Source organism: Dipodomys spectabilis, unplaced genomic scaffold, assembly GCF_019054845.1.
Source record: "Dipodomys spectabilis isolate Male_0828 unplaced genomic scaffold, ASM1905484v1 ptg000362l, whole genome shotgun sequence".
Taxonomy (NCBI): Eukaryota; Metazoa; Chordata; class Mammalia; order Rodentia; family Heteromyidae; genus Dipodomys; species Dipodomys spectabilis.
The window spans coordinates 600088-744266 of record NW_024871039.1 but is presented as its reverse complement, the minus strand read 5'-3'; the positions used below and the strand labels follow the sequence as shown (position 1 = coordinate 744266).

Genomic DNA, 144179 nt, shown 5'->3' with positions numbered 1-144179 from the left:
CCATTTCTTGTGTTACTGCTCTCATGTATTTTATTTTATTTTTTATTTAAGTTGTATTGTCAAGTTAATGTACAGAGGGGTTACAGTTACATAAATAAGGTAATGAATTCCTTTCTTTTCTAACTTGTTACCCTTTCCCCTGTTTTTCTCCCGCTTCCCTCCCAACGTCCCCACCCAGGATTAGTTCCAACTACTGTCTTCAGAGTATCACTTTTGCATAGATTCTCCCTTTGTCCGTTGTCTCACCATTTTGTTTTTCCCTTTACCTTCCCTAGTTCAGATCAACATATTTACAATACTCAGGGTATCAAAATCAAATACAGTGACTACAGGGGATAACCATAGATGGAGAAAAGAAAATGATAAAAAGAAATCACGTAGTACATTAGGATCAGCAACAATAAAGAACATGCCTTGGAGTACATTTCTCTTGGAATTACCTCATATGATCATATGTACATAGCTTTTGAGCTATTCTGCTCATCTACTAAGATTATGCTCCCCTATTACCCAGATATCCCACTTCTGAGCATTTACCCAAATGATCACAAACATGGCCACACTAAAGCTACCAGCACAATGATGTATATCACAGTAATATTTACCATAGCTAAGATAAGGAATCAACCCAGATGCCCCTCAGTAGATGAATGGATCGCGAAAATGTGACTCAGACACAGACACAGACAGACAGACAGACACACACACACACACACACACACACACACACACACACACACACACACAAATGAAATATTATGCTCCCATCAGAAATAATGATATCACCTCATTTGTAAGGAAATGGAAGATTTTGGAAAAAATCATATTAAGTGAAGTTTGCCAGACTTAAACATAGGTCCTATAGTTTCCCTTATTTGTAATAACTAGTTTATTTCAAGGATAATCTCATGTATTTTAATTTGACATTTCGTTCTATGTTGAGCATACATCATTATTGCTATATTGTTTCTTATTATTTCTGCAAACAGGCAGGTTTTTAAAAGAATTACTTTCATCTCATCCATTACTGAAATAAGAACAACTAAAAGAGCAACCCCTACTAAGAAGAACTCGTACTTACTTCGCTTCATTCCTATGTAAGGCCAGTGTTGTTCCCTGTATACTTATGTTGTACATTACTACTCCATAGTTGGTCATCCTGTATATCTACAACCTTCTACATTGTGACCTAAATGTCCCAGCAATTCCACTTTGCTTTAATTTTTTAATAAATTTCTCTCTTAATGTTTGAGGTTGGTGTGTGTGTGAGAGAGTTTGTGTTTGTGTGGTTTTACAAAGATCAGAAAATAACATTTTTCGTCATTTAGAATACATCTTTCAGGTCATTGTAAGTTGTGGTTAATGAGAGAAATCTCTTACTATTTTAAGGATGAAACTGAAAACTATATATGTGCATGCACCAGAGTTGCATTATTAGTCTGTAGTTGAACACTTAACTTCTATTTTTATCTTGGCTGTTGTTGTGAACAATATGAATAAGAATGTACTACAGATTTATTTACGTGTTACCCAGAGAGAAATAATCATATGATTGGTGGGTCAGATGAGATTTCGACTTTGCATTTCTTTACAAAACTGCATACTACTTTCTAAAGCGAGAATACGAAGAGTGTAGAAAATTTCCTTTTCTCCACACTCTAACCAAAGTTATAGCCTTTTAAGTTTTTTTTTTAAATTGCAGGTTTTTACTATGTGCAGTACCCCAGACTGGCCTTAGACGCAAATGCACTTCCTCCAGCATCCTAAGTGTTTGGAGTTAAAAGCCTTTACCACCACAAGTGTTTCCTTTGATTTTTTTGATAAGAGTTATAATAGTTATGAAGTAGTATCATAGTAATTTTGATTGCGTTTCTCTAATGACTTTGTTCACAAAGAATTAAGCCAGCATAGAAGTGGTACAACAAAACTTAGTAATCCCACTAGCGATTTTCAGGGCTTTTTGGAAAATATGTCTATTCACAAAATTTGTCCATTTTTAATCATTTCTTGTTAATCTCACCTTTAATCATTCTATACAAAATCAATACTTAATTCAATGTAATAGAAAGGAAAAAATTAAGCAACTCCTAACATTTTTCAATTGTCAATAACATGATATTGCTTAAATCATTTTCTGTTTATGCGTGAGATTCTATAACTCAATTTAGTTAGACCTTTTACAAGGCTATAAGTATTTTATGTAGTTTATGTTGATTGCTCTTTCCAAAGCCTGTGAGTCTAATTTCCCTTGGTTTCTTTCAGTCTCATGTAGTTCACATTTCAAACTGAAGAATAAATGGAAGGAAGCAAACAAAAAAATAAAGTTCCTCTCATCTGATGATGCTTCTACAAGAATGAGGAAAGAGTTCGTCCTTCTAAGAACCTATGATAAGATTTCAAAAAGAGAATTTATTCCTCTAGGTTTTCCCTATCTTTTCAATGTAACTTAAATGATATAAAACACAATATGCTGCTCATTTACTTTTACATTTGATCAGTTTTGCACATTTTCATATGGATTCACCTCAGTCTACAACATTCCTTCATTATAATTTCCCTGTTTTTTTTTTTTTGCACTATCAAGACATAAGATAACCATTTTGACTTACAGCATGAGATGTTATCCACTTAGCTTCCTTGGAAACAGAGCATAGCCAATAGATAAGATTATTTCTGGTTTCTCACTACATGTAATTGTTTCTGTAATACATATCACATTCTGTTTAGTATTTAAAAAACTGCTGGCTAAACTCAAAGCTAATTCATAGAAGTTTATGTTAAGTATTTCACAAGTGTTATGTCTCTTAACTGTTAAGAAAACATTAGCTCTAATGCTAATGTTATTACCATTTTAGTGTTGGGAAAAATTTTAATTAAAGGCGCTAAGGTCCTGGCTCAATGACCAACAGTGAGGTGGGAAATGAATCAGTTTCCAAAGTCTTTTAGCAATACAAAAAGTAGGTAAAAATCTCTCCATTTTCTTACACTTTCAATTCAATATTCATATTGTCCAAGACACAATAGCATAGCAACTATTGCCCATGTAATTGTTTTCTGTCACATTTTGTCTTCAACACAAACTGTGTTGGTGACATTGGGTTATCATGCACAGAGCTGAGCTTATAAATTGAGATCCATAGAGAGCCAAATTTCTTCTGTCCCACAGTTCCAGTGTCCTTTGTAAAAAGTAGTAAAGCTATCTGAGCGCTGGTGGCTCATGTCTGTAATGCTAGCTAATCAAGAGGCTGAGATGTGAGGACTGTGGCTTAAAGCCAGCCTAGGAAGGAAAGTCCGTGAGACTCTTATTTCCAATAAACCACTAGAAAACCAGAAGTGGCGCTGTGGCTAAAGGGGTAGAGTGTTTGCCTTGAGCTGAAAAGCGCAGCAACAGAGCCCAATCCCAGAGTTCAAGTCCCACGACTGACCCAAAAACAAAAAAGTACTAGAAACTTTTAAATACCATCACTTACTGTCTTTTAAGAAGCCAAAAAGGAATAAACTCACATATAATCACTCCAAAATGTTTTCAAATTAGGAGATATAAAAACAGGTCCCCGTGAAGTAAACTTTCTCCTACTTTTAAGATTATTCTGAAAGTCTTGTGGTGGTTGATCACACCTGTAATCCTCACTACTCGAGATATCTACACAGGAGGCTGAGATATGGGGATAACAGTTGAAAGCCAATCAGGGTAAAAAAAATTCATGAGATTATTTTTCAAAAATTATAATGAATTAGCAAAGAGTTAGGAATGGAGATGTAGCTTATATAATAACTCACCAATCTAAAGAAGAATGGCCTAGCAAGACTTTGAAGACGTGAGTTCAAATTCTGACCATGTCAACAAGAAGAAACACACACAAACACACACACACAAACACACACTCACACACACACACACACACTCTTATTCATTATATCTTTATGTCACTGTTCTGCATTAATTTCTTTGTTAACAATATTATCTTGTAACATTTTTACACGTTTTTTATTGTAAAAATATTGTACAGAGGGGTTAGAGTTACATGAGTGAGATAATGAGTGCATTTCCTATCAAGCATTGTTTCCTCCTTTGTTTTTCCCCCACCGTTCCTTCACTCACACCTCCACAAGTACACATCCCAACTCCTAACCCCTCACTCCTCTCTCCCCTGCTAAATTGTGAAGTTCATACATCTCATTGTTACAATGGGTCAACCTACATCTCTATTTAAGCATTTTGTTTTTCCCTTTCCCTCCCCAAATTAACGAAGTTTATATACAAGATGCAGGAGCACCAACATCGAATACAGTAAAAACAAGGGTTATACTATGAGGGATGATCATATAAAAAAGAAAAAATCTCATTGTACATTATAAATACATTAGAAACAACAGCAAGAAAGAAAAAACCACTTATGTCCCTATCTTGGGGTTCATTTACCTTAATATAATTTTATCTAGTCATATGCACATAGCTTTTGATCTTTTCTGCTTATCCCAGACATATATTAGTTATTGCAAATAAAGGATACCATGGGAACTATGTTTCTTTGGACTTGGCTTACTTCATTTAGTATAATTTTTAATACGTTTTTTATTGTAAAAATACTGTATAGAGGGGTTATAGTTACATGAATAAGGTAATAAGTACATTTCTTATCAAGCATTGCTACCGCCTCCTTTGTTTTTCCCTAAGATCCCTTCCTCCCTACCTCCACAAATACAGTCCATAATCCTCACCCCCCACCCCTGCCTAAATTGCAAAGTTCGTTTTTTACAATACTGTCTGTACATCTCATTGTTACAATGGGTCAACCTGTATTCATATTTAAGTATTTTGTTTTGTCCCTTTTCCTCCCTAAATTAGATAAATGTATATACAAGATGCAGAACATCGACATTAAATACAGTGAAAACTGGAGTTATTCCTTGGGGAAGGAACATACAAAGAAACAAAAAAAATTGCATGGTACATTATAAGTACATTAGAAAAAATAGCAAGAAAGAAAAAAAAAAACCCTTGTGTCCCTATCTTGGGGCTCATTTCACTTAACATCATCTTATTTAGTCATTGTACATAGCTTTTGACCTTTTCTGCTTGTCCCTGACATCTACTAGTTACTTTTATCAAGTAGAGTCTGAATCAGGGTGTTGATAAATGTCCGCACCTAAAATCTTAGCCCTAGGCTGAACCCACAGTATTACATAGTTGAGGCCACAAAAGTGAGAGATTGGGTTTTGTTTTCTTTTTTGTTTTGGTTTTTGTAGGTTGTGGGGCTTGAACTCTGGATCTTGGGTCTGTACCTCAGCTCTTCAGCTCAAGGTTAGTGCTACCACTTGAGGCACAGCACCATTTATATCTTTTTCTGCTTATGTGGTACTGAGGAATCAAACCCAGGACCTCATGCATGCAAGGCAAGCACTATCCCACTACGCCACCTTCCCAGCACCTGAGAGACTGTGTTTTAAAAAAGCATCTAAACAACATTTGCTTTCTACTTTGGGTTATATAATGAAATATATGAATATCTTTTTATATTTTTGTGAATTGTCATATTTCTAAATTTTTAATAACCGAAGCTACTTTATCCTTTTCAAAGTCATGAAATATCTCTGAGACTTTCCTTCTGTGAAGATTGTTTTAGCATTTATAACTTCTTCTGAGTCTTTATTTTTTATCAAAATTACTTTATATTTTATGTTGATGGGTTATCATACATCAAATACATTCAAACGTACATGTAGAATCTAAAGATGGCAGTATGAATATTCTCATATAGCTCTTGTTTCTCTGTTATGCACTTTCAGTATTACGATATTTCTCTCTCTTTCACTCTCTTTCATTTCCTCTTTTTTTCTTTCATGTTCCATGTCTGCTACTTAGAATTTCTGCTAGTTTACTATTATACTTCAGGTACCACTGATTTTATGGGAACATTATAACGACCGTCAGTTACCCTTGCATTCTTTAAGAGTTATAACAGTGACGTGATATTATTCTCTGTCATTCTAAATGGCAAAACAGATCTAGGATTCCTTTTCACTTTTACTACTATTATAAATTTTATCTCATAGGAATCATTGGGATGAATATAATACTTTTAACCTGTGACCTAAAAGTTCTTTTTCTTTTACAACCTTTTTATTTTATTATCAGTAAGTAACTACATGTAATGAAAACAAAGCTATCATATGGAAAATAGACTGAAGTTGTTCACAGGAATGAGATACAAGGTAATGGGGGAAGTGAGTACAAAGTGATACACATCATATACCACAGATACACAGAGCAGTTTATCATGTACACTGTGAGAAAGACAATGTGCTGGGAACTATAGGTTAAATCACAGAACACCTGATATGCATAAATATTCATATACATATCTATGTATTTATATATGTGTGCACATATATTTATAAATGTATATTTATTTATATATTCCTATACGTGTATATGCCCTTATATATGTACACATATATGTTACTATACACACTAATGCACACATACTTATACCCATGTATACATGCACACATGGAGGAAGTTACAGCCAACAGAAGTTTTACTAGTTGTTGAATATGCTTTAGACGGAGTGCTTGGAACCAAATATTTTGAAGATGGATTGGTATCTAAGAGAACTTTTACCCCTCCTCTTATCTCTTAAAACTGGCAGGTTTTAAAACTGGTAGGTTTTAAGAGATAAGATTCGACTTCAAATGTTTTTTTTTCTTTCTTGTGATTGTTTCTAACATATTTATAAAATGATTTTTTGTTGCTTTGAATGTCCCTCCCCCATGGTATAACCCCTGATTTCACTGTATTTAATGTTTGTAAAATTTTGGAGGGAAAGGTCAAAAACACACCCTTTAAATAGGTATACAGGTGGACCCATTGTAACAATGAGATGTCCAAGTAGTATGTCGAAAAACGAATTTTTCAACTTTGATGGGGGTAATGATTGGGTGGGGGGAGGTAGGAGGAGTATGAGAAAGGATGGGAAGGGGAAATACACAGGAGGTAACAATGCTTGATAAAAACTGTACTCGTTATATTACCCATGTAATTGTAACTCCTCTGTACGGTACTCTGCCAATTAAAAAAAATAACTCCAATCAAAAAAAAAAAAAAACTCCATACATTTTTAGAGATCATTGTCATAATGAGATCTTAGAATTGTGTTCGAAACTAGCCCAGACAGAAAAGTACTTGTTAGATTCTTTCTCCAATTAACCACTAAAAACAGGAATTAGCTATGTGCCTCAAGTTGGAGACTGCTGGCAGTGACCACAACAAGGCTTAGGGAAAATGCCGAGGCCTTGCAAACAACAACAACAAAAACAACAACAAAATATAGCACATTAATTTCACAAAAGCATCTTTTAACTGCTGTGAACATTTCTAAGAAACATGAATATATGTCCATGGAAAATGATAAGTAAAAATTATAGAATATTTGGGGCTGAGAAAGTGGTTCAGTGGTAGAGCGCTTGTCTTGCATGCATGAGGCCCTGGGTTTGATTCCTCAGCACCATATAAGAAAAAGAAAAAAGCCAGAAGTGGCTCTGTGGCTCAAGTGGTAGAGTACTAGTCTTGAGATGAAGAGCTGAGGGACAGTGCCCAGGCCCAGAGTTCAGGCCTCGCTACTGGAACTGCCCCCCCCCAAAAAAAAACAAAGTATAGAATATTTGCGTCTACATTAAAGACATGACTATATAGATTGTTTAAGATATTTAGGTAATGATTAGAAATTAAGAATAATAATAATATATTGGGACTTGTCTTTTATTCTATTTTAGATTGCAATAAAATGATATTTGTAATGATTATATAAAATTACTCTTGCTTGGTATTGGAATTATAAATGATAAACATTATTAAATGATTTCCATAGGAATGGATCATTTTCTTAATGGTATCAATCCTTTTGTAATTTCACAACAATAAAGAAAATTAGTCCAATGCTGGTTTGCTCTAAGACTGTATTTGTTTTCTTGTTCTAGTTTTCATATGTTGGTAGAAATTAAAATTCCGAAAAATCAATGGATGTTAGCATTCAGGAACATCTTCATAGATACCAAATTTGGAGTCGATTAAGTAGAATTGTTGTATTTCATTTGATTTTTTCACAAATAAATCAAGATGATTGTGTATTTTGTTTCTTTTCACTGCTATTGGCTCTTAACGTGAGAATACATTTTCTTCCTAGCAAAGTAGAGAAAAGCAATTGGATTGAGGAAGTAACATATGGCTTTCATAAAATGCAGATTAATAGATTTGGGTCTTCTGTCATTTGCCAAAAGTTTCTTCCAGAAATAGTTATCAATTACTCATAAGTGATGCATAATTCCTAGATATTCCATTTATCACATAAACTTTTTGATTGAGTTATATCTGCATAAAATCAAAACAACAGATCAAAAAACTAAAAATAAAGAGAAATAACATCTTTGTTTTAACAGCTGTAGTTTACAAAGATTTTTTAGCCAACACCAAGATATCTTTTCATATATTCTGAAATTTGTGTGAAGTATTTTTAATAAATTTTTTTGGCTGTCATGTATTTCACATGCAATATATTATCTCCTTTTATTGTATACATTTTAGTGCTTTGGAAGTGACTTGTACAATCACAGGTTTTCCAAGCCTAATTTTCACAAACTTGCATTTCTTCAAATAGAAATGCTGTAAACTTTAGAACAGACATTAAAATAGATACAAAATTCAGTTACAGGATTTTGTTCAGCATACATCCTCTATAATGTGTCTTTTCAAAATTTGATTTGAGGCATTATTTCCAGGGTGTCACACATACTATTCAAGTGCACTGTCAATTAACTACATTCTCTGTCCAAACAAGTTTTTTTTTTTTTCTTCTCTTTAATACATACTTAGAAGTGTGATCACTGGATCATACAATTCTCTTTGACCTTTTGAATACTTCAAAATTTGCTTGCTAAAATGATTGCAGTTTTATAAATCATTCTGCTATGTGGAGAGTATATATTTCTCTACAAATGCATTACTATATTTTGTGTCATCTTTTTATATGATGGTCATACCAGTGAGTTTTTTATAATTTTTCTTAGATCATAAAGAGGAGCTTAATTCATATGCCCCCTTATTGACTATTAATTTACATATGTTCTTTAAAAATATCATGTTTGGGAAAAATTTTATATGGTGTTAGAAGTTATAAATGTACATAAGACTCAGTATCATTATAGCATTAATATTGTAGCATTAACAAATATGTGTCCTCTATCTGTTGGATATGTTTTTACTCCTTTCTTAGAATTAAGAACAGTAATCAGTTGATATTAATCAGTTTATTCTTGCTTTTCTTTAGCAACTAATACTTTCAATGTCAATCTTTTAGAAACCTTTACTGATCCAATATCATGAATGTTTACATTTATGTTCTATAGATTTTTATACCTCACATTTAGTTTGATAATTATTTTTTACTTTAAATTTTTGTATAAGGTTAGAGGTAGTAGTCTAAGATCATTCTTTAAATCTAGGGGGACAATAGTGCCAATATACCCATTTAAGATTATATTTTTATTTGATAAAGTCATGGCATCCTTGTCAAAATGTATTGACCATAAAACTAAGAATTTATTTTTGATAAATCTGTTACATTCTTCTATGTGTCTCTTCTTTTTTCTTTTTTTATTGTGAAAATAATGCACAGAGGGGTTACAATTACATGGGCAAGATTGAGTACATTTCTAATCAGGCACTGTAGACTGCTCCTTTGTTTCCCGTTCACATCCTTTCCCATCCTTCCCCCATCTCACCGAATCCTCCCACCGCAGAACCAAATTTTAAAGTTCTTTGTCGACATGACAACTTGTACTTCTCATTGTTGCAATGGGTCCACCTGTATCCCTATTTAAACGATTTGTTTTTCCCCTTCCCCGGCACAAATTATACCAACCTCAATACAGTGAAAGCAGAGGTTATACTGTGGGGGAGGGACATAGAAGGCAACAAAGAAATAATCTTATAAATCTGTTAGAAACAATCGAATTAAAGAAAAAAAAACATTTGAAAACATATCTTAGGATTCATTTCCCTAACATCACCTTATCTGACCTTTTCTGCTTGACTCAGACATATACTAGATATTGCAAATAAGGGAAACCATGAGACCTATGTTTCCTTGGGCCTAGCTTATTTCACCTAATATAATTTTTTCCAAATCTTTCCATTTCCGAACAAATGGGGCAATGCCATTCTTTCTGAGGGAGGCATAGAATTCCATTGTGTGTGTATACCACATTTTCTTGATCCATTCATCTACTGAGGGGCATCTGGGTTGGTTCCATATCTTAGCTATAGTAAATAATGCTGTAATAAACATAATCGTGCTGGTAGCTTTAGTGTGTTCTTGTTTGTGAGCATTTGGGTAAATGCCCAAAAGCGGGATTGCTGGGTCATAGGGGACCTCTATGCGGAGTCTTTTGAGGAACCTCCATACTGCTTTCCAAAATGGTTGAACAAGTTTACACACCCACCAACAATGCAATAAGGTTCCCTTCTGTCGACATCCCATCCAGCATCTGTTGTCATTATAGTTCTTGATTTTAGCTATTCTAACTGGAGTGAGGTGATATCTCAATGTTGTTTTGATTTACATTTCTTTTATGGGTAGGGAGGTTGAGCATTTCTTCATGTGACTAATAGCCATCCTGCTTTCCTCTTCAGAGAAGTTTTTCTTTAAGACTTTAGCCCACTTATTTATTGGGGAGTTGTTTCTTTGAAGATTTGTTGTTGGGGGATTTAATTTTTTTGAATTCCAGGTATATTTTAGATATGTGACCCTTGTCCGTTGTATGGCTAGTGAAGACCTTCTCCCAATCCGTGGGCTTTCTATTGATCTTGCTAGTTATGTCCTTTGCCTTGCAGAAGCTCTGGACCTCTATGATGAAAACATAAAAAATTTGAAAAAGGAAATCCAAACAGAACTTAGAAAGGGGAAAAAACTCCTACGCTTCTGGATTAGAAAGATCAACATCGTGAAAATGGCAATACTTCCCAAGGCTATCTACAAATTCAATGCGATACCTATCAAAATTCCATCCTCATTCTTCAAGGAAATAGAAGAGGCAATGCAAAAATTCATATGGAACAATAACAGACCCTGAATATCAAAAATGATCCTCAACAGGAAAGAACACTGCTGGAGGAATATCAATACCAAATTTCAAACTTCACTATAAAGACATAGTAATCAAAACAACTTTGTACTGGCACAAGAACTGACCTCAGGACCAATGGAATAGAAATGAAAATCCAGAAATGTACCTACAGACCTATAGCCATCTAATCTTTGATAAGGGAGCTAAAAAAAGAATGGAAGAAAAACAACCTCTTCAGTAAATGGTGCTTACTAAATTGGTTAACTACTTGGAGAAAAATGAAGCTAGACCCTTATATATCACCCTGCACCAGAATCAACTCCAAATGGATCAAAGGCCTCAGAGTAAAAGCGGACAATCTGAAAACATTACAGGATCGAGCAGGAGAAACCCTAGGTCTTGTTGGCACAGGCCAACATTTTCTTAATAGAGACCCAGAAACACAACAAATTAAAGAAAGGTTGGACATATGTGTCTATTCTTATAGTAGAGATATGTTTTCTTCACTACTAAACATGGTAATAAAATTCAAATCTAATATGAGGGCTCAAGCTACACCATTTTTCAAGATTGTTCTAACTGCCCTACATTCCTTGAATTTATATAGGAGTTCATTGAGCAAGTGGACCAATATTCTGTAGAGATATCTACATGTTTGATAGTCACTCATAATTTTCACCTTGTGAAAACACAAGACCCCAGATATTATATATAGAAAAATGTCTTTATGGAATGCTAGAAGCAACTAAAACTAATTTAGGAATGAGTTAAGATTTAGATAATACTATAGCCTAATAAATCTGAATGATAACGACTTGAGATGTACTACAGAGAAGAGTGAGAGGGAATAGGATGATGGACCACATAGGAGCTGTATGTCATTGGTATTGTGTTTCAAAAAACAGAAAGACTTCAGAGAAGAGAAGGAGGAAAATAATCGATGTGTCCTGAATCAAGTTTTTTTTTTAATACACAAAATAGTGTGTACTGAGAGTCAGAAAAGGTGGGAAAAAATAAAATAGAAAATAAAGCATTGTATAGACCTCTTACAATGTAAAGATATTGCAATAGGAATATGATAATTAATTTCCTAATAAATAAGAGAAAGAATAGGTAAACTCTGAATGCAAATTCAATGAAGAGAGAAAATAAGCAAAGTAAAACCTTTATCAATAACAAACACAAGAGTTTGTAAGTGGAAAGGCAATGGAAATATTCTAAGTAACACTAAAATAACAATAAAAATTGCTATCGTGGATAGAATATGGTACACCTTTCATTATATATTACTTTGAAAAAACATACTAGCAAAGAAAATTTAAAAGTCATAATTTAAAAAACTATTTACATTCTAACTAGACAATATGGTTCAGTGGTAAAACCTTGGCCTGGCATATGTGAAACAATGGTGTGATCTCCCAAGCATTACAAAGTACACAGAAACACACACACATAGAAACCACATAAACACACACACACATACACACCACATCCATTCATTTGGAATATTGATATTTTCATATTAAACAGAGAAAATTTTTACAAATAGTAAAAGTAGGTTAATATATGAAATCAAAACATTGCTCATAATATTTAAAAGTAGTAGAAATAAAATAATCACAATATACTTGGATTGTTATGGATTAAGTAAATTGAAAATTAAGAAATAGAAGACATGAGAATCTTCGCAAACAAGTTTTAAATAATAAACATTGTGAAACATATATGCTTTTATTTTGACAAAACATTGATGTTACTGTTGTTTTAACTCAAGATTTAGAATATGATATCCATGCACTCTATATCCCGCTATGAATGGCTATATCTCTAATCATTTCACTCTGGATATTTTTATAATAAGGTCTTATAGTTTCTCAGGCTTTCCCGAATTACAAACCCTATTTGCAGTTCCTACCAGAGCTAGAAAATGGAAGCCCCAAGTCACCATGCCTATCTTAAACATTTTTAATTCAAGTACAAATATTTACAAAAAAGTCACCAGGTAATGAAGCCTTTCTTAATAAAGTATGTGCTTTTTGAAAATACCGTAAGTATTTGTTACCTGGAAAAATATGTTTAGAACTATAAGAAAATAAATTTATTTAAATTCACTGACCATATAAAAATTAAGAAAATAATTTTAAATATTCACATGTTAAATATTTTTAAAGCAAAATATATGTGTCTGAATAATTTACATGTGTAAAAATCATGCAAAATTAAATCAACTAATCCTACCACTCTGAAAAATTACATTAAAGAAACAAAAGAAAATAAGTAATTAAGTTCAAAATTTGAAATTTAGAAAATAAAATGAAGTGTACACTTAGTTGACTTAAGTAACTGTAAACCCTCTGTATATAAATTTTATAATAAAAACGCATGAACAAAAAAAGCAAAAGTACCCATTGATCAATAGCAACAGCAACAGCAACAGCATCAGAAGTTGTTTGAGTATACAAAAAAAAATCGATGAGGGGATAACAATGTTCTTTCCATAAGAAATGTACTCATAACCTTACTTAAGTCACTTTAACCCCTGTGTACATCACCTTTACAATAAAATTAAATAGAAATTAAAAATAAACCAAATAATATACCTATTAAAATTCTTAGAAGATATTGGTTAAAAACTTTGTAAGAAACTGCCCCACGTACTCAAGGAATATACGTTGGTGATAATATTTAAATACTTAAATTTCAGCAGAGAAGAAAAAAGTTTAAAAACTGTTACAAAGTAAAGTAATAAATCAGAATATATTACTATAATAAACATTAGATTAATTTTCAGTGGTAGACAAATATGTACGAAATGAGGCAATTTGACATTCGTTTGCACTTAATAAGAGAAAAAATTTTCTAGGTCTTTTAAATATATAATAAGTTTAATGAAGAAACTATTCTGTCACATTATATGATAATGAGATAAAGATGATTTTAGAGCAAACAACAGATTGTACTAAGTTTTGGATGAAAATCTATATACTTATTTTGGTTTTAGTAAATTGTGGGGATTTCCACTTTGGATATTGTTCTTGCTAGGATGGCATAATATCAGTGGTTAATATTAAGATAGTGGTTCCCTTTCCACAAGAACATGAACCTGATCTGTCCTTTGTGCCTTCATATCATCAATGGCATCAGAGTTGCACACCAACTTGTCTAGTTTCCTACCTTGGCTGGCCTGGATCCTTCCCATCTGAGTCTCTAGGATAGTGCAGGATGGTGCAAATGATACAATGAACCCAGCTATAGATTGAGAAGGAAGTCCACTAAAATTTGTCCTGGGTTCTGTTCTCAAGCCTCCTCAATAGTTAAGAGTACACATGGGAACCTCTGATGCAAAGCAGTAACAATATTTTTAAAGCAATTAGACATATACATGACTTAGACTTGTGATTACCTCAAGAAAAGAATAAAAGAGCAGTGAAGCCTAGTGGACAGGCAGAATTTTAACTAGCTACTTAGAGGCTGAATCAGCTTAGCTAGCTACTTGAGAGGCTGAGATCTGAAGAGCACTGTTCAAAGCCAGTCCCATCAAGAAAATACATTATCTCCAAAAAACCAGAAGTGAAGCAATGGCTCAAGTGGTAGAGCAATATCCTGGGGCACAGAAGCTTAGGCATAATGCCCAGGCACTATCAAGCCACAAGAATGATGACTGCATGCATGAGAACACGCACATGCGCATGTGTGTACAGGCACGTGCACATACTCACACACATACACACAAATATGTATTTCAATACAGAGTTCTTTAATTTTTAACCTTGCTGTAATTTATTTCCCTGTATTAGTTCACAAATTAACAAAACCAACTAAGCACCAGTTTACATACAACTCGTTACGTTTTTCTAAAGTGTACTCTCTTTTTGGAAGCCTGCTTTTATTTGATCCAAATGTCAATTATTCAGGAGGTCAAATCATCTCCTTCAACTCGGTAGTGTTAGATGATTGCTTAGGTTCTTCCTAGCAATTTGATTTTGAGAAATCCTGCATAAAGCAACATATTTCTTTCATGAGAAGGGAAGCCACTGTCAAACAATTAATGATAGGTTTTTCTCCTCCAGGCAAGCATCTGTAGTTTTATTATCTTCATATAATTCATGATCTGTCTGTGTATCCCAAAGACAACTGTGAAAATAAAAAGACTTTTCTCAGCAACTTAGCATTTGTATACCATTAATAAATATGAAGGTGTTTAAATATTACTGAAATTGCTTTGGACTAAGTAATGTTCACCTTCACTATCTTGCAAAAGAAGAATTGGTTTCTCAGCACTTTAGGTAAGAACTTGCGTGAAAGAAACAAAAGGAAAAGTGAAGAAAAACTCAACACATACATTCAAATGAAAGAAAACAACCCCCCCCCAAAACCACAAATTAATTCAGTACTTAAGAACCTGCAGGAAATGCAAAGATTTTTTAAAAAATCAGCTATGATAAGCTTATGAAAATCCTGACTATATGAGAGTGTACTGTTGTGAGGATAGTGGTTAAAGTCCAGACTGGGTAGAAAGATCTGTACACAATTCCAGGCATCTGTTATTCTAAATTCCAGGAAGAATAACATCAAGTGGGCTGAGCCCACGATTACACACAAGTAGGAAGCCAGATTCTATCTGAAAATTAATCAGGATCATTTAGGGTTGGGGCATGACAAAGTGGTAAGAACACCCATTTATGAGACACAAGACACTCAATTCAAGCTCTAATATTATGGGTATTAAAGAAAAAAGCTATGGCTTTAATGGAATAATTGTAAAATTTGAGTATTTGGGTGGACTAAAATCCATGAAAGAGATAGAATGAACCCATGTTGCAATGCTTTCTACTTAAGTGATAATGTATGTGATACTAAATACGTAATAGTGTTACCTTGCAAATGAAAATGGATGTGAATTTGGGTGATGGAAATACTCTATTTACACAGGGGTAAATTAAATAGACTTTTTAGGGTAGATTGTAGTTCTTGAACTAAGATCCTGAGTGATGTCCCTGAGCTTTTTCTCTCTAAGCTACCACTCTACTCTTTTGAGCACAGTTCCAATTCTGATTTTCTTTTAGTTGTTTGGAGATAAGAGGCTCTTGGACTTTCCTGCCCAGGATGGCTTCAAACTATGATCATTATATCTCAGCCTCCTGAGTAACCAGGATTCCAGGCATGAGCCATTGATGTTTTTATAATTTAGTAAATTGTTACAGAAGTTATAAATTAGCATTATAACCTGTATAATATATGTGTGTATGTATATATCAATGCATACAGATATAAATAATTTTGGGAGGTTTGGTCGTGGGGCCTGAACTCTGGGCCTGGATGCTGTTCGTCAGCTCTTCAGCTCAAGGCTAGCTCTACCACTTGAGCCACAGGGCCACTTCCAGCTTTTTCCTTTTTTTGCTTATGTGGTGCTGAGGAATTGAACCCAGGGCCTCATGCATGCAAGGCAAGCGCTTCAACACTGAGCCACCTTCCTATCCTCAGATAGAAATATTTAATATATTTTTGTATCTATAGTAGGTTTATGAAATTATCATTCGTTATAAAATAAAATGGAAACAAAAGTTAATGATGAATAAAACAAGGATTTGTCAAATGTTTCTTGTTGAATTGAATATGTATTGCAAGAATCAGTTTGGGAAAACCAATTTTACTTTAACAAAACAAATAATGGCTATTAATTTCAATCCATGTATTGCCCATATCATGGATCCTCACACATGAGTGTCAAAATCAAACTACACTTTTTTGCCTTTGTATTTAAATCACCTGTTATAATTTAGGAGATAGATGAAGCAATCAAATAAAGATTAAAATAATAGTGGGTCTATGAATTAGAGCTGAAAAAGATTTTAAATATGATAATAGGCAATTACATTGCATATTTCTTACTTTTACTCTATTGTCATGTCCCTCATTCCCACATTAGGAAAGTACATCAAAGGTTCTCACTAAATTATGTGTACAATTATGAAAAAAATGTATTGAAAAATATGGGCACCGTGTGGTTTTAGCTTATTGAGACCATTAGGGGTTAGTTTGTTTTTGAAGACTTGCAACACGTTGTGATGGAGATGAAGGGAGGGATGTGCATATTCTGTAAAATTGGCTAGAGGATTGCTCCCAAAAAGATAGGGATGAATTCTTCCAAAAGATTACAATAAAATCACTTTCACAATCATGTTCACTGCTGCATGATTCACCATAGCCAAGTTATGGAAACAGTCCAGATGCCTTTTGGCGGATGGAGGGTTGGAGAATGTGTAGAACATATACACAATTGAATTGCACCCATCCATTATAAAGACTGTTAAATCATTTGTGATGAAATAGATAGATCTAAAAATATGTTAAGTAAGTTAATTCAGAACCAGTCACACAAAGGACCCATGTTCCGTCGTGTATTTTGAAGCCAAAATTTATGCAAGTTTAGACAACAGTATTAACCAACCCATGATATTTGCTGAGGATTAGTTAAAAGGTTTATTTTCTTATAAAATGGAACTTTTAATCCTACAAAATGAATATCAGAAAACTATCACTTGGAAGGTGTGAGGGGAAGTCAAAGGGAAGGAATAAAGAGAGCTATGAAGGAAGACAATGAAGGCATAATATTCAATGCAGATAGTATGAAACTAGAAAAAATAAAGTGGGGTGAGCTTTGGAAGTGTGTGGGAAAGTTATTTAACGATCCATTGTACTTATAAACTGATTTGTTGAAGGGAAATTCCTTCATACAACTATTTAATAAGAATATAATTAAAAACAATGGAGATATCTGATCTTAAACTGTGTTCTCTTAAACCATGAGACAATATAATAATTTCCTCCTCAGAAATTTTACCTGCAGGTATTTTTCTCACAATGCAATGAATATCAATTCAGCACATTGCATATCCTAAATAGACACAATATAAAAATCACAGTAAAAATATTAGAATCATCACATGATAAAATAACAAGTAGAAAGTATCAAATACTGCTTGTTTTTCCAAGCACTTTACCTATGATATCTAATTTAATACTCACAATATTACCATAAAATGGAACTACTTCTATTTTTAATTCTCAGATGATGATATTGAAGACTTCTGAGTTGGAATTACTATTACAACATTGCACACATGTTAAGTGTTAGCATGTGGCTCATTCCCACCATATCAAATAAACTCATTCTATTTTATGACTAAAATACCAGCACTCAATCTACTAATTCTAAGAAAATTGCCCAAAATTGTTGGGCACACTCTAATAATATATCCCTTTAACTTTGTTAGGAAATAGGTAACAGGTAGATGCCAGTGGCTCACGTCTGAAATCCAAGCTAGTCAGGGGGCTGAGATCTGAGGATCACAGTTCAAAGCCAGCCCAGACAGGAAAGACTGTGAGACTCTTATCTCTAATAAACCACTAGTAAACTGGAAGTGGCACTGTGGCTCAAGAGGCAGAGCGTTCACCTTGAGTGGAAGAGCACAGGGACACTGCCCAAGCCCAGAGTTCAAGCCCCATGACTGAACAAAAAAAAAAAGAAAATAAGTAACTGTAATATGAAAAGTCTAAGTTCATAATCAATTTATACTTCCCTGGCGAAAGGAACTGCTCAACTATAACATTCTTGATTTCTCGCTCAAAATAGTAAAAATCATATACTATCCCATGACTGAACTCTGCACTGCCTGGGGACCACATCTCTGTTTAACACAGTCATAGTGAAAGAACGACCTGCCAAATCCTGTTGGAAACAGACTGCAGATCTTATGGAAACAATCATTTCCACATTGCTCACCTAAGTTGTTTACCATTAGATGTATTTTGATTGCTTTTACACCCAACATTGTGAGAGAAATGTATTACTTTAAAATGTTCTTAAAGCAAGACTGATATAAAAATCACATTTGAACCCAGATAAATATTTTACGTTTCATATACCCCAAAATGCAGTCTGGCCTATCATTAATGTTAGGAACAAGAGGTTAAAACTCATAGACACCAAGACTTACATATGAATTTAAGACTCTCCAACTTGTGAATACAATTGGTTTAAAAAGACATCAATACTACTGCATTTTTTCAAGATGTGTTATGATAATGATAATGATAAACTATTAACACTTGAAAATAACTTATTTTCTTGGGCGTAGGACACAAAACACAAGATTAATCCTAATCATTTTAAAGACCTTTATTTATACTACAAATTCACTCTTCTACGTATACAGATTCTAAAACTAACTAAAGTTAAGAGACACAAAGGAAATAATTTAACTGCATCATCTATATTCAAAGGACTGTGTTAATAGAAAACAAAGTTATACTAATAATTAGCTTATGAAATTCACTTACATTCTATTATTCTATTTCATTTACTTTCATAAAAATTGGGTTTTCATAAAATGATGCATAAAAAGCCTATATACCTACTTACATTTTCAGATCTTAACAATATTTATTTCGAAATGTCTTCAGCTCTACAGTCAATGAACTGAAATAATACTTAAATAGTCAAAATTTTTTCAGAAATTTAGGACTAGCTCTGGGATGTTATTTATATTGCAAAAGATATTTAAAAAGCCTTATTTGTTAAAGTTGCCATAGTTAATCCCACAAAAGAGCCATTCGTGAAGATCCCTTTGCATGTACAAAACAACTTCAAATACATCCACCATTTGGAGATGACACATGATTTTGTTTGTTTGTTTTTGAAAGGAATATCTAACAAGCATATCCACAATACTGATTTTCAGGCAATAAGATGGGATATTCAAATGTAATATGGAGTTGATTATCTCTTAGAATAGATATGATCTTACTAAGAAAGTTATTTTCAACAGAAATCTGGAAAGAGTTTATCGACCTTGTGTTTCACAGGAATAACCAGAGAGTAATACTTGTTTGGTCAAGTCAGTCAAACCCACTTCATGAGTATATCTTAAATGTATAAAAAATTTAAGAGATCACTTGATCTCTTAAACATATTTTGTACTGACAATCAGCTTACACCAATAACTTACTACCTAATTATGTCTGTATCTTCTCACCTAACATATAATAAGTGCTGAAAGCGGTCTCTTTTATCTAACTTAATGTTGTAAATGCTTTGATTATGATGATGTTATTATTTGACAACTAAAATGTACAGAAGGGTGGTTCCATAGAAATGACATGACAGATACTGATAAATAAAATATTGCAACACAGTTAGATCTTTTCAGCCTCAACTTGTTCACAATGGCAAGCAACATTGCAACAGAACACACGTACATATACACATACACACATGTGTGCACATGTACACACACACATATACAGGCATGCTAAATTCAGGGTTTATTGTACAAAAAAGTTCAAATAAAATATTAGTGATTAGGACAAATGATTATTTACCTCATTACAAAATAATACACAATCCCGTCACCACGGGTGTTACATTTTACTTGCCTCGCCACATGTGACCACTTAATTTATTTTAATTAAGTAATTCATTCATTTGTTTGGTGCTAATACTAAGGCTTGAACTTAGGGCCTGGCTCTGTCCCAGAATTTGTTGGGTTTTTTTTGTTTTAGTTTTCTCAAGGCTAGCATTTTACCGCTTGTACCACAGTACCATTTCTAGCTTTTGCTGGTTACCTTCAAATCAGAATCTAATGGATTTTTTTAATTTTTTCTTTTTTTGGGGTGTGGGTCCGGTCTTGGGGCCTGAACTCTGGGTATGTGTGCTGTCCCTCAGCTCTTCAGCTTAAGCCTAGCGCTCTACCACTTGAGCCACTGTGCCACTTCTGGCTTTTTTTCTTTTTGCTTATGTGGTGCTGGGGAATCAAACACAGGGCCTCATGCATTCAAGGCAAGAGCTCTACCACTGAGCCACCTTCCCAGCCCCTGGACTTTTTGTTTCTTGGTCTGGTTTCAAACCTTAATCGTAAGATTTCATCTTTCTGATTAGCTAGGATTAAAGACATGAGCCGTCAGCGTGGCTTCTATTATTCTTTTATGCTTATCTAATGCACATATTTAAATAGTAATTTAAAACGTAGATGATAAAAGCAAGATGTGCAGTGATGATATTGTTCTGTCAGAAATTCAAGTTAGTAATGTAAATTTCTTGGTAAGATCATTTGCAAAAAATATCATGATATAGTGTAAGAGAACTTACTATTGAACATATAAGCTTTAAGAGCTTTCTAATGGATCCAATATTTATTGTTACTCAACATTATAAAAAAATGTATAGTGCTGTAGTAAAATCGAAGTCCTTTGCATGACTACTTAAATTCTTTTGTTTTTTTTTTTTTTAAAGACACTTGTTTTCATCTAATAAATTAGGCCTGTCTATTGTTTTCATGTGATTTTGGTGATTGAAGGTGCTTAATGAGAAGTCAAAACATATTAGTAGTCCTTTGCTATCTATTCTCGCTTTTTCTTCTTAGAGAATATAATCAAAACAATAGTTCGGGCTGGGAAGGTGGCTCAGTGGTAGAGCGCTTGCCTTGCATGCCTGAGGCCTTGGGTTCTATTCCTCAGCATCACATAAGCAAAAAGAAAAAAGCCAGAAGTGGCACTGTGGCTCAAGTGGTAGAGCGCTAGCCTTGAGCTGAGGGACAGTGCCCAAGCCCAGAGTTCAGGCCCCACGCCCGGACCCAAAAACAAACAAACAAACAGCAGTTCAGAATCAGCATAATATTATTGTTACATAATTATCCTAATTTATTTTGCTTTTATGTTTTTGGTTTCCTCATTTCACTTTCTGCTTTGACATTTCCCAGATCATTTTTATAGAAGTCATTATTTCATGTTTTCTAATTCCTAGAATAAGCTGCACATAAAGACACCCATGGTCCTCATTTTGAGTCTGTACCTTTTAATATTGAGGAACATCTTTCCTCTGCTCTCCATAAATTCCTTACTCTCAAGTTAGAATAATTTTGAGTAGTAATAATGGAAAAAGAGAATAGAAATCATGGTGAAAAAACATATGCAGAAAATTCACTGGATATTTCTGACCAGTTCAATCTATGTAGGGAAATACATGGACACCTTATTCCCATTGGCATTCAAAGTCTCTGGTTAGGCAATTATGATGAAAATGAGGAACAAGATGAACAAGTGAGGAATGATATCAATTGCAAGAATTAAATGGAGAAGGATCCAAACAAATTTTTTCTTTGGGCTGCTGAAAATAATCAGCTTACTACAGTGTGGAGACTACTTTCCTAAAAGGCCACTCATGTGAATACTAGGGATGACGATGAATATACCCAACTTCATCAGGAAGCCTACAGTGGACACTTAGACATTGTCCATGAGTTGGTGGCTCAGCGACAGATGCAGTAACTGTAGATGGCTGGACACCCCAGCACAATGCATATATATGGAATAATACCAGTGTGGCTTCTTTTTTACTTCATCATGATGCAGATACCAATGCCAAAACTAAAGGCCTCTTGACCCCCTTGCATCTTGATGCTGAGAATTGAGATAGCAAAGGTACTTTGGATCTCCTTCTGTTGAACCCTTATGTCAATCCAGGCCTGAAGAACAACTTGGAAGAAACTGCATTTGATATGGCCAAAAGGAAAAGTATGTATCACTACATCTTTGAAGTTGTGGAAGGCTGTACAAATTGTTCTCCTCAGTCCTAATGGTTTGGTTAAGTTTCTTAATTTTCAAAAATGACAGTCCATCCTTTTATGTCCTTACAAAATATTTTCACAATCTAAATAAAAGAAATCTCATTGTTGTTGGTTTTTTTTTTTGTTTTTTTTTTTATTTGGTTGGTTGTGGGGCTTGAAGTCTGGGCCTGGGTGCTATACCTGCGCTCTTCGGCTGAAAGAGAGTGCTCTACCGCTTGCACCACAGCTCCACTTCCAGTTTTCTAGTGGTTTATTGGAGATAAGAATCTCATGGACTTTCCTGCTCGGGCTGGCTTTGAACCGAGATCCTCAGATCTCAGCCTCTTGTGTAGCTAGGATTATAGGCATGGCTACTGGCACCTGGCAACAACAATCTCTTACTGTAAAAATTCATGGATTCTGTGGAATACTTCCAAGTGAATTGCCTGCATTTGATGTCAAAATATATTCAAGAGTTTTTATATACATCTATAATGATTTCTGCAGAGTTGGTTATTTTTTAATCAGAAATAATTTTAACTTATCTTTTGAAATGAGTAGTAGAGAAACTGAAGTATTTCTGGTCATTGTCTGAAAATAGTCTATTTAAAAATATTCTATAATCTATGTTTGTATAATGTCCATAATCTTTTTTTATTCTCTCCTAGTTATACTCTAAATTCTACATTGTTTTATAATATATAGGTTCATTAGTATGTCCTTTCAGATTGCATTCCAGATAGAAACATTTTAAGATTCTTTTTTTTCCTAGGTCCTTATACTATTTTATTTCTTTGGGAGAAAGTGACAAAGTTGTCTATTTTCAACAGTTTTGTAAAGGTTATGCTATGTAAAGGCCTTTCTAAGGTGAAGATTTTATACACTGAGGTCAAACTAACTTTTAATTATATGAATTACATGTATTATTACATTTGTAATTTTGTAATCAGCTTTTTAATAACTGTTTTTCATTTCTTGAATCTGAAGAATGAAAAATATGGAATACTTCACAAATTTTCATATCATCCTTGTGCAAGTGCCATGTTAATCTCTGTATTTTAATTTGGGTATACGTGTTGCTGAAGCATGTAGTGTCCTCTAAATTTAAGTAGTTAATGATGCAATCTTTAAACAGGCTTATATCCTTGGGTGCCTATTTGTAACAAGGAAACCTTATTATTCCTAACAATGCGATTGATCTTATTTCCCTAAAATTCTGTGAATACTGGAAAAAATTATATTGTTCAGTCGATTGCTCACATTTGAAATATTTTGTGTCAATAATTATTTTAAGTCTTTTTCATTTGGGATTTGACTGTAATTTCAAAAATTTATAGCTAGGTCCAAAGGTGATGGCTTTTTCAAGTACTTATTTATCCAACTGAGTTACCTTTGTGGAGCTAATGGATTGAAAGTAAGGCTTGATTAAGAGCTACTTCTAAACCTCTACAGCTGAAATTTTCCCAAATGAGGTCTTACAGGCACAAATATCTCCCTGACTCTTTACCCTTCTTCCATGTAGGAGCAGACCAACCAGAATATCTTACCGTGACACCCTAGATTGTCTTACTTGAACAAAACAAATCTTAGTTACAAGGGATCATAGAGAGATGAACATTTCAGACAGAACTGTTCAGACTAGAACGTATTTATCAAAATATAATTGTTTATTTTACCTACCATTTCAAAAGTAGCTAAAGACAAGGGGGAGAATAAATTGTTCATATGCATTTATTACCTAATGTCCTGGCCTGTCTACCATCCAACCATGCAGGAATTACACTACTGCCTTTCTATCATCAAATATTTTCATAGTTGCCGTGGAAGTCCCTATGTTTCTCCTCATTATTAGGCCTTAAATTGTTAATGTTTTAATCACCATGTTTCCACTTGCTTCCAGGTTATAAATTTACAAATGGTAAAGCTTTAGGTCTAACCCTATCAAACACTAAGTTAGAGAAAAAAGAATAATATTTTGAAACATAGTTGCCTTTGAAACCCTAACCACAACAGAACAATGCAAAACATGTGCCTTTTTATTATATTATACATAGTTATCTATTTTATATTTATATGTGCTGATTTCATACTTCACACAGTGAAACTTACTAGAATTAGTTGATAATTTGGCAAATTGATATTTATTTATTACAATAAATACAATTGGAATATGAATAATTAGGTTTAGAAAATATTTTAGAATATAAAAGTTATCAGTACCATGTCTTCGGTATAAATTTGTGATACCTTGTAAGTGTTCTTGATCTTCTGAATTCACATGGTAAAAAACAATGTTTTCCTCTAATCTATAAGGGATTTTACTCTGCTTCTCATGCATCATGGAAACAGAAAATAATTCAAGACCCATCTCAATTTCTCATTTCCTATATTTCAGGGCCCAAATATCTTGAGATGCAGAAATTAGCAGTAAGCAATTGTGAAATTCAAGGCAACTTAAAAGGAAGGAAGAGATCACAAAATCTGAGAGAATGTACTGTAATTCAAATTTTCAATTTACAGATGACCAGCCATTATGAGTGAACAAGATCTCAAAGTGTCATAAGATTATTTTTAGTACCTCTCCTCTAATGATTAATGAAAGATTTCAGTCCAGCATAAATTGGTTAAAAAATAGTTCCTGGAAGAATAGATCCATAATTGGTCTACCAAGTCATGGAAAACTTGACCTAGAGGTCAAATATAATTCAGAAAAACATTAATTGAAAAGCTCCTTAGTGCTTCAAAACACAGGTACTTCAGTACAACTTGGTTCTGTGCTATAAAAATGTTGTCACACTCAAACCAATGTTAACATATATTTAATCTGAAAATGTATTCCTTTTCAAATAAACTTTTTAAAATCACATTCTCCAAAATAACATTTGACAATTAGATGATATTTAGTGACATTACAAGTTTTTCAATTGTAGAGAGGAAGTTAAATAGAGTTGATTTATTTACCCAGCACTAATGCCAAATAGGTTCGACCATTTATTATACTGTAGAAATAGTACAACCCACCACTTTTGTTGTTCAGTAGGTACCTTCCAGAAATGTGTTAAATAGATCAGCCTCCCATATTTCAAACCCAAAAGTTAGCTAATAAAGTAAATTTCATCGCTTAATAAGGTACATTTTAAAAAGTCACAAATAATTGCCTTATCATATGTTGTTTTATGATTTCCCTATCTGTCTAACATAGTAAGAAATATGACTTTATGTCTTGAATTTGGATACTCTTCAGAGATATGACATAAAATCTGTCTGCTATTTCTATCATATTTCTCTATAGTAGTAAATTTTAGTTTACTTCTTTTTCCAAAACTCATACATAGAATAAAGTATTATCCCATGTTAAGTTAAATAATCACACACTATTGTACAAAGCCATTTATAAAAATTGGTAGTTAGGAATATATTCTAAGCCATTTTTAAACTTTCTTGTTGACTAAAGATGAATCTTCCAAATGGATGAGAATAACAGCATGTCTAGGTGTTTCACGTCTCCAGACTTGCAAATTGTTATTGCAGATGAATGAATTATGGAAATAAAAGCTGACATCAGTTCAAGTATATGCAGCATTGACATTCCATGGAATGTATATAAACCTGTCAAAATATCAACAGACAGTTTAACAGAATGACCATTAGGAATTTGAAACCAGAGAGGAATAATAGTAAAGACATAGAATTAATGAAAAATGGAACAAGGGAGATGTACAAGTACTTACGTTGAAAACAAAAATTGCAACTTTGGTGGGGGGGAGGAAGATTGTGTGCGGGGCGGGGGGAGAATGGGAAGGGATGGGAAGGGGAAACAAAGGCGGAGGCTACAATACTTGATAAGAAATATACTCCTTATCTTGCCCATGCAATTGTAACCACTCTGTACAGTATTTTCACAATAAAAAAAGAAAAATAGAACAAGGGGCAAGTACAGCTATAATACTCAATGTACACATGCGATAAAGGAAGTGTTAAATCAGAACTAAATCTTGGAGAAGGGGTAGGAATGATAGAAAGAGTGACTCTGATCCAGGAGCATTGGACAATTTGATATATTTAATTGTAACACACTTGCACAACCTTTTGAAATTCAGTGAAAAAACACAAAAAGCAAAAACACATAAAAATCACAACCAGGGCTGGGAAGGTGGCTCAGTGGTAGAGTGCTTGCCTTGCATGCATGAGGCCCTGGGTTCGATTCCTCAGCACCACATAAGCAGAAAAAAGCCAGAAGTGGTGCTGTGGCTCAAGTGGTAGAGTGCTAGCCTTGAGCTAAAGAGCTGAGGGACAGCACCCAGGCCCAGAGTTCAAGGCCCATGACTGGCAAAAAAAAAAATCACAACCAAACATCCATCTCTAGAGAGTATGAATATGATCCCTCAAAATTTTAAATAGTTAATGAAGGGCAGTCTTTGGAAAAAACAAACAAAGCTTTTAAAAGAGGGCAGTTTGGGGTTGGGGAGAATTTTCAACAGATTTAAGTAGATTGTCTAAGATTATAAATCACCTACATCTGCTGCAAACCTTATCTTTCTTCTTCGAGTTCTCTTTGTCTGAACTGGATAGTCCTATCCTCAGCCACACTTGATAGCTTAAAGATACTATGGAAGAAACAAGATCAAGAACATATTACCATAGATTGTTACTGGAAGTAAGTGAAAGTAATTGTTAATGGATGTGGAAACTGATCCCAGGAGAGGAATTGAACATAGAGGAATTTAAAAGTTCAAGTGAACTTTTGCTTTCCTTTTTACTGTACAAGAAAAGAATCGAAGGCTTGAAGGAAACTGGCTGTTTTGAGTGTCTTCTTTACTCATATAAACTTGTCTGTAAACTTCTAGTTGAGAGCATTACAAAAGTAAACAATGTGCCTTTTGAAGGCCAGCATAGAAGAAGAAGAAATAATGTTGTTTTAAAAGTATTGTACTGCAAAGAAACAAAGATATGGAGGCTTTAACGTGTCTTATGAATGGATGTTTCACTCCTGAGCTGATTCTCTTGTTGTACGATTCAGTTATCAATTCCTTTAGTCTGGTTCTGAGTTCTCCATAGCAATAAGGATTCCAAAAAAGCAGATTGCAGTGAGTATGATCAGCAAAAGCAGCCTCTTCAAAAGCAGCCTTTTCTCAGACCAGTACTCCTTTAAGTAGGGTCCCAAAGAAATACCTGGGGTTTCTTTTATTTGCTTGTTTGTTTAGTTTGTGCTGGTTCTGGGGCTTGAACTCAGAGGCTGGACCCTGTAACTGATCAATTGTCTTTTCTGTCCACCTACCTCCAAAGCTAGTATTCTACTAATTGAGCCAAAACTTTACTTCTGGATTTTTTGGTGTTTAATTACAAATAAGAGTTTGACAGACTCTCGTGCCTGGGTTGGCTTTGAACTAAGATAGTAAGAAACCCAAGTGACATCAACTGTATGGACTTCTGTCTTAAACCAAGAAATATAAGATGAAATTTATTATAAAGCTAATATTTGACAATTTTTAAAAGAAGAGAATATGTCCAGCAAAGAAGCCATAACTAAAAACTCAGCAAAAGTAGGTGCACTGAATCATTTTGGAATTATTTTCTCTGCTTACAAAGATTACTGTTGATGTTATCATTCCTTTTGGGGAAACTTAAAGTCATATTTGCACTTTTTTGTTAGTTGTGGGGCTTGAACTCTGATCTTGGGTGCTGTCACTCAGCTCTTCAGTTCAAGTTGAGCACTCTACCACTTTAGATACAGCAGTACTTCCAGATTTCTGGTGGTTAATTGAATATCAATGTCTCATGGACTTTCCTGAACAGGCTGGCTTTGAACCACAATCCTCTGGTCTCAGCCTATTGAGTAGCTAGGATTACAGGCATGAGCCATCAGCACCCCGCTCATATTTGCATTTAGTGCAGTTAATGACAATAAGTAGACAAAGAATGGAAATCTGAATCAAATGATGTGACATTGCAGGTTTTCAGAATAATAGAGGTAGCAATAAATATGTCCTCTTTTTCCATTTTATTACATTAATGACTTATGAGCTATGAGACGCTTGCATTAGCATCCTCTTCCATCTGTGTAGGTGTATTTTGTTTCAGGAAATGTTCATAGAGAAAGAGAAAGACAGATTATTAGAAAGCAAAGGAGATCATGTATGAAAGAACAGCATAGAAGGAGATACATTTATCACCCAGAGATTAAGAACTAGCTTAAGAGGTTTAGAATGCTAAAGGCAACGAGGAATATTCCTAGGTGACAAGTTCTTCAATAACCGAAAATGATTCCCTGGAACACTTTCTGCTATATCTTAGTTACTATCATTTATTCCTTCCATCTGGAGTTATTCCTTCTGTTCTGTCACTACTGTTAACTAGCCTCTGCCTTTTTGGTGCCAAGACTGGCCAAGAAGGTTTCCAAATCTCACTTAGACTACCTTTCTCATTCTGATTAGAAGTGACCACTCAAAACCCTGGAATCTTTGAATTTACAGAATTAATCTTCACCTGACATCTAAGCATATTCCTGGCATTAATTGCTGTGACCGAATGAACAAAACATTTTTTCAACACACTATCCTAATATAGGTAACGTACATGAATTAGGGACTATTGTCAGGTATCAGTATGGAAAGAGGAATCATATATTCCAAGTATGGATTCTTTATTTTTTTTCATTTACTAACTAAATGTTGCTGTTGTTTTTGTTTTTGTTGCTGTTGTTGTTTTGCCAGTTCTGGGACTTAAACTCAGGGCTAGGGAATTATGCCTCAGCTTTGTTTTTTCTAAAGGGGAACACTCTACCACTTGAGGAACAGCATCCCTTCCAATGTTTTTTTTTCTGTTTATGTGGTACTGAGGAATTGAACTCAGGGTTTCATGCATGCTAGGCAATCAACATACCATGAAGCCACATTCCCAGAGCCCTTAATAACTTTCTTAAGATGGCATTACATTTTCATTCGGTGACTATGTATCATAACTTTGGATAGAAATTTTTGCTAGAAAAGTACATAGAACAAAATACTAAGTCCAGTAAGGCTAGATGGAAAATGAATGATCGTCACGGTCTAGCCAGGGCACAGAGGGGATTACTTCATGGACCTGGTACAACAGAATGAGTGAAACAGCTCCTGACTCACAACCCACCTCCAGAATGAGAGGTAAACCTTGGTTCCAGCCACTTGGGGACGCTGGCCCACCTCCTCCAGCACCCATTCAAACCAGTTCCTATGAGGGAGAGAGATTGAAAGAAGGAATATCAGAATTACACTTAAGCCAGGTGCTGGTGGGTCAGGCCTATAATCCTAACTACACAGGAGGCTGAGACATGAAGATCATGGCTCATAGCCAGCCCGGGCAACATGAAGCACCTGCAATTTTCCAACAGATTACTCACCTGAGCACAGTCAGGCTGTACAAGGAGATAGATGATCTGTCTCTCTCTCTGTCTATCTCTGTCTCTGTCTCCGTCTCTGTCTCTGTCTCTGCCTCTGTCTGTCTGTCTGTCTGTCTGTCTGTCTGTCTGTCTCTCTCTCTCTCTCACACACACACACACACATAAACTCAGAGCAGTGCCTCTCCTGAGTTTGTTGGAGACCAGATGTACAGGGAGCACCAGCAGAAGCTGGCAGAGCTGGGAAATGTGATCGCCCACTAGACCTGTTGACAGCTGGGGAGGGGGGAACAGGCCAATTGTATGTGTGTGTGTTGGGGCGGGAGCGTTCCTCCCAGATATTCACATCAGTTCTAACCACCAGGACCCTCACCTCCCTACTGGGTTTTTCTGGGACCCTCTTCAAATGAAAGGGTGACCCAGCACAGAAGACAAGGGCTCACACAGCAAGGGGGGGGGTCTATCTTCATAATCCAACACCCTCCACCCAAGTAAAAAGGAAAAGACCCCAGAAGGCAGGTGTGAACATGCTGCACTCAAACTCTGACTAAAGACACCAGGTTCCCACCAGGGAGAGAAAGGGTGCAGATACGCCTCTGTGTGGCTCCCATTAATCCAGGTCAGGGGCTCTGTTGTGCCCACTCCTCACCTAACCCTGCATCTCCCCGTTTCCTGGGACTCTGGCTGCTAGGGATGGGAGTGGGATCCTCAGGCCAACACTTACCCCCATCCCTTGGGTGCATTTGTGGCAGGGCCTTGGCCAGACTGTGGGGCATGGGACAGGCAGGGTTCACGGTGGTTGGGAGGAGAGGAGATATGGGGTCGTGGAATACGGGCTTATGTGGTGGCCACTCACATATGCTGCTGGGAGAAGCTATTGGAAACTGCTCTGGGAAGGGCAAGCAGCGATGGAAGAGGCATGGTAGACACTCAGGCCCAGAGCAGAGGACAGGGGTGCCATGATTAGGTCAGGGCCACAAGATGGCTGGCAGCACACCATTGCACCTTTGACTGAGGACTCCAAAGAGGCACTGCAGTTCTGAGCCAGCAGCACCAAGTTTGAAACGCTGTGCTGAGGGGAAGGTGGTAAGGGGGTCGGGACAGGGGTGGGCACGTGGTGGGGCTGACCAAGGCCTCTCCTCCTAGGCCTCGAGTCTCTTACCACTCAGCCACCTCTAGCTTCCTCAACTGCTGGTAGTGGTGTCAACCAACAGAGGGAATCCCAGTGCTATAGGGCAGCAGGGAATGTGGGCGTGGCCACCATTCTTTTATCCCATTGGTCAGAAAGAACCAAGAAATAATGTGGGTGAGGCTGGAATCCTGTGATGCAGGCAGAATTGGCAGAATCAAGATGACAGCAGCCCCTTTCCCAGGGAAAGCTGTCCAATCCAATTGGGGAAAAGAGGGTGACCTGCTTTAGCTGGATGCCTGCATGCCTGTATGTCTGTTGCCAGTCCTGGACCATGAACTCAGGATCTGGGCACAGTGCATGAGCTGCTTTTGCTCAAGGCTAGCCCTCTACAACTGGAGCCACACACTCCACTTCTGGCTTTGTTGGCACAAGTTGGACAGGGGTCTCAAGGACTTTCCTGCTTAGGGTGATTTTGACCATGATCCTCCTATAACAGCCTTGTAAGTATCAAGGAGGACTGGTGAGAGCCAGTTAATCATTGGTGCCTGGTTAATCATTGGTCTTGCTGATGTTTTTGGACAGACTGGTGAGTTCCCTATCCTGAGGTTTAAGTGGTGGGAGCTGGAGCCCAGATTTGGAATCCTGGTCCTGCCACTTCCAAATGGCAGGAGACCAATTAACGAATAGTTCAAGGTGAACACACCAGCCTGTGAGCAACTAAGGAATTAGGCCATTCCCAAGATCTGACATTGATCCCCAGGGTGGGCCACGATAGTCATAAATTCATTATTTAAACATAGGATCTATATTTACATACATGTGTGGACAGCATCTTGCATTTGGTGTACTTCTTCTCCTTATTTACTGTCTTATCCATGGAGTATTGTGTATTTTACTGAGAATGGTGACAAATATAACAGTGCTAACATGGATGGCAACCTATTTCCTTGGCTATAAGGTTTCCCATGCATTCTCCATCCTAGCTGAGACTCAGATCTTTCATAGGACAGGAAAACAGGTGCATCGATGGGCTTCTCACATAAGGATTCATCTTTCGGCAGTGTTGGAATGTGAACTCTGAGCCTAGCAGGCCAAGTTGGGGAAAGGTTCAAGGTGAGGACACCAGCCTGTAAGCAACAAAGGAGATAGGCCGTTCCCAGGACCTGACATTGAGTTTCAGGGAGGGCCAGATAGTCACAAATTCAGAATTTTGACATAGAATCTATATTTACATACATGTGTGGACAGCATCTTGCATTCGGTGCTCTTCTCCTTACTTTGTGTCTAGTTCATGGAGTTATTGTGTATTTTACTGAGTATGGTGACAGGTATAACTGTGCTGACATGTATGACAACCTGTTCCCATGGTTATAAGTTTGTCTATGCATTCTCCATCCTAGTTAAGACACGGGACATTCACAGCAGAGGGAAACATGTGCAATGCCTGACTTCTGACAACAGAATGAATCTTTTGTCAATGCTGGGATTTGAACTGAGGTCTGGGTAGCTCTGTTGCACTTTGGGGAAAGGGGAAGCTCACCATCCTTGAAGACTAGAATGTCAGGTCTGGTCCAGAGCCTAATTTGAAGCCCCAACACTGGACAAAATACAAGCCCACCTTTTGTAATCATAGGATCAATCTTTACCTATAGATGTGATATGCATCTTGTATTAAGTGTAATTATTCTTCTTATTTTGTGTCTTATTCAGGGATGTATTGTGTATTTTATTGAGTATGGTGATAGATATAACTGTGCTGACATGGATGACAACCTATTCCCATGGCTATAGAGTTGCCTATATAGAATTCTCCATCCCCACTGAGACCCAGGACTTTCACAGGACAGGAAAACAGGTGGATCGATTGGCTTCTACATCAAGGTGAATCTTTTTGGGCTGAGATTTGAACATAAGGCCTACCTGGCCCAACTCGTGAATCAGTCATGGTCAGTACACCAGCCTGTGAGGCACTAAGGAGCTAGGCTGTTCTCAGGACCTGAGATGGAGCCCTGGTGGGGGCCAATATAGTCATAAATTCATCATTTAAACAGGATTTGTATTTCCATACATAGGAGGGCAGCATCTTGCATTCGATGTAGTCATTCTCTTTATTTTGTGTCTTATTCATTGATGTATTGTGTATTTTCTTGAGAATAGGATGATAGATGTGGGGCACATGAGCAGCAAAGATGACGCTGAGAGGAAGGTGAGTGGGCAGAGCCCGAGTTGTTTATGTTAAAATCTGATTGCCTACCATTATTAAGCAAAGTGATGTCAGTGCCTGAACAGCTCGTGAATGGCAGGGAAAGTTCAGAAGCACTAGGGACAATTAAACCCTGGGCCCCAGGTGAAAAACATATGATATGGTGACCTTTACAGTGATTGATTGGTTTGTTTTACTCCCCCTCCGTGCTCTGAAGTCTTTTGCTTTAAAAAGGCTTGCTATGTAATAATAAACAAGTTCTTGCTTGCCTTGACTCCCCACTGCATCTGATTGTCTCCGGGACTAAAGGAGGTTGGGGAATGGATGAGCAGCACACTTCTCTTTCCTTGGACCCCATCTGTCTTTCGCAGGGTGGATGAAGGACCAACAGAGAGATATAACTGTGTTGACCTGGATGACAACCTATTCCCATGGCTATAGAGTTGCCTATAGAGAATTCTCCCTCCTCGCTGAGACCCAGGACTTGCACAGCACAGGAAAACAGGTGCAATGACTGGCTGCTCACATCAGGGTGAATTTTTGGCAGTGCTGGGATTCGAACTTTGGACCTAGGTGGCCCAACTGCCCAATGGGTCTACATGAGCACACCAGCCTGTGAGCCACTAAGGAACTGGGCCATTCTGAGGAACACATTAGGAGGCAGAATGTACACACTCAACAATGAAGTGAGCTGCAAAACCAGTTCATTCATTCCAGGCGCAGGAAGCAATGAAACCTGAAACATTTGTTAGAGTTACACCAGGGTCAGGCTTTTCTCAGCCCCTTCAAACAATGACTAATTAATCTTCCTCCTTCTCGTGAACTAATACAGAGCCAGTTTAGTGGGGGAGAAGGGAGGAACAGAGAAGAAAACCCTGCTCTCTGGTCTTAGGGAGTGGGTTTTTGACTCTCCATCTGTCAGGATTGAAGACCCTTCTTCTACCTCTGCCAGTCTATTCTCCTTGCTTCATTCTCCACATCATTAATGCAAATCCCCAGTCCAAGGAGTGGCAGGGCTGTTTCTCCTCTGTCTCCAGGCACCTGAGTTAGAAACTGGCTCTGCCCTCTTGACTTTGGAGCCCTTGGCTGCCTGAGAAATGGGACAGAGACAGTCTTCCTGCTCTGTGGTTATGTGAAGGTGATGCTGGTTTCCTGGCACACTGCAGAAGGCCTCATGATTGGGAAGTGTTCCCTTCTTTCCTCAAGATATCTAAGACCAGATTCATCTATCAACTTTCTATCTATCTTTCTACCTATCTATCTTTTTACCTATCTTTCTACTTACCTTTCTTTCTTTCTTTCTTTCTTTCTTTCTTTCTTTCTTTCTTTCTTTCTTTCTTTCTTTCTTTCTTTCTTTCTTTCTTTCTTTCTTTCTTTCTTTCTTTCTTTCTTTCTTTCTTTCTTCCTACCTAACTAGTTATCTCTTTGCCAGTTCTTGGGTTGAACTTAAGGTCTGAGCACTGTCTACAGCACTCTGTTACTTTGAGCCACAGTAACAATTATTGCCTTGTCTGTGTATGTGCATCTGAGGAATCGAACCCAAGCCTTCTTGCATGCTAGGCAAGCACTCTCTCACTAATCCATACTCCCAGCCTCCTCATTGTTTCTTAATGGTAGTTTATACATAAGTATGCAATCATTTCATGTTCCCAAGTTTAATTTTCTGAATACCGGTTACTTCTACAAATCCTGATCTTCCGTTCTTCTACCTGATTTGTGACTGTTGCTGCCTTGGCCTCATAATAAAATGTAAATAAAGGCTGCTGAGAGCATAAGTGTGCATCATATAAGGACACAGGCCTGGAAACCTGGAAGAGAAAAGAAATGGCCTGAAATGAAGAGAATGATGCAGTGTGAGCAACTACCATATCTGAAAACTAAACCAGTAAATAAAAGCAGAAGAATTGCATAGGTCTGTTTGCACTCGGGGAGGTAATATGTATACACACATAAGTAGGTACTGATACATTAACTTGGCCTGCTCTTTTTGATTTTTGTAGCCACCCCAAGGCTTAAACTCAGGCCCTGATGTGTTCCTGAGATGTTTTGCTCATGGCTGAGGCTCTACCACCACCACAGCTCCACTTTAAGCCATCTGGTCGTTAATTGGACATAAGCAACTCTCAGGCTTTCCTGCCTGGTCTGGCTTGTATCTCCTGCTCGGTTTTCTCTCTCAAAGCTGGAGCTCTACCCCCTGGGCCACTGCTCCACTTCTGGTTCTCTGGTGTTTTATTGGAGACAAGAGTCTCACAGACTTTCCTGTTCAGATGGCTTTGAATGACTATCTCCTGAGGAGGTTTCAAGTAGATTTTCTCAGGGATTTGCTGAGGAGCTGCTCCACAGAAACTCTTAGTCTAAATCTCAAGATGTACTAGAGAAAAATGAAACATGAAGATGCTACTAGTGGGTTCTAGACAATTCAGGTTGGAGACACAAAACACTCATAATTATTAGATCATTTTATAGGTAAAATGAGAAATGCAGACAGTATGAGGATCACTCCAACTTTCGTTCCTGTCATCCTGAGACAGTAAATTTACCTCAGCTCAATGCTAAGTGGCAGAACTGGCATGTCCTGTGGATATTTGGTCCCAAATACTGTGACACTCATTTCTCACTTTTGACCTCAGACCAGAGGGTGAGATGAAGAGAGAAAATCATTCTCAGTGAAAACAGCTCTAATAAACATTGGATAGTTTACTTATAAATTCAAACCATTGGAATAACCCTGTTAAGAAGTCAGATTGTCCAGATTATAAAATTAAAGAAGTAAATTTCTATTAAAAAAATTGTCTGTCGTGGGGCTTGAACACTGGGCCTGGTCATTTTCGCTCAGTATTTCAGTCAAGGTGAGTGTTCTACCAGTTAAGCCACAATGTCACATCCCCATTTGTTAGGAAATGGAAAGACTTGGAAAAAATTATATTAAGTGAAGTAAGCCAGGACCAAAGAAATATAAGTCCCATGGTTTCCCTTATTTGCAATAACTAGTATATGTCTGAGACAAACAGAAACTCTCAGACAAGTTGATATTAGGCGAAATGAACCCCAAGATAAGGATTCAAATATTTTGTTTTTTCTTGCAATTTTTTTCCAACATATTTCTTTGTTGCTTTGTATGTACCTCCCCCAGGGTATAAGCCCTGCTTTCACTGTATTTGATATTGATATAATTTTTGGAGGGGAAGGGAAAAAACAAACTGTTTAAATAGGTTTACAGGTGGACCCATTACAACAATGAGATATACAAGACATTATGTCGAAAAATGAACTTTACAACTTTGGTGGGGTGCGGGGTGGGGGTGGGGATGGTGGTGGTAGGGGGCTGGGGGTAGAGGGTGGAGAGGGGAAGAGATAGTATTGGAAACTATCTTGCCCTTGTAATTGTAACCTCTCTGTACAATATTTTCACAATAGTAAAAAATTATAAAATTAAAAAAGTGAAGAAGAAAAGAAAGAAGGTGATAGTGGCTGCTGACTGTAATCCCAGGTCCTCTGGAGGCTGAGAAGTAGAGAATCATAGTTTGAATCCAGTCCATGACACTATTATTTCTAAGAGATCACATAAAAACACAAAAATGAGGCTGTGACTCAAGCTTAATGCATTACCCTTGAGCAAAAGGAGCTTGAGGACAACGCCTAGGTTCATAGTTCAACCTCAGGACCTCCTCCCTCAAAAAAAACCTGTACTTCCATGTCTTTGTCTATGTATGGATGTATTTCTATAGGTGAAACTCCTGAGTAGCACTGATGAATGGCACCAAGCTAGGAAATTTGTATTCAATACAATGAGCTCAAAACACAGAGACTTCTTTCAAGACACTGCATGTTCTGGGGCTCCCCTCATCGTTCCCAGTTTAACCTCAGGATTTCTCTGAATCTCAGACCTGCTGGGATATATATATATATATATATATATATGTATGTATGTATGTATGTATATATATGTACATACATCCATATATATAATTACATATTTTATACATGAGACAGATATCTATATATAATTAAATTATGTATGAATCATGTGTTACTACCAATTAGGTATTTAATTATGTCTCCATGCAATTTTTATTCTGTTAATGCTTAATAAAATATTGATTAAACTTAATGCACCTCTATACTTATTGCACCTAATTTTATCCTAGAAGGATTCACTCAATTCTCTTATCATTTATTATAGTGACAATTCTTCCATCTATGACACTTTTTACATTTATTACAACCTATTACATAGCATATGGATTTGCATCTGAATTATACATCCTACCTGACACCGAGCACATTCACAGAAAAGAAAAATATGTGTCATGCTCCACTTCTCACTCCAAGGTCAAATTTTTGGCAGTGGTTTGATGTAAACTCAGGGCCTACAAGGGTCAGTTCATGAATGGGTGACTACCAGCATAGCAGCCTCTAGCCAATTCAGCTGACAGGTGGTGTCCAGGCCCTGAGATCAAGCCCCGTATGTTGACTCCAAATTACGCTTAGTGCGGTTATTCATTTTATTTTTCATCTCATTCATTTATTTACTATTTATTTTATTGACTGCTATTACACATAGAATATTTACTACATTTATTACATAGGATATAGATTATTTGCCTATGTATGAAACTTCACACCTGACACCCAGGACTTTCACAGAAAAGGAAAACATGTGTCACCATGGGCTTCTTACTCTACGATTCAATTTTTGTGAATGCTGGCATCTGAACTCAAAGCCTACAAGGCCCAATTCATGAATGGGTGAGTATCAGCACGCCTGCCTGGGGCATATGGAGCTGATAAGCTGTTCCCAGCACCTGAGATAGAGTCCCAGGGGTTGACAAAATAAGAACAGATTGACATGCAGATGGCAGTACACAAATAAATATAGATGATAATAGAGTGCTAGAGATGTGTATACATTATTCAGTTATATAGGCTAGATTCCTACCAATTCTTGGGTATTTATTATGCTTCCATGTAATTAATATTACTGTTTTCATCCTTAATGAATTGTTAATTAAATCAATCACAGTTCCGAAATGATTGTGTCCATGTAATTAATAGTATTCTTTTAATGTGTCACAAATATTCATTAAAATCCATCGGCCTTCTAAAATCTCTTTCTAATTTTATAGTAGTATCATTCAGGAACAACTAATTCAAACTTCACATTCATAACCTTCCATCAGTATTCCTATGAATAGGAAGGAGACTCTTAGGATCTCCCTCCATTGGTAGGGTTCAGGACCTGGCTTTGAACACAAGGCCTATGTTGCCGTGTTGGCCTATGGCTTCCTTAGAAGCCTGCCAGCCTTCAGCAATGCCAGGTTCTGAACATTTTTCATCTGTGTCATTCAGACCCAGGATGGTCACCTTGAAAAGAAAACAAATGTAAAACTGGCAGCCATCTGCAAGTTTCTGTATTTTTATTCTGTGTCGTTTTAATTTTTTTTTTCCTTTCAGCCATTGAGGCCCAGGAACCCAGGTTCAGCTGTGGATCCAGAGGCTGCAACCCAATCTAGGGTGATCAATGCTGAGGCAGAGTTGCCACGCCCTGAGTTCACCCTTGTACTTGACAAAATGAAAATACATATATACATTAAAAATATTTTAAAAATTATGAGAGCTCCTTGGCTTGGAATTCACACCATTTTTTCTGCCAGGACTGTTATTTGAACTCAGGGTCTGGGTAAATCTGCAGCACTGTGGGGGAAGGGGAAGCTCACCGTGCTAGAAGACAAGAAAGTCAGGCCTGTGCCCAGGGGCTGAATTCAAGCCCTAGCACTCGAAAAAATAATATTCGTATACATTTTAAATACATGATTTATACTTACATATACATGTTTACTGCATATTGCAGTTAGTGTAGATATTCATTTTCTTTTTTTATGTATTTATTATATATTTTAGAGAGTATGATTACATGTATACATTTTTTTACATCCTATTACATAGGGAATAGATTTGCCTATGTATTATCCATCATTCCTGAGACACAGAACTTTCACTGATAAGGAAAGCAAGTGGGACAATTGGCTTCTTTTACTAGGATTAAGTTTTTGAGAGTTCTGTGAATTGAACTCTGGGTCTAGATGGCCCACTTCATGAATGGGTCAATGTTAGCACACCAGTCTGATGCGAGTGAAGTTGTCGGGCAAATTTGAGGACGTGAAATCAAGCCCTAGGAGTGGCCAATATATAAGCAGATGTGTATACTGCAGAGTGTGTATATGTATATGCATCTATAAATAAATTTATGTAGAGAGACATACATTTATGTAGATTCTAGTGTATTACTTTATATAAAGAATGATGGCTATATCTTATTTTTATATATTCTATTATTACCAATTATTTGGTATCAAATTATACCTCCATTAATTTATCATGGTAGGAGACTTAATAAAATATTAATTAAATTAATCAATGGCCTATATTTATTGTGTACAATCATATACTAGAAAGACTAGCTAATTAGTAATTTAATTAGTTCATTTCAAACATTCTACTAGTGTTCCTATAGATAGGAACGAGTTCTTTAGGATCTTCAGCTGTGTGTAGTTGGCATTCCTATGATCGAACCCAGGGCCAAGCTGTCTGGGTTGGGCTGAGGCTTCACTGAGAGCCCACCAGCCTTCGGCCATCCAAGGTCAGGTACAATTTCAACCGAGTCATTGAGATCCAAGATGGTCACAGTGCAAAGGAATCAAAGGTAAAACTTTTGAGTAAAACTTCCTGGTATTTCTTCCTCCATCTTGTTTTTTTTTGCAAGGCTGGGAGTTGAACTTGGGTCCTAGGATCCCTGGATCATCTGTGTGTGTAAAAGCTGCACCCCAGCCTAGGGTAATCAAGGCTGAGGCAGAGTTGTGAGTTCAAGCCCCGTGCCTGCCCCAAAACAAGATAAGGTCCTGGCTAGGAATTTAGGCCATTTTATCTGCCATACCTGGATTTGAACTCAGGAACTGGGTAACTCTATTGTGCTCTGGGTGAAGTGGAAGCTAACCCCCTGGAAGAAAAAAAATCCAGGAGCATTTCCAGGGTGTGAATTCCCAGCCCAGAGCTGGCAAAAATAATATTTATATATATATTTGTATAATACATATCATATATGTATTTGCATAAATGTTACATATTGTACCTAGGACACAATATTTCCACAGAAAGGAAAACAGGTCAACATTGGATTCTTACTCCACCTATTGCCTTTGCCACTGCTGGAATTTGAACTCAGGGCCTGGAATGCCCAAATCATCATGGGGTCAGTGTAAGCACCACAGCCTCTAAAAAATTCACTGCCAGGCAGTTCCCGGGACATAAGTTCCAGCCCCAGGAGTATCCAATATATAAATGGATAGGTGTGTAAATTATTGCAAATACCTATATATATACATATATATATACAGAAAGATGTAGATGTATTTTGCACTGTATATTTAAATATATAAATATAATTATTGAATGTGATGTCTATATATTATTAAATTACATATATTACTAATAGTTATTAGGTATTAAATTATGCTTCCATTTAATTATGTATCATGGATTAAGGCACAATAAAGCAGGAAATAGGTTGGATAGGATGAAAGTAGAGAGAGAGAGAAATAAGAAGAAAGAGAAAGGGGAAAAAGAAGACCCCAAAATTTAGAAAAGTAAAAATTAAAAATTAACATAGCAATGCTTAAAAATTATACAGATTTGAATATGAAATATTCTGAGAAGAACGTGGATATAATGAGAAAAGGGGAGGAATATAAAGGAGATGTGAAAAACAAAAATAAATATACTTAAAATATTATATAGGTAGAAAGAGGTAGTACTGCTATTAAGGAATTTAAGTCTAAGAAGTTTTGAATTGAGTAATAAATTTCTGGATTAAGTGTGTACACAATGTGGGATAAGGTCTATTAATCGACTATGGGTGTATCAGAGGATGTGAAGAACAGCAATTAAGTAACATAAAGAAGAACGAAAGAGGAGAAAAGGTGAAAAGAATGAGAAAGAAAGAGAAAAGATCAGAAGTTCTGTAGAGCTAAACAAAAAAACAAAAATAAAAGAAAATAAAATAAACTTTTAAAAGAAAAAGAAAGAAAGAAAATGCACACACATATACCCCTAAAATAAAAATAAAAGTTATAAGAGGAAGAAAAAAAGTTACTAGAAAACAATTGTTTCCAAAAAAGGTAAAAATTAAAAATTTAAAAAAGTTTTAGAAAAAATTTTTTTATACAATGTACAAAAAATAACAAAAGAAAAAAATTCTTTGTTTTTTTTTGAGGGGAGAGGTGGGAAGATGCTGCATCTCCCTTTGTCTATTACCAGCCTCTTGTTCGAGTCTCTGGTCTGCTTGTGGTGTTTGATTTTCCTGTGGCTTGGTTGGTTTAAGTCAGTTTGTTTGAGCAGGCAGAAAAACGCTCTGCTTTACCCAAGATTTTGTGATCCTCCTCCCAGGTTAGTTCAATGGGAGGGAGATCTGCTTTGAGTATCACAAAAGAGGGAGATGGCTATTTCCTCAAGTTTTGGAGATGCTGTGATGAGACTAGGTTCTGGGTAGAGTTGAGGCCTTTCAACAAACAGCAGTTAGTTTGTGAGAAACTCACAGAGCCTAGCCTGGAGCCACACTCAGGGTTTCTGTTTACTGAATTTCAGTTGATTGTTGACACTGATAAAGGGAGGAGCAGCCTCTGGCTCTGATTACCGAGTGAAGAAAGACACTCATGGGGCTTGCCCCTGAGCTGGGTGACTTTTCCCTGGTGCAGCTGAGTCTGGCAGGTCAGTTAGGTTCTTGTGACCTGCTAAATGACTCTAGTTTTTTTCCAAGGCCTGAGTTGGAGCTAGCTCATCCGAGCTTTGTCAGTATCAAAGATGGAGATCTCTGGTAGTGGGGGGGAAGGGGTGGCCTCCCCTCTTCTGCTCCCTGAGAAGGAGTGAGGACGTTAGGCTTCTACTCATGCCAAGTCTTGGTTCCTGGGTCTTCTCTAGTCTGCAGCGAACTGCAGGATGAAGATGTCTTTTCCTTGTCGGTTCTTGCTGGTGTTGAGTAGAATCTGCTCTACCACCGCATCGGGCTTCTTCATCCCAGACTCTCTGTGTTGCAGGTATGATGGGTAGGGCCAACGCCTCGCAGCGGTGGCTGCTGGCAATTGCTCAGATCTGTCTCCTTGCCTGGATTTACCCTCTCTGGCCTAATTCCCTGTCCTGTGATGGCACACTTGTGATTCTTTGGCTTAGGACTGTTCACTGGAACACTAAAACTGCTTTCTATGCGAGAGCTTGTTTAGCCTCCAGCTTCTCCTCTGCCATCTTCCTGGAACTCTAAAGATATTTGTAAAGTATATAATGAAGGAAGAATTTTCATCCTTTACAAAATCTATGCAAGATCTATGCTAAACTATTTATATTTTACTGTACCTTTCCTGCAACCAATTTCATATAGATTAACACTTGTCATACCAAGTTTCTATATATTCTACTGGAGATTTAAATTTTCATGTATGTATGTATATGTATATTTATATGTATGTGTTTATGTACTATCTATATATGTTCCAATGTGAATAATGAGACTTGAAACTTTGCTTAGTTTTGCTGTTCAGCAGTTAATCTGATCTGCTCAATCTGTGACAATATCAGTGCTTATTCTGATCATTCCTTTATTTACCACACCATCAACCTTGTAAAATCAGCTTCATTTCCTGGAGAAGATTACCAATCAGTCCAACCAATGTGCACCCAGAGGGTTTTAATAAAGCAAGCTTTAGAGAAGGAAGATAACCTGACGTGACAGCTACAGTATTTCTACAGAGACCTTACATCTTTCACTTTTCTGCCTTCCTCCTCACACTAAAGAAACCATTGACTAACACTATGAGTATACTGCATTTATAACTTTATTAACAGTGTGTTTTTTCCAACCTGAAGCCTTCTTTTCCATGATTATTGACATAAACTTTTGGAAGAATTTTTTGATTGAGATGGGATTCCATCCAAAACAAAGCCACTTATATCAAGAATGCCAATGTTTTCAACTCAGAGTACTAAAAAAAGCGGGTGAAAATTAAGGTTAGCCATATATTTTAAGCACAAATATATGCAATATCAAGATATTTTGAAATTGTATGCTTTTATTGGTTAAAGTGGCTCAAACCTAAAATATTATCTACTTGGAAAACAGAGATTAGAGAATTCCAGTTCCAGGCAATCCCAGACACAAAAAGATGTTTCAGAAATTCTAACCATTTGCTGGGTGCAATGTTTTATGCTTGTGTTAAGAAGACCACAGTCCAAGCAGGCCCAGGCATAGTGATACTAACTCAAAGTAAGCAATCCAATTATAATCTGCAGGTATGATAGTAGTAGAGATGCTATTTCACAAGTATAGGGTTTCAGGTTAAATCCTCTGGTACCACTAGGAATTTAAGGGTGTGCCAGTGTAAGAATTTGGCATGTCTAACGTCAAGACTTCATACTCTTTTTACAAGCTTTAATAAAACCTTTACCTCTTTTACTACTTTGTACAGTATAACCATAACTTCCATGCCCCAAACAAATTATTTTCTATTAGAGATTTTCTTCTATCAATTAAGTAATATGTAATGTGTTGGGTACTGTCCCACTGAAATCATACTAAAGATCAAAAACCCATTGTCTTAGAAGTGACTGCAGATGGAAACAGAATCTCAAAGGTAGTATTTAAGTTGAAGTCTCCTCCAAGAGTCGCAGAATGCTTTGAATATGCCAAGTAAAGAGGAATCAGAAGCCAACTCTGATCTTGCAGTTCTAGTTCCACCAACTCAGAGGCCATGTATTTACAGTGTTAATCCTACCCAATCTGTGGTAGTTTATTATTACAATTACTAGCAAACATGTGCAATCTATAAGATATGAAAAATCATTGACTCTTGGGGTCCATGACTCAAATTTATAATACTAGTGATTAAGAAGGATGAGACTCGAGGGATAATGGTTTTCAGGCTGGGAGGAAAGTTCATGAGGTTATCTCTACAATTAACTACAAAAATTTCTGGGCTGGATACATGGTTCAAATGGTATACTGTTAGCAAACAAACTGAGAGCATGAGGTATGTTCAACTCCAAACTGGGAAAAAGAAAAAGTCCTTAGAATAATACTATGAGAAACAGAATTATGAATAGGAAAGCAGAAACAAAAGAAATAAACTTTTTGATTTAGACAAAGTTGCCCAATGTGAAATATGGCACAAATTCTAATAATTACGGTTTTCCTTCCTATACAGAAGCAATAAATAGTACTTTTACTTGACGAAACTAAAATGTAAAACTGTATACAATAATTACATTACTTTTATGTTTCCATAATTTAACTGGTTTTCCTACAAATTTCTAGAATACTGTAGCTTTGGAAATTCAATGAAAGTTGCATTTCATATAAGATTACAGAACCTTGCAAGGGTTGTCTAAAAATGATCTATACTGAAATGTTTGCCATTAATATCTTTCTCAAGATTCCAAATGCTTATACTTTCAGCAGACCTTTCAAGAACTCATAGCCAAAACATAAATTTAATTTGTTCATGCAATCATAGGAACATATAAATATGTCTCAAAGTGTTAATGTACTGTCATTAATGTATTTTAACTAATAGAATTAAGTATATACCCTGAGGGAAATAAGGTACTGCCGTCTAAATATAAACTTGCAGACACACGCACACACCCATATATATTTAACACTCTGACTTAGGTTAGTTTCTTAACATTGGGTATCAGACAATGATCTAATAATCAAACTTTCCTGTCCAGACATACATTCATAATTTTGCACATAGAAAAACACCAGATCATTCAAACTAATGAGAATATTTAACAGAACCAACCAGCTCCTGAGCCATCTACTTCCTGATTTCATTCATTCATGATGATGCATTTTTCATATCATAATTAAAAATCTCTTTGAGTCTTTCTGATTAGCAGACAAAAATATGTCATCATATAATAGAAAATGTAGGTAAAATTACTTGTCCCTAGGTAATGTTTAATATATCTTAACAAAGACTTCTGTTTCTGTCTTGCAGAGTCTGTTTCTGGCATTTTGCCCTAATGTCTAATATTAAATAACAGAGGACATGCCCTATTCCTTAATTCATTTTCCCTAAAGGGTATGCTATGGAGTTGAATATGATTTGTTTGCTTAATCTAAATTAAATTTTCTCAACAATTGAATTACTGTTTATGTCACTCCTAAACCATTTGAAATATCAAATAGAACTAGAAATTGCCCTCGGCAATGATTTGTGAAAGGCATTAATGGTTGTGCAGGGATGAAGGACTTCAATTATCTAGAGTGCCTTAAAAATGGCACTCTTATTCAAAGGGCTGATCGTTTAGTAAGCTGTTAAAGTGTGGTCTTCTAACTTCATCTAAGAAGATAAAAGTTTGTTTTTCATCACATTCTTGCCTCCAAATCAGTAGAATTAGTGCCTTTGTACAGTTGATGTCCAGCTGTGACTGTAGTGAAACCTACAAACAACTGCACAGCTGTGTTAACTGCTCTAGATTTTGAAATTTTCGTCTACTAGCCCTTGTGATTTGAGCCAAGATTCATGGGATAGTCACATAATCCACACTTGCAAAGCACCACAATATACAAAAACCACGTACAAAATGGGGTTCAATTTTTTCTTTGTTGTTTCCTTTTTTTATTGATTCTCTTTTAAGGAGCTAGGAGATATTTATTTCTCATTAATGTTGATGTGACTTAAATAAATTTTCCAGATTTTTCAAATAAAATAGATATAAAATGGACATATTACTCACAAAATACAGCTAAACATTTGCATGATTTTTTTATTCTAATCCAGTTCTCAGTTCAAATAATATTGAGATGAGACAAGCATATGTGTAAATTCAAATGTATCAAGCACACAGAACTCTGGAATCTTTGGGCTTTGATTTCTATATCAACTACACCTAGAAAAGAAAATTTTCACTTACTTCAAGTCTTAAGTAATCTACTTAAAACAAGTTTTATTAATTTGATCAATAGATCTCATGATCTATGGAATTGATGCATTGAATAAGTTTTTTATTCTTTATTTCCACTGAATTAATATTGCATTTAGTTTCTTCTTTGCACATGAACTAATGACATTCTTGAGGATAAAACATGTGTTTTTCATTTTCGTTGCCAAAATGGAAATATTAGCCATTTTGAAACTTTAACTTTAAATCTGAACCTTCAAATTTCACTAGAACTTGAATTGGGTTATTTTCAACTTTAATATTAAAATAAAAAGCATTATTAAATAGAAAGGAAAATTATGTTATCACACCTTAATCCTTGAATTGACTTTATGATAAAAAGAAATTATATTTAAATAACAAGATAGACATAATTAAACAGGCCGTGAGACGTTAAAACAGAAAATTCCTTTTTGGATTTGTGTTTGTTGTTGTTTATAGTTTGTGATGATTTGGTCTTCTTTAACTTATGCCTGGTCTATTCATTGTACGTCTTCAGAAAATTGGGGAGGTGGGCACAGAGCATTAGGGAAAAGAGTGAAAAATTGCAGCAATGGAATTCATTGAACATTGATGAAAGTTATCTATTTAACACATGGGTGGGGACAGCAGGGTGGGACTGGGAACAAGGGAGGGGAATGAAGACATTTCACAAAAAGAAATGTACTCATTACCTGACTCATGTAATTGTAATCCATCTATAAATCACCTTAATAAGAACAACAGAGTAAATTTATTTTAAAAAGGTAAACAAAATGTTTTTTCTTAGAATCCTAGAAGTTTGTTTTGTTCACTCATTTGGGCTGGGTGAGTCTATCTCTGAAAAAAGCTATGTTGACATTAATCTGTCAAATTTTTGAGCTACTAGTAGATAAAATTCAATCATGACTGTGTTTTTTTTTAGACTCTGATTCATTTATTTCTTTAATCTAATTAGTATTATTTCTGTATACAGGTTTTGGTTTGGCTTGTTCCTGCTTTTCAAGGACCTAGTGGTGCATCATTAGTGCTGGTTCAAGATTGTTCTTATTTGTTGATGATATACTCAAAGAAATTTTTCTCTGAGTATTGCCTGTGCTATTGTGTCCCAGGGGTAGTAGTATTTTGTGTGTTCAATTCCACTGAATTCCATAAATGTTGGAAATTCCCTCCATATCATTTCAGTGAGTCACTGATGATTTAGCAATGTGTTATTCAGTCTGTGAATTTCAGAATTTTCTGTGATTTCTTTTGATGTCGAGATTAAACTTGGTCCCATCGTGGACTGACAAGATACAAAGAGTAATTTTATTTTTTATTTTTGAATTATGACATATTTTTCTTGTGATCTAGGTATGATCTATTTTGGAGAATGTTCCATGGGCTGCTGAGAGGAATATATATTGTGACACTGCTAGGTGAAATATTCTGTAGATATCTGTTAGGTATAGCTTGTCAATGTATTTATTTAGCTCTGAAGTTTTTTTGCTAAATTTTTATCTGGATGGCCTGTCCAGAGGTAAGAATAATGTATTCAAGCAACCAGCAATGAATTTGGACGTATGCATGTTTTCAGGGTAAGTAGTATTTGTCTGATGAATTTGGGAGCTCTAGAATACAAGGTATTGATATTTAGAATTGTTATATCCCTGTGATGGAAAGTTTTCTTTATCAATATTTAATGTCCTTCTTTGTTTCTTTTTACATTCATACCACTTTTAATTTAAAGCATATTTTATCTAATATTATTGAGGTACTCTGGCTACAATAAAGATGATGTACTGAAGGGTTGCAATTACTTAAGTCACATAGTGAGCACATTTCTTTTTGAAAAGTGTCCCCTCTTTCTTCTTGGTCTCCCAGTTTTTCCCTTTCAACCTCCCTTCCCAAAATGTTGTATAGTTCTTCTATAATGTAGTGTCCATTGAGTAGCACTGATGCATTTGTTCACCCTTTGTCCCCCCATTTCTGTGTTCCCCCTTGCACTTTCCAAACTTACATGTAAGACCAAAGGTGCAGAAATTAAAAAAAAATAACACTATCACAACACAGAAGGAAAAAGCAAAATATTAAAAAAAAAAACCTCTCATCATTTCTTGGAGATCATTTTAATGAACATTATTTTATATGATAAAATTCATATAGCTATTGAGCCTTCATGATCCTATTCAAAGGGCATCCTCTCTTGATCTCACTGTATAAATGTTTAGAATCCCATAAAATTTATCATGTCTAAGTGTAATGTTTTCTCTTTTACCATCCAACTGTGTTTACTTGTAGAATTAGAGGCACATTCTACTACAAGAAATGAGGTAAATTAGGAAATCTATATTTCTCTGAGTCTGTCTTTCTTCTCTTAGTATAAGTTTGTTCCAAGTCTTTCCATTTCTTATTAATGGTGTATTTTCATTCTTTCTGGATCAATAGAATTGCATCATACCGAAGATTTTCTTCATGGCAAAGGAAATAGTTAGCAGGATATATAAAAAGAGAACAGAATGGAAGAAGATTTTTACTAGGTAAGCATCAGACAAGGGTTCACATAACTAACCCATATTTAGAGATCAAAAAGTTAAGCCCAACAAAAATAAAGCCTCAAATAAACAAGAATCCAATTAATATATGGGGTAAAGACTTAAAGAGAACTTCTTAGAAGAAGTAAGAATGACAAATAAGGGGCTAGGAAGGTGGCTCAGTGTAGAGTGCTTGCCTTGCATGCATGAGGCCGTGGGTTCAATTCTTTAGCACCGTATAAGCAGAAAAAGTTGGAAGTGGTGCTGTGGCTCAAGTGGTAAAGTGCTAGCCCTGAGCTAAAGAGCTGAGGGACAGTGCCCAGGCCCCGAGTTTAGGCCCCACAACCAACTAAAAAAAGAATGACAAATAGACACATCTCTCTCCATAAAAGAAATGCAAATGCAAACAACACAGATTCATCTCACCCCTGTTACAATGTAATTATGAAAAAAAATGAACAATCAAAGATACTGATAGGGTTGTGGCCCAAAGAAAACTCTATTACACTGTTGGTGGGAATGTAATCTTGTTCAACTACTTTAGAAAACACTATGGAAATTTTGTGTAATAAAGGTTTAATTTTACTTAAGTCAATTACCTAATGTGATTTTTTTAGCGCTTCCTTGATAAACACAAAAAAGTAGAGATGTATACAGCTGTTAACTATGCCATAGAAGCATTTCCCATCTCCTGAGGAAAAGTGACTTTCTCATCAGAATATCTGGCTGGCCCTGTAATTTAAATTAAAATTTTGGAGAAACAAACAAACAAACAAAAAAAAGAAAAGACAAAAAAGACTAAGTCAAAGCCCAACAAAATAAATACCAGTAAATATGTACTACAAGACAGGACAACTGGGGGGGGGGCAATATGGGAGGGGTAGGAAATTGAAGGTGAAAAGGATAGAATACGGGCAAGAATCCATTGTATAATTCCCAGAATTGAAATATACAAAGCAAAGGGTAGTGTGAAATGGGGGTGAAGATGTTGAAGTGGTAACACAATTGCAGGTGCATTGTACACATAAACTGCTTGGTTAAATGGCAAGTAATTCCATAACATAATCTTGAGGTACATAAGGACTGTGTTGATTGGAAGGGGTGGATGAGAATGTTGAAAGAGGTGAGATTGATCAAGATGCACTGTATCCATAAACTGTTTCAGTGAATGGCAATTCCATTGTACAACTACTTAAAGATAAAAAAATATTGAAAATATTAATTATGATAGTTGAATAGAGTTGAACCTCAAATCAATTCCCATTTTAAAATATTTTATGTTGGAGACTTGGAGATTAAAATTCAAATAATAAAACATTATGAATTTCTTTTTATCAGAATTTGTGAAATTAACTCAAAACTACTTTGTCTTTTGTCAGCCTTTGAGCTGTTATAAGAGAATACTTCAAAGTAAGTGTTTTAAAACCATCAGGAGTATATTACCCATATGCTCGAAATCTAGACATTGATTATAAAAATGGTTGTTCAAAGCAATTCCTTGTCTTATGGGGGTCCAATTTCTGGTTCATCATTTGCTGGACATTCACATGTCAAAGTAGTTATATAAGGCTTCTTTTATCAGGATCATTATTGTAGTGTTATCTCTGAAATGTTGATTCTAATGTCACCAGACAGGGGAATAGAATTTCAACATGTATATATGGAAGGAGTTACATCGTCCAATACACTTTGCAACTTTTGCTTTAACTCAGTGTAGTGTATCATTTGGACATAATTTCGTAGAAAATAATAACTTAAGGACAAGCTTATATCATATGGCTTATGTGAATGATTCTTCTTACAATGGGAATAATTACAGTGATGGTAAAGGAAAATATGATTGTTTAGTGGCTCTTGAATCACATCAGAAGTAATCATGTAAACGTGGTACAACTTTCTAAGGCCCTTCTGATATATTTGAACAATACCCGATGAGTCAATTGCTTTCGGAAATATTCGTTTGAGCCAACAATTACAGATCTCCTTTGATTTTAATTAAGGCCTGCTAGTAGGACTCAGACACCAAAATCAGAGGATGCTAATTTCTCTGATAAAATACGTAATAACATTTTTATAATTAATATAACATGTAGACTGTAATATTAATAGCACTACAAATACTTGTATTCACATTATATAATATATTGACATACTTGGATTTCATCAGTTTTTAGAATATTTATACCTAAGTGTAGATTTTATGCAAATAGTTATTTGATTATGTATAGAAAATGAGAAAAAGATTTGCATACATATTACTACAGATGCAAACAGATTCAAGTGGTTATTTATGATCCTTCATTTCTTGGTTTCATTCATGCATGGAGAAAATGCAAAGAAGTGAAAATTGCAAAGTTGAATTTACTAAAGGATCAATTAGATGAAGTTTGTGTTGGGCTAAATAGATTTTATAAATTAAATTGTTTTGTTCCTTCCTTTCTTCCTTCCTTCTTTCCTTCCCTCCATCCCTACTTCTCTCTCTTTCTCTCCTTCCTTCCTTCCTTTCTTCCTTCCTTTCTTTCTTTCTTCCTTTCTTTCTTTTGAACTTTCTATCTTTCTTGTTTCTTCCAACTTCCTCTCTTTCTTTTACTCAGAATATTTCTTTTGGCTATAGAAAAAAATACCAACAGTTGTACTCAAAAGTGTTATGAGTAATTATAAATGTTATCTAGATTAATATTAATTTTAATAACCTATGTTATATCTTAGGACAATTGTACTAAAAACTTCAGAACGGGGGCTGGGAAGGTGGCTCAGTGGTAGAGCTATTGCCTTGCATGCATGAGGCCCTGGGTTCGATTCCTCAGCACCACATAAGCAAAAAGAAAAAAGCCAGAAGAGGCGCTGTGGCTCAAGTGGTAGAGCACTAGCCTTGAGCTGAAGAGCTGAGGGACAGGGCTCAGGCCCAGAGTTCAGGCCCCACGACTGGGCCCCCCAAAAAAATGAAAGAAAAAAAATGTACTCATTACATTGGTCATGTAATTGTAAACCCCTTGTAAGTTATTGTCACAATTAAGAAAAAAAAATGAGGCCAAAATATCACCTCTACGGTTTCCTATGAAAAGACAGCAGAATACAATCTGTTCCTCAAAGAAATTGACTCGTAATGGACAATATATTGCCAATTTCATAAATGATGTAAGTATACTGACAAATTACAACTCATAATGCATCATATAAAATTTACTTTGTCCCCTGTAAACAACCTTTCAATCCTATCTATGTCTTATTCCTAAAATGATTCATATTTTATTCTAATCATATTTTTAACTTAACTTTAAGTTTTTGTATGGGAATTGCTGTTTGAAAAAGCAGTTTATGAATAGTGTTTAGTGAGTTATTTTTCTCTCCTGAGGTTTGAACTCTAGTTCTGAGCGCTGTCCCTGAACTCCTTTCAATGAACGATAGAGCTCTACCACTTGAGGCACAGCAGCACTTTTAGATTTTTCTGAGTTTTAATTGGAGATAAGAATCTCACAGACTTTCCTGACAGGGATGGTTTCAAACCTCAATCCTCAGCCTCCTGAGTATCTAGTAAAACAGGCATGAGCCGCTAGTGCCCGGCATAATACAATGCATCCTTTTTATTGTTGACTAGTCCTGGGCCTTGGCAATGTCTTTGAGCTTCTTTACCTCATGCTAACACTCTATGACTTGTGTCATAGTGCCAATTCAAGCTTTTTTGTTTATGTAGTACGGAGGAATCAAACACAGGGCTTCACACATGCAAGGCAAACAGTCTACAATTAATCCACATTTCATGGCTAATACAATGCACCTTGAGGTTCATTATCGCTCATCCATCTCAATTCTATCTTATCCCTCAATTTACTTAATTTTGTAGAATATTCACTGACTCACAATGTCATATATAATCACTCAGAGGATATGTCACAGATTATATTTTATTTATAGTCTTATTCATCAACATGCTAAACTTACACATTACAGAATTCTGTGATTTTAAATTCTAAATTATCACTCAGATTCACTCACTACTATTCAAAATTTTTTACTAAGGTTAATGCAAATGCAATCTGTAATTCTTTGATAAAGTACAATGATTTTTAGAATGTCAAAGAGATGTACTATGAACATCACCTTCAGTTCTAGAATATTTTATCATCACTGCCCTCTCAAAATACTCCAATTTTTATTAGCTCACACTTCCTGTCATCATTTCAACCTACCCTCCACTTGACCAACCATTACTTCATAGTCTACCACTACAGAGGTGCCAATTTTAAAAAGCTCATATAATTAGAAAATGTAGTCTGTTTTATCCATTTCTCCTATGCAATATTAGTGTTTCCCAAGTAAGTAAGTCCATGTAATTTTTTTTCATGGATAGAGCATATTGTTTTGTATTCATGTATATACTTGTGTAACGTACTCAAGGGCAATTTCAATATTTTATTATATGGTATTGTAAAAACTTTTGCTATGTATATTCTTGTACATGTGTCTCATTGGACATATGTTGAAATATATCTTGTATATAAAATTATGATTGTAAATGCTGGATCATAGATGCAACTCTATGTTTAATATTTTAATGATTGCCAGTATGTTTAACAAAGTGACTATATTGCTTTAAGTGCCAAGCCACAGTGTACAAGGATTCCAATTTCTACATAGTTGTTGTGCAGGGATATCTTATTGTTGTTTCTATTTCCACTAATTTCTATATGTATGCAATGTCTAAGTATGATATAATCTTTCCATATGTTCTTTGGTGGTTGGTATATTATTACAGAGATATACATTTGTATTTTTTGATAACTTATTCAGGAAGGTTAAAGTTTTTGATTGGCATTAATATTTATGTTTCTGATAATTTCTAAATCACCTGACCAGCATTCTTTGACTCACTGACAAATGAACATAAACTGGAATATATTTCTCTGACCAATATTAAGCTGTTAGTGTAAAATTGTTACATTTGTAGAGGAAAGATTACACAGTTCAATGGGTCTGTAAGGCACCAGATTAAATCCACAAAATTATTATCAAGGAATATTAATAAGGAGTAAAACCAAAAGTTTGTGGAATTACATTCTCTTTAATAAGTAGTGATAAATTAGACAGTATTGGGGAGAGTTAAAAAATGAACATTGACTTAAACATAACAATTTATTCAAATATTAACTACAAGCAAGATTAAAACATGGCATATAAACGAAATAGAGTGATATAAATGTAAAGCAAAGAAAGATTTCTTGACAATTTTGGAGATGAAGCATTTTTAACTCAGGCAATAAACTTATAGGAAAGAAAAACTTGATGCAATAAGGGAGCTAAAAAACTAGAATGGAAGAAAGACAGCCTCTTCAGTAAATGGTGCTGGCAAAATTGGTTAACTACTTGCAGAAAGCTAAAGCTAGATCCCTATATATCACCCTGCACTAGAATCAACTTCAAATGGATCAAGGACCTCAAAGTCAAAGCACACACCCTGAAAAAAATACAGGATGGAATAAGAGAAATCCTAGGACTCCTTGGCCCAGGCAGATATTTTCTTAATAGAGACCCAGAAACACAACAAATCAAAGAAGGTTGGACAAATGGGATTGCATGAAATTGCAGAGCTTCTGCATGGCAAAGGCCATAGTTAGCAAGATCAATAGAAAGCCCACGGATTGGGAGAAGATCTTCACTTGCCTTATAACAAACAAGGGTCTCATATCTAAAATATACCTGGAACTCAAAAAATTAAACCCTGCAACAATAAATCTTCAAAGAAACAACTGCCCAATAAATAAGTGGGCTAAAGACTTAAAGAGAAATTTCTCTGAAGAGGAAAGAAGGATGACCAATAGACACATGAAGAAATGCTCAACCTCCCTACCCATAAAAGAAATGCAAATCAAAACAACATTGAGATACCACTTTACCCCAGTTAGAATGGCCATACTCAAGAACTCTAATAACAACAGATGCTGGAGGGGATATGGACAGAAGGTAACCTTACTGCATTGTCGGTGGGAGTGTAAACTTGTTCAACCACTTTGGAAAGCGGTATAGAAGTTCCTCAAAAGACTCCACATAGAGCTCCCCCATGACCCAGCAATCCCACTTTTGGGCATTTTTCCAAATGATCACAAACAGGACCATAAGAAAGCTTCCAGTGCGACTATGTTTATTACAACATTATTTACCATAGCTTAGATAGGGAACCAACCCAGATGCCCCACAGTAGATGAATGGATCAAGAAAACATGGTATATATACACAATGGAATTCTATGCCTACATCAGAAAGAATGACATTGCCCCATTTGTTAGGAAATGGAAAGACATGGAAAATAATATAGAAAGTGAAGTAAGCCAGGCCCAAAGAAACTTAAGTCCTATGTTTTCCCTTATTTGCAATAACTAGTACATGTTTGGGTCAAGCAGAAAAGGTCAGATAAGTTGATGTTAGAGAAATGAACCCTATGATATGTATTTAATTGTTTTTTTCCCTTTCAGGTGATTGTTTCAAACACATTTATAAGATTATCACTTTGTTGCTTTGCATGTCCCACCCCCATGGTATAACCCCTGCTTTCACTGTATTTGAGGTTGGTAAATTTGTGGAGGGGAAGGGAAAAAACAAATTGTTTAAAAATAGGGATACAGGTGGATCCAATGCAACAATGAGATGTACAAGACGTTATGTGGAAAAACGAACTTTACAACTTTGTGGGGGGGGGAGCATTAGGTGGGGGGAGCGGAGTATGGGGGAGAGTATGGGAAGGGATGGGAAGGGGGCTACAATGCTTGATAAGAAATGTACTCATTACCTTGTCCCTGTAATTGTAACCCATTTCTATAGTAATTTCACAATAAAAAGAAAAAGAAAAAAAGAAAAACTTGATATAGTAGAACTCAAAACATTGTAAAATAATTTGGTGTGTGGAAGCTCATATAAACGTAGTGAATAGAATTTGGGAGCACAGGGCTCATGTATCTCATCCCAGCTACTTGGGAGGGTGTGATATGAGTATCGTTGTTTGAATCCATCACACAAAATACAGTCCCTGAAAATCTTATCTGTGACTAATCAGCAAAAATGCAGAAGTGAGGCATCATTCAAAGGGTAAATTTTTAACAAAATGCAACAAATCTCAGGGACCCTGAGTTCAATTTTCAGGAGCATACATACATGTACAAAAGTAATAATAGTAATAATAATAGTGATGATGATGATGATGATGACGACGACGACAACAATGATAATGAAGGGTAACCATAGTCAAGGATAAAATATTTGCAAATCCTGTACCTGAAGAATGCCGCAAATAGAGACTCTATCTAGAATTCTGAAAACCTAATGTTAAAAAAATCAATTAGATGGAGGCATACAGCAAGTTTACACTCCCACCAACAATGCAGTAAGATTCCCTTCTGTCCGAATCCCCTGCAGCATCTGTTGTTTTTAGAGTTCTTGATTTTACCCATTCTACCTGGAGTGAGGTGGTATCTCAATGTTGTTATGATTTGCATTTCTTCTATAGCTAGGGAGTTTGAGCATTTCTTCATGTGTCTATTGACCGTCCTTTCCTCTTCAGAGAAGTTTTTCTTTAAGTCTTTAGTCCACTTATTTATTGGCCAGTTGTTTCTTTGAGGATTTGTTGTTGGGGGATTTAATTTTTTTGAATTCCAGGTATATTTTAGATATGATACCTTGTCCGTTGTATGGCTAGTGAAGATCTTGTCCCAATCCGTAGGCTTTCTATTGGTCTTGCTAGCTATGTCCTTTGCCATGCAGAAGCTCTGCAAGTTCATGCAATCCCATTTGTCCAACCTTCTTTGATTTGTTGCATTCCTGAGTCTCTATTAAGAAAATATCTGCCTGGGCCAAGGAGTCCTAGGGTTTCTCTTATTCCATCCTGTATTGTTTTCAGGGTGTCTGCTTTGACTTTGAGGTCTTTGATCAATTTGGAGTTGATTCTAATGCAGGATGATATATAGGGATCTAGCTTTAGCTTTCTGCAAGTAGTTAACCAATTTTGCCAGCACCATTTACTGAAGAGGCTGTCTTTCTTCCATTCTATTTTTTTAGCTCCCTCATCAAATATTAGATGGCTATAGGTCTGTAGGTTCATTTCTGGGTTTTCAATTCTATTCCATTGGTCCTGAGGTCTGTTCTTGTGCCAGTACCAAGCTCTTTTGATTACTATGGCTTTATAGTAGAGTTTGAAATTTGGTTAATGATATTCCTCCAGCACTGTTCTTTCTATTGAGGATTGTTTTTGCTATTCGGGGTCTTTTATTGTTCCATATGAATTTTTGGATTGCCTCTTCTATTTCCTTGAAGAATGAGGTTGGAATTTTGATAGGTATCGCATTAAATTTGTAGATAGCCTTGGGAAGTATTGCCATTTTCACGATGTTGATCTTTCCAATCCAGGAGCATGGGAGTTTTTTTCTACTTTCTAAATTTTGTTTTGATTTCCTTTTTCAAGTTTTAAAAGTTTTCATCATAGAGGTCCTTCACTTCTTTGGTTAATTCCTAGTTATTTTCTTTTTTTGTGGGGCTATTATGAATGGAGTTGCTTTCCTAATTTCTGCCACACTTTTTTCATTGTTGGCGTACAGAACAGCCATTGATTTTTGAGGGTTAATTTTATACCCTACTACTTTGCCAAAGTTTTGAATCAGCTTCAGTAATTTGGGAGTGGAGTCTATGGGATCTTTAAATACAAGATCATGTCATCTGCAAAGAGGGAGAGTTTTACTTCTTTCCCTATTTGGATCCCCTTTATGTTTACATCTGGTCTTATTGTTGTAGCTAGGCATTCTAATGCTAGATTGAAGAGAAGTGGATAGAGTGGACATCCTTGTCTTGCTCCTGAGTTAAGAGGAAATGGCTTTAGTTTTTCACCATTAAGTGTAATGCTGGCTGTATGTTTGTCATATACAGCCTTTATTGTATTGAGGAATGTTCCATGGATTCCTGATTTTTCCAAGACCTTCATCTTAAAGGGGTGTTGGATTTTGTCAAATGCTTTTTCTCCATCTATTGAGATAAGCATGTGGTTCTTATCCTTGCTCCTGTTGATTTGATGAATTATTTTAATTGATTTGCGTATATTGAACCAGCTTTGCATCCTTGAATGAATCCTGTTTGATCATGTTGTATGATTTTTTGGATGGATTGTTCATGTACTCATTATCTTGCCCATGTAATTTTAACCCCTCTATACAGTATTTTCACATTTTAAAAAAACTACAAAAAGTAAAATAAATAAAAAAAATCAATCAGAGACCAGTAAAATACATCTTGTGCAAAATAAGCACAAGAAAAACATCATCAGTCATCAAATATATGCACATTAAAACAAAAATGACATCATAATAAATAATTAGGCTTAGAATATATATTAGAATATAAAAAGTATCGATGCAATGTCTTCGGTATAAACTTGTGATACTATCTAAATGTACTTGTTTTTCTGAATTCACATGGTAAAAGAAATTGTTGTTTTCCTTTAATCTGTAAGGAATTTTACTCTGCTTCTCTGTTTATTATTTTAACTCGCTAGTCCCAAAATGTTTTTCTCCATATTTCTGAAGCATTCCTACATATCATACCCAAATTTTGCTGATATGATGTCTAAAAGCTATTATACTTCTGCAGAACCCACGGGTGCTATGATCCAGGTCCCAGGTATCTACAGCATCAGATAACAAGGGCAAGACTTCTCACCTAGGCCCATGCAACATGCCAACAGAAAGTAATTGAAGACCCATCTTAATTTTTCATTTCCTATAATATTTCTGGGCCCCGATTCTTTATGACAGAGGAATTAGCAGTAAGCAATTGTGATATGCAAGGCAACTTAAAATGAAAGATGAAATCACAAAATCTAAGAGAAAGTACAGTAATTCAAACTTTCAATTTACAGATGACCAGCCCATATGAGTGAACAAGATCACAATTGTCATAAAATAATTTTTAATACCCCTCTCCTAATGATTAATGAAAGATTTCAGTCCAGCATAAGTAGGACAAAAAAGTTCCTGGAATGATAGATCCATAATTGGTCTACCAAGGCTAGGAAAACTTGACTTAGAGGTCAAATATAATTCAGAAAAACGTTAATTGAGAAGATCCTTATTGCTTTAAAATACTGGTTCTTCAGTAAAACTTGGTCCTGTAGTATTAAAATGTTGTCATTCTCAAACCAATGATAACCTACTTTTAATCTCGTGAAAATATATTCCTTTTCAAATAAACTTTTTAAAATCACATTCACCAAAATAACATTTGACAAGTAAATGATGCTTAGTGACTTTACAAGCTTTCCAAGAGTAGGGTGCAAGTTACAATAGCGTTGATTTATTTACCCAGCACTAATGGGAAACAAGTTCAACTATTCATTAAAGTGTAGAAATAGTACCCCCACCATTTGTGATTTTCAGTATGTGCCTTCCAGAAATGTGTTAAATACATAAGCCTCCCAAATTTCAAACACAAACATTGACTAATGAAGTAAATTTCATCACATAATAAGGTATATTATTAAAAAGTCACTAATAGTTGCCATATCATATGTTGTTTCATCTTTTCCCTATCTGTCTAACATAGTAAGAAATATGACTTTAAGTTTAGAATATGGGTTCTCATCAGAGATATGACAAACATGAAATCTGTCTTCTATTTCTATCGTATTCCTATATAGTAGTAAATTTTAATATTATCCCATATAAAATAAAATAATCACAACCCATTGTACAAAGCCATTTATGAAAGCTGGTAGTTAGGAATACATTCTAAGCCATTTTTTAACTTTCTTGTTGACTAAAGATTAATCTTCGAAATGGATAAGAATAAAATCATGTCTAGGTGCTTAACGTCTCCACTCTTGCAAATTGTTATGGCAGATGAATAAATTATGGAAATATAAGCAGACATCGGTTAAAGTATATGCAGAATTGAAACTCCATGGAATGCATATAAACCTTTCAAATTATTACCAGACAGTTTAACAGAATGACTATCAGGAAACTGAAACCAGAAAATGAATAATAGTACAATAATGGAATAATGAATAATGGAACAAGAGGCAAGTACAACTAGAATACTCAATGTACACATATGATAAGGTAAGTGGTAAATCTGAAATAAATCTTGGAGAAGGGGTTGGTTGAGAATAATAGAAGGAGTGACTCTGATCTAGGAGCATTGGACAATTAGATGGACATATTTAATTGTAACACATTTGCACAACCTTTTGAAATTCAGTGAAAAAACACAACGAAAAACAAAAACACATAAAAATCACAAGGAAACAGAAATCTCTAGAGTGTATAAATATGACCTCTAAATTTTAAATAGTGAAGGGCAGTCTTGGGAAAAGCAAACAAAGCTGTTCAAAGTGGGCAGTTTGGGTTAGGGGAGAATTTTGAACAGATTTAAATAAATTGCCTAAGGTTATAAATCACCTACATCTGATACAAATATTTTCTTCTGCGAGTTGTCTTCGTCTGAACTGGATACTCCATTCCTGAAACATACTTTATAGCTTGTGAGGATAGAATGGAAGAAACAAGATCAAGAACCCATTACTCCACTGGAGAGAAAACAGTCCTCTATGTTTTCTCTCATCTCTCTTCACTACTCTTTTTTCATACTTTTATGTCAAGTGATTTGGAATTATATCTTTCCTTCTTTGTTCTGGCAAAGTAAATGGTCAAACTAATTCCCTAAATATTATTGGTCATTTTAAGTCTATCATGCTGTTTACTTGTCCAAGTGAGTCCATTAAACTTCCCCCTTGTATTTGGATGCCACAAAAACCCAACATCTATGTTAATGATGACAAAATCTAATGTAAAATTTTGTCTCCAAAAAACCAATCCAAGATGCTGGGATCACAAATATTTAGCTATACTTTTTTTCTTTTACCTTGAAAGTCTTCTTGTGTCTAAAGTGCCCAGAAAAATAAGTACTCTACCACTATTTGCTTCAATCACTTCTAAACTCAAAGATATATTTTGCTAACACGATGCTTAGATGCAATATCAGGAACAGTGAAGGTATTCTTTGCAAAATTATTTCAATGGATTATTTTTTTCTTGGTCTTGCATTTGCTCAACAAGATGTATGGAGAAGAATAGAGTTAAATCACCCATACCTTGGATGACAGGGTCTGTTAAAACGGACAATACTTCTATGTCCTACCTCTATGTCCTCCTCTTAGCTTTTGCTTGTTTTCCAATTAATCACACCTTCTTGGCTTCAAGTCTTGTGAAGCTGAAAGACTGTAAGGCCTCCCCCACTGCTACATCTTCATGGTTTCTCTTTTAAAACCCTTTTATTTGGATGTCGAATTTATTTTCATGTCTTCATTCAATCTGTCCTTCATTGTAGTGAGCCAAATAGGCTCTGTAAAATCCACTTTAGGTAGCAAAAATATTAAGGCAATCCATGTCAAAAAGTTTTGGCTTTCCTCCACTTCTGAAGCCAATACGCTTATCTAGGTCTTCTAATAACACCGTTTTCTTACCTTTTCAATTTGCTAATTTTTTTTCTGATCCCAAAACTTTTTGGCTTATGTAATAAGGGAAGTCTTCACTATCTGATGTTAATAAGGATATTATATATTTGAGCTACTTAGAAATGTGTAATTATTGGTTTGAAGTATTCAATCAGATTTTTTTCTGTGTTTCAGTGCTTCACGTGCAAAGACATTGAGCAAAATTTTACAATTAGAAAAGTGTAAACGCAATATCTTCTTTCATTGTGGAGGGCACTTTCTACCTAAATATTTTGACCCAAATTATCTTTTTCAGGAAATTACTGTTTGGTAATTAAAGGTCAATTCACAAATTTTGATGTCTTTTTTAAAGAACTTTGAATTTAAATTCCACTACAACCTTGTCTCACATATAGGAGTATATTTCCTTGGTAAGGACAATTCTCAAGGGAAGCTACAGGATTTATAGCAAGGTTTCTGAGGTTTGTTTGTTTAGTGTGAAAATGAGCCATCTTCACCCACATTGCTCTCTATCCACTAAGTCTCCATGGATTTCTTTGCATGAAAGCCTATTTTCCCGGACAATTTTAAATTTTCTTCATAGGCTAAGTTGTTAAAAATGTTTGAACAATTAAAATTTACCTTTCATAATTATAAAACTTTTTGAAATTCCTTTATCAGAATCATGAATTCACCAACCCTAATTCCACTTTTATCATCAAAAACAGTTCACATGTTATTTTCATGATATAGTGTCCATGAAACTATTATTTTCCAGTGGCTCTGTTATGCATATATATGACTATATAAGCCGATGTTGAGCAAAATGAACTCCAAGATATGGAAACAGAAATTTTTATTTGCGGTTGTTGTTTTTAATGTACTGTGTGATTTCTATTTTCTGTGTGTTTTTCCATTATGGTTTATCTCCTGCTGTATTTGATTTTGGTACCCTGTGTATTGTGTATATATTTACCTTAATTAGGGAAGGTAAGAGAACAACAAAATGGCGAGACAAAGGACAAAGGGCAAACCAATGCAACAGTAATACTCAGAAGACAATATGTTGGAAATGTACATTACAACATGTCACAGGTGAAGCGGTGAAGCAAAACTGTGAGAAAAATGAAAGCAGAGGTCACAAGTTTGAAAAGTTATGTGTTCACTACCTTACAATTACTGTAACACCACTGTACATCACATTGACAATTAAATTAAATTTAAAAAGTAAGCTGCATGAAATAAAATTTCACTGCATTGGTATAATAAATATTATTCTTAATGTAGTAACTTTTTAAAAATAAATTCTATTTGACATCTAATTAGAATTAATTACCCCTTTTTAACAGAGGACCATCAACTTGAATGTTATCTAACTAGACAATATTTTCACAATATAATTACCAATATTTTGAAAAAAAATATTTAATACATACTCATACTAAAACTGAAAACAGTTTAATTCTATGGAAACCCATACTTTTAAAAGTAAATAAGTTGTTAAGAGGACAGAATATATATTTGTTCTTCAAAATTCCTATGACTTATAACTACTCATTTTCAAATTTTGAACATTCCATACCTGAGAGATTCAAAACAGTACCTGTTTGCATGTTATGTAATTCTACTATAGATGCAGTTTCTGCTAGAAAATAAAACTATGAAGCATCTGTAATAATTAATTCTTGAAGAGTAAGCAACTGTTTATCAGAGTAAGCTATTTTATCTAATATCATCAATCAAGATTTATGCCATTAAGTCATCCTAGCCCAACAGTTTTAAGGGAAATTCATTCCCTTAAAATTCCTTTAATTCACATCAAGAATAGCTTATCTTTATTGTGAAAAAATGCTACACCTATGCTAATGTGATGCCCTTCCTGTTCTGGAAAGAACACCACAATAATCTGGGTTGCATCATTTTTCACCCACGTATTCTTGAGATCTGAATACTTGCAAATATTATTTATATTTATGCTTTTTTAACTATCATAGATATTCTGGATGCTAAGATCGGAAGATTACAGTTCAAAGCCTACCAAGGCAGGAAGGTTCCCCAAATTCTTATCTCCAATAAACTTCACAGCAAAAGCCAGACAAAAGTGGCACTGAAGTTGAAGTGTTAGGGCACGAGCCTTGAGCATAAACAAGCTTAGAGACAGTGTCCAGGCCCAGAGTTCAAGCCCTAGTACAAACCAATAAAAAAAAAAAAAACGAACCCCAAACCTAGCTTTTTTCTCATTGTATAAGGAGGCACGTAATTAAGGAAACTGATTCCTTTGTTACATACAGGTAGAAGAAATTAGATGTCACACAATTATTCTCTTTGTTGGCAACTCTGTCTACATTATTCACATTATCATTTTATACATGAATTGTTGGTATTATCTATTAACTAAGTTCTAATTATAACTCACTTGAAAGAATATTCTAGGCTTATAAAATGCAAGAATCATTTGTGAATTTGTCAATTGAACCCTCTACTTAAAAAGAATTTTGTAGTATCCTATAGAATATGAAATTACTTACATAACCAAATATTTTAAATCTAGATTATAATTTAGCTTTTGCAATCCATCATTTCTTTGGAATCCAACAGAATGATGATTACTTACTTTTTCAAATTTTGGATGGGAATCATGAGCCATTTTGCATCTAGGAATGTTCTGTAATGAAGAGAGCATTTAAAACACAACTGAGGATTATATATGATTTGCATTTCAATAAGAAAGTTGACTTCTCAAAACATAGTGACAAAAAAAGCCCAGACTTCCAACTGTGTATTTCTTTCTTGTTTGGTTTGTTTTAATAAGACTAAATTATACTACCTGGTCCAGGGAAAGTATCACTATGTAATTCCACTCTCTAATCTCTTGTCTCAGTCTGAATGCTAGAATTTTAGGCTTGTATCACATTGCCCAGCCATAGTTTCTTGGTTTATTTAATCTAGATACAGACTAGCAATTCTGAACTTCTCCCGTGATATTATCCACTAGATTGCTCAGAGTGTTCATGAACTATTTTCAAAGATGTTCTAACATTTAACATAGGATATGAACATTTTCAGATGCACCTGCAGGGGTCTCTGATTCATTCCTCCATGGATCCAATCCCTTTAATTTTGATTACATGACTCTCTTACTATCTCTGATCCTTACCTAGGTAATAGTCTCAAACTTTTTTGAAGAAAGTTCACTTGAGGACTTTCTAATATTAAAACTTATCCCTTGATTCTAGTCTTTCTCAGGACATATTTTCTATTGTTTTCTAACTTTTCTACATATTCTGAGAGTTGTTTCATTTGTGTATTTGTGTGTGCACATAATAGTGCCTCTGTATGTATGTGTATGTTTGTATGTACGTATGCAAAAGCCTTAGCTCTTATTCATCAATCTTGCTCATGACTGGTATTTAATCACCTGAGGCATTTTTCCAGTCCAGCTTTTGGCTGGTTAATTATAGATAGTGTCTCAAAGACTGCTCTGCCCAGGCTGGATGCAAACTGAACTTCCCAGACTCCTTTACATTCTTAGGTTTTATTTCTCCAGTAGTATCAACTTTTGAACTACAAACATGTTTGTGAGTGTAAAGTCTAAGCTGTAGCCCAGTTTTTAATGCACGAATTCATATAAAGATAGATGAACATACATATTACATATGCTGAGTGTACAGTGTTAGAAATGTAATCTTAAGATGGGTGGCGGTAAGATTTCAGGATTGGGGTTCAAAGCCAGCCCAGGTAGGAAAGTCCCAGAGACTCTTTTCTCCAATTAACTATAACAAAACTGGAAGTGACACTGTGGCTCAAGAGGTAAAGCATAAGCCTTGAGCTACATAGCAGAGGGACAGTGCCCAGGCCCAGATTTCAAGTGCCAAGACTACCACCAACAAAAAAATATATATAAGTAAAGGAAAGAAAAAGAAATGTAATTTTAGCCACCAGTTCAATGCTAGTATAATCCCTGCTCTCTCAAGATGGACATTTTTTCCAGTTAAGTCCATGCTCTTATATCTGACTTGCATTAGAGCCAGAATTATTCTTCCAGTCTACTTTCTATAAATTTGCTTGATTTGCAAGCATGATTTAGAAAGGGAGTGGCCTCATACTTCGTGGTCCATGCAGGAGTAATGCTTTCTCTATATCACTCCCACAAATCTACATACTGGACTTGGCTTTATTGTATCAATGTTGTCTTATTTGTAGCGTCTTTTATTGTTGGGAGCCAACAGTAAATTTCAAAGGTCATCTTGACCCTTGTGCTCGCTTGAAGGCACGTACAAGGAACTGGCTTACTTGAAAGACACCAGGTGCCCGGGATTGCTTTGCTATGTCTGCAGAGTTTGTTTTACTTTCAACCAGTTGAACTTGTCTTGTTTTTACTGCACTCTGCTTTTACTGAAATTTTCCTTGTTTTTCTGGACTATAGTAACCTTATACTACTTCTTGAACTCTAACAGTATATATTAGGGAAAGTTAAAAGTAAAAGGTGCTGCAGTCTTGAGCTGCAGACCTCCTGACCCCAACCTTTGCCTTATGTCTTTTTTTTTCTTATCCTTGCCCCATAAATCAGTATTCCCTTTTGTTGCTGGAAGGCTCTGGCATTCATTCTATAGTGAATTGAATCATTATACTTAAACACAGGACTTCTCTTTCTCCTATTATTGCTATTGTTTCCCTTACTGTTAACTCATGTACACGGGAAAAAATGCGCAGCACATAAACTCACAAAAAGAATGATCTGAGAACCTTCTTCCCATTTAAAATCCACCTTAATTTACAGAGAACTTACAAAGTTTGAAGTCAATGTACTCATGGATAATGTATTTATAAGCAAAAAAATTTCATATTTTCCCTTTACTAAGTTGTCTCGGAAACACGTGTTACCTCAGGTACAAAGGTGTCCTTGTGTTATTTCAGTAAACCCAGAAAACATTCATTATGCCTCAGGCAACACCAGAAAACACTCATTATACCTCAGGCAACACCATCGATTGTTACTGGAAGTAACAGTTACTGGATGTGAAAACTGATCCCAAGAGAAGAATTGAATATAGAGGAATGACAAAGTTCAAGTTAATTTGTGCTTTCCTTTTTACCCTATAAGAAAAGAATTCAAGGCTTGAAAGAAATTCTGTCCCCGATTTTTCAAGTGTGTTCTATATTCATATAAAACTTTTCTGTAAACTTCTATTTGAGAGTATTACAAAAAGAAATAATGTGCCATTTGAAGGCCAGCATAGAACACAAATATAATGTTGTTTTAAAGGTGTTCTACAGCAAAGAAACAAAGACATGAAGGTTTTATTATGGATGGATATTTCACCGCTGAGATGATTCTCTTGTTGCAGGAGACAGTTATCAATTCCTTTAGTCTGGTTCTAAGTTCTCCAGAGCAATAATGATTCCAAAAAAGCAGAATCCAGTGAGTATGATCAGCAAAAGGAGGCTCTTCTCAGACTAGCACTCCTTTAAGGAGGGTCCCAAAGAAATATTTGGGATTTTTAGTTTGATTGTTTTTTTAGTTTGTGCTGGTTCTGGGGCTTGACCATGAGGCTAGACCCTGTCCCTGAACAGTTGACATTCCTGCCCACCTGCCCCAAAGCTAGTACTCTACTGCTTGAGCCAAAACTCCACTTCTGGTTTTTTTTTTTTTTTTTTTTTTTGGTGTTTAATTAGAGATAAGTGTTTGACAGACTCTCCTGCCTGGGTCGGTTTTGAACTAAGATAGTAAGAAAGCTAAGTGACATCAACTGTATAGTCTTCTCTTTTGAAACCAGAAATACTAGATGAAGTTGACTGTAAAGCTAATATTTGGCAATTTTTAAAAGAAGAGACTATGTCCAGAAAGGAAAGCTGTAACTTAAATAACTCAGCAAAAGCAGGTGTACTGAAATATTTTGGAATTATTTTTTCTGCTAGGGAAGATTATTGATCTTGTTGTTCCTTTCAGGGAAAATTAAATTCATATTTGCACTTGGTCATGGGGCTTGAACTCTGATCCTGGGCACTGTCCCTCAGCTCTTGAGCTCAAGTTGAGCACTCTACCACTTAAGCTATTACCACTTCTGGGTTTCTGATGGTTAATTGAAAATATGAGTCTCATGGGCTTTCCTGGCGAGGCTGACTTTGAACCACAATCCTCTGGTCTCAACCTCCTGAGTAGCTAGGACTACAGGCGTGAGCCACCAGCACCTGGTTCATATTTGCATTTATGTGCACTGAATGACACTATGTAGCCAAAGAATGGAAATTTGAACCAAATGATGACATTGCAGCTTTTCAGAAAATTTGAGGTAGCAATAAATATGTCCTCCTTTTCCATGTTGTTACATTAATGATTCATGAGCTATGGGACCCTTATATTAATATCTTCTGCCATCTGTATAGGTGTTTTTATTATCAGGAAATGTTCATAGAGAAATATAAAAAGATTGAGATTTTTAGAAAGCAAAGGAGATCAAGTATGAAAGAACAGCATAGAAGGAGATACATTTATCACACAGAGATTAAGAACTAGCCTAAGAGATGTAGAATGCTAAGGGCAATGAAGATTGATAACTAGTTCTACAATAACTAAAAATGGTTCTCTAGAGCAGTTTCTAGTATACCTTAGTTACTATCATTTTTTCCTTCCGTCTGGAGTAATTCCTTCTCTTCTGTCACAACTGTTAATTAGCCTCTGCCTTTTTGGTGTCATGACTGACCAAAAAGATTTCTAAATCTCACTTAGACTACCCTTCTCTTTGTGATTAGCAGTGACCACACACAATCCTGGAATCTTTGAATTTCCTGAATTAATCCTCACCTGACATCTAAGCATATTCATGGCAATAATTGCTGTAACCTAATAAACAATACTCTTTTTTCAACACAGTATCCTAATATAAGTAAAGTAAATGAATTAGGGATTATTGTCAGGTGTCAGTATGGAAGGGGCAATTATATATTCCAAGTAAGGTTTTTATATTTTGCATTTACTAGCCAAATGCTTTTTTATTTGCCAGTCCAAGGGCTTAAACTCAGGGATAGGGAATTAATCCTGAGCTTTTTTTTTTTTTCTCAAGGTTAGCACTCTACCACTTGAGGCACAGAACCACTTCCAGGTTTTTTTCTGAGGAGCTGAACCCAGGGTTTCATGCATGCTAGGCAATCACTGTATCATGAAGCCACATTCACAGAGCCCTAAATGACTTTCTTAAGATGGCATTACATTGTCATCCCGTAATTATGTATCATAATTTTGGCCAGGTGCTAGAAAATGATGTAGAAAACAATAAAATACGATAAGTCGAGTAAGGTTGGATGGACAATGAATAACCATCACGGTCTAGCCAGGGCACAGAGGGGCTTACCTCGTGGAGCTATTTCAACAGGCTGAGTGAGACAGCTCCTGACCCACAGCCAACCTCCAGAATGAGAGGGACACTTTGGGTACCAACAACATGGGGACTCTGGGTCACCTCCTCCAGCACCCATTCACCCATTCACTCTCTCACCTGTGAGAGTGAGAGAGAGAAAGAAAGTCAGAATTATAGTTAAGTCGGGTGCCAGTGGCTCAGAACTCTAATCCTAAATACACAGGAGGCTGAGATATGAGGATCATGGTTCATAGCCAGCCGGGCAGAAACATCTGTGAGACTTTTATCTCCAAAGAACTACAGAAAACTGGAAGTGGCACTGTGTGCTCAAGTGGTAGAGCACTAGCCTTGAGTTGAGGAGCTGGGGAACCATGTCCAGGCCTAGAGTTCAAGCCCCACAACTGACAAAAAGTATACTTCCCACCAAAAGAAGTAAACTGAATAGCACCCATTGTCCTAGGGAGCATGGTAGAGAAGTCAGGCTGAGCTTCCTGTGAATTTGACATCATAAATAGGTCATCTATCTTCTCAGAGCCTCGGTTTCCCCAGCTGGAAAACTCCACAGAATGAAGGATCCCCTTCCTTATGGGGATAGGGTAATGATGGAAGAGAGACATGTTTTGTTTCATAATCCCACAAATTGCACGATTAATAACAGGCCCCACCTGAGCCATTTCTGGGTATCTTCCTATCATATGCTCACAGAATTGCTGAGAACCTTATCTGAAGGCTGCTCCCTCTTTGCCTAGCCATGCTCCAGAGATCCCTCTGTATAAATCCCTTGGTTCCTCACAACTGTCCTGTGAGGAGACTGATGTCCGATGGTTGAGACCCTACCCAGAGCTTCACCTGTGGTGGACTTAGAGTTTAGGATAATCCATCTAAACTGATGACTGAGCATGGCGTTACATGTCAACCCTCCCAACAGAGGACCAGGCCTGGTGGATCATACCTTTTCACAGATAGGAAGACCACGATCCGCCCCAGCCTGAGCATAGAGTCTCTATCTCAGAAATGCCCAAGACAGAAAGGTTGCTCTTCAGAGCCAGGGAGGGAAAACAAGCAGGGGATCATGGTGGCCACAGAGGGGTGTCTGACCCGGGCTGGGGTGGTGTTAGGGCAGCCACTCACCTGAATTTCTGGGAGAAGCTGTTGGCTGCTGCTCCAGGTGGGGCAAGCAGCCAAGGTGGCAGCATTATGGACTCATGGGCCTAGAACAGAGAACCAATGGCAGGGACCAGGTTGGGCCTTAGGCCGGCTGGCAGCAGGCCATTGCCTGAGGTTTAAAACCCTGCACCTCCGGAAGGTGGGGAGGGGGTGGGAGATAAGGGTGGGCTAGTGCATCAATATACTACTATACTCCAAAGTCACATCGAATCTCTTGCTCACCACTCAGCCACCTCTACTTTCCTCAAGTACTGGTAGTGGTGTAAACTAATAGAGGGAATCCTGGTGCTACTGGGCATCATGGAATATGGGGCATGGCCACCATTCTTTTATCCCATTGGTCAGAAAGAAACATGAAAGAATGGGGATGTGGCCAGAATCCTGTTATGCAAGCAGCATGGGCAGAGTAATGATGACAGCAGGTCCCCCAGCTCTTTTCCCATGGAACTCTGTCCAATTCAGTTGGGGACAAGAGGGCGACCTGCTTTAGTTGGATGGCTGCAAAGATAGCGGTGTATGTCCATTTGTTGCCAGTCCTGGACTTTGAACTCAGGATCTGGCCACAGTCTGTGAGCTGTTTTTGCTCAAGACTGGCCCTCCACACTGGAGCCACAGGGCTTCTGGCTTTGTTGGCACTATAGTTGGACAGGGGTCTCAAGGACTTTCCTGCCTAGGGTGACTTAGACCATGATCCTCCTATCAGAGCTTGTAAGTATAAAGGAGGACTGCTGAGAGCCACTGATGCCTGCCTAACTATTGGTCTTGCTGATGTCCTTGGACAGACCGATGAGTTCCCTATCCTTGGGTTGAAGTGGTGGGACCTGGAGCCCACAGTTGGAATCCTGGTCCTGCCACCTCCAAATGGCAGGAGATCCTAAGAAACTTCTTCCTATCCATATGATTACCAACGGAATGTGATGTATGTTATGATTGAATGAGCAGTTCGTGAATGATTATAGGATAAATTTATGCACAAATATATTATAGGACACTGATCGATTTTAGCTAATACTTTATGAGGCATTTAAAGAATCACATTAATAAAATGGAGGCATAATATTCATTATGGACCTCACATAGTATAGAGGTGCCATTTTTTCTGCCAGGCCTGGGATTTGAACTCATGGTCTGGGTAACTCTGTTGCACTGTGTAGGAAGGGGAAGTTTGCCTCTTTGAAGTCAAGAAATTCAAGTCTGCTCCTTAGGCCTGAAATCAATCACTAGAAAACATCCTATTTATGTACATTTTAAATATATGATTTACATATATATATATATGTATATATATATATATGTATATGTTGACACCATATTGCCTTCAGTGTAGTTTTTTGTTTTATTTATTTATTGACCATTTATTTTATTGACTATTATGGTGCACAGAACATTTATTACCTTGATTATATAGGTTATAGGTCTGCATATGTATTTCACTTCATACCTGACACACAGGACATTCACAGAAAAGGAAAACCTGAATTGCCATCAGGTTCTTACTCAACGATTCATTGTTTGGGAGTGCTGACAACTGAACTCGTGGCCTACAAGGCCAAATTAATGAGTGGGTGAGTGTCAACACAAAATCCTGAGGCAAATTGCGCGGACAGGCAGTTCCCAGGATCTAAGATCATGCCCCAGGGGTTAACAAATTAAAAATAGATTTACATGCAGATGGCAGTATGCTAATAAATATACATCCTTATAGAGTGCCAGAGATGTCTATACATTATTCAGTTATATAGACTACATTCATACCAATTCTTGGATAATTATTATACCTCCATGAAATTAATGTTATTGTTTTCATCATTCAACTATTAATGAAATCAACCAGTGTCCTGAAATTATTGCTTTCCTGTAAGTAATAATATTCTTTAATGCTTCATAAATAATAAATAAAATAAATCATCCTCCTGAAATGATGCTGTCTAATTTTATAGGAGCATCATTCATGATCAACTCATTCACCCGTGGCACTGATAACATGCCACTGTTATTCCTATGGATGGAAACCAGTTTCTTAATATTTCCTGCCATTGGTTTCAGCACGGAGATTCAAAATCCTGGCCTATGTTGCCAGGTGGGCCTATGGCTTCCCTGATAGTCTGCCAGCATACAGCAATGCAAGGTGAAGTACCCTTTGCAACAGTGTCATTCAGACCGAGGAGGGTCACCGTGCAAAGGAAGAAAACATAAAAAGGCCACATTTTTTTCAGTGCATTGTTTTCCCTACAAGGCCTGGGGGTCTAGCATCCCAGAAGCAGCTTTAGGTCCAATGCCTGCACCCCCACATAGGTTGATCAGTGCTCAGGCAGAGTTGCCATGACCTGAGTTCAAGCCCCGTGCTGAGAAAAATTAAAAAATAAAAATTAGCTCCCTGGCTTGCAATTCGTGCTGTTTATTCTTCTAGGTTTTGTATTAGAACTCAAGATGTGGGTAAATCTGCAGCAATGTGGATGAAGGGGAAGATCACCTTACTTGAGGATTAGAAAGTTAGGCCTGTTGACTAGTCATGAATTCAAGCTCCAGACCTGGAAAACGTACTATGTATATACATTGTAAAGATAGGGTTTATACTTACCTATAGATTTTCAATCCATACATATATGGTGTGGTTGTTCCATATAATTTTTGTTTCATTTACTGTTGATTTTACTATGATGAAACCCATTCCGTTCATTACATTGATGACATCCTATCACAGAGCATCTAGATTTGTAGAAATGTTCTCCATCATGCCTGACATCCAGGATTCTCAGAGAAAAAGAAAACAAGTTTCACACTTGGCGTCTTTCTCCATGAACCACTTGTTGGTAGTACTGGGATCTGAACTCCGGGCAAGGTGAACACACCAATTTGTGAGCAACTAAGGAGCTAGGCCATTCCCAGGATCTGCCATTGATCCCCAGGTACACCATAGTCATAAATTCATAATTTAAAAGTAGGATCTATATTGACATACATGTGTGGACAGGAATTTGAGTTCAGTGCACTTCTCCTTATTTTGTGTCTTATTCGTGGAGGTATTGTGTGTTTTACTAAGTATGGTGACAAGTATAACTGTGTTGACATGGATGACAATCTGTTCCCATGGTTATAGGGTTGCCTATGCATTCTCCATCCTAGTTGAGAGCCAGGACTTTCACAGGAGAGGAAAACGTGTGTAATAACTGTCATCTGATATCAGGATGAATTTTTTGTCAGTGCTGGGTTTTGAACTCAGATATGAGTAGCTCTGTTGCACTTTCGGGGTAGGAGAATCTCAACATCCTTGAAGACTAGACTGTCAGGCCTTGTCCAGAGCATGATTTGAAGCCCCAGCACTGGAGAAAATAGCAAGCCCACCTTTCTTAAATATAAGCTCTCTCTTCGCCTACAGGTGTGGTATGCATCTTGCATTCCGTGTAATTATTCTTTTTATTTTGTGTCTTATTCATGGATGTATTTTGTATTTTATTGAGTATGGTGACAGATATCACTGTGCTAACATGGATGACAACCTATTCCCATAGCTATAGAGTTGCCTATATAGAATTGTCCATCCTCGATGAGACCCAGAACTTTCACAGGACAGGAAAACATATGCAACTATAGGCTTCTCACATCAGAATGAATCCTTTTGTTGTGCTGGAATTTGAACTCAGGGCCTAACAGGTCCAATTGTTGAATGGTCATGGTGAGCACACGAGCTGGTGAGCCCCTAAGGAGCTAGGCCATTCCTGGGACCTTTGATGGAGCCCTGGTGGGGGCCAATATAGTCATAAATTCATAATTAAACAAAGGATCTATATTTCCAAAGAGGTGGGCGGCATCTTGCGTTCAGTGTAGTCATTCTCTTTATTTTGTGGCATATTCATTGATGTACTGGGTATTTTCTTGAGTATAGGATGACAGAAATAAATCTGGTGAACTGGTTGACAACCTATTCCCATGAGTAGAGAGTTGTCTATACATTCTCCATCATCGCTGAGACCCAGGACTTGCACAGGTGCAAGGAAAATAGGTGTAACAATTGGCTTCTGACATGAAGATGAATCTTTTGGCAGGGCTGGGATCTAAACTCGGGGCCTAGCAGGCCCAATTGGCGAATGGGTCCACATGAGCACACCAGCCGGGGAGCCACGAAGGAGCTAGGATGTTCCCAGGACCTGAGATTGAGCTCCCACTGGGGGAAAGTGGGGAGCATAATATTCATCTATTCATAAGCTGAAGGTAGTATGCAAATAAGTACATATTTGTATAAAGTAGTAGAGATAGTGACCTGTGATGGAATTCAATCTGTGTGACTACTGATTCTTGGATCTTTCCTGATGTCTCCATTTCATAATGCTGATGATTATTGTCATGCTTCATCAACTCTTCTTTGGAAATAATCAATACTCCATGAGTCTTGCCCATCATTTCCTACTTGCATCATGCACGAACTACTCATTCAAGGATGAGATCGATGACATTCCATGACTCGTCATAAGTCCAGAAACGAGTATCTCAGAGTCTCCCGCCATTCCCTCTTTATAGAGGGGCTGAACTCAAGCCTCATTCCTGGAAAAGATACTTCTTATGTACATTTTAAAGATACGATTCATAGGGGATTGGAAGGTGGCTCAGTGGTAGAGTGCTTGCCTTGTATGCCTGAGGCCCTGGGTTCGATTCCTCAGCACCACATTACCAAAAAGGAAAAAAGCCGGAAGTGGCACCGAGGCTCAAGTGGTAGAGTGCTAGCCTTGAGCTGAAGAGCTGAGGGACAGTGCCCAGGCCCAGATTTCAGGCTCCATGACTGGACCCCCCCCCAAAAAAAAATAACCAAGAAAAGATAGGATTTATACTTTGGTACAGATGTTCAGTCCATATTGTGTTTTGTGTGGTTATTCATTGTATTTCTTGTTTTAGCCATTTATTTACCATTTTATTGACTCTGATGACACCTATACCACTTAGTACATTGTTTACATCCTATCACATAACATCTAGATTTGTAGATATGTTCTCCATCATGCCTGACACCCAGGACTCTCCCAGAAAAGGAAAACATGTGTCACACTCGGCTTCTTACATCAAGATTAAATTTTGGCAGTGCTAGGATCTGAACTCAGGGCCTAGCAGGCCCAATTCATGAATGGATGAGTTTGAGCATGGCAGCCTCTAGCCAATGAAGCTGTCAGGTGGTCCACAGGTGCTCAGATCGACCCCCAGTTTTAGCCAAAACAGTGATACATGAATAGGCAGACAGTGGTATACAAATAAATAGATATAGGTAAAGAGTGCTAGAGCCGTCTATTTATGATTGAATAACACCTACTATGTTTCTACCAACTCTTAGGTATTTATTATACCGCCATTGAAGGAATATTATTCTTTTCATGCTTAATAAACTATTACTTAAGATCAATCAGCATTCTAGGATTATTGCATCCAATCTTAGACTAGACTGATGCATGAACTACTCTTTCAATCTGTATTCCTAAGCATAGGAAAGAGTCTCTTGTGATCTCCTGTCATTGGTGTCAGGACTGGGATTTGAACCCAGGGCTTATGTTGACAAGTTGGCCTATGGCTTCACTGATAGCCCACCTGCCATCAGCAGGTCAGGTCCACTTTGCAGCCGTATCATTCAGACCCAGGATGGTCACTGTGCAAAGAAAAAAATTGTAAAAACCCAGTCCTCTGCAGCTCTCCATTTTCTTTTGTGCTTTCCATCTTTTTTTTTTCTTCCTGAAAGCCCTCTGGGCCTAGGATCTCAGGATCGGATATGGGTCCACAGACTGCACCCCAGCCTAGGGAGATCCAAGCTGAGATAGAGTTTCCACGAGCTGATTTCAAGCCCCATGGTTGGCCAAAAAAAACAAGAATAAATAAAAAATTAATTATTTAACTAAATTAAAAAAATAATGCCCCCAGTTTTTCAATTACTGCCAGTTTTCATTCCCAGCCTGGGATTTGAACTCAGGGTCTTGGTAAATCTGTAGAACTGTGAGGGAAGTGTTGCCACTACTTGAGTGTCAACCAAAAATGAAAAACTAAGTCACTGACATTGGTAGGGGAGGTAGTTGTGGAGATGGGAGGGAAGGGATGATAAGGGGAAAAAAAAGGAGGAGTCAAAAATGCTCAATAGGAAATGTACTCATTACCTTGCTCCTGTAACTGTAACCACTCCCTACAACATTTTTACAATAATAAAACGTACAAAAAAAGATTGTAGTTCTCAGAGAAGCACTTTGAGGTAAGGGAAGGATGTCTGAATAGCTCTACAAAATTCTACAGTTTTTTTTTTTTTAATGTTCAGTATGGAACTGAATAAACATAACTGCTTCCATTAAAAAAAATTAAGTCACTGTCTTGGAACTGGGGCTAGTATTTCTGCCATTGCTAGGATTAGAGCCCACCGTCCAGGTAACTTTTTTGCACCATGGGTGAAGGTGAAACTCACGGTCTTTGAGGAAAAGAAATTCAGGCTAGAGTTCCCAGGGCCAGAATGAAGGCCCTGCAAAGAAAAAAAATATTTCTATACATGTGGAATATAAGATATATACTTACATACATATGTTAATTTCATATTATGATTTTTATTATTAATTTGATATTTTATTTTACTTTGATTCATTAATTTATTATTGTATTTATTATTATTATACACATAATATTCATTAAATTTTGCACTTCTATTATAAAATTATACACAATAATTTAGGACATTAATTAATTTTTCATTAGTATTTTATTAAGTGTTGAAACATAATACATAATTAAATGGAGCATTTGTCACAGTCCTCACATGTTTAGAATCTCTCCCAAGTATGAGCTTTATCTTATCTTTGGACTTCTTCCTATTGGGATTTCTTTAGCTGGTTTGTAGTCAGAAGCCTTTTCTTGAGGATAGGGAAGTGAAGAGGAAAATTGTCAGGGTGGGGCTAAAAATATTGCTTAGTAGAAAAGAGTTCACTCAGCATGCGTGAATGCCAGGGTTTGAATCCTCAGTGCCACATACTCAGAAAAAGCCAGAAGCTGTGGAGTGGCTCAAGTGGTAGAGCGCTAACCTTGAGAAAAAGAAGCTCAGAGACAGTACACAGGCCCTAAGATCAAGCCCCAGGACCGTCAAAAACAATAGGCCAGATGCCAGTGGCTCACACCTGGAACCCTAGTATCTCAGGAGGCTGAGAGCTGAAGAACACAGTTCAAAGCAGCCTAGGCAGGCAAAGCCTGTTAGACTCTTCTCTTCAGTGTACCACCAAAAGACCCCATGTGGTGCTGTGGCTCAAGTGGTGGAGTATTCGCTTTGAGCTGAAGGGCTCATGGACAGTGCCCAATCTTGAGTTTGAAACACAATTGGAAAAAATTGAGGGTTAATCAAAGTACTTTTCCTACTTGTTAATTATGAGAACATTCTTTGGAAAATGAACACTGATGTACACCAGAATTGGAGTAAGAGCTCTCGGTTTGAGTGCAGCACATCCATATGCTCAGCCTCGCAGACTCTAGCATTGTAACCTTGTGTCCTACAGGGTACTGAAAGGTCCAATTTTGAAAAGCTTAATATGCTCCCCAAGCTCTTTGTGATTATCAGTTGACTTGTATTGTCAATTTCATTACAGTTCTAAACCTAGCAGAGAACCAGTAGCTCAGGCCCATCCCCCTAGCTCAGGAAACTGAGGTCTCAGGATTCACAGGGTGAAGCCAGCCAGGTCAGGAAAGTCTGTGACACTCTGACTTCCACTTCTTAAAATTGTTCAAGATGTTCAAAAGCTTCCTATGTTTCCCTTGGTGTTGAGAAGTACTTGCACTCTAAATGTTCTTAGAGTTCTTGAGCTATAGAAGCAAGAAAGAAACATTATTGACCCATCCTGGGTTCAGATGAAGCTCTCCGGATACAAGCCCTATCCCTGTTAGCAGGAAGAACTCCAGTGTAACACTGTATTTGAAGGACAGAAAACAGTTTCAAAAGCCAGGCTAGGTACAGAGACCAGGCCTATCAGATTAAGAGCAGAATGTACACACTCAACAGGGAAGTGAGCTGCAAAACCAGTTCATTCATTCCAGGCACAGGCAGCAATGGGGGGAAACCTGAAACATTTTTTTAGAATTAAACCAGTGTCAGGCTTTGCTCAGCCTCTTCAAACAATGACTAACCTTCCTTCCTCAGGTGAAGGGAGCCTCAGTCTATCGTTAGCTTGCCAATAGAGAGCCAGTTATGTGGGGGAGTGGGGAGGAACATAGTAGAATAACCCTACTCTCTGGTCTTAGGGCGTGGTTTTTTGACTCATCTGTCAGATATACAGGCCCTTCTTTTAGTTCTGCCAGTCTATTCTTCTTCCTGCATTCTCCATATAATTATTGCAAATCCTCAGACCAACTAGAGGTAAGGCTGTATCTCTTCTCTCTCCAAGCACCTGAGTTAGAATCTAGTTCTGCCCTCTTGTCTCTGTGGCTACCTGAGAAGTGGAAAAGGGACAGTCTTCCTGCTCTGTGGTTGTGTGAAGGTGATGCTGGTGGCCTAGCACACTGCAGAAGTTCTTATTACTGGGAATTGTTTCCATCTTTACTTCTGACATTCAAGACCAGATTCCTCAATCATCTATCTATCATCTATCTATCTATCTATCTATCTATCTATCTATCTATCTATCTATCTATCATCTATCTATCTATTTTTCTATCTATCCACCTATCTATCTATCCACCTATCTATCTATCCACCTATCTATCTATCCACCTATCTATCTATCCACCTATCTATCTATCCATCTATCTATCTATCTATCTATCTATCTATCTATCTATCTATCTATCTATCTATCTATCTATCTATCTATCTATCTATCTATCTATCTATCTATCTATCTATCTATCTATCTATCTATCTATCTATCCACCTATCTACCTACCTATCTACCTACCTATCTACCTACCTATCTACCTACCTATCTATCTATCTATCTATCTATCTATCTATCTATCTATCTATCTATCTATCTATCTATCTATCTATCTATCTATCTATCTATCTATCTATCTATCTATCTATCATCTATCTATCATCTATCTATCATCTATCTATCTATCTATCTATCTATCTATCTATCTATCTATCTATCTATCTATCTATTATCTATCATCTACCTATCTATCATCTATCTATCATCTATCTATCTATCTATCTATCTATCTATCTATCTATCTATCTATCTATCTATCTATCTCTGTCTGTCTATCTATTTATCTATCTAACTTTCTATCTACCTACCTACCTACCTACGTACCTAACTAGGTATCTGTTTGCCAATATATCCTATGTGTTAGGATGTAATAAATGAAATGTTATATTGTAATAATACTAAACAAATAAGGGTACTAAACGTCATACTCACTCAAACCATGTATGTAAATAGATATCATATATGAAGATTATTTTTTCCAGTGCTAGAGCTTCAATTCCGGCCCTGGGAACTGGTCTGAATTTCTTGTCTTCAAGGATGGTGAGCCTTTCCCCTTTACCCACATTGCCACAGTATTATTCAGACCCTGAGTTCAAATCCCAGTCGTGCCAAAAAAATGGAGCAAATTCCAAGCCAGGGCCTTTTTGTTGGCCAACAATGGGGCTTGAACTCAGATCTTCACATCTCTGACACAGCACACCCTGGGATCCTAGGACCCAATTTCAAATCTTGGGCTTGGCAAAAAAGAAAATAGTGAGAAGGATAAAATGGAGAAGTTCAAGAAGGTGGTTTTACATTTTTTTTCCTTTGCATTGCGACCATCTTGGGTCTAAATGACAAGGCCCAGAAAGTGTATATGACCTTGCATGCTGACATTTGTCTTTCTATTAGGGAAGCCATACCCCAAACCTCAACTTAGGCCTGGAGGTCAAATTCCGGGACTGCCACTAATGATTGGTGGGAGATACTAAGAAACGCATTACAATATACATCCATACAAATGGAATGTTAAAAAAGTAACAATTAAATTAGTAGTTAATGAGTTTACTATAAAATTATACACAACAATTATACTACATTGACTAATTTTCAATTAATACTTATTATGTATTCAATCATGATACTTAAAAATGGAAGGAATAATTTAATTGTAAATAATTGGTAGTAATATAGGATATGTAATTTCATAATATACAGACATCTTTCTCTTGTTTTATACATATACATATATACATGTTTATGTATATATATGCCAATCTACACATTTATCTGTTTATATACTTGTCACTCCTGGGTCTCAGTGGTATAGTGAAGGCTAGTACATACAAAGTCCTGGATTCGATTCCTCACTACCACATGCACATAAAATTCCAGAAGCTGTGCTGTCGCTCAAGCAGTCTAGCACTAGCTAGAGCATAAAAGGTTAAGGGCTGTGTCTAAACACTTACTCAAACCCAGGACTGGCACCACAAAAAGATTGAATGTGGTGACTGCAACTCTATAAGGATAGGACTTCAAGTACCTCATCACAGAGCAAACCAGGAGTCTGGTGCTGACAGCTGCCATCTAACCTGATTTAGCCACAGGTATACCACTGGAACCCAGCCACGTAATCAGATGTCTGCTGGTTCACTCACCCCTGTCATCCAAGATACTCGGGGGCTGAGATCTGACATTGGTGGGTTTAAAACCCAGCCCTGGCAGGATGTCTGTGAAACTCTGATCTGTGGCTCAAAGTGGTAGAGCTCCAGCCTTAAACAAAATCTCTTAGGGCAGTACAATCTCTGTGGCTGACCCCCCCCCCACAAAAAACCCACTCCTCTGAATCATTAGATGTGAACTTTGTGCAGTTTGTGATGTGTTTATGAAAGAATGGCAATACTGATGAAAGCACCCTAATACTAATGACAGCTTGTGGGATACAGCTATGTGATGAGTCCTTCCTGGGGTGCTGGATCCTTCATGGGGTGCTGTGTGTTGACTCTTGCACAAGATGTTACGTGCTGAGTCCTTCACAGTGTGTAGTGTGCTGAGTCCTTCATTGGGTGCTGGGTGCTGAGTCTTTCACAGGATGCTGTGTGCTGAGTCCTGTAAAGAATGTTATGTGTTTTGTCCTCCTTCAAAGGGTGAATTCTTTCTTCCTGTCCTTGTAAGAGCTCCACAACTAAGATGATTATGCAGACAAGAATATTGAGGCTCAGATATGTCCCCATGGCAAGGACAAAATTATGTATTACTGAAAACTAATGAGTTGTCTACTGTAGACAATTGTTTGTTTTGTTTTTTTTCTCAGTCATGAACCTTGAAATCAGGGCCTAAGCACTGACTGTTACTTCTTGGGCTCATGGCTAGCAATCCACCACGTGGAACCAACGACCCCATTGGAGCACAGTGCCACAGCTTAGGGTCCTATAGTCGAGGTCTGTCATCCTGCCGTCTCAGGAAGTTGAGATCTGAGGATCTGGGCTCCAAATTATCACAGACATAAAATATACCATGAGACTATTATCTCCCACTCACCACTAAGACACCTGAAGTGGAAGGTGGGTGTTTGTGGGTCATGCCGGTCATCCTAGCTACACGCGAGGATGAGATCTGAGGATCATGGTTCAAAGCTAGTTTGGGCAGGAAAGTCCTTGAGACACTTAGCTCCAATGAACCACTAGAAAACCTGAAGTGACCCTATGGCTCAAGTGGTAGAGCACAAGATTTGAGCTGAATTGCTCAGGGACAGCACCCAGGCCCAGACTTCAACTCCTACAACTGAGAAAAACAAAAAAAGAAAGAAATAAACTAACAAAAACGTAAGTAGAGGGCTAGGAATGTGCCTTGTGGGTAGAGTGCCTTGCATATATGAAACCTTGGGCTTGATTTCTCAGGGCCACATCACTAGGAAAAGACCTGAAGTAGCCCTGATTCATTTAAGAGAGGGCAATCCTTGCATGAGAGAAACTAAGTACAGTACTCAGGTCCTCAGTTCAAGCTCCAGGACTAGTGTATGCACATACATACACACACACACACACACAGAGAGAGAGAGAGAGAGAGAGAGAGAGAGAGAGAGAAAGCAGAAGTGAAGCTGTGACACAAAATGGTAAAGGACTACACTTCTGCTCAGAGCTCATGGTCAGCACCCAGGCCCTGTGTTTAACCCCAAAACCCAGCCACCCAGGGCACAACTAGGAGAGGCCAAAGGTTTCAAAACCTGATGAGCTTCACCAGCCTTAGCTGACAGGAAGCTTTGTGATATCAGACATGTGCTTGGATTTCCCAAGCTTCTTTAAACCTAGGAGAGGCATCATAGGCCCATCATCGCCAGCAATGAAACATTTCATTAGGTTCAGTGCCCTAATTGTCTGCCAGAAGAACTCCTGAATTTTATTGAGCATGTATCTGAACACCGGAATATAGTCTCACAAAGGGAGGATAAGTGCACAGAACTTGGCCTAGCATGGGAGGTAGCACAAATGAAGGCTTCGTTTTAAGAGAGAGCACTGGGGATAGACATAGCTTGGAGTACAAAAAGGCCTTTTTCTCCTGACCTTCAGAGCCCGCCCACACTCTTCCTCACTATCTGACCCAGATGGATATGTTTGTTACCCAGCGGTACAGGACTGAGGCTTATTGTCTGCCTGTCCAGACAATGAGAGCGGCTTCTTCCAGCAATCCTGACATACGGACAAACCCACAAGAAACAGTGAAGGAAGCCCCGGAACACGCACTGTCTGGAAAGAAGTCTCTGTGTTATGAACTCATTGTATTGAAAACAAATTTCCTAGCTTGGTGCCATTCATCATAGCTACTCAGGAGCTTCACCAATAGGAATACATCCATACATACACAAAGACATAGAAGTACAGGCTCTTTTTGAGGGGGCAGGTCCCGGGGTTGAACTATGAGCCTAGGTGTTGTCCCTGAGCTCCTTTTGCTCAAGGGTACTGCATTAAGCTTAAGTCACAGCCTCATTTCTGGGTTTTTCTGTGATCTCTTAGAAATAATAGTGTCATGGACTTTCCTAAGCTGTTTGGATTCAAATTCAGATTCTCTACATCTCAGCCTCCTGAGGAGCGGGGATTACAGTCAGCAGCCACTGGCACATTCTTTCTTTTCTTCTTCATTTTATTAATTTTTAATTTTTTATTATTGTGAAAATACCATACAGAGGAGTTACAATTACATGGGCAAGATAATGAGGACATTTCTTATCAAGTATTGTTGCCTGCTCCTTTGTTTCCCCATACCATCCCTTCACCTCTCCACCTCCCCATCCCACACCCCTCTATTACCCGTATCCCCACTCCCCAAACCCTCCACACCACCAAAGTTGTAAAATTCGTTTTTCGACATAATGTCTTCTACATCTAATTGTGTAATGGGTTCACCTCTAACCCTATTTAAGCAGTGTGGTTTTTTTTTTCCCTTCGCCTCCACAAATTATATCAACATCAAATACAGTGAAAGCCGGGCTTATACCATGGTGGAGATACATACAAAGCAACAAAGAAATCTTCTTATAAATATGTTGGTAACAATCGCAAGTAAGAAAAAACATTTGAATCCTTATTGTGGGATTCATTTCAACTAACATCAAGTTATCTGACAGTTTCTGTTTGTCTCAGACATATATTAGTTATGACAAATAAGGGGAACCATGGGACCTATATTTCTTTGGGCCTAGCTTATTTCACTTAATATAAATTTTTCCAAGTCTTTTCATTTCCTAACAAATGGGGATGTGACACCGTGGCTTAATTGGTAGCACACTCACCTTGAGCTGAAGAGCAAAAGGATAATGACCAGTCCCAGTGTTCAAGCCCCATGGCAGACAAAAATTAAAAAAATACAAATTTACTTCTTCATTTTTTCACCGTGACAATTTGACTTCTTAACATGGTCATTCCAATGGTTTGAATTTATAAGTAAACTACTCCAATGTTCTTTATAGCTGATTTCACTGAGAAGGATTTTCTCTCCTCATCTTACCATCTAGTCTCAAATTTGAGGCCAAAAGTGAGAAATGAGTGTCAGAGGATTTGGGAGCAAATATCCACAGGACATGCCAGTTCTGTCAGTGAGCATTGAGCTGCAGTGAATTTACTGTCTCAGGATGTGAGGACTGAAAGCTGGAGCGATCCTCATACTGTCTGCATTGCTCCTTTTGCCTATAAAATGAACTAATAATTATGAGTGTTTTGTGTCTCCAACATTAAGTATCTAAAACACACTAGTAGCATTTTCATGTTTCCATTTTTCTGTAGTACCTCTCAAGATTTATACTAAAGGTTTGTGTGGAGTGGCTCTCTGGCGAATCCCTGAGTAAAGCCACTTGAAGCCTCGTGAGAGATTGCCATTCAAAGCCAGCTGAGCAGGAAAGTCTGTGAGACTCTTGTCTCCAATAAACCACCACAGAAACAGAAGTGTAGCAGAGGCCCAGAGGGTAGAGCTCCAGCTTTGAGAATGAAAACCGAGCCAGAGATACAAGGCAGACCAGGCAGGAAAGCCTGGGAATTGCTTATGTCCAATTAATGGCCAGATGGCTGGAAGTGGAGCTGTGGTGGTGATAGAGCCTCAGCCTTGAGCAAAACAGCTCAGGAACACATAAGGCCCTGAGTTTAAGTCCTAGGATTGTCACAAAACATTCAAAAAGAGAAGGCCAAGTTTATGTATCAGTACCCTACCTACTTATGTGTGTATATATATTACCTCCCCGAGTGCAAACATACCTATGCAATGATTCTGCTTTTATTCACTGGTTTACTTTTCAGATATTGTAATTGTGCACACTGCATCATTCTCTTCATTTCAGGCCCATCGCTTTTCTCTTCCAGGTTTCCAGGCCTGTGTCCTTATATGATGCACACTTAAGCTCTCAGCAGCCTTTATTTACATTTTATTATGAGACCAATATAGGAACAGTCAAAAATCAGGCAGAGGAAGAGAAGATCAGGTTTCATAGAAGTAACTGGTATTCAGAAAATTAAACTTGCGAACTTAAAATGGTAGCATACTTACGTAAAACTACCATTAAGAAAAAGATGAGGGGGCTGGGAATGTGGATTAGTGAGAGAGTGTTTACCTAGCATGCAAGAAGCCCTGGGTTCGATTCCTCAGCAGCACATACACAGAAAAAACCAGAATTGGTGCTGTGGCTCAAGTACCAGTGTGCTGTACACAGTGCCTAGGCCTTGAGTTCAACCCAAGGACTGGAAAAGGGATAGCTAGATAGGTATGTAGGTAGGTTGGTAGGTAGGTAGGTAGGTAGAAAGAAAAAGAAAGAAAGAAAGAAAGAGAGAGAGAGAGAAAAGAAAGAAAGGAAGAAAGAAAGAAAGAAAGAAAGAAAGAAAGAAAGAAAGAAAGAAAGAAAGAAAGAAAGAAAGAAAGAAAGAAAGAAAGAGAGAAAGAAAGAAAGAGAGAAAGAAAGAAAGAGAGAAAGAAAGAAAGAGAGAAAGAAAGAGAAAGAAAGAAAGAGACAAAGAAAGAAAGAAAGAGAGAAAGATGATAGAAAAAGAAAAGTTAATAGATGAATCTGGTTTTGGGCGGCAGGAAAAGAAGGGAACACTTCCCAATCATGAGGTCTTCTGTAGTGTGCCAGGAAACCAGCATCACCTTCACACAACCACAGAGCAGGGAGATGGTCTCTGGTCCACTACTCAGGTAGCCAAGAGCCCCAGAGTCACGAGGGCAGAATCAGGTGCTTGGAGACAGAAGAAGAACGACCCTGCTTCTCCTTGGACTGGGGATTTGCATTAATGATGTGGAGAATAAAGGAAGGAGAATGGATTTGCAGAGATGAAGAAGGGCCTTCAAATCTGATAGATGGAGAGTCAAAAACCCACTCCCTAAGACCAGAGAACAGGGTTTTCCTACTCTGTTCCTTCCCTCTCCTCCACTAATCTGGCTCTCTCTTGCTAACTAATGATAGACTGAGTCTCCCTTCACCTGAGGGATGAAGGTTAATTAGTCCTTGTTTGAAGAAGCTGAGAAAAGCCTGACCCTGGTGTAACTGTAACAAATGTTACAGGTTGTCCCCCGTTGCTGCCTGTGCCTGGAGTGAATAAGTGTTTTTGCAGCTCAGTTCCCTGTTGTTGAGTGTGTACATTCTGCCTGCTAATCCTGCAGGTCGAGGGCTCTGCACCTAGCCTGGCCTTTGCAACTCGTTTCTGTCCTTCAAATACAGTGTTACACTGGACTTCTTCTTAACAGAGCTACGTATTGCATCCTGAGAACTTCATTTGAACCCAGGATGGGTCAATGATATTTCTTTCCTACTTCTATAGCTCAAGAAATCTAAGAACATTGAGAGTGCAAGTAACTTCTTATCACCAAGGGAAACAGAGGAAACACACCTTTCAGAAGCAGAAGTCAGAGTGTCATAGACTTTCCTGCCCTGGCTGGCTTCACCCTGAGATCCTGAGACCTCAGTCTACTGAGCTAGGGTGATGGACATGAGCTATTAGTTCTCTGCTAGGTTCAGAACTGTAGTTACACTGACAATACAAGTCAACTGCTTATCAAATAGAGATGGGGAGTATATTAAGCCCTTCAACAATAGACCGTTCAGAACCCTGTAGGAACCAAGGTTATAATGCTAGAGTCTGAGATGCTGGGAATATGGATATACTATACTTGAACCTTGAGCTCAGACTCCAATTCTGTTGTACATCAGCGTTCATTTTCCAGAAAATATTCTCATAATTAGCAAATAGGAAAAGGATTTTGATTATCCCTCACTATTTTTCCAGTTGTGTCTCTCAAATCGAAGCCTGGGCACTGTCCCTTCAGCTCAAGGTGAACACTCTGCCACTAGACACACAGGGCCACATGGGGTCTTTTGGGGTTCATTGTAGGTAAGAGTCTAACAGGCTTTCCATCCCGAGGCTGTCTTCAAACTGTGGTCTTCATATCTCAGCCTCCTGAGATGGAACGATTCCATGTATGAGCCATCGGCGTCTGGCCTAATGTTTTTGCCAGACCTGGGGCTTGAACTTGGACCTGGGTACTGTCTTTGAGCTCCTTTATCTCAAGCTTAGCACTCTACCACTTGAGCCATTCCACAGCTTCTGGCTTTTTCTGACTATGTGGCACTGAGGATCCAAACCCTGGCATTCATGCATGCTGAGCAAGCTCTCTACCACTAAGCCACATTCCCAGCCCCAAGCTTACAGTTTTATCCCTCAATTTGCCTATCCTCAAGAAAAGGCTTCTGAGTATAAATCATCTGAAAAAATCCCTATAGGAAGTTGTCCAAAGATAAGACAAATCTCATACTGGTGGCAGACTCTAAACACATGTTGAATGTGACAAATGGTTCAATTTAATTATGTATCATGATTCAACACTTAATAAAGTATTAATGAAAAATGAGTCAATGTCGTAAATTATTGTGTATAATTTTATAATAGATGTACAAAACAGAATAAAGATTATGTTTATAATAATACTAAATACCATAAAAAATAAAATGTATAAAATAAAAATAAATACAAAATCAATAATAATAATCATAATATGAAACAAACATACATATGTACATATATATCAAATATTACACATGTATATAAATACCATTTCCATTGCAGGGCCTTAATTCAGGCCCTGGCAACTCTAGCTTGAATTTTTTTTTCCTCAAGGACAGTGAGCTTCCCCTTCACAAATGGTGTAAAAGAGTTACCTGGACGGTGATCTCAAAATCCATCAGTAGCAGAAATATTGGCCCCAGTTCCAAGACAGTGACTTAATGTTTGTAATGGAAGCAGTTATGTTTACTCAGTTCCATACTGAACATTAAAAAAAGCAGTGTAGAATTTTGTACAGTGTTCAGATACCCTTCCATTATCCCCAAAGTGCTTCTTGAGCACTTCGGTAGTTTTTGTACATTTTTTAATTGTAAAAATGTTGTACAGAGGGGTTACAGTTACATGAGCTAAGTAATGAGAACATTTCGTAGTGAGCATTGTTGCCTCTTTGTTTTCCCACTATCCCTTCCCTCCCATCTCCACAACTACCTTTCAATGCCGAGCTCAGTGACTTATTTATTTTTGGCTTGGCATGGGGTGTGAACTCAAGGACTGGCAACTCTGCACCTTCCCTCACATTGCTACGGATTTACCAGACGCTAAATTGAAATCTCAGGCTCAGAAAGAAAACTGGCAGAAATTTCAAACCAGGGAGCTTTATTTTTTTTAATTTAGTTAGTAAGTTAGTTAGTTAGTTAGCTAGTTAATTTTGCCAAACACGTGGCTTGAACTCAGGTCTTGGCAACTCTGCCTCAACTTTGATCTTCCTATGCTGCGGTGCAGCCTCCGGATCCATAGCTGATCCTGGGACTCTAGGCCCAGTGGGCTTGCAGGAAGTAAAAAAAAAAAAAAGAAAAGCAGAACAGCATAAAAAGTGGTGAGCTGGGGTTTTTTACAATTTTTTCTTTGCACAGTCACCATCCTGGTTCTGAATGACACAGTTGCAAAGTGGATCTGACCTAACATTGCTGATGGCTGGCAGGCAATCAGGAAAGCCATAATCCAAAATGACAACATCGGCCCTGGGTTCTAATCCTGATTCTTACACCTACCAATGGCAGGAGATCACAAAAGACTTGTTCGTATGCAAAAGAATACCGATTGAAAGAGTAGTTCCTGCATTTGTCTAGTCTAAAATAGAGGCAATAATCCTACGATGCTAATTGATCTTAATAGTTTATTAAACATGAAAAGAATAATATTATTTCAATGGCAATATAATAAATACCTAAGAGTTGGTAGAGATGTAGTAAATGTCATTCAATCATAGATAGACGGTTCTGACACTCTTTACTAATAAATATTTATTTATTTTTAGGGGGTGGGGGTCCAGTCGTGGGGCCTGAACTCTGGGCTTGGGCTCTGTCCCTCTTCTCTTCAGCTGAAGGCTAGCAATCTACCACTTGAGCCACAGCGCCACTTCCGGCACTTTTTTCTTTTTCTTATGTGGTGCTGGGGAATCGAACCCAGGGCCTCATGCATACAAGGCAAGCGCTCTACCTCTGAGCCACGTTCTCAACCCTATATATTTATTTGTATCCCACTGTCTGCCTATCTATGTATTGCTCTTTTGGCCAAACTTGAGGCTCGATCTCAGTGCCTGGGAACTACCTGACAGCGTCATTGGCTAGAGGCTTCCGTGCTCATACTCACACATTCATGAATTGGGCCTGCTAGGCCCTGAGTTCAGATCCCAGTATTGCCAAAAATTTAATTTTTGATTGAAAATCTGAGTGTGTCACATATTTTCCTTTTTTGGGAGAGTCCTGGGTGTCAGGCATGATGGAGAACACATCTACAAATCTAGATGCTATGTGATAGAATGTAAACAATGTAATAAATGGCATACGTGTCATCAGAGTCAATAAAATGAATGGTAAATAAATGAATAAAACAAGAAATAGAATGAATAACCACACCAAACACAATATGGACTGAACATCTGTATGGAAGTATAAATCTGACCACACCACACATGATATGTATTGAGCATCTGAATAGAAGTATAAATTCTATCTTTAAAATGTATGTAAGGAGTATGTTTTCCACACTTGAGGCTTGAATTCAGACGTCCTATGAGAAGGCAATGGCAGGAAATCCTGATATACTAGTTTCATGGAATACAATGGATCTCATCCTTGAATGAGTAGTTTGTGCATGATGTCAGTAGGAAATGTTAGGCAAGACTCATGAGGCATCGCTTATTTGTGAAGAAGTGTTGATTAAGCGTGACAATAATGACAGTCATGAAATGGAGGCATCTGGAAATATCCAAGAATCAGTAGACACATTGTAGATTGGATTCCAACACAGGTCACTGTCTCTCCTACTCCATACAAATATGTACTTATTTTCATACTACCATCCACTTATGAATGGATGACTGTTGTGTGCCCTCCCGATGTCCCCCCACACACACACCTGGGGGCTCAATCTCAGGTCTTGGGAATGGCTTTGCTCCTTAGTGGCTCATAGGCTGGTGTGCTCACATGGACCCATTCGTCAATTGGGCCTGCTAGGCACAAAGTTCAGATCCCAGCAGTGCCAAAAATTCATCCTGATGTCAGAAGCCAATTGTTGTGCCTGTTTTCCTTTCCTGTGCAAGTCCTGGGTCTCAGCTAGGATGGAGAATGCATGGGCTACGTTGTGGCCAGGGAAATAGGTTGTTATCCATGTCAGTTCCGTTATACTTGTCATCATATACTCAAGAAAATACACAACACATCCATGAATAGCATACAAAACAGAATAACTACTCTAAATGCACAATGCAGTCCACACATGGATGTGAATATACATCCCATGTTTAAATGATGCATTCAGGATTATTGTGGCCTCCCTGGGGCTCAATCTCTGTTCTTGGCAAAGACCCAGCTCCTTAGTGGCTCACAAACTGGTGTGCTCATATGGACTCATTGGGCAGTTGGTCCTCCTAGGCCCAAAGTTCGAATCACAGCAATGCCAAAAATTCACCCTGATGTGAGAAGCCAGTCGTTAGACCTGATTTCCTGTGCTGTGCAAGTCCTGGGTATCAGCTAGGATGGAGAATGCATAAGCAACTCTATACTCATGGGAATAGGTTGTCACCTAGGTCATCACAGTTATATCTATCATCCTGTACTCAGGAAAATACACAATACATCAATGAATGAGACACAAAATAAAGAGAATGACTACACCGAATGCAAGATGCTGCCCACCCATGTATTGAAATATAGATCCTCTGTTTAAATGATGAATTTATGACTATATTGGCCCCCACCAGGGCTCCATCTCAGGTCCTTGGGATGGCCTAGCTCCTTAGTGGCTCACAGGCTGGTGGGTTCACCATGATCCATTCAGCAATTTGGCCTGATAGGCCTTGACTTCAAATCTCATCACTGCCAAAAGATTCACCTTGATGGGAGAAGCCAATCATTCCACCTGTTTTCCTGTCCTGTGAAAGTCCTGGGTCTCAACGAGGATGGAGAATTCTATATAGGCAACTCTATAGCCACGGGAATAGTTTATCATCCATGTTAGCACAGTTAAATCTATCACAATTCTTAATAAAATACAGAATACATCCATGAATAAAACACAAAATAAAAAGAATAACTACACTGAATGCAAGATCCATACCACACCTGTAGGTAAAGAGGGATCCTATGTTTAAACAAGGTGGGCCTGTTATTTTGTCCAGTTCTGGGGCTTCAAATCAGGCCCTGAACCAGGCCTAACATTCTAGTCTTCAAGGATGGTGAGCTTCTCCTACATCCAAAGTGAAACAGAGCTACCCAGACCTCAGTTTAAATCCTAGCACTGAGCAAAGATTCATTGTCCTGTCAGAAGCCAGGTGTTGCACATGATTTCCTCTCCTGTGAAAATCCCAGGTCTCAACTAGGATGGAGAATGCATAGGCAACCCTATAACCATGAGAACAGTTTGTCATCCATGTCAGCACACTTATACCTGTCACCATACTCAGTAAAATACACAAAAGCTCCATGAATTGGACAAAAAAATAAGGAAAAGTGCGCTGAATGCAAGATGCTGTCCACATATGTATGTAAATATAGATCCTATGTTTAAAATATGAATTTTTGACTATCTGGCCCTCCCTGGGACTCAATGTCAGGTACTGAAAATGGTGTATCTTCTCCATTGCTCACAGGCTGGTGGCCTCACCTTGACCCTTTCCCCATTTGGGCCTGCTAGCCCCTGAGTTCAAATCCCAACACTGCCAAAAGATTAATCCTGATGTGAGAAGCCCATAGATTCACCTGTTTTCTTTTCCTGTGAAAGTCCTGGGTCTCAGCTAGGATGGAGAATGAACAGAAAATCCTGTAGCCATGGCAATAGGCTGTCATACATGTAAGCGCTTGTCAACATACTCAGTAAAATACACAATACTTCCATGAATAAGGCAGAAAATAAGGAGAAGTACACCAAATGCAAGATACTGTCCACACGTATGTAAATATAGATCCTATGTTTAACTAATGAATTTATGAGTATCGTGGCCCACCCTAGGGATCAATAGCAAATCCTGGGAATGGCCTAACTCCGTAGTTGCTCACAGACTGGTGTGTTCACCTTGAAGTATTCACCAATTGTTCCTGCTAAGCCCTGAGTTCAGATCCCAGCACTACCAACAATTGGATCATGCAGTAAGCAGAGTGTGAAACATTTTTTCTTTTTCTCTGAGAGTCCTGGGTGTCAGGCATGATGGAGAACATGTCTACAAATCTGGATGCCATGTTATAGGATGCTCTCAATGTAATAAACGGGATGGGTATCATCATAGTAAAATCAACAGTAAATAAATGAATAAATGAAAAAGTACATGGAACAACCACACCAAACGCGTATGGACTGAACACCCATAGGTAAGTACAAATCTTGGCTTTACAATGTATATAAAAAGTCTGTTTTCCATGCCTGGGTCTGAATTCAGGCCTAGAGTACAGGCCTGACTTTCTTATCTTCAAGTATGGTGAGCTTCCCCTTCTTCCATAGTACTGCAGATTTACCCAGACCCTGAGTTCAAATCCAAAGCCTGGCCGAATAAATGGGGTGAATTGCAAGCCTGGGAGCTAATTTCTTTTATTTATTTTTTTGTTTTTTGCTCAACAAATGTCTTGAATTAAAGTCATGGAAACTCTGCCTCAGCCTATGATCACCCTATGCTGGGGTGCAGCCACTGGACCCACAACTGATCCTGGGATCCTAGACCCCCAGGCCTTGTATGGAAAAAAAATGCACAGAAAAAAATGCGAAGATGGACTTTTTATGATTTCTTCCTTTGCACGGTTACCGTCCTGGTTCTGAATGACACTGTTGCAAAGGGTATTTCACCTTTAATTGCTGAAGGTTGTTGGGCTATTCGGGAAGTCAAAGGTCCACGTGGCAATGTAGGCTCTGATTTCGAATCCCCATCCTGACACCAATCAATGGCAGGAGATAATAAGAGACTCCTTCCCATCCATAGGAATAACATTCAAATGTTATCAATGTCACTGTTGAATGAGTTGATAGTGGATGATGCTCCTATAAAATAAGACAGCATGAATCAGGAGACTGATTTTATTTAATATTTATAAAGTATTAAAAGAATATTATTACTTACAGGAATGCAATAATTTCAGGACACTGATGGATTTACTTAGTTTGTTAAGGATGAAAACAATAACATTAATTACATGGAGGCATAATAAATACCCAAAAATTGGTAGGAATGTAGTCTATATAATTGAATAATGTATAGACATCTCTGGCACTCTAAAGAAATATATTTATTAGTGTACTACCATCTGCTTGTCAATCTGTTCTTATTTTGTCAACCCCTAGGGCTCAATCTTAGGTCCTGGGAACTGCCTGTCAGCTAAATTTGCCCCAGAATGGCATGCTGACACTCACCCATTCATTAATTGGGCATTGTAGGCTGTGAGTTCAGATGCCAGCATTCCCAAAAAATGAATTGTGGAGTAAGAAGCTGATGGTAACACATGTTTTCCTTTTTTGTAAAAGTCCTGAGTGTCAGGTATGAAGTGGATTAAATATGCAGACTATATCCTATGTAATCAATGTAATCACTGTTCTATGTGTCATAATAGTCAATCAATTGAAGTCAATACATGAATAAAACAAAAAATAAAATAAATTAAGACACTGAACAAAATATGGAGTCAACATATGTATATAAATATAAATCATATATTTAAAATGTACACAAATAGGAAGTTTTCTAGTGGTGGGGATCGATTTCAGGCATATGGAACAGACTTGAATTTTTTGACTTCAAGGAGGCAAGCTTCCCCTTCCCTCACAGTGCAACAGTGTTACCCAGACCATGAGATAAAATTTCAGTCCTGGCAGAAAAAATAACACCTTTATACTATCTGAGGCCCAATTCTTAGGTATTTCATTATGCCTCCGTTTAATGAATGGGATTGTTTAAATGCTTCATAAAGTATCAACCAGTGTCCTATAATATAATTGTGAATAATTTTATCCTAGAATCATTCAAGAACTGCCCATTCAATCATGACATACATCACATTTCATTGATAATCATATGAATAAGAATGAGTTTCTTAGCATCTCCTGCCATTTGGAGGTGGCAGGACCAGGATTCAAACTGTGGGCTCCAACTCCTACCACTGAAACCCAAGGATAGGGAACTCTCCGGTCTATCCAAGAAAATCAGCAAGACCAATGAGTAGACAGGCACCAGTGGCTCTCACCAGCTCTCCTTGATACTTACAAGACTGTGATACGAGGATCATGGTCAAAGTCGCCCTAGTCAGGAAAGTCCTTGAGACCCCTTTCCAACTTGAGTGCCAGCAATGCCAGAAGTAGAGCTTTGTGTCTCCAGTGGTAGTGGGCTAGCCTTGAGCAAAAGCAGCTCATGGATTGTGCCCAGATCCCAAGTTCAAGGTCCAGGAATGGCAACAAACAGACATACACAACAATCTGTGCAGCCATCTGGGTAAAGAAAGTCACCCTCTTGTCCCCAACTGGTTGGACAGAGTTCCCTGGGAAAGGGGTTGCTGTCACCTTGACTCTGCTAATTCTGCCTGCATCACAGGATTCTGGCCACACCCCCTTTATTTCATGGTTCTTTCTGCCCAATGGGATACAAGAATGGCAGCTACGCCCACATTCCATGATTCCCTGTAGCACTGGTTTTCCCTCTGTTGAATGACATCACTACCAGCAGTTGAGGAAGGTAGAGTTGGCTAAATAGTGAGTAAGAGACTTGAGGCCTAAAGGAGAGGCTTTGCTCAACTCGACACATGCCAGCCCGCACCCTGGCCCCCTCCCTCATTTCCCCACAGCACAGCATTTCAAAGGTGGTGCTGCTGGCTCAGATCCGCAGTGTTCTTGGAGTCCTCAGGCAATGGTGCATTGGTGTGCTGCTGGCTGGCATCCCTGACATGGTCCTTGCCCCCGTGTCCTCTGCTCTGGGCCTGAGTGTCCGTCATGCCTCTGCCATCACTGCTCGCCCCACCCAGAGCAGCTGCCAGCAGCTTCTCCCAGTGCCATATGTGAGTGGCTGCCACACATGCCCACACCCCGTGACCCCATATCCTCCCCCCTTTCCCCAAAACTGTGCCTCTCCCATGTCCCACAGTCTGGCCCAGGTCCTGCCAAAAATGTGCCCCAGCGGTGGGTGTGGGTGTAGACCTGAGGACCCCAAACTATCCCTAGCAGCCAGTGTCCTAGGAAATGGGGAAATACAGGGTTGGGTGAGGAATGGGAGCCACAGAGCCTCTGGCCTGGAACAGTGGGAGACTCATAGCGGTGTGTCTGCACCCTTCCTTTCCCTGGTCGGAACTTGGTGGCTTTAGTCAGAGATAGGGACCACCATGTCCACATCTGCCTTTTGGGGTCTTTTCCTTTTCTCTGGGGGTGGGGGGTGTTGGATACAGAAGATAAACAACCCCTTGTTGTGTGAGCCCTTGTCTTCTGTGCTTAGTCACACTTTCATGTGAAGAGGGTTCCAGAAAAGCCCAGTAGGGAGGTGAGGGTGCAGGGGTCAAAACAGAAGGATAATATCTGGGGGGAACACCCCTCCACACACACACACAAACACATACACGTGGACTTTCAACCCCTCCCAGCTGTCAACAGTTCTCCCAGGTGATCACATTTCCCAGCTCTGCCAGCTTATGCTGGTCCTCCCGGTCCATCTGGTCTCCAACAAACTCAAGAGAGGCACTGTTCTCAGTTGGTGTGTGTGTGTGTGTGTGTGTGTGTGTGAGAGAGAGAGAGAGAGAGAGAGAGAGAGAGAGAGAGAGAGAGAGAGAGTGAGAGAGAGAGAGACATACAGACAGACAGACAGAGACAGACAGAGACAGAGACAGAGAGACAGAGAGACATAGAGAGAGACAGAGAGACACAGAGAGAGAGATGATCTTTATCCTTGTACAGACTGACTGTGCTCAAGTGACTGATCAGTTGGCAAATTGCAGGTACTGCATGGACGATCCTTCTCTCACCAGTCTGAATGAGTGTGTTTGTGTGTAGAAGTGGGTTGTAACATGGAAGCTGGATGCTTTGGTAACTTCTACCTGCTATCTTTGAGGGGTGCATGGGCTTCACAGCTGAGGTCTGGGGGCCTGAAAGGGTAAGACGCTTGAAGGGGACTCAGCAATGTTAAATTAGAAGAACAAGGGATCTGTGTGCCCTGGAGCTGTGTACTCCCTTGGACCTGGTTGGTAACAGTGGAAGCTTGGGAGGACCTGGGAGTGCGGTGCTTAGGGATTGGTTTCCCAGGAGACAGAGAACTTAGTAAGGATGTGAGCCCTGCTAATATGGAGTGCAACAGCATAGGTCAGACTTTGGGTCTTCTCATCATGACGTCTGATAGGCAGGCAAACCCAATTTTAAATCTTGAGCTGTGATTTTCAGATCTAGGATTATAGGCATGAGCCTCTGGCACTGGGCCTCTGGTTCTTTTTGGTATATTAGGGTTTGACCTCAGGCCTTAGGCTTGCCACTCATGTATTTGACCTTGCGAGCCAAGCTTTTCTGTCGGGCATTTCCGAGACTAAGACTTCATATATGCTCAGGCTGGGCTGGATCGTGGTACTCCTATCTGTGATTGGCATGTGCCACCAGGCCCGGTCCTCTGTAGTTGGGATGATAGACATGTAGCACCATGCTCAGTCAATGGTTTAGATGGAATATCCCAAACTCAGTCCATGGCAGCTGATTCTTGACCACAGGTGAAGCTCGGGGTCGGGCCTCACCTACTGGACCTCAATATCATCATGGGACAGTTTTGAGGAAACAAGGGATTAATACACAGGGATCTCTAGAGCTGGGCCAGGTACAGAGGGCGGGGCTGTCAGATCCTGTTCTCAGCAATTCTGTGAGCATATGACAGGAAGATACCTGGAAAGGGCTTAGATGGTGTGTGTGTTATTAATGGGGCGACTGGTATGGGATTATGAAAAAAAACATGGCTCTCTTTCATTATTACCCTACCCCTATGAGGAAGAGAATCCTTCACTTTGTTCAGTTTTGCAACTGGAGAAACTTAGGCACAGAGAAACCAGGTGACCAAATCATGACTCCCAGCTGACAAGAAGCTTGGTCTGACTTCTCTGCCATGCTCCCTAGGACAATGAGTGCTATTCAGTCCACTTCATGTGATGGGAAGGTCCACTTCTTGTCAGTCATGGGGCTTAAACTCTGGGCCTGGTTGTTGTTCCCAAGCTTTACAGCTCAAGGCTAGCACTCTACCACTTGAGTCACAGCACCACTTCTGGTTTTTTGGTGGTTCTTTTGGAGATAAGAGTCTCACAGATGTTCCTGCCTGGGCAGGCTATGAATCATGATCCTCACATCTCAGCTTCCTGTGTAGTTAGGATTAGAGGCCTGAGCCACCGGCACCTGCCTTAAGTGTAATTCTGACCTTCTTTCTTTCTTTCTTTCTCTCTCTCTCTAAGGAACTGATAGAATGGGTGCTGGAGGAGGAGGCCAGCATCCCCTTGTGGCTGGAATCAAGGAGACCCTCTAATTCTGGAGGTGGGCTGTGGGTCAGGAGCTGTCTCGTTCAGTCTGTTGTACCAGCTCCATGTGGTAAGGCCCTTTGTCCATGGCTAGACCATGACAGTTATTCATTGTACATATAGCCTTATTGGACTTAGTATTATGTTCAAAGTCCTTTTCTAACAAAAATTTCTGGCCAAAACTATGATATATAGTTATGGAATGAAAATGTAATGCCATTTTAAGGAAGTCATTTTGGGCTCTGTGAATGTGGTTTTATGGTACGGTGATTGCCTAGCATGCACAAAACCCTGGGTTTAATTCCTCAGTACCACAAAAACAGAAAAAGAAACACTGGAAGTGGTGCTGTGCCTCAAGTGGTAGAGTGTTAGCCTTGAACAACAACAACAAAAAAGCTGAGGAATAATTCCCTAGCCCTGAGTTTAAGCCCCAGGACTGGCAAAACAACAACAACAACAGAAGCACAATAAACATTTAGTTATTAAATGCAAAATAAAGAACCCATACTTGAAATATATAATTCCTCCTTCCATACTGATACCTGACAATAGTCCCTAATTCATGTACTTTACTTATATTACGATACTGTTTTGAAAAAAAATGTTTTTTTCATTAGGTCATGACAGTTAATGCCAGGAACGGGCTTAGATATCAGGTGAAGATTAATTCTGTAAATTCAAAAATTCCAGGCTTTTCAGTTGTCACTGCTAATCACAATGAGAAGGGTAAACTGAGATTTGGAAACTTTGTAGGCCAGTCATAGCACCAAAAAGCAGCGGCTAATTAACAGTTTTGACAGAAGAGAAGGAATAACTCCAGGTGGAAGGAATAAATGATAGTAACTAAGATATAGCAGAAAGCATTCTAGGGAACCACTTTTGGTTATTGAAGAATTAGTTATCAACCAAGGTTATTGCTCATTGCCTTTAGCATTCTAAATCTCTTAAGCTAGTTCTTAATCTCTGGTTTATAAATGTATCTCTTTCTATGCTGTTCTTTCATACCTGATCTCCTTTGTTTTCTAAAAATCTGTCTTTCTCTATATCTCTATGAACATTTCCTGATACTAAATACACCTACACATATGGAAGAGAATGCTAATGTAAGGGTTCCATAGCTCATGAGCCATTAATGTAACAAAATGGAAAAGGAGGACATATTTATTGCTATCTCAATTTTTCTGAAAAGCTACAATGTCACATCATTTGATTCAGATTTCCATTCTTTGTCCACTTAGTGTCATTAACTGGAATAAATGCAAATATGAGCGGGCTGCTGGTGGCCCATGCCTGTAATCCTAGCTACTCAATAGGTTGAGACCAGAGGATTGTGGTTCAAAGCCAGCCTGGTCAGGAAAGTCCATGAGACTCTTATCTTCAATTAACCACTGGAAATCAGAAGTGGTGCTGTATCTAAAGTCGTAGAGCACTTAGCTTGACCTGAAGAGCTGAGAGACAATGACCAGGATCAGAGTTCCGGCCTCACAACCAACAAAAAAGTGCAAATACAACTTTGTTTCCCCAAAAGGAATGATGAATTCAAGATTAATCTTCCCAAGCAGAGAAAATAATTCCTAAATGATTCAGTGCACCTACTTTTGCTAAGTTATTTAAGTTATGGCTTCTTTGCTGGACATATTCTCTTTTAAAAATTGTCAAATATTGGTTTTATAATAAACTTCACCTAATATTTCTTGGTTCAAAAGAGAAGTCTATACAATTGATGTCACTTAGCTTTCTTACTATCTCATCTCAATGCCAACCCATTTAGGAGAGTCTGTCCAAATCTTATCTGTAATTAAACACCAAAAAATCAGAAGTTGATTTTTGGCTCAAGCAGTAGAGTACTAGTTTTGGGGGCAGGTGGGCAGGAAAGACAACTGTACAGGGACAAGTTCCAGCTTCTGAGTTCAAGCCCCAGAACCAGCACAAACTATACAAACAACCAAATAAAGGAAATCCTAGGTATTTCTTTGGGTCCCTCTTTAAAGGAGTACTGGTCTGAGAAGAGGTTGTTTTTGCCGATCATACTCATTGGATCCTGCTTTTTTGGAATCCTTATTGCTATAGAAAATTCAGGATCAGACTAAAGGAATTGATAAGTGAATCCTGCCAAAAAAGAATCACCTCAGGAGTGAAACATTCATCCGTAAGACGTTTTTAACCTCCGTGGTTTTTTTCTTTGTAGTAGAACACTTTTAAAAAAAGTTATTTCCTTTTGTTATATGCTGGCCTTGAAATAGCCATTGTTTCCTTTTGTAATACTCTCAACTAAAGTTTTATATGAGTAAAGAAGACACTCAAAAAAGTCAATGACAGAGGTTCCTTCAAGCCTTGGATTCTTTTCTCTTACAATAAAGAGGAAAGCAAAAGTTAACTTGAATTTTCTCATTCCTCTATGTTCAATTCCTCTCCTGGGATCAATTTTCACATCCAGTAAAAGTTACTTCCATTTACTTCCAGTAAGAATATATGGCGCTGCTCCAGATAAAATGAATGCTTTTTGGCTTCATTGAAATAGCACAAGGACAGCTTTGGACATGAGGTCACACATGTTTCAGAGACAACTTAGTAAAAAGAAAATATGAAATTTAAATTGCTTATAAATACATTATCCATGAGTAGATTGAGTTCAAACTTCTTAAGTTCTCTATAAATTAAGGTGAATTTTAAACGGGAAGAAAGATCTCAGATGATTTTCTTGTGAGTGTATGTGCTGTGCATTAATTTCCCAAGTGCACATGAGGTAAAAATAAGAGAACCAATAGCAATAATAGGAAAAATAGAAGTTTCGTGTTTAAGTATAAGTGTTCAATATAATATAAAAATCTCTACAAATAAGACAACATTAAAACATTGAAGCCAAGTCCAGTATGTAGATTTATGGGAGTGATATAGAGAAAGCAGTACTCCTAAGTGGAACATGAAGCATTTTTTGAGTCTTTGGTATAACATGGTATGAATAGAATAATTGCGTGACATCTTCTTTCTTCTACATATATGTAATAGGCAACAATTTCCTTAATTCTGTGCGTCTGTACACAATGATAAAAATGCTAGGTTTGGGGTTCAATTTTATTTTTGTTTCTGTTTTATTGGTTTGTCCTAGGGTTTGAACTCTCATCCTGGATATTGTCGCTGAGCTCAAGGCTCATGCCCTACCACTTCAATCTCACTGCCACTTGTGTCTGGCTTTTTCTGAGAAGGTTATTGGAGAGAAGAGTCTAAAAATCTTCCTGCCTGGGTGGGCTTTGAACCATAATTTTACATTCTTAGCATCCTGAATATATATAATATAGTTATAAAGTATAAATATAAATAATATTTGCAAGTGTTCTGATCTCAAGAGTACCACTGTGGGAAAAATGATGCAGCTCAGTTTATTGTGGTGTTCTTTCCAGAATAAGGAGGGCATCACATTAGCAGAGGTGTAGTATTTTCACTATAGAGATAAGCTATTCATGATGTGAATTAAGGAATTTTAAGATACACCCTACAAGTTCGAAACTGTTGTACTTTATGGCATAAATCTTGGAATTGACGGTCATAGAAATAATGGTTTACACTGATAATCAATTGCTTACTCATGAAAAATTAATTATTACGAATGCTTCATAGTTTTATCCTCTACCAGAATGTTTCTATTTTTCTGTTGACTTCTCAATCTGTAAGACCCCATTGGAAACTGCATCTATTCCAGAATTTCATAACATGCAAACAGGTACTGTTTGAACCTCTCAGGTTTGGAATTTTGAGAATTTAAAAATGAGTAGTTATTACTGACACAAATTTTGAAGAACGCATATATTCTGTCCTCTTAACAATTTATTTACTTTTAAAAGTTATGGGTTTCCTTAGAAATAAACTGTTTTCGGTTTTAGTATGAGAATATACTAAATTTATTCTTTTTTCAAAATATTGGCAAGTTCATTGTGAAAATATTGTCTAGTTGGATAACAGTCAAGTTGATGGTCCACTGATAAAGAAGGGGTAATTAATTCAAATTAGATGCCAAATAGTATTGATTTTTAAAAGTTAATACATGAAGAATAATATTTACCATATCAGTACAGTGAATTTATATATTATGCAGCTTATTTTTAAAATTTTATTACCAAAGTGATGTACAGTGGGGTTACAGTAGTTGTAAGGTAGTGAACTCCTAACTTTTCAAACTTGTTACTCCTACCTCAATTTTCTCACAGTTTTCTTTTATCCCTTCACCCCTCACAAGTTGTAATGTACATTTCAAACATATTGTCTTGTGCATATTGCTATTGCATTGGTTTTCCCTTTGTCCTTTGCTCACCATTTTGTTTTTCCTCTTCCGTACCTAATTAAGGTAAATTTATATGCAATACAAAATCAAATACAGCAGGGATAAACCATAGGGGAAAAACCCAAAGAAAACAGAAATCACATATTACATCAAAAACAACAACCACAAATGAAAAAAATCTGTTTCCAAATCGTGAAGTTCATTTTGCTCAGCATCAGCTTAAATGGTCATATGTACGCATAACAAAGCCATTGGAAAATAATAGTTGCATGTACACTATAACATGAAAAAAAACGTGTTAATTTTTTTATGGTAAAGGTATAATTAGGATTGGTGAATTCGTGATTCTGATAAAGGAATTTCAATAGAATTTTAAAGTTATGACAGTTAAATTTTAATTGTTCAAACATTTTTAACAACTTAGCCTATTAAGAAATTCCCTGGGAGAATAGGTTTTCATGCAAAGAAATCCAAAGAGACTTAGTAGAGAGGGAGCAATGTGGATGAAGATGGCTTTTTTCACATTAAACAAACCTCAGAAACCTTGCTGTAAATTCTGTAGGTTCCCTTGATAATTGTCCTTACCTGGGAAATATCCTCTCACTGTGTGAAACAAGGTTGTAGGGAATATAAATTCAAAGTTTATAAAAAATAAGATGTCAAAATTTGAATTAACCTTTAATTACCAAACTGTAATACTCTGAAAAAAATAATTTGGGTCAAAATATTTAGGGAGAAAGTGCCCTAACAATGAAGGAAGGTATTGGGTTTACACTTTTCTTTTTGTAACACTTTCTTCAATATCTTTACACGTGAAGCTGTGAAACACAGAAAAAATCTATTGGATATTTCAAACCAATAATTTCACATTTGTAAGTGGCACACAAAATATAATAGTGAGGTAGTGAAGACTTCTCTTCTTACATAAGACAAAAAAGTTTTGGGTTCGGAAAAGAATTGAACAAATTGAAAATGTGAGAAAACAGTGTTCTTAGAAGCCCTAGCTAAGTGTATTCCCTTCAGCAGTGGAGGGAGGCCAAAACTTTTTGATATACATTTTGTCAATATTTTTGCGACCTAAAGTGATTTTACAAAGCAGATTTGGCTCACTACAATGCAGAACAGATTGAATGAAGACATGAAAATAAATTCCACATCCAAAAGAGGCAACTTAAAAGACTTTTAAAAGAGAAATCATGAACATGTAGCAGTGGGGGAGGACTTATAGTCCTTCAGCTTCACTAGACTTGAAGCCAAGAAGCTGTGAATAATTGGAAATCAGGCAAGAGCTAAGAGGAGGACATAGAAGTAGAACATGTAAGCATTGTCCTTTTTACCAGACACTGTCTTCCCAGGTATGAGTGATTTAATACTATTCTCCTCCATACATATTATAGAGCAAATGCAAGATCAAGAGAAAAATAATCTATTGAAATAATTTTGCAAAGAATCACTTCACTGTTCCTGATATGGTATCTAACGAGAGTCATAAGAGAGAACATAAAAGTGCAGAATTTTTCGGTTTCCTCTAAGCATCTTGTTAGCAAAATATATCTTTGAATTGATTGAACCAAAGAGTGATGGAGTTCTTATTTTTCTGGGCTTTAGACACAAGAAGACTTTCAAGGTAAAAGAAAAAGGAAAAAAATGAAGCCAAATATTTGTGATCACAGCTTCTTGGACTGGTTTTCTGGAGAAAAGGTTTACATTAGATTTCTCCTCATTAACATAGATGTTGTTTCATGGCAACCAAATGCAAGAGGGAAGTTTACTGGACTCGTTTGGACATGTAAACAGCATGATGGAAAAATGGCCAATAATATTTAGGGAATTACTTTGACCAATTACTTTGCCAAAACAAAGAAGGAACAATATAATTCAAAATGAATTTACTTAAAAGTATGAAGAAAGAGTAGTGTAGAGAAATGACAGTAACCATCGAGGATTGTTTTCTGTCCAGTGGCGTAATGGGTCCTTGAGGTTGTTTCTTCCATTCTATCTTCACAATCTATCAAGTGTGTCTCAGGACTGGAGTATCCAGTTCAGACAAAGAGAACTCGCAGAAGAAAGATAATATTTGCAGCAGATGTAGATGATTTATAATCTGAGACAATCTACTTAAGTCTGTTCAAAATTCTCCCCTACTCCTAACTGCCCACTTTGAACAGCTTAGTTTGCTTTTCCCAAAACTGCTCTTCATTAACTGCTTAAAATTTTGAGAGGTCATATTCATACTCTCTAGAGATTGCTGCTTGTTTGTGATTTTTGTGTGTTTTTGTTTTTTGTTTTATTTTTAACTGAATTTAAAAGGTTGTGCAAGTGTGTTGCAATTAAATATATCCAACTAATTGTCCAATGCTCCTAGATCAGTCACTCCTATCATTCTCAACCAACCCCCCTCTCCAAGATTTATATCTGATTTATCACTTCCTTTATCATACGTGTACATTGAGTATTTTAGGTGTACTAGCCCCTTGTTCCATTTTTCATTCATTTCATGTCTTTACTATTATTTCTCTCTGCTTTCAACTTCCTAATAGTCATTCTGTTAAACTGTCTGTTAACAGTTTACAAGCTTTATATACATTCCATGGAATGTCAATGTTGCATATACTTGAACTGATGTCAGCTTAAATTTCCATAATTCATTCATTTGCAGTAACTATTTGCAAGACTGGAGACGTGAAGCACCTAGACATGATTTTATTATCATCCATTTGGAAGATTAATCTTCAGTCAACAAGAAAGTTTAAAAATGGCTTAGAAAGTATTCCTAACTACCAGCTTTTATAAATGGTTTTGTACAATGGTTTGTGATTATTTTTTTTTACATGGGATAATACTTTCTACTACCTATAAGTTTTGGAAAAAGAAGAAAACTAAATTTACGACTATAGAGGAATATGATAGAAATAGAAGACAGATTTTATGTTTGTCACATCTCTGAAGAGTACCCAAATTCAAGACTTAAATTCATATTTCTTACTATGTTAGACAGATAGGGAAAACATAAAACAACATATGATAAGGCAATTATTTGTGACTTTTTAAAATGTACCTTATTAAGTGATGAAATTTACTTTATTAGCTAACTTTTGGGTTTGAAATATGGGAGGCTTATCTGTTTAACACATTTCTGGAAGGCACCTACTGAACAACACAAATGGTAGGTGGTACTATTTCTACACATTAATGAATCATTGAACCTTTTTGGTTAAATAAATCAACTCTATTGTAATTTGCTCCCTACATTTGAAAAGCTTGTAATGTAAGTATCATCTACTTGTCAAATGTTATTTTGCTGAATGTGATTTTAAAAATTTTATTTGAAAGGAATACACTTTCAGGAGATTAAACAGAGATTATCATTGGTTTGAGAGTAAAAACAATTTTATACCACAGACCCAAGTTGTACTGAAATACCAGTGTTTTGAAGCCCTAAGGATCTTCTCAATAATTGTTTTTCTGAATTACATTTGACCTCTAAGTCAAGTTTTCTGGTTCTTGGTAGACCAATTAAGGATTCCTTCCAGGAACTATTTTTTGGCCCACTTATTCTGGACCTAAATATTTCATTAGTCACTAATGGGAGTCTTAAAAATAATCTTATGACACTTTGTGATCTTGTTCACTCCTATGGGCTGGTCATCTGTAAATTGAAAGTTTGAATTAGAGTACTTTCTCTCAGATTTTGTGATTTCATCTTTCGTTTTAAGTTGCCTTGCGTCTTACAATTGCTTACTGCTAATTTTTGCATCTCAAGGAATTGGGGCCCTAAAATATGAGAAATGAGGAATTGAGATGTGTTTTCAATTACTTTCTGTTTGCCTATTGCATGGGCCTAGGTGATCATGTAGGTAACTGGAACCTGGGATCCATTCATCTACTGAGGGGCATCTGGGTTGGGTTCATATCTTAGCTGTGGTAAATAATGCTGCAATAAACATACTTGTGCTGATAGTTCTAGTATGGCCTTGTTTGTGATCATTTGTGTCAATGTCCGAAAGTGGGATTGCTGGATCATAGGGGAGCTCTGTGTGGAATCTTTTGAGGAATCTCCATACTGCTTTTGAAAATGGTTGAACAAGTTTACACTCCCACAAACAATGCAATAGGGTTCCCTTTGGCCACATCCCCTCCAGGATCTGTTGTTATTAGATTTCTTATTGATAGCCATTCTAACAGTGGTAATGTGAATCTCAATGTTGTTTTGATTCGCATTTCATTATTTTTGATAGAGAAGTTGAGCTTTTCTTCATGTGTCTATTGGCCATTGTTATTTCCTCTTCAGAGAAGTGTCTCTTTAAATCTTTAGCCCACTTATTTCATCAGGCAGTTGTTTCTTTGAGGATTTGTTGTTCGGGATTTAATTTTTTGTGATCCAATCATATTTTAGATATGAGGCCGTTGTCTGTTGTATGGCTAGTGAAGATCTTCTCCTAATCGGTGGGCTTTCTAATTGATTTTGTTAGCTATGTCCTATGCCATGCAGAAGCTCTGCAGTTTCATGCAATCCTATTTGTGCAACTTTTCTTTGATTTGTTGTGTTTCTGGGTCTCTATTAAGAAAATTTTGGCTTGTGCCAAGGAGACCTAGCATTTCTCCTATTCCTTCCAGTAAAGTTTTTAGGGTGTCTGCTTTGACTCTAAGAATGACAATTAATTTTGTATGTCAGAACTTGTTTTTTTTCCATTCTTTGTGTTCATAGGAATGTGTCTATTTTGTGTAAACCAGCTGCTCAATAAGGTATCATTCCGGGTCATATAGTAGTTATTACATGGATCTATGTAAGTATTGTGTAATGACATAGAGCTTTCTAATGACTTACATACATAAATCTATTAATGTTAATTGTCATGAAGAATGCCAAACTTCCGTTTTTGTGACCATTTCCATCCTTGTTCTCCCTATTGTCTAACAGTTTATATCACAGTCATCTGGCACATGGAATAGACATGGACTCGATGGATCCTGGTTTTGAGATGGCCCCAAATACAGCAAATATCAGAATCAATGAGATCGAAACAGTTGTCCCAGGTGCCTGATTGTATGAATGTCCTCAGCTTTCAATGGTCTCACCTGCCTCTGTCAGAAGCGTGGTGATGGTCTGTCACCATCAAAGCTCACACTGAAGCTTAACTTCTCAATGTAGCAGTGTCAGAAGATGGAAACTTTAAGAGAGGTTTCAGTCATAAATGGATTAATGCCATCTAATCAACTCTCAAGTGACTAACATTAACACTATTAACAGGCAAATTATGCCCCTTACTCTCTGTCATTCTAGCACATGGCCATGATGTTGATATCCTCTGTGATATGATGCACCTAAGGAGCCTTGTCCCATGTGCTACCATGCTATTTAGACTTTCCAGCCACTACTATTGTGATTGAAATAGACCTTTTATTCCTTATGAAGTGTACAGCTTAAAGGATTTTGTTAAACCATGACCAAATGGATGAGATGCTATTCTTTTTATCTTTTTCATATTGAGGATTAAACTGAGGGCCTTACAATTACTAGGCAGATATGGTACCAGTTGAGCCTGCATAACCCCAACCCTTATTTTTCTTTTTCAGTTTACTTTTCATATAGGGTCTTGTGCTAACATCACTCAAGCCACCTTCAGTATCCCATCCTCCTATATAGCTACCTCCCAATATCTGGGATTACAGGCCAGTGACACCACAGTTTGCCAGTTAGAATATGCTGTTCTTTTGGGGAAAGAGATACAGACCCATGAGATGCTTATGTATTTGTGTGTGTGTGTGTGTGTGTGTGTGTGTGTGTGTGTGTGTGTGTGTGTGTGTGTGTGTATTCATGAGAACTGTTCGTGGTGATTTACTTAGTACTGAGGGTGAATCTTCATGAAGAATCTGTATTATTAATTCTTTCACTAAAAAAGAAATGCTTCTCTGCGTGCTCGTAGCTCTCAACTGTAAACCTAGCTCTTCAGAATGCTGAGATTTTGGGATAACATTGTTTTTTTTTTTTAAATTTATTTTATTTTATTTGAGAACATACTGTACAGAGGGGTTACAATTACATGGGCAGGATAATGCATACATTTCTTACCAAGCATTGAAGCCTCCTCCTTTGTTTACACTTCACCTCTTTTCCTAGCCTCCCCCTTCCTCCCACCCAATCATACCCCCCCTCCCCACCCACACCGACATTGTAAAGCTGGTTTTGACATGACATTTTGTACTTATCATTGTTGCAACAGGTCCACCTGAATCCTTAAACGACTTGTTTGTCCCCATCTCCTCCACATGTTATACTGACATCAAATATAGTGAAAGCGGGGGTTACACTGTGGGGGAGGGACATACAAAGCAACAAAGAAATAATCTTATAAATGCGTTAGAAACACATGCATGAAAGAAACGAAAACATTAAAATACATATTTAAGGGTTCGTTTTCCTAACATCACATTATCTGACCTTTTCTGCTTGACTCATACCTATACTAGATATTGCAAATAAGGGAAACCATGGGACCTATGTTTCTTTGGGCCTGGCTTACTTCACTTAATATAATTTTTTCCAAGCCTTTCCATTTCCTAACAAATGGGGAAATGTCATTCTTTCTGATGGAGGCAGAACCATTCATCTACTGAGGGGCATCTGGGATGGTTCCATATCTTAGCTATGGTAAATAATGCTGCAATAAACATAGTTGTGCTGGTAGCTTTAGTGTGGTCTTTTTTGTAAACATTAGGGTAAATGCCCAAAAGTGGGATTGCTGGCTCATAGGGGAGTTCTATGTGAAGTCTTTTGAGGAACCTCCATACTGCTTTCCAAAGTGGTTGAACAAGTTTACATTCCCACCAACAGTGAAGTAAGGTTCCTTTCTGTCCACATCCCCTCCAGCATCTGTTGTTGTTAGAGTTCTTGATTTTTGCTGTTCTAACTGGAGTGAGGTGATATCTCAATGTTGTTTTGATTTGCATTTCTTTTATGGTTAGGGATGTTGAACATTTCTTCATGTGTCTATTGGCCATCCTTCTTTCTTCTTCAGAGAAGCTTCTCTTTAAGTCTTTCGCCCACTTATTTATTGGGCAGTTGTTTCTTTGAGGATTTGTTGTTGGGTGGTTTAATTTTTTGAGTTCCAAGTATATTTTAGATATGAGACCCTTGTCCGTTGTATGGCTAGTAAAGATCTTCTCCCAGTCCGTGGGCTTTCTATTGATCTTTCCAGCTATGTCCCTTGCCCTGCAGAAGCTCTGCAACCTTATGCAATCCCATTTGTCCAACCTTTCTTTGATTTGTTGTGTTTCCGGGTCTCTATTCAGAAAATTTCGGCCTGAGCCAAGGAGACCCAGGGTTTCTCCTGTTCCATCCTGTAATGTTTTCAGAGTGTCTGCTTTGAGTTCAAGGTCTTTGATCATTTTGGAGTTGATTCTGGTGCAGGGTGATATATAAGGATCTAGCTTTAGTTTTCTACATGTAGTTAACCAATTTTGCCAGCACCATTTACTGAAGAGGCTATCTTTCTTCCATTGTATTGTTTTAGCTCCCTTATCGAAGATTAGATGGCTATAGGTCTGTAGGTTCATTTCTGGGTTTTCAATTTTATTCCATTTGTCCTGAGTTCTGTTCTTATGCCAATACCAAGCTGTTTTGATTACTATGGATTTATAGTAGAGTTTGAAATTTGGTATTGATATTCCTCCAGCAGAGTTCTTTCCGTTGAGGAGCGTTTTTGCTATTCGGTGTCTTTTATTGTTCCATATGAATTTTTGGATTGCCTCTTCTATTTCCTTGCAGAATGAGGGTGGAATTTTGATAGGTATGGCGTTGAATTTGTAGATAGCCTTGGGAAGTATTTCCATTTTCACGATGTTAATTTTTCCAATCCAGGAGCATGGGAGGTTTTGCCATTTTTTAAGTTCTGTGTTGATTTCCTTTTTCAAAATTTCAAATTTTTCATCATAGAGGTCCTTCACTTCTTTGGTTAAGTTAATCCCTAAGTATTTTATTTTTTTGTGGGGCTATTACAAATGGAATTGCTTTCCTAATTTCAGCCACACTTTTCTCATTGTTGGCATACAGAAAAGCCATTGATTTTTGGGGGTTAATTATATAACCTGCTACTTTGCCAAAGTTTTGAATCAGCTTGAGTAATTTGGGAGTGGATCTATGGGATTCTTTAAATACAAGATCGTGTCATCTGCAAAGAGGGAGATTTTTATTTCTTCTTTCCCTATTTAGATCCCCTTTATGTCTGAATCTTGTCTTATTGCTGTAGCTAGGCATTCTAATACTAGATTGAAGAGAAGTGGCGAGAGTGGGCATCCTTGTCTTGTTCCTGAGTTAAGAGGAACTGGCTTTAGTTTTTCACCATTAAGTATAATGCTGACTGTAGGTTTGTCATATACAGCCTTTATTTTATTGAGGAATGTTCCATGGATTCCTAATTTTTCCAAAACCTTCATCATAAAGGGATGTTGGATCTTGTCAAATGCTTTTTCTGCGTCTATTGAGATAACCATGTGGTTCTTATTCTTGCTCCTGTTGATGTGATGAATAATATTAATTGATTTGCATATTTTGAACCAGCTTTGCATCCCTGAAATGAATCATGTTTGATCGTGGTGTAAAATTTTTTGGATGAATTGTTGAAGTCGGTTGGCCAAAATTTTGTTGAGAAGTTTTACATCAATGTTCATCAAAGAAATTGGTTTATAGTTCTCTTTCTTTGATGAGTCCCTGCCTTGTTTTGGGATGAGGGTTATGATGGCTTCATAGAATGTGTTTTGTAGTGAGCTTTCTCTTTCAATTTCATTGAAGAGTTGGAGGAGAATTGGTGTGAGCTCTGCTTTGAAGGCCTTGTAAAATTCGGCTTTAAAACCATCTGGTCCTGGACTTTTCTGAGCTAGGAGGTCTGTTATTGCTGTTTCTATTTCAATGCTTGATATGGACCTGTTAAGCTAGTTTAACTCATCTTGGTTTAGTTTTGGCATGTCAATATTTGCTAGGAAGAGGTCCATTTCTGTCCAGTTGTCAAACTTATTAGCATAAAGTTTTGAGAAGTATTCCCTTATAATGTTCTGAATCTTGGTTGTTTCCGTGGTAATGTTTCCATTCTCATCTCTGAGTTTATTAATTTGGGTGTGTTCTCTTCTTTTTCTGATAAGATTTGCTAAGGGTCTGTCAATTTTGTTAAGTTTTTCGAAGAACCAACTCTTTGTTTTGTTGATTCTTTCTATAGTTATTTTGGATTCTAGTTCATTTAATTCTGATTTAATTTTGATTATTTCTTTCCGTCTACTGGATTGGGGTTTATCTTGCTGCTCTTTTTCAAGGAGGTTTAGATGTGTCATTAAATTGGTAGTTTCAGTTCTCTCCAATTTGTTGATGTAGGAGCTCAGAGCTATAAACTTGCCTCTGAGTACTGCCTTTGCTGTTTCGCAGAGGAGGTAGTAATTTGTGTGTTCATTTTTGTTGAATAGCATGAACATTTGATTTTCCTTTCTAATCTCTTCCATGACCCACTCATGATTCAGCAGTGTGGTGTTCAGCCTCCATGTGATACCGGACTTTCTTTGGTGGCTTTTGGTGTTGAGTTCTAATTTTATTCCCTTGTGGTCAGAGAGAATGCATAACTTCAATGTTTCTGAATTTAGACAAGTTTGCTTTGTGGCCTAAAATGTGGTCTATTTTAGAATACGTTCCTTGTGCTGCTGAGAAAAACGTGTATTCTGATGTTGCTGGGTGAAATGTTCGGTAGATGTCTGTTAAGTCTAGTTGATCTATGCAGCTGTTTAGATCTGCGGTTTCTCTGTTGAGATTTTGTCGAGTTGATCTATCTAGTGGGGAGAGTGGTGTGTTAAAATCCCCAACAAATAATGTCTTTGGATCTATATGGGATTTGAGGGAAAGTAGTGTTCCTTTGATAAATTTGGGTGCTCCATTGTTTCCCGAATAGATATTTAGAATTGTAATATCCTTCTGAAGGAGAAATCCTTTAATTAGTATGTAGCGACCTTCTTTATCTCTTCTCACGAATTTGAATTTGAAGTCTATTTTATCTGATATTAGGATTGCAACTCCCACCTGTTTATGGGGTCCGTTTACTTGGTAGATTTTGTTCCAGCCTTTCACATTGAAAATGTGTTTGTTTTTATGGGGAAGATGTGACTCCTGCAGGCAGCAGATAGAAGGGTCTTGTTTTTTAATCCAGCTAGACAGTCTATGTCGCTTAATTGGAGAGTTCAGTCCGTTAACGTTAAGCGATAGGACTGAGAGGTATTTGGGAGTTCCTGCCATGTTATCTAACTTCTTGGGGGCTGTGAAAACTGGGTTCTTCTTATGGTTCTTGGATTTGTAGGACATCTTTAAGAATCTTTTGTAGGGCTGGTTTGGTGGAGATGTATTGTTTCAATTTTTCTTTGCTATGGAAGGTTTTTATTTGGCCTTCAGTTATGAAGGAGAGTTTAGCTGGGTACAGTATTCTTGGTTGATAGTTGTTTGTTTTTAGGGCATGGCATACATCATTCCAGGCTCTTCTTGCTTTGATTGTCTCTGCTGAGAAATCTGAGGTGATTCTAATTGGTTTCCCTTTATAGGTGATTACCCTTTTCTCCTTGACAGCTTTAAGGATCTTTTAATGTTCTGAGTTGATCCTATGTGGAGTATAATGTGACGGTGGGATGTCCTATGTTTGTCTGGTCTATTTGGGGTTCTAAAGGCTTCTTGTATCTGAATCGGCCTATCTTTTTGTATGTTTGCGAAGTTCTCTGCTAGGATCCTGTTAAACAAATTTCCTAGACCATTAACTTCTGTTTCTAGGTGCTCCTCTACACCCATTATCCTTAGATTAGGCCTTCTGATGGTGTCTTCCAGGTGTTGGATAGATCTATCATATTTCTTGGACTTGTCTTGGATGGTTGTATGTTCTTTCTCTATAATATCTAGGCTGTCTTCAATCCCTTAGATTCGATCTTCTGCATGGTCTAATCTGCTGTCAAGACTCTCTACTTTGTTTTTTATCTCTTTTCCTTCTAATTGGTCAGCTTTGATGGCTTCAAGTTCTTTGTTGAAGCTCTGTTTTAGGTCTTGTATGAATTTCTTTACTTCCTTAATTTGGTGTTCAGTGTTTGTCCTCAAATCACTTAGTTGATTGGTTATGGTTTCTTTGGACTCCCATTCGTTCTGTTGGGTTCCATTCAGCATTCCCGTTGTGGTCTCCCTGACTTCCTTCAGATCTTTGTTAATGGATTCCATGAATGCCTTTAGTGATCTTTGTGTGTTCTCTACCTGGTCTCTCAATTCCTGTATTACTCTTGGATTAGCTTCCTCCCGTTCATGGGATTCCTGCAGATCTCTTTGAGTGTTCTCAGCCTGCTCACACCATTCCTCCCTTTCTCTTTGAGTATTCTCAAGTTGTTCACGCAAATCCTGTATCAGTTTTTGAGTAGCTTCCTCACGCTTATGATATTCCTGTATAAACTTCTGGGATGCCTCCTCTCTCTCCCTATCACGCTCATACAGAATCCTTTGTACATTGTCAAACTTCTCATTTATCATGTTTGCCAGCAGTGTTTGTAGAGCTATTTGGGAACTCTTCTCTGGATTATTCATTATCTATTCTAACCCCTGATTATCAAGATTGGGAATTGAGGTACCCGAATTTGCCATTTTTCTTGTGTTTTCCGGCTTACTCTGCCCATTTGAGATGAAGATAGCACCAGTTTTGTGCTAGAACACTATCTTAAGGCAACCATCAACCAAAGTTTGCATTTGTACAGTCAATAGTCTACAGATACAATCTAGTTCAACAGATACATCTATTCGACATCAAACAACTATATGTTAAAGGACTTCGAACCACAGAGAAGAATTTGGAAAACCAGAAATTATTAGGGTTAGGAAGAGATGTGGGTAAAAAATAGGAATAGATTGTTGTGGGGAGGCATAGGGAGAGTTAACTATGTCCTAATCACAGTGCAGGAAATAGGTTGAGTAGGATGCAAGTAGAGAGAGAGAGAAAAAGAAGCAAGTTAAAGGAGAATGAAAAGAGACCAGAAAAAAATAGAAACGGAAAAATTAATGTTATTAAGAGATTAAAAGACCATCTATTTAGAGAGGAATGTGAATATATAGAGAGAAAGGGAGGGACATAGAGAAGATATGAAAAACTTTAAAAAAATGCTTAAAATATTATATAGGTATAAAGAGGTAGTACTGCTATTAATGAATTTAAGTCTCAGAGGTTTTGAATTGAGTAGTAAGTTTGTGGATTAAGTGTGTACACAATGAGGGATAGGGTCTACTAGTTAACTACGGGTTTATCTGTGGATGTGCAGGACAAGAGTTAAGTCACATAAAGAAGAACAAAAGAGAGGAAAAGGTGGAAAGGATAGGAAAGGGAGAAGAAAAGATTTGAAGTTCAGTAGAGCTAGACAAAAAACCAAATGATAATTAAGAAAGAAAGAAAAAGAGAAAGAAGACAAGAAAAGAAAGGAAAACGCACATTCACGTATTCCTAAAATATAAATTATAAGAGGAGAAAAAAAAAGTTACTGGAAAACAATTATTTATTCAGAAGAGGCAAAAATTAAAGATTAATAAAGTTTTAGAAGAGGAAATAAATTTTTTTTATATATATAAGGTAACAAAAAACAAAAAAAAAGATAAGAAGAAGAAAAAAAAATTCTTTGGGTTTTTTTGGGGGGGAGGGGTTGGAAGAATCCTGTATCTCCCTTTTGTCTGTAACCAGCCTCTTGTTGGAGTCTCTGGTCAGCTTGAGGTCCTGTAGCTTGATTGGTTTCTTAAGTCAGTTTGTTGGAACAGGCAGAAAAATTCTCTGCTTTACCCAAGATTTTGAGATCCCCCTCCCAGGTTAGTTTACTGGGAGGGTGATCTGCTTTGAGAATCACAAAAGAGGGGAATGCAGTGATGAGGCTAGGTTCTGGGTAGAGTTGAGGCCTTTCAACAAACAGTAGCTTTTCCCTGGGGCTATTTTGTGAAAAAACTCACAGCGCCCAGCCTGGAGTCATTCTCAGGGTTTCTGTTATTCAATTGATTGTGGTGGCTGGTAGAGGGATGGGCAGCCTCTGGCTCTAGTTACCCAGTGAGGAGAGCCACTCCAATGGCTGGCGCCTGAGCTGGGTGACTTTTCCCTGGATGGAGCTGAGTTTGGCAGGTCACTTCGTCGTTAAGTTCTTGTGACCTGCTAAATGACTCGTTTTATTCCAAGGCCTGAGCTGGAGCTAGCAGCTCCTCCGAGCTTTGTTGGTATCCAAGATGGAGATCACTGGTGCTGGGGGGGGGAGGAGTGGCCTTATCTCCTCTGCTCCCTGAGAAGGAGTGAGGACATCGGGCTTCTACTCACACCGAGTCTTGGATCCTGGGTCGTCTCTGGTCAGCAAACTGCAGGATGAAGATGTCCGCTCCTTGTCGGTTCTTGCTGGTGTTGAGTAGAATCCGCTCCTCCGCTGCGTCTGGCTCCTTCGTCCCGGATGACCCTGCAGCGGTGGTCGCCGCCGCGACCCTGCCTCCGCAGCGGCAGCTGCTGGCAAGCGCTCAGATGTGTCTCCTTGGCTTCACCTCTCTTGACTAACTCTCTGTCCTGTGATGGCACACTTGGTGTGATTCTCTGGCTTAGGACTGTTCACTGGAACTCTAAAACTGCTTTCTATGTGAGAGCTTGTTCAGATTCCAGCTTCTCCTCCGCCATCTTCCCGGAACTCCTCGGGTAACATTGTTAATCCACGTGAGCCAGGAAAAGTCCATGACACTCTGATCTCCATTTAATCACCAAAAAAGTCAAAAGTCTAGCTGTGGCTTAAGTAATAGAGTAATATTATTGACGAAAAATATAGAAATAGCACCTAGACTCTTTTTAAGGTTCAGGACCAGCACTCGTACAAAATCTCCAGATAGCACTTGTGATATTACAAGTCACCATTATGTCTAATGGATTATCTCTACAGGACAGTTGCAGTAAAAAAAATCTTGTATTTCTTCATAAGATATGTTCATTCTGGACCAGGTTTATGCCCCATTTTTCTCTCTGGAATGATGTCTTGATTTTGAAATAGAGGAAAAATTCAGTGAAGAATATGGTCTCTGTATCCCTCCCTTATCAATTGTTAACATGATCGCTTTTTTTATTTTTTGGCAGTCTTGGTGAATGAACTCAGGTCCTGGCCACTGTCACTGAGCTGCTTCTTTGCACAAGACTAGCACCCTATGCACAGCGTCACTTCTGGCTCTTTCTGTTTATGTGGTACTGAGTAATTGAACCCATGGCTTCATGCATGCTGGGCAAGCACTGTACCACTGAGCCACATTCCCAGCCACATGTTCTCTTTCTAAAATATGTCTTTTTATTTGTGTATTTATTTTTTATTTTGAGAATACCGTACAGAGGAGTTACAATTAAATGGACAAGGTAACGAGTACATTTCTCATCAAGCACTGTTGCCCCCTCATTGTTTCTAACATGTTTTCACCTCTGTCCCATCTCTGAAGCCACTGCCACTGCTCTTGAATATATCCTCAGTTTTACTCCTACTTTTCATATCCTATAACTGCCGAATTATTTTCCACTCAACCCACAGAATTAGCTTTCATTTTCTTAAATTTCAGACCTCATTGGCTAAAACCAAACAATAACTCAACATTATCAGTGTCTGAAATTGAAGACACTTAGAATAATAAACAATTTTTTCAATTTTTTTTCAGTTATACGCTTGAATTTTGGACCTTGTGCACTGTCCTTCAGCTCTTCAGCTCAAGGCGAGTCCTCTAACACTTGAGCCACAGTGCCACTTCCAGTTTTCTAAGTTTATTGGGGATAATAGTCTCTCAGCCTTTCCTGCAGGGTTGGCTTTGAACTGACAGCCTCAGATCTCATCCTACTGAGTAGCTAGGATTACAGGAATGAGCCACCAGTTCCCATCTAATAAATAGCTTTTCATGTGTATCAGGTGATACACAACAACTCAGACCCTTGGGAAGTCTTTTATCTTCCAGTCTGGGCAGGATCTAAACCTACAATATACTCTGGTAGATAACAAAATTAAAGAGATTCTACAAATGTAATTAGTTCCCACAAGAGTTGGATATGAGTTATTTCCAAGGTGTGAGTGTAAATTAAGGGTTTTCTAGAGGTCAGAGATGTCAACAGAATGAATCAAGCAGTAAGGAGAATATGTTTGTCAAGAAAGTATAGGGGTGCCTAGGAGCTGACAACAGTGTTTGTATGATAGGTGACCAGAAAGCAGAAACCACAGTCTCACAACCACAGGACCTAAACCCAACCAGGCATCCTTTAATCTTGAAGAGATCCCCACATTCCATGATAGACTATAGCTTTTTGGCCCCCTGCTAGAAACTGAGAAGCTGCTATAGACAAACCACACCCATACTACCAGCCCAAACTGCTAACCTAAAACAGTTGGTATTTGATGGACGCACAAATAAATATGTGGTAATTTGCCACAGAACATGACAAAATAAATGCATCTCTCAGAGTGCTGGTGCCTCATACCTGTAACCCCAGCTACATAGGAGACTGATATCTGAGGATCCAGATTCAAAGGGATCTCAAGCAGCAATATCTGTGACATTCATATTGCCAATAAATAACAAAAACCTGGAAATGGTGGTATGGCTTAAGAAGTAGGGAAACAGCCTTAAGGGAAAAGATAAGTAAAGCACAAGACCCTAAATAGAAACTCCAATACAAGCACTTACACATACACACACACAAAAAAAAAAAAACACAAAAAAGAATAGAAAAATGAAAACATTTGTTGAAGACCACCTGGTATTTTCTGCGCTCTGTGTAAAACTCTAACATCTCTCAATTTTTTTCCTTGTGTGAAGTAATTTATTATATTTTATAACTCCAACATCAAGATATCTAACTACACAACTACACAAATGTGTTGGCCACACATTTTTCTATATATCATATTGTAATTGTTACTGCAAACAAAGTACCTTTTCTACTAATTTAATCTACTTAATTGCAGAAACTGGATTTGTATCTTAGTTGAAATTAAACTTAAGCCTTTTAACTCATCAAAAGGGAAAAGTTATGCTGTATCTTCAGGTACATTCGTATATGTCACGTTTCCTACAAATGAAATTGATAGATTGCATCACTTAAAATTCTTATATCCCAAATCAATACAAGACTCTGATTAAAACTAAAAAAATTAAAGTGTTATCTATTCCTGTTTCATTTGGACAAATTACTTAAAGATATCTTTGGACTTCCATAGAGATATTATATCCAAAATTCATCTATACCATAGAAAAAAGTTCACAAAAGGTTATCTATAACTCACATAGATGTTGCTCAATTCACTAGAACAAAAGAACTATAAATTCTAACCTACATATATAAACATCCCATAATAATTTCTAGAAAATTCCATTTTTCTTAGAAAAATGCTGGCTGCCAACAAACTCACTAATGGTGAGAAGAGAAAAAGAAGGTGTGCAATGGCTGACATTTTACAAAAGCCTTATTTACATGTGGGTACACAGAAAGACATGCAATGTTCTGGTTTACCTGGAAAGAAATGGAACTCATCATAATAAGAGAGAAAAACCCTTGGCAGGAACTACACATAACTGGACTTTAGCTTCTTTGCTCATGCCTGGTGCTCTACCACTTGAACCTCACTCCACTTTGGGCTTTTTAATCATGAATTGAACACAAGAGCATCATGATCTTTCCTTGCTTTGAACCTTGATCCACAGATCTCAACCTCCTGAATAGCCAAAATTACAGGAATGAGCCTTCAATGCTGGCATTAGTGACAGACCAACACACTGATTTCAAGCTCCAACACAAGCACAAAATCCAAAACCACAATCAAACTTGATAGCCAATAAATGTACTAATGTTATATTAAACCAATATAATGAAAGGAGGAGAAATGTGAAGGACATCAGAAAATGATGATCATTATTAGCTTTTCTGATTTTTAAAAACTTAAAATTACTTTCTTAAAATGTAAAATAAGTATAGAAGACCCCTGGTAGCAAGGTGTGTGTTTCAAATTAGATAGCTGATGAAAACAAACTGAGAATGCTGAGGAAAACAAAGAATTTAGAATTCAGTGATTACTACACAGAAAATATACCTGAGAATCTGTGCTTTGAAAAAGTTTCAATTAGGCTAAGTTAATGACACAAAAACATTGTTCTTCTCATTAATGCTCCTCATAAAACAGGTCTACTTTATTCTCTTTATCTAGGAATGGTCTGAATGTTTGATTCACTTTTCCCAAAATGAGACTAAAGACATTCAGTCTTACAAAACTCCAAATTTTGTATCTTAGTACTGAAATTAAGTATATCAAGTATCTTCTTTGTGTTGGGAGTATCATAATAACTTTAAACTTGTTCTTTTATCTTTGAGGCTGGGGGGGTGTATTTTGACAAAAGAGGACAAGGAAACTCTGGAGGCTGAGATCTGAGGAACATGGTTGAAAACCAGCTCAGACAGGAAAAAGAGAGACTCTTGTCTCCAACTGAAAAACAAAAAGCTGAAAGATGTGGCTCAAGTGGGAAGGTGCTAACCTTGAGCAAGCAAAAAAAAAAGGGGGTGGGGAGAGAGGAGAGCACCTAGGGCCAAACTTCAACCTCAAAGACCGTCACACATGTACACACATAACTCTGACAACAATTCAAATTAACATCATCTGAACTGCCTAATGGGAAGTGTGCATGAGAATTTAAAAATATTTCCATTTTTAAGAAATACATTTTTAAAAAAGATATACATTAGCATTTTCAATTATGGTTAAAATTTTACTTGGTTGCCAAGTTTCGGTGGCTCACACCTGTAATCCTAGCTACTCATGAGGCTGAGATATGAAATTGTGGTGCAAATACAGCCCATGCTGAAAAGTCCTTGAGACTCTTATCACCTGAAAGTTGGAAGTGGAGCTCTGGCTCAAGCGGTAGAGCACCAGCCTTGGGCTGAATCACTGAAAGACAGCGCCTAGGCCCAGAGTTCAATCCTCATGACCAAAATTCAATTTTTTTTTTATATGGTCAAAACACAGGTAAAAATTCTGGGAATATATTGGTTGGCATACTTCATTCTGCCTTAAGCAAAAGAACTTTGTCTTTGGATTTATTATAAGATGATTATTGCCATAGCATCACTTTAGCTCAAGTTCTAGTGTTTGGCATAAAAGAGGAGGCTCTGTGGTCAACATATGAAAATTTATCTTAAATCATCAATACAAATGAATTGATCTCTTTTGTGGTGAAGTTCTTCACATCATTCAATGTTAAGTTGTCTAGGATGATACATACATTCACTCACAACCTTTCAACAAATCTAAGCAGTCAGACTGAGCATGGTAGATAATGCTAGTATGGAATGTAGTATGCAAGGTGGAAAAGGAGAAAACTGGGGGTAGCTTCAGACCACAGCAACTCACTTGGGTTGAACTTATTTCCCCAATGAGTTGATGTTGAAGGCATCACCACTAAGTTTCCAAGGTTATACTGTAGGGCAAGCCCTTCCCCTCAACAACTATATAGTGAGGGAAAGCCTGTCTTATCAGTTTCTACCAACATATCTGTTTCTAGACTATGACTGTATCTAACTAGATTCCTCAAAACCTAAAAATTTGAAACAGTCCAATACACTGGAATAAACCATTTTTTCTATCCTACACTCAGATGTAGGGAGAATTTAAAAAGATGTTCAGGGGCTGGTTTATAGTTCATTGAGAGTTTTTGACTAGCTAATGAAACATCCTGGGTTGAATACTCATTAATACAAAAGGAGATACAAAATCAGCTTAAAGTCCAGAAAATGGAAAGTAACTGAAGTAAAACTCCTGAAACACGGACCAACTCTCCTGGTATGTGTTAAAAAAAGAAGAAGAAGAAAAGCCACCCCTGGCACCTGCCATAGCTACCAAGTGTGTTATACCTGGACCCATCAAATCTCAGGTAATCAAAACTGAAGAAACAAAACCATAAAGACTATGGTTTACTGCAGGGTATTGAAGGATGAGGGAGGGAAAATGGGGAGAAGGAACCCTGGTAATGGCAGCAGCCATATAAGTAAAACAGTGAATGACATTATCTTGAGTAGAACTTGGAGAGATGCACATGGGACACAGGAGAAATTACATTGACACCCTACTGCACTACAAGTTAAAATGAACCTTTGCAAGCTAATACCTCAGTTTATGGACATATATATTCAGTCAGAATGTGTATACAGATATATGCACATAGTCCATATGTGCACACAGATCACATCCAAAAATAGGAAGAAAGTAATACCACAGAGGATAAACAGTTCAAATTGAACAGTGTGTTGGTCCCAGCTAATACGTCAGAACGTGGATTCTTTACCTCCCTTCCTTGCATTCTTTGGATATGGTTATGATGTATATGGCTTGGAAGTTAACTAAAGATAACTACTGCTTGGCAGAGGAGCCTTATTTTTTATTATGGCAGCTTGCCATAATTGATCTCCCCTTCCTGGATGAATGATCAAATGATTAAATATTAATGATAGCATCCTTAAACATAAAGCCTGGCTGCTTTGACTGACATCTTCCTCCATGTAGCTCTCACCATTCAAGCATAAGATATTTGGTAATACATTGTTAGGTTGAGTCTTAGTTGCCTTCATTCAGTCATCTTTATATATATCCAATGGTTGTTTGATTTGTCTTTTGTTTTGTTGTTTGAGTTTTTGTTCACCCTTCCTGCTCCATGCCTCCATTTTCAAATGATTTATAACTGAAGTTAAGTAAAACATTAAGTACTTAGAATTGTCCAAAGATGGAAGGAAATATTAATGTGAATGCACATACAAAATAACCTTAATCCTCCTTTTGTTTCCTACAGGGAGAAGGCTGGTGGGGATCTATTTACCTTGCAAGGTGGCATCTGGCCATGGTACCTGCACCTGGACTGACAGGGACCAGGAAAATGGAGAACTAGGAGGTGAAGAATAATAGGCCCTTGGGCAGGGAATTTTTGTAGGCCCTAGAAGCTGTGTTCAAGTCCCAGTTTTGGAACAAAAAAGAGTTAAAGAAAAGAAAGGAAAAAAACAGAAAGGAAAAGGAAAAAGAAGGACCTATTGCTTGAGTGTATTTTATACATTAACTATAACTATGCCTCATGGGTATGGGTGATATGAATCTGTTACCCCAGATATGTCCCATTCTATCAATTGGTCTTCGCTATAAACCTCTTCCCAGGGCACCAGAGAGTTTTGCCCCTGCCAGGTGAATAGTTAGATGGAGTTTCTTTCCTTTAGTCTAGATTGTGGGGCATGGGGACTCTAACAAGCTGGGCTTACCCCCGACAGAGCACAGATGAGCATAGCACACAGCACATGGAGAGAGCCATACTGAAGAGCACTGTTTCCACTTAAGTGGACCCAACCCCTCTTCTTGCTCCCCTATCCACTCCTTCACTGTGCTAGGTTCCTTGTCCATTACCTCACTTTCCCATCATACCATCACTGCCCCCATCCACTGGCCCATCGCCACCCCATGTTTCCCCAGCCTACCACCCTGGTAAGCTGTGCCTACTATAGGCTATGTGCCCTATTACCCCGTTTTGAATCAGTCCCCTTCTTGAGGTCAGACACCCCTCAAGAACCCACTCATTCTCCTGACCCTCCCCTCTCCCAGCCACAACGTTTAGCTCCACCCCCACCTTTATGGCCCCACCCCTTCTAGCCCTAACCTTTATGGCCCCTGTGCTGTCCCCGTACTGCCTGCCCAAACCTCCGGTGGGAACACAGGAGTGGGAAGGGTAATGTGCATATGCCCAGCACTTACTACATAATGCCAGGTGCCAGAATGTTCCAAACATGAGCTATGGCTGCTGCAGAGAAGGAAAGCTCAGGTCAGAGTCTTCCTCTCCTCCCTGCGTGGCTAAGCCTGGACAGACACAGGGCTCTCTGGTTTCCCTGAGTTCACTGGTGGTTGTGGGGCTGGAGATGCAGTCCTCGCCTCCATCTCCTCAACCAGTGCTGTGCCTTCCTGAGGGATCATTGGCTTCACTGTGTGGACCTCCAACTTTCCACGCAGTGTAGGCCCAGCTGCCAGCACTATACCATGATGAAACCGATTTTAAGAGGCCCCCTCCCTAAACCCCTCTATTTTCCATTTTCTTCTCTGTTCTCCTATGGGAGCCTCCCATCTCAGCGCAGTTTCAACTGAAATGTGCCATCCCCTCTTCCTGGGGCCCAAAATCCCTTCCCAGGCTCCTCCTTCCACCACCACCCGGCTCCCCCACCCCCTGCCCCTCAACACATGGGCCAACCCTGTCCTGTTCCCTGATCCTCCAGTGCCCCACAAACCTTTGTTGGGTTAGGGATGTTGGGACTCAGCTGCCAAAGACAATCCTAGAAGACCCAGTTTCAAGGATAGGGCCCCACTCACCCCAATATCCTCCTCTCCACCCCTGATGGTCTGAACCTAACTCTCAACTCGGCCCCTCCTCTCTCAGTGTAGGAAGATTCATTGGTGAGGGGAAGAACCTCCTCTATAGAAGGAAGATAGGGGCTTAGAGTTCACCCCCATCCCCTCTTGGTCATGCCTTCAGTAGTCACCGGTTTTTATGAAGCAACTTCCAGAGGCATTGCAGCTGTATGACATAAGTGGGTGCCTTTCCACTCTACCATTGAGGGAACAAATTGCTGGTGAGGGATTGAGTGCATGTATAGATATGTTTACTGGAATGCATGCAGGTTGTGCCAGAGTGGCCAGACAGGTGCTACATTGGACCCAGGAGAAGGAAGGCCAGGTCTTGCAGACTGTCCCAAGGTGGAGCCAAGTTACCTGTTCTCCACTTTCTGGACTGCCATCTTGTTGGTTCCTCCCAGTAGTCCCATGTACTGTTATCCCAATTACCCCAATTTTGCAGCAAGTGCGCCTTCTTCCTCATTTCTGAGAAACAATTCCCGGGTGAGGTTTTGTGGGTATGTGATTGTAACTGTGCATTCCCAAGTTTGAGGTACACACATTTGCCTCTTCCTGTTAAATTGTGGTTCCAAGGGAAGGAAGACCATACACAGAGTATTTCAGGAGTCCCTTCCAGGCTATAGACTTCATTGCCCTGGGTTATGTGCTTAAAGCCTGCAATGATTCTGTCCTTCCAAACCAGTGCTTAACCTGCTACAGAGCATGATGAACAGCTTTTCCTTACTTTTTTAAATACTGTATAGAGGGGTTACAATTACATGAGAAAGGTAATGAATACATTTCTTAAAAAGCATTGTTGCCCCCTCCTTTTTTCCCCCTACCATCCCTTTCCTCTCATTTCCACAACTACAAATCCCCAACCGCTGCCTAAATTGTAAAGATTATTTTTCAACATAGTGTTTTGTACAACTCATTGTTACAATGGGTCAACCTGTATCCCTATTTAAACATTGTGTTTTTACCCTTCCCCTCTCCAAATTATACCCACATCAAATAGAGTGAAAGGGGATATACCATGGAGGAGGGACATACAAAGCAACCAAAAAATCACATGGTACCTTACAGATACATTAGAAACAATAGCATTAAGAGAAGAAAAACAACTTGTCGCCCTATCTTGGGGTTCATTTCACTTAACTTCTTATCAGGTCATATGAACATAGCTTTTGGTGTTTTCTACTTGTCCTACACATATACTAGTTATTGTAAATAAGGGAAACCATGGGAGCTATGTTTCTTTGGGCCTGGCTTACTTCACTTAATATAATTTTTTTCCCAAATGATTCCCTTTCCTAACAAATTGGGCTATGAGGGGCTGGGAAGGTGGCTCAGTGGTAGAGTGCTTGCCTTGCATTCATGAGGCCCTGGGTTCGATTCCTCAGCAACACATAAGCAGAAAAAAAGCAGGAAGTGGCATTATGGCTCAAGTGGTAGAGCGCTAGCCTTGAGCTAAAAAGCTGAGGTACAGCCCCCAGGCCCAGAGTTCAGGCCCATGACTGGACCCAAAAACAAAAACAAAAGCAACAACAACAACAACAAACAATTTGGGCTATGTCATTCTTCCTGATGGAGGCATAGGATTCCATTGTATACATATACCTCATTTTCTTGATCCATTCTTCTACTGAAGGGCACCTGGGCTGCTTCCATATCTTACCTATGGTAAAAAACGCTGTGATAGGGCTGGGAAGGGGCTCTGTGGTAGAGCACTTGCCTTACATGCATGAGGCCCTGGGTTTGATTCCTCAGTACCACATAAGCAAAAAGAAAAAAGCCAGAAGTGGCGCTGTGGCTCAAGTGGTAGAGTGCTAGTCTTGAGTTGAATAGCCGAGGGGCAGTGCTCAGGCCCAGAGTTCAGGCCCCACGACTGGCAATCCCCCAAAAAATGTTCTGATAAATATCGTTGTGCTGCTAACCTTAGTATGGCCTTATATGTGATCGTTTGGGTAAATGCCCAAAAGTGGGATTGCTGGGTCTTAGGGGAGCACTATGTGGAGTCTTTTAAGGAGCCTCCATGTTACTTTCTAAAGTGGTTGAACAAGTTTACAATCCCACCAACAATGCAGTAGGGTTCCCACCTGGGAACATCCACTCCAGAATCTGTTACTAGTGTTCTTTTTTATATTAATAAGTTTCTTAGATTGTGAAAATACAGTACAGAGGGGTAACAATGACATGAGCAAGGTAATGAGTACATTTCTTATCAAGCATTATTGTCTCCTCCTTTGTTTCCCCTTACCATTCCTTTCCTACCATCTCTCCTCCGGGTCCTCCAAAGTTGTAAAGTTCGTTTTTAGAGATACCATCTTGTACACCACATTGTAGGAATTGATCCACCTATATCCCTATTTAAACAGTTTTTTTAACCTTCCCATTCACAAATTTTACCAACATCAACTACAGGGAAAACAGGGTTTATACCATGGGGGAGGGAAATACAAAAAAAAAAGAAATGATCTTATAAATATGTTAGAAACAATAGCAAGAAAAACCATTTGAGTCCTTATCTTGGGGTTCATTTAGCTTAACGTCAACTTGTCAGACGGCTTCTGCTTGTCTCAGACATATATTACTTGTTGCAAATAAGGGAAATCATGAGACCTATGTTTCTTTGGACCTGGCTTCCTTCACTTAATATAATTTTTTCCAAGTCTTTCAATTTCCTAAAAAATGAGGCAATTGTTGGAGGGAGTGTAAACTTGTTCAACCAGTTTGGAAAGTAGTATTGAGGTTCCTCAGAAGACTCCACATAGAGCTTCCCTATGACCCAGCAATCCCACATTGGGCATTTACCTGAATGATCACAAACAAGACCATACTAAAGCTACCAGACCAAGTATGTTTATTGCAACATTATTTACCATAGCTAAGATATGGAACCAGCCAAGATGCCCCTCAGTAGATGAATGGATCAAGAAAATGTGAATGGAATTCTATGCCTCCATCAGAGATCTTCATTATAGCAATTCTAACTGGGGTGAGGTGGAATCTCAATGTTGTTCTCATTTGCATTTCTTTTATGTCTAGAGAGGTTGAGTATTTCTTCCTGTGTCAATTGGGCATTGTTATTTCCTCTCTAGAGAAGCTTCTCTTTAAGTCTTTAGGCCACTTATTTATCGGGCAATTGTTTCTTTTAGTATTTGTTGTTGGGCGATTTAATTATTTGAGCGCCAAGTACATTTTAGATATGAGATCCTTATCAGTTGTGTGGATAGTTAAGATCTTCTCCCAGTACATGGGCTTCCTATTGATCTTGTTAGCTATGTGCTCTGCCATTTAGAATCTGTACAGCTTCATGCAATCCCATTTGTGCAACCTTTCTTTGATTTGTTGTGTTTCAGGATCTCTATTAAGAAAAATTTGACCTATGCCAAGAAGACCTAGGGTTTCTCCTAGTCTGTATTTTAATTTTTTTAGTTTGTCTGCTCTGACTCCTAGGTCTTTGATACATTTAGAGGTGATTCGCTTGCAGAGTGATATATTCAGATATAACTTTAGTTTTGTACAGGTGATTAACCAATTTTGCCATTTAGTGAGGATGCTGTCTTTCTTGCATTCTATTTTTTAGCTCTCTCATCGAAGATTAGGTGGCTAAAATTCTGTGTGTTCATTTCTGAATTTTCAATTCTATTCCATTGTTCCTGAGGTCTCTTCTTGTGCCACTACCACACTGTTATGATTACTATGGCTTTGTAGTAGAATTGGTAATTTGCTATTGATATTCTTCCAGCACTGTTTTATTCTGTTAAGGATTGTTTTTCCTATGCACAGTATTTTATTGTTCCATATGAATTTTTGGATTACCTTTTCTATTCCCTTGAAGAATAAGGTTGGAATATTGACAGGTATCACATTGAATTTGTAGATACCCTTGGGAAGTATGGCTATTTTCACGATATTAATCCTTCTGATCCAGGAGCAAGGGAGGATTGCCACTTTCTAAGTTCTGTTTTGATTTCCTTTTTCAGGTTTATATAATTTTCATCTTAGTGGTCCTTTACTTTTTAAGTTAACTCCTAGGTATTTTATTTTTTGTGGGCTTATTACAAAGGAGTTGCTTTCTTAATTTCTGCTGTGCTCTACTCATTGTTGGCATACAGAAAAACCATTGATTTTTGAGGGTTAATTTTATATCCTGCTTCTTTGCCAAATTTTCGAAGCAGCTCGAGTAATTTGGGAGTAGAGTCCATGGGATTATTTAAATACAAGATTATATCATCTGCAAAGAGAGAGAGTTTTACTTTGTCTTTCACTATTTGGATACCTTTTATGTTTGCTTCTTGTCTTATTGCTGTAGCTAGGCATTCTAATAATGAATTGAAGAGAAGTGGAGAGTGGACATCCTTGTCTTGTTCCTGAGTTAAGAGGAAATAGCTTTAGTTTTTCACCATTATGTATAATGCTTTCTCTCAGTTTGTCATATACAGCCTTTATTGTATTGAGGAATGTTCCATGGATTCCTAATTTTTCCAAAGCCTTCATCATAAAGAGGTGTTGAATCTTGTCAAATGCTTTTTCTGCATCTATTGAGATAACCATGTGATTCTTATCCTTGCCCTTATTGATGTGATGAATTACATTTATTGATTTGTGTATTTTGAACCACCTTTACATCCTTGAAATGAATAATCCTGTTTGATCGTGGTGTATGATATTTTTGATGAATTTTTGAAGTTGATTGGCCAAGATTATGTTGAGTAGTTTTGCATCGATGTTCATCAAATAGTAGGTCTATAGTTCTCTTTCTTTGATGAGTCCCTGCCTGGTTTTAGGATGAGGGTCATAATGGCTTTTTTTTATTATAAAGGTACTCTACAGAGGGGTTACAATTACATGAGTGAGGTAATGAGTACATATCCTATAGAACATTGTTACCCCCTCCTTTGTTTTTACCCTATTATCCCTTTCCCCCTTACCTCACCAACTCCTCCCTTCCCCCACACTCAAAGATATAAAGTTCATTTTCTTGTACATCTCATTGGTATAATGGTTAAACTTGTAACCTTATTTCAATATTTTGGTACTTTTCTTCCCCTTTCCAAATTTAAAAAAAAAATGTATCTATAAGATGTAGGGTGTTGTACTAATCTTTCTTCACCTTGGGAACTCCCTGATTCCTCGTCCTAGTTGGCCCAGGTGCATATATCATCTGTCTTTGTTTTTTTTTTTTCAAGGTAAGTGGTTCCTCTTCCTTCCTCAAATGTGGAAACACAATTTTAGCACAGGGATTGTGGGGTGTGTCTTTGGCGTTAAGAGAACATCGTTTTCTTTCTCTTGCTGTCACTTACTGAACAAAAGATTTTATGTTGTAATATACACAAATTTGTTGATATTTTCCTATATATATATATATATATATATATTTCCTTTGTGAAATAAATTTTCATTCTTAAAACACTCACTTAGTATTCCTTAAACGTCCATGGGATGCTTTCTACCTTTGTGTCCTTATTTGTTTTTAGGAATTGTTTGCAAAGGCTTTAAGTCGTGGTATACTTGGTATTTATTCATATAGATAGCTAGCTATCCTAGTGGCTGTTTATTGCATAATCTAGTGTCTGATATCAAGTTCCCACTTAGGTTTGGTCCTTATTTCTCTACTATTTTCTTATTGCGTTTCCTCAGCTTTAATATCAGACTATCTTGATTACTATGCTTCAGTGTGACAAATCTTCATTTCAGGTGGGATGTGTCCCCACTTGTTCTTCCTCATTCTTTGCCTCTTTGATCTTTCACAATCCCTCCCCTCTTCTAGTGTTGGAGACCAAACCCAGGTCTTCTGCATGGATGCCAAGTTCTCTACAAGTGAGCTACATGCCCACCCAGCTCTTAATTATTTGAAACAGCAGTCACTGGGTCCATGTGGGGATTTTTTAAGTTTCCCTCTAGAATTAGGGTCTCTTTACTTATGATCCCTGACTTTGGTCACAGAATAAGAATTTCCAGAGAAATCACCATGGCAAGAAAAGTTGGCATAGTTTTATTGAGTAAGCAAGCAAACAATCAGCACCGGACAGACAGAGGCACACTCAGTATGTGGGTGCTGTCACAGAGAGAAGCATAGAGCTGTTTGACATCAGGGGAGTTTTTCTGAAAAAGCAAGGTCTGTCATAAAGTCATGCAGATGCTTGTTTATCTTTGCTTTTTGTCATTCCTGGTGTTACACCTTTTGAGTTCTTGATTATTTATTTGGTGACTCACTCTTTAGTATATTTCTTCTAGGAAAAAAACACATTTTGCCATACAACAGATATTTGTCCTTAAGATGAGGAATGCATCCTCTTGATTCTCAGGTTGTATTTAGAAGCAAAGAAGATGTGCTTGCATGTTTCTAAATGTCTTGTTTCTTTTTGATTTCCTGTCTACCATTCCTCAAGGCTTATTTTTCCTAACTGATGATGCCTCCAATCTATACAAATTGCTGTGAAGACTTATCATAGTATTGCATTGAATGTATAGATGGTTTTGATGGAAATTAATACCTACTTGATGCTGTGTATTACTGTTCAGAATTGAGCCATGGTTCTCCTTTTAGCTCTATTTCAATTATTTTTGCAAGTTTTAATTTTCTTTACAACGTATGATGTGTTTTGTTAGATAGTTCTTTGTGTGCTTTTATTGGGTTGTTTTGGTATGAACAACACTGGGGATTGAACTCATACCTCGTTTATGGGAAGAAAGCACTCTACCACCTAAGTCACAATCAGCTATGGAAGTTTGTTGTTTGTTGTTTTTTTATTTTTCTTGGTCATGGGGCTTGAACTCTGGGCCTGGGTGCTATTCCTCAGCTCTTCATCTCAAGGCTAGACCCCTACCAATTTAGCTACAGTGCCACTTCCAGTTTTCTGTGTGGTTATTTGGAGATAAGAGTCTCATGGGCTTTTCCTTCCCAGGCTGGAGTTGAACCACAGTCCTCAGATCTCAGCTTCTGAGTAGCTAGGATTGCATGTGTGAGCCACTGACACCCAGATATGGTAGTTTTTTTTAATAATTGAAATTATTTATTTTTTGTCCTAATTTAATTTAATATTTTTATATCTTTTTTCATCACATGGAATTGAGTAGAGGATAATTTATATGTATGTATGTGCATGCTTCTGTGTACATATGTGCCAATACTGAGGCTTGAATTTCCTTAAATTTTTCCAAGCAAGGTTGGCACTACACCACTTAAACCACACCTTCAGGGATTTTTTTGCTGCTTAATTGAAGGTAAGAATCACTGATTGGCTACTTTGAAGGATTAGTTGTGCGATGAGAGTTCAGAGCCAGACTGTGCAGTCTCCTTCCCTCTTCCCTCTAATAAACTACTCAGGAAAAGCTGCAAATGTCATTGTGGCTCAAGAGGTAGAGCATTAGATTTAATGAAAAGCAACTCATATGCAGTGCCTAGGCCTGAATTTCAACCCTGGGGCCAGCGGGTTAAAAAAATAACAAACTCTGAATTGTCTGACCAGTCTAGCTTTAAACTATCATCCTATAGATCTTAGCCTCTGAAGTAGCTGGGATTACAGGTATGAGCCTTTAGTAATAGTAATAGTTTTCTAATATTATTATTGACAGATGCTTTAAAAAACACATGGCTAACAGTGTCTCATGTTTATAATCCTTGATATTATGGAGGGTGAGACATAAGATCCTCGGTTTGAAGTTGGGACCAATTACAGAATGTTTGAGTCTTATCTCCAACTAACAACCAAAAGGTTGTATGTAGAACTGTGGCCCAAATTTTAGAGTCATAGCCTTGATCAGAAAAATCTCAGAGACAGTGCTCAGGTAATGAGTGCAAGTCCCAGGACCAGCACAAAAAATTAAAATAAATAGAACACAAAATAATCCCAGGTATGGCTAGTGACAGTTTGCATATTTTTCCAACAAATTATGTACCAACAGTCAGATGAAACTTCTGCTTATAAATCTGCACTAATTATATTTAAACAATTATTACACTCTTTCATTTAGAAAGTTAGCCAAGAATTAATGCCAGTTGAAGAGAAATTGTATGTGATTACGACTTCAGCAACAATGCATTTTTTTTACTTTTTAAAAGTGTCACCTATTTATCACCTTTCAAATATATATATATATAACATTATTAAATTAATTTCAGCTAAATATTAACTTCACTATCCTCTAAATTTAAGTGTTGAACTAAATTTTATATCAGAGTGAATTGTATAAACATTAGGGAAATAACTGAGGCAATGAAAAGGGGAGCAAATTGGTTTGAGACTGGCTACCAAGGTAGGTCTTCAAGAGGCCAGGGCTGTTTCTCATTCTTAAGGTCCATTTCCCTGACTGGTCCTCCTCCCCTTGACTCTAATCAAAGGATTAGCTTATATGTATGGGAACAGCAGCAGCTTGAGTTGAAGGCTTTCTTTAAAGTCTCTTTCTTTTGTTTAAATGCAGGAACAAGAGAAGTCACTGGCTGACTGGTCTCTGACCTGGAAAGTAATTCGAAATATGAAGACCAACCTGTGTGGTCTGTGTGGAGGAGGATGTGGTGGTGACAAAGAATAGATAGAGCTTTTGTGCAGAACTTGCACATTGTTACTCCTGTGTGTAAGTCAGCAATCTTCCCATAGGAAATTGCAATGTCCCAAAATGTTAGAAAGGTGCTTTAATTTTGTTAGAATTCCTTTTCAGTGGGATCCCTGCTCCTCCACTGTTCCTTTAGATTCTGTAGTTTTAGAAGGCAACAGCATGCTTAACAGAAACAATCCCTTCTTTCCATAGCACTGGATGCTGCAAGTATGTACACATTTAAGGAAAGTTTGAAAATAATCTCCATCAGGTAGGAGAACAATGAGAGGGATGGGGTGATAATGGGGCTAAGCTAATATTGATTAGATTGTGACAAGTGTTGCCTGTCTGTTGAGAGGCCTCTGACCTTTCCTGAGCAACACCTCATTTGGGCCTAACAGCAGGGGTCTTACTGGGCTCCCCTACATACACATGTAATCAGCTTCTTTTAGAAGCTGGTGGGATTTTTAAACTTTTAGAAGCTATCAGATTAACTGATTGAACTCAAGAGGGTACGGGTACTTAACTGTTCACTGCTACTCAGGTTAGAGTCCTGAGTAATGTATTGGACAGTTTATATAAGTGATGAGATCAGAGCAAATTGAAGGCTTCTAGTAATCTTAAAGATCTTTAAGAACATAAAATCCAGTGGAAAGTGGCAATATGGCTCAAAGTGGTAGATTACTGGCCTTGAGCAAAATACTCTCACGGACAGTACCCAAGCTCTGAGTTCAAGCCCCACGACCGTCACACACACACAAAAATTGAACAAAGTATTTGCTTGTCTCATTTTAAATGTCAATTTAAGTTTTTTATTTAAAGTTTATACAAAAAGAAAGTATTTGGTGTTCTAGGAAATTTCTCCAAAAGTTAATGTAGAGCAGAATGTAGAGCCATTGTGAGATTAATTAGGAATTCAGAGCTGTGAACGACTATAGTTTTATAAGCTGAAGTCAATACATGTCAGAGAGATGGAAACAAAACTTGGCTTTCTAGCAATAGACTTTCAAGCCTTTTCAACACATTTGGCTGGGTAGATGGTGCTACATTTGGTAATTTTGCTCCACTCTGAAAGTATTGTGTAAGAAGAAAATCCTATTGGCTTTCTTATTTATGAACTGCATGTGAAAACTTTAGCAAAGGACCTTGTGTGGCCCCTTTTTAACTAGAAGTATTTCAAGTTTTTTAAGACCTCAGAATCCTTCTGTACTCTAGCCAGGCTGCTTTGAAATATTTAATTTGAAATTTATTAGCATAATCATTTATCATTGTTGGGAGGATATTCCTATGCTTAGTAAATCTACTTGTTGGAGTTATTTGTAAGCAATGAAGCATTGGGTCTTTCAGAGTTAGCCTGTGAAGAGTAGAATGGATTGAGGTGACATTTCCATGATTTATAGGCAAAATCACCCTGTTCTATTAGAAGTGTGGGATCAAATGTGTGATGGGCCTTGGTTTAAGGTTTCTTTTATTTTACTATGTATGAATCCTCCATCATATATATGCCTTTAATCTTTCTGATATGTTGTATTATAAACGTTTGGTTTTAACATGATGTGAATTAGTTTTTAAATGAAACAAACAGGACATTTGGCCTTAATGATGGAAGAATTTGATTAATTTTAATAGACAAAAATATTGTCAGAATTAAATTATAAGTTTATCATCAATGGAAAATAAATATTGAAAGTACATAAAGCAGAAGAATTTAGGTGGTGGTAAATATATTCAGCCATTCTTGTTTATAAGGTAAAAAATGATTTGCAATGGGTAACAGTCCTCTTGGTCACCTAGAGTTGTTACTTCAGCAAAGGTATGATAATGTCTGAGGATGCTGAACCCTAGGTTTCTAAAAGCAAGAAACACAGATGTAAGTCCTCAAAGATGCTGACCAAAATGAATGAAATTCACACTCCATTAATAGGAGGGAAGGACACCATTTTGTTTGCTATCTTCAAAAGCCAAATGCATTTTTCTCTGCAGGTGACTATCAGCAAAGCGGTGGATGATTGTAGACAGACTAGTTTCGTGGATCTTATTCAATCAAGAGAATAAGGAGCTGTGGTGATGGCTGGTGTAGATGGACAATAGTTCTACAGACAGCTGACATCATCATTGAAGAAAGGCCTGAGAAGTTTCAGAAAGTGAGCCAGCAGTGTCCAGGCAGGTGTAGTTTGAACACCCTTCTTACTGCTGAGAATCTTATAGTACAGGCATGATTCCTATAAGGGTTGAAGAAAACAGTTGCTTTCTTTACATTGGCAGGTCTTACAGCAAGAGGGGCTGTGTGTCCTGAAGTATCTTGGTGTGTCAGACTAGTGAAACAGTCTAGTTATTACACAAGAACAGAGGTCATCTATGGTGAAATTGATGATTTCAGGTAGTCACTAGGCCTCAGATATAATGTAGCTCCATAATATCTGTAACAAGAGAGGTGTTCATGTAGTTAAATGAAACTGAATTATATCCACTTGTGAATTCCCAAGTAAATTAGAATAGAAGATATCCATGAGAGAAGTCAGTGGGGCTGCTGCGTCAATAAAGTAAGAACAAACCATATTTTGAATTTGTTTATTGAACCTTTCTTGACTTTCCAACCTTTCCCTTTGAAATTTCATTAACTATCACGTATGATGAGAATTTCTCAATTACAAAACTCTTTAAGAGTCACTCCATATTTGTGGCTAAAGAAATAAACAGTTTTGGAGGCTGGGCACTAATTGCTCAATCCAGTAATCTTAGCTACTCAGAAGCCTGGGAACTGATGGTTGAAGTTCAAATCCAGTCCAGACAAAAATCTCCCTTTAGTCCTCAAAAACCATGTAAATGTAGCTTTAACTCAAGTTATAGAGCACTTGTCTTAACAGAAAAGCTAAAGGACAGTGCCCAGGCCTTGAGTTCAAGTTCTCATAGTGGAACAAATAAAAAGTAAAAAAAGAGAGATGGAGAAATACTGGAATTTCTTGTTTTCATAAATTACCAGGACCATATGGAGGTAATAATCCTGTTAAGTTAAAAGAAGGTCCAGTTGAAGCAAATGGATGAACAGTTGAAAAGTGGCAGCAGAAAGACAAGAACCTTCTGTATGGATAACACGCTTAGCAAAATCAAGGGCATTCATCTTCAAGAAAGTACACCTCTCTAATGACATATTCATCTTAGATTATTCTCCTCATAGCTATGAACATCCTCTAAGATTGGCTACACATATCCACTAGAGTCAGCTGACCACAGCATACTGTTTGTGACATTTCCTGGATAAAGTTGCTTGTTCTCATTGTCATTAGCCTTCAGCAGTTTCAGTGAAGAGCATGTTCTCCCATTTTGCCTGTAGTCGATAGCCTCCTCTTCTATTTCACAGCAAAGAAACTGTGGCTAGCAGGCTTGAGAACTGTTACATTCAGGGGTTCTTCAGCTTTGCATTTTCCTTTCCTTTCTTGGTAGGTGAGTTGGAATAAGAAAAAAAATTAAGCAGTGTGTTTTAGTTTTAACTTAAAGATATTTATTTGAAAATACTACAAGTTATAATTCTTTAAATTTATTATTAATTCGCATATAATAGGGCTAGTTTTAGTGTTGCATGCCTTTAAACCTAAATATTTAGAAAGCTGAAAGCTGAGGATCATTGTTTCAAGACAGACAAGGTAAAATCTATCATGAGACTGCTATCTTCAACTAAGAACCAAAAAGCTCAAGGTGGAGCTGTGGCTCAAATGGAAGAATGCTAACTTTGAGCACAAAGGAAAAGCAAAAAAAACTAGGCCCTGAATTTAATTCCTAGTACTAGGACACAGGAATTGTATATGTGTATATATATATATACATATATATGTATATATATACTATATGTATGCATAAATATGCATATTTGTGTGTCAATATGTATATAAATTGTATATGCATATGTATATGCATATATATAATTATATGTTATTAGCAAGTGTCAACTATATGCAAGTGAACATTTAGTCTTGCTCTTAAAAACAGATTCATATGCAATTATGAACCCTTGTGATTTATAGGATCTAACATACATAGGAACATAAACCACCAGACTGGAAAATTAATAGAATGGTTTTTGTTGTAGAATAGACTGTATGCACAATATTAGGTAAATGATACTAAGTTATTCACTAAAACATTGAAAGCAAAAGCATAATAGTACAAGAAATCACATTTAGACCTGGACTATGATATTCAGTGGACAGGTAGATCATGAAAATATGATAGCTATATGCATATAAGTATGCATATATATGTTCATATTCATATATATGCTTATATACATACATATGTACATGCACACTGGAATTTTATTTATCCATTTGATAAAATGATAATGCATCATTTGCAAAGAAAGGAAAGAAATTGGGAGAAATCATGTTAAGTGAAGTAAGGAAAGAAAGTTAAACCCAAAGTGACAAATGAGATATGTTTTCTGTTATATAGGAAATTAGATATAATCTAGATCACTGCAATATGCACACATTGGGGTGGAATCCATGTATACACCTAGGTACGAACTGAAATATGATTGGTTCAGAAAAGAATTCAAAGAATGTAATTCCTTAGAATAGCTAACTCAAATTCCAACAAAAAAAACACTAGAAATCAAGTATTCACAGGTAGGGCTGGGATTAGGGTAGGGAGAAATAGATAAATGAAGCAATAAAGTGGGGAAAAAAGCAATGATCTAGCTTAATGAATATCCTACAAAATGAAGAAACTTGAGGAAAAGATGGGAGTGCCTGTGTTGGGAAAATTATGAAAGAAGTGACATTGATTAATATCCATTATAGACATGTACTCATGTATTGAATGTCAACTCATGTGTACAAGTAGAAATCAAAATAAAATTTAGAAAAGCAATACTCGGTATGCTCATTCGAGTATTTCAGTGATGGCGGTTCTCTGAATAACTAACAAACAATCAAAAGTTCAAGAAAATAAGTAACAGAAAGGGAAGTCATGTTTGGCTGCAGAAGAGGTTTCAGAAAAGAGGGGGCAGATTAATGAAAAGAGGAAGGGATGGGAAATACAATCATATTGATGATATATATGTAAAATTGGAACCAGGAAACATAGGATGGGTAGTGTTGGGAAAGATGGGGTAGATCAATGGAACATTAATCAAGATGCATTGTACTAATAAACAAACTCATTGAATTGAAAACTCTTCGCACAACAACTTTATGATAAATACAAATGAGTAAAAATAAAGACATGATTTAAATTTGTGCTCCATTTCTTGTAGCAAAGTAATATATAGTAAGCTTTAGTTTGGGCAAAAAGTAAAATTAAATTAGCTACATGACAAAACAAGAAACGGGAAATGTATTGGGGTAACATTGCATTTGGAAATATACATGCCTCATGATATGCATTTCAAAAATATCAATATTCTGATTACTTTTTTATGTTTTTTTAATTGTGAAAATAGCATATGGAGGGGTTACAATTACATGTACAAGATAATGAGTACATTTCTTATGAAGCATTTTTGCCTCCTTCTTTGTTTCCACTTGCCATCCCTTCCCATCTCCCCCCTCCCTCTGCCAAAATTGTAAAGTTCGGTTTTCAACATAATGATTTGTACATGTCATTGTTGCAATGGGTCCACCTGTATCCCTATTTAAATGATTTGTTTTTTTCCCTTCCCCTCCAAAAATTATACCAACATCAAATAGAGTGAAAACAGGAGTTACGGAGTATGGGAGGGACATACTAAGCAACAAAGAAATCATCTTATAAATATGTTAGAAACAATTGAATGAAAGAAAAAAACATTTGAATACTTATCTTGGGGTTTATTTCACCTAACATCAACTTCTCTGACCTTTTCTGCTTGTCTCAGACATATACTAGTTATTTCAAATAAGGGAAACCATGGGACCTATGTTTTTTTTGGCCTGACTTACTTCACTTAATATAATTTTTTCCAAGTCTTTCCATTTCTTAACAAATGGGGCAATGTCATTCTTTCTGATGGAGGCATAGAATTCTGTTTTGTATATAAACCATATTTTCTTGATCCATTCATCTACTGAGGGGTATCTGGGTTGGTACATATCTTAACTATGGTAAATAATGCTGAATTAAACATAAATAAAGTGATCTGTGAACTTTGGGACACTATTATCATAATGTCTTATGATACATAATTTAGCTAGAGTTGCTAAGAAAATCATTGTTATTTATCTTATATTGTAAAATATAAGGAACTCTTATAATACCACTACATTATAACATAGATACAGAAGTTTCTCTCTTTAAATTGCTCCATGGGAGACTGTTACATATAAGCTGCTACAAGATCCAAAACCACAAATATAAATGAAATTACTTAGAAGGAATTGTTAGGAGGACAATTCTTATCTTTCACAATCAATGTCAGCCATGGACTTCCTGAAAGAAAGTCAATCAGAGACAAATGTGTTTGTTTCGCTAGGCCTCTAGTGCCAAACAAGAGTGTTGAAAAGACCCATTATAGGAACTTAATTCTCAAAGTCAGACCACAGTATGGTCAGAACCTCAAAGTCTACTATATGGAAGAGACTATCTCTGACCCCCATGCTCTTCTTTTTACCAAAGAAAAAGTTCTTTTAGTAATTTATGTTTTTTGAATTTATATAATGAATGAAGATTTTTCACATAAATGAAGTTTGAAATCCCTTTGATCCATTTTCCCATGCTTAAAACTAGCAACACAATAAATAATAGTGGCCACAAATTAGAACTTTTCTGTATCAATGGAAAAACAATATAGAGAATATAGATTCTACAGAGAACCAAAGGAATCCAGAGATACATCTATTTTCCATACAATTGTTCCAACGGAATAAAGACCAACACGGTTTCTTTAAAGTAAGAATTAGTCTAATGTCTGCACACTCACACTTAACAAATATTTATTGTAAACTTACTGAGTGTATTCTAGGTAGACTTTCTTATTGTTGACAGACAAAAATTGCTTGAGTGAGACACAGGAATCTTAAGAAAGTCTTATTGATAAAGGACATAGTGTGTTAGAAGAGGAAACCATGGTAGGAAAATCAAACTTACTTTTTGTTGGTCACAGGGCACGAACTCAGGGCCTGAGTACTGTCTCTTAGCTCTTTGGTTCAAGGCTAGCCCTTTACCTCTTTGGGACAGAGTACCACTTTGGGTTTTTCGTTGATTAGCTACAGGCAAATCTCATAGGGTTTCTTCCCAGGCAAGTTTAGAACCATAATTCTCAGATCTCAGCCTCATGACTAACTAGGATTATAGACGTGAATCACCAGTATCCACCACCCCACAAACTGAAACTTTTGAGCTTCTAGTGAGTTCAATCAATTTTCAGTGGAAACCTCAAAAAGTGTGGTCAGGAAAGACCTCATAGAATGGTTCTATCAATATGATTGATCTTCAGTACAAATCTGATCTTGTTGTCACCTCTTGGCAGCAGCAGAGCCTGGGTCTATTCTATCACAAATGTAAAAGACTAGCAAAAGGATAGCCTATGGTATTTCTGCTTAGGAGTCAGGACAAGTAGTTGAATGCAGGAATGAAGCAATATGTTCCTGGCATAGGAAGGCGTGGGAGAGACAACAGACTAGAAAGAAAACTGGTGGAGCCAACATGTAACCCCTTCTCCTTCGAGGAAAATGACCTCCTACAAATTGGCAGTTACACAATTGACCTACTGCATTTTCTGATATGAAGGAAGGTGTCATATCTCACTAAACAACTCACTTGTAGTCAAAGAAATTCTTTAGTGTCCCCCTTAGGCCCAGTCTCAGTTAATCTCCATCTTAGACTTTGTCCAGTTTCTATTCCCACCAGAAGGTCCCTGATGAGGCCCTGTGGGAACTGAAACCACTATCAGTTTTGGATCTGTTCCTTCTGTCAATGCTGTGGTGGGTGGTGGGAAAGCTCATTCTCTGAATTGTGCCCTAGTTCCAAATCTCTTCAGAGAAAGTCAAGGAATAACAGATTCTGCCTGAGGGAGTGAGTTTCTCCATTTCAAAAGAGATCAATTAATATCTGATCCTGAGGCCCAGGTGGAAGTCCTTCACTAGATCCTCTAAGCTGGAGTGGAAGTTAGTACAGACTCTAGGCCACCCTCACATTTCTCCATCTCTTTCTCATGAACACAAAGATTACAGGAGTTGAGTTCAGAAACAAGGAAAAATGAGAGTAGTAGAAAAATCATGCGCAGTGGGAGGAATTAGAAACTATGGGTAAAAATGAGGTCACAAAATCTCGTAGGATCACTCATGTAATTCGGGAATCACATCATAAAATTAGAGAATAAACATAATAAATTACTGCCTAAATTAGTCACCCTACTGTTCTGACTACAAGTGTTCTTTTAAAAGCTAGGTGTCCTAGATATAGGTTGATGAGGAAAAGAAAGCACATTCTTTCCTCACAAAGTTCTACTGAGTATCTTCATCCATAGCATATATATATAGCATCCTATATTTTATTTTAATCCATTTGTTATGAAATTAAACAAATTATGGGGAAAATCTTTCTATGGTAAATTTTCTTCCATGGCCTACTTATTTGATATTATTAAGTATTATTTTTATAGTTTCATTTCTTAAATTTGAGCAAAATGTTTTGTTAAATTAACACAAATTAGTTGCACATTTTTCTTATTTTTCTGTGTCTGTATATGTGAAAATATACCTTGATCAGCACCCCATATGTTTTCTTCATCTTCTTTCCTCCCTTCCCACACAAACACAGATATCTTCAAACAATCACATCAACATTTTTGGCCATATTCTCTCTCCTTCACAGTTTGATCCTTCTGTGAATTCCTACTATTACGTATACAAAATACAGCTACTGTTTTGTCTTTTCATAAACATTTTAAGTGTATTTTATGTTTTGGAATGAGTTTCATCAGTGTGCACCAAATATGCATATACTTCATTCAACTTGACCATGCAGATGAATGTTTTTCTAACATTCATCCATCTTCTACCATTCAACAGCTTCTGATGTGTCTTATTTTATACTTTCTTTATTTAGCTTTTCAAGATAATTTCTTATTAAGCTTCTAGCATTATCTTTTTCCCAATTGTTGCCTTCTTAACATTGCTTCAAATTATAAACTATATATGATCGTCCTGTATGTGTTCACTAATATATTTAAATTTTGGTCTAATATTCATCTATTATAGGATATCCTTAACCTGTTGTAACTGCTCTGAAAATCAATATGGATGTTCCTCACAAAAGCAAAAACATAGTGCCATAAAAGCCCATGAAATTAGTATTAGGTGTATATCCAAAAATACGTTGCAATGAAACAGTAGAAGCATTCATTTCTCTTATATCCGAGAATATGTTTATAGCTATGAACAGCACATTTTCTTTATTCCCTTTACTGGTACACCTAGGTTGATTTCAGATCTTGGTTGTTATGAATACTGCTACCATGAACACGGATGTTCATGTTTAATTATATTCCTTCAATATGTATCCAAGTTATTGTAAAGGTCATTAAAATATGTGGGGTTTTTTGGTATTTTGTAAATCTCCACTCTGAGTTCCATATGGCTTGCACTAGTTTACAATTGCCACACAACTAAACACAGTTCCTGATTTATTTCAACCTCTCCAGCATTTGTGTTTATTTGTTTGAGTGGTTATAAATATTCTGATGTGTAAGATTGGAGCTCAGTAACTTTTTGATATGTGGATAATAATTTCAAATATTTCATTTATTTATTAAACATTTACATTTGTACTTCATTCCTGATCAGTGTCCTTTTTGATATTTGATCAATTTTTAAGTTTTACAATTTGTGGTTTTTTCCCATTCCAACTATTAACATTAGTTAAAAAATTATTACAGTGGTGCAAAATTTACTAAAATCAAGTGATTGTACAATTATAACACTGGATTTTTGTTTGTTTGTTTGTTTACACCCAGGCAATTATTTCAATAAAGATGTTGAACTTCTTTCACTAGAAAAGTAGATTGAAAGGATAGTATCTCATATTAGTGCTAAGATAATCTCAAATTAACAGTCACTGCGTAGGCCTCGACAATTGGGCAAAGTAAAACACATTAATACAGCACAAATTGCATTTGAAGAGATCCAAAGGCTTCATAAAAGATGTTTTCAAAAGGCACCTACTTCATGAAGCAAATGGTGAAATTTAAAAGCAGACCATAGGAATCTGATTATCAAGAAGATAAAGGGATAAAAGTATACAGAAAGACAACTTTAGAACATTGACTAAGAATTTGTGGAGGGGGGAAAACCACTAGATACAAAATCTCAATGCTGAAGGGAAGAAGTGTTTTACCCTAAAACTCAGGTGTGTCTGATTCTCTCACACCACACACACGCACACACACACACACACACACACACACACACACACACACACACACACACACACACACCTCGTGTACACATAGAAATCCAGGGGCAGCTGTATCTGGGACAATGAAGCTTTTTTCCTCTTGCTATCAGATAATCAAACATGATAGTGCAGTTGGCTCCACAGCCACCCTACACTTGAGCAGGAGGAGGGAAAGGATGCCTTAGAATGCAGCACAGGTTTGTGTATCCCTGTAAGATACTGGCTTTCTATGTAAGAATGAAGTTCGTGGTCCCATAGGCATGGGTGGCGAAGGTGAAATAGGGGTCCACTTTGCCTGGAGGATGGCACACCATGAGCCTTTTATGCATGGCGAACCAGGTGTGGGAAGCCCTGTGAGCATCTCCATAATGACCTCTCAGTGGCATGGAGTTGACACTGTACTTGGATGTGGCAGGAGGCAGGAGGACAGCTGGAATCCAGAAGGTGGAAGAGGCACAGGAGTGAATGGGCCTTTCTGTGGCGAAACCTAAGGCAAGCTAAGGAAGTTCCCAGCTCACACATGACAGCCACCATGCTGGTCCCCAGAGGACACACCTAGTCTTGTCAATGGCAGAAGTCCAGATCTACAGCTGGAACTTTCCCAGTGGCCCTTGACCTGGCTGGGCTGGAACAGCACCAGCCAGGCATGTTTCCTCGACCCCGCTGTGTGTGGCCTCCCAGACACTGCTCTGTGGGCAGGCCGAGGCTGTGCTGGCCATTCTTGGTGCCAGGTGCGAGACCAGTCATAGACAGCCCACAGCATTGGAGCTGCCCCTCACAAACTTCCAGGAGGCGTCAAAAGAGGTACACTGCAGCTTGAATCCTGTGGCGTCCACCCTCCACACCCCCAGAGTTTGCCTCCAAGTCCCAGCCTTTGTTGTTGAAATTCTTCATCCCCCTAGTTGTCTCATTTCTCATTGTCTGCTTTGCCAGCACTTGAGACTCCTTCCTCTCCTCACTAGACTGCCAGACCGCAAGGGATCTGCCCCAAACATCCCACCTCAAAGACAGTCCCCAGACCTAGCTATCATAGGGGTGGCTGCTGCCTGAGCCACTGACCTGCCCATCCTTCCTCCCCTCACCAGCCTCTGCCTACCTTCCCCTCCCCAACACCCCTAGCACCAACCCCAGTGCAGCCTCCCCTGTGTCCTACCCTCCTCTCCTCACCCCCAGATTCGACCCCAGCATGGCCACTGCTCTGGGAAAGCCAACTGCGTGCTCCAGGTAGCATCAAGGGTGCCACAGTGTGTGGTTGGCTGAGAGCTGGAGGCAGCATAGGTCTCTCTGATCAATGTCTTTCACTTTACTTACTCATGTATTCATTATTAATTTAGTATTTAATTTTTGGATCTTATAAGTATCATTTCATTAATCCTTTGCAGAATAGCTGGTAGAAATACGGTCCCAAAATGCAGATTGTCTGTTTAATTCTTTCCAGATTCAGAGATGTTTTAGGTAGTCATAATAATAATGATCTCTCATTTCTATAGCAGAGTGCTATTCAGAAATAATTGCTTGTGCATCTGTTATTAATTATTTAAAATACTTAAAACTTTTAAATTTCAAATATTACAGGAAGATCTTTGATTCATGTTGAGTGGATATTTGTGAGTAAGTTGAGCTTTTGTATACATTCCTGTGTGTGTATGTATGTGTGTGTGTGGCGGGAGTGCACATGTATTATTAAAATCACAGATACAGATGATGAGCGCTGTTCTGAACTTGTGTCCTTTTTCTGAGATATATATTGTGGTGTTTCTTTGTTGGTGGTAGGCTGCGACTGCTTGCCTTTGCTTGATGTGCACTTTCCAGGTCAATTTTTCAATAAAAGCTTCTTGTTGAGCATATAGGGCTCTGGTATTACTTTGTCTTTAGTCTGCCATCAGTGATCATATTTTCTTCTTTAAAAATTAACAATTAATATAAATTTTATTTCCTGGTTGATTTTCCCCTTTAATTTGCATTTAGAAATATGTATTATAAGACCTTTGAGCTCTGTATTCATTATGAAAAACCATTTTGAGTTCATTTCTTATTGGACAGTCTTATCACTTCCTTTGCTCTCTCTCTCTGCTTTTCCCTCCTGTCCCTGTTCACAAGTGGTATAGTTCATTGTCAAAATAATATATACAGAGAACCATCGCTGCATTTGTTTCCCTGTTATCCATGAACTTCTGTGGCTTCCTCACTGCCCATAAATGG

The 144179-nt window shown here is 37.6% G+C and overlaps 1 pseudogene; it reads right to left on the bottom strand.

Moving 5' to 3' along the window:
• Positions 1-23721: 23721 nt before the first annotated feature.
• On the bottom strand, positions 23722-23818 carry LOC122095835 (annotated as a pseudogene).
• Between the last annotated feature and the right edge of the window lie 120361 nt (positions 23819-144179).